The following is a 109,384-nucleotide window of genomic DNA, read 5'->3' as shown; positions in this document are numbered from 1 at the left end:
GTATGCATATCTCGGCGTTTTACGTGATTATTCATTCATCTTAAAAATATTGATCAACCAACATATTGCTTTGGCTGCCTACATAAAATTGACGAGGTGGTATCTTGCCAAGAGTAGTTTTAACGCCTGAGCGTAACCCTGCAAATTGACAAACAAATGTTATATTATAAATTTAATGTGATGTTCTCTTCAAATGAACCTGAAGTGCAAAGTCACTTTTTTTGCTTTAATTTAATACATTTAGGCGCTCCATCACTATAGATCAAGGTTATTATCAACATCTTCGGACAAATTACTATGTAGAAACATTATGTATTTATTATACAATAATTGTGTTGTAAATTTTAGCTAGCTATACTAATCTTTCTAAAGGTTCTATATAATATTATTATGTATTAGGGTTGGTTGTTATTGTTCACATTCTATATTATGGTAAAATATATTTAGAATATTGTAGAGTTACCTTTCCACTTAACCACATACCATACTACTCAATCAGCTGCCCGCCAAGATTCAATTAGTTATAAAACTCTTAGTAGATAATATGTATTTTTATTACAGTACCGCTACAAGCAAAAGTAACCGCACGCCACTGTAGTCGTAGTATTCCTAGCTATGGTAGAATATAGTGTACAGACAAGCATTTTATAAATAATTAAAGATAAATATTATGAATTGTGTAATTATTACTGCCATAATTTATTGATCTAGTAAATTTAATTATATTTTTATTACAGATAATAAGTAAGTAATCAAGTTTTTAATGTCACTTACAATGCAGCACTTTTATTACCTATTGTAAATATTTCATTTGAAATATTCTAAATAAATATTTACAAATTGTGGTGATCAACTTGGTATTTGAATAAAATATTTTTTTATTAAAGGTACCTAAGTAAAAATGTTTGTTTTATTTCTTTCTGTAGTAATTTCACACAATTTTATCTGAATAAAATTTCGGTATAAGTTGATTATGTGGAATACAGCAGCAAACACATTTTGAAAATAGCCGATATACTGGATTATTTGTTAGGTTAACCTAACCTAAACTAACCCAAACTAACAAATAATCCAGTATATCGAGTATTTTCAAAATGTTTTTGCCGCTGTATTCCACATAACCGACTTGTACCAAAATTTCCTGCTAGAAAAAGTCTATTAAAAGAAGAAATACGCATTAAATAATTTTCGTTGTATCTTGTTGAAAAGTGGTAGGTAAGCGTTTTGCACCAACCATGCCAGGCCTGTACAGTTAGTAACATGACCGGATACTACCTCCCAGCTGCTGAGCATCCCCAACACCCCAGCTTGGGGCGCCCCTGGTTAGTAGATAGAAAACAGCTTGTCAGATCGATATTGGTCTTGCCATCTGTTGATGAGAAAATAAACCAAATGTAACTTAAGCAAAAATAAGCTTAAGGGGGATCCTATATGCCAACAGAGAACCTAGCGGAAAAATACGAAGCTTGCAATTTGAGAATTCTTTTTGATAATTTACAATTTCAACTGTATTAATTAATAAATATGTGTCTGAAAACAATAAAAAGAATTTTTTTTTAAGTCAAAGGTAAACTTAGAGTTCGAGTGCTTAAAGTCAGACAACGTTATCTACAAAAAAGTGTTTTTTTTTTTTTTTTGAGATAACGTTATTTTACATTTACGGCTACATGATAGTCAAACAACGTTATGTCAATCTTTTCTAATTTCTTATTAAATCGTCAGTAAAGTTTAACGCTAACTACATAAGTTTCCCTTGTTTTCATATTTTTTTAAAACTATCCCTATAAAATTTTAACATCATCATAAGCAAGATAAATGTACAATACACAATAAATTATAAAATGTTAACATTAGGTTTTAAATAAACATTTCCCTTGTTGAGTTACAAGAATCTAAAATAACGATTTTTGGCTCTCCTGTAAAGTTGCACTTTTGTAGATAGTGTTGTTTGACACTAAGCCCTCGAATTGTAAAAAAATGTGAATTTGTCACATATTTGGTACATAGGTTACGTTATTATTACATTATTTTTATGTTTATATTTATTATTAAAATTTAGTTTATTAAGTTTTCAATTTTTCACCGTTTAGATTTTTGACTAATTCATAGTTTTAATATTTTTTATATCTATTTTAAAAAACATCGATTTTTATAAAAACTATAAATGTGTATAATTTGAAATCCTTTTTACTTGATTTATATTATTATTTGATTTATTTTATTGAACACTTTCATACGCTTATTAATTTTTTTTTTCATAGTTACTTTTTATCATTAAAATGTAGTTTAATAAGTTTTCTTGAATGTACCACAGAAAGTTTTCAATAATCCTTGATTCATAACATTAATTTTATAGTCAATAAAATGCATTTAACTTGTTATCCTTTTGAAGTATTCAGATATTGACCCTTTAAAATATAAATTATCATATTAAATCTCGTGCTTCATATTCTGTCACTGGATACCACTATTAATATTATAGTACACCCCCTATGGGTGCTATGGATGCAAACTAGAGGTGAGTTGGAAATGCTGTCACCAGTTTGTGTACTCAAGTTTCGGATGAAACTACCCTCAGTACTACTCAGTATGTGTGGCCCAATAAACTTATTCCAAAAAACTTGTGACGATATCATCGCGAGTCACTGTTCTGTGCACTCGCCAGTTGTTAGAGTTTCAACACTTTTGACATTAAATGCGCGAGATAGCACCTGAATATAGGTATATTTTATTTTATTAGTCTATTGCGCATAAATTTTGTGTCGCAGCACAGTGGTGAGATGACGCACGGGCTTAGGCTTGTTATATGACCGCTCAAAACAAGTTTAAAATTAAATAAAAAAACACTATTTTTGTTAACAAGAATATTGTAACCTAACAGAAAAACAACTCATAAATTTAAAATTTTATAATAAATCGGACTTTTCGACAAGCATATTTTTAGCGATTCTATTGATGCCGATACACAGTCTGAGTTCCCTGAGCCAATACGTATTTCAAATACTAATATGGAGTTGGTTTTAGTTTCAGTTGAATATGAAACTTTTGTCGCATACGCACGCCAAACGCTCTATATAATATTCCAAATACTATTAAGATTTTGGAACAAGTTTCTATACTAAGTATTTTTTTATACTGGTAGTAAGTATACTTAGTCTTCAAAATCGACCAGTTTTTCCATCTCTAGTGCAAACTATCTGGAACAGGGATGGCGAACCTTTTTATAAATGGGTCAAATTTTGTTCATTTTATTTTTTAGTACTAGCTCCTGTGTCACTAAGTCACATAACATACTTCAAAATACATCCATAAAAGAAAATAGCGCCAGCAGACGACTTTTTTTTGTTAGAGAAAAATTATTTGTACCCCTCCGGATACTAAAAAACATAAAGAAGTAATAATAGTGTTTGTCGATATAGGAATAATGTATTATTTAAGTACCAAACTTCATTTACCGATTGTTTAAGTCGAATAAAATAAATAAATGCAAATTTATCATTAAAGTCGCTTTACTAAACTTGGTTACTATCCGTTTGGATACCAATTGATTTATTTGTGAATTTTCTGACGAATCCGGTCCTGAATTTTGATAAAATTGTTTACGGGGGAAATTACACACACAGTCGTTTTATTCTTTTCAATGAGACCATATTTATCCAACCATTTTGTTTGATATGGTCTGGAACTTGTATCGTTTGGCTTTATTTTTTTAACCGTCGACATAATACAAGGCTATAACCAAAAATATTTATATTTAGAACACAATAATTTGGGAAGAAATTTCTTATTAACGTACTTTATATAATTATACATATGTAGATGAGAAACTTTAATAATAAAACACTTCTAGAGGCGTACAACAAGGCTGCCATTTAGTTCAGCACTGGTACATCTCCCGGTTCTACAATGCAACGAATATGTATGCGCGTCAAGTTTATGACTAACTGTCATGAGTCGTATACGCTTCGTGACAAAAGGACGAAACACAATGTTTTACGACCATGTACCTCATACTGGGTGCAGTAATACGATAGAAAATCAGCTAGCCAATGTCCACGTGGAAATATTTTTTTATAAATTCGACATTATCAACGCGTTGGTCATTTAAAAAGCCTGCGTGGGTCTGTGTCTGACCCGCAGGTCATAGGTTCGCCATCCCTGATCTAGAAGCTACTTAAAAATATTATTGTTACAATTATAATGTTAACTATAATTAATTACGATTACAATGCAATAATTGATATTGTATTCAGTTTCACAAAGACTATCGCAGGAGTGGCACAAGGTTCGTAGTACCTCTTAAAATTAAATATTTTTCTATTCAACCTGAAGTGATTTTAAAAGATTTGTTGAATAAATAGTTGGCAAGAAACAGAATCTACAAAATTAAACATTGAAGCCGTACTCTGTTAATAAACATTGGATATTAAAAGGTAAATGTATAATAAATTATGTTTGTGACTAATATCATTATGCAACATTTATTGAAACTTTTAGACCCCTAGTCTACGAGCAACTAATTTTTATAAGTCAAATCAAGTTAGTGACCAATCAGTCAAAATTTAAATGGATGCTGTTTTTCTTTTATTCCTGTATATTCTTGTTTTGGTGCCATCTTCTATTGAAGATTGGCAACCAACTTACAGTACATCTCCCTATTCAACGTACAAAGGTTGTGTAGCCAAGAGAATCTCCTTCTACCTACGCTTTTGCTGCCTTTTACCTTCTGTACATTATGAATTGGAGTCAATCATACTTCCAATTACAGAAAATGTGGCCAAAGTATATATGCAGCTTTTCTGTGTTTGATAGTAGCAAGTATTCTTATCTTATTGTGTAGTCATAAAACCTCCTCATTGATAATGTGATTAGCCCAGGATATCTTCATGGTCCGATACAGCCACATCTCGAAAGCTTCTAATCTTGTTACTGTCTATTCCTTTAAAATCCTGGCTTTGATTCCGTAGACATAGCACCATTTAAAAAAATGGCACAAAACCCCCCTCCACATACAATACACCCACAAATTCGGTCAATTGAGGTAAAAATCAAAATAAAATTTGTAAATTAAAAAATAGATTAGTGCACATTACTTCTTTCAGTAAAAAGCCCTATTTGTAAAATATTATAAGTATGGATGATCACATTTAGAAAGTTTTCAACTATCTCAGGGGTTCACAAACTTTTTCGTCAAAGGAACGATTTTGAAATCAAAAATATTTAGCGGGCCGAGCCTTCTTTTGTAAATATTTTCTGTTTTTAAAAAACATAAGGCATAAGAATAAAAAAATATTTCATTGTGTAGTCTTATATTTTTAACTAAATATAAATTATTATTACTCTCATTAATATACTAAAAATACTAATAAAATGGGAATGGGACGACTGGACTCCGGACAATTGGACGCCGCACTGTCGTAGACACGTATACAGAACGTAGACGAGGTATTTTAATCAGTTACTATCTACTACTTAGTGGTTTTAATTCATTTTACTCTTAACATAATGTATTCTTTATTGCGGATTGAGAATCACCATATGCCTAAGGCTTTATATAAACTAAAAAACTCTTTTTTCGTTGGAACTTAAACATATGCACGATTAAATCATTATTTACGTCTGCATATTTACATTCTCACCAATTATTAAATCATAATATAATCATTTAAATATAAATAATAATATTAAATATTTTTTTAAAGTACCTATAAGTAAGTACCTAACGTCTATTTATTTTCGAATTCCGTGGTGTCCAGTTGTCCCGGCGCCAAATCGTCCTAGACCCAATAAAATACTAAAAATGTGATTTATGCTTATGGTTTATTTGAAACTAAATCCTGCAATCTAGGCTCAAAGTTTGCGGTTGTCACAAAACAGATGCAATATGGTTGTCTGTTAATTTTGATCTTAAGTTTGATTTATTAATGCTCATTGTAGAAAATGTATTTTCACAAATATTAGTACTTCCAAATAAAGAAACCATTTGATGAGCATGTTTAACTATATTTGGATATATACCCCAAGTGAAAGTCCTCATTCTTGCCAGAGGATATTTAATTTCAAATGTAATTTTTAATATTCGATATGAAGAATAAAAAATAATACAGATTTAACATAAATCTTGCAGGACACATCAAAAAGTCACGCGGGACATAATTGGCCCCCGGAACACACTTTGTGAACCTCTGATCTATCTAGTAACTTTCTTCTATTTCAAATTTGGCTTTTACATGTCTGTTTATCGTCGCCCTAGGATTGGTTTGTCGAATAGACCAAATGTCAAATGTTCAGGAGACGAAAAACAAATTTGATTATCCTATATTTAAATACATGAAGGTATTTAAATTGTTGTTTTTACAGCATATGAATGCGGTTTTCATTACAAAGCAATTTAAAGAAAAGGATGGTTCTGGTCCATTTAGAGACAAAAAATCATTCTGCATTCAAAGGTCGATTTCGACAAAAACGGATTTTCGACAAACCAATCCTATAGCGATGTTATGTTACCCTAGATGAGCTTTTAACAGTGCATATAATCCAGAATTTTCCGATACGCTTTTACGTACAATCTGTGTGAATTTTCTTTGCGTATGTTCTGAAATATTTATGCTAAAAAGTACGAATAAAAAACCAGTTTGACTAATACTCTATACCTACCACTGAACATAATTGTTTATTAGCTTTGGTCAATTTATGACAACTGAAAAATATATACATACCTTTATAATTTGATTAGGAGGTAGTTATTTTGTAGGGAAAAGACTTGAAATATGTCTTGGGACACTGAGCGAGCAAAACGGACTGTGCTGGTGGTGGAAGACGAATGGTCGGACAAACAGATGGCTCGGCATGTGGCCAAGAGTCTCAGTTACGAGAACACCTTCACCCTTCTCAATGTGCAGGACGTTATCACGAAGGCCACTATATGGAGACAGTTGATGCCTCGAATACAGCCTTATTATGGTAGGTTGTTCTATTTGTTTATGACGGAAGAGTTTGGACTATATATAAAGTGATTCGGATTTACATGAACTTTCTATTATGCGAAATGGCTACCTGCTGTTAATGGAGTAGCTTTTGTTGTTTCCTTAGTTATATGTTGTTTGCATTTAAAAATTTCTTTTTGGCATCTAACATCTGTACTTTGTTTCATCTCTAAATAAATACCAATTAATTAGTTGCACGCATAGACTATAGATACATCTAGACGCCACCCGTTGCATTGCTAAAGGAAGCCGCGTGCCGTGCGTTTGGTTTATGGGCAAGCGAACACATTCATCTACAAATGTTCGAGACCATAGACCATTTCGCTAGTGCTCGCCCAAAGTGCTCGCACTTAGACGCTCAGAATTAAAATATAATTTTCTATTTTTTTACGTTATATAGTATTTTTAAGCGGTCAAAATGCAACCATTAGGTAAAGATATCCATAATTTAAGCTATTTTAAATAAACACTAGGTCACTGATATTAAAATATATAATAGTATACAAATATATTATCACGAACATGTATCAACTTACCTATGAAACGTAATACCATCTTCTTGAGTACGGCTACCATATTTTAATACAACACACAGAACCATCTTTTCTACTTAATTAACTAAAAATATTTACCACTGACTTTATGTTTAACACAAGAAATAGCAATTTTAGCAACACGGTTATCAACGCTTAGTTATGCAATAAGCGAAGACTTGCCGGCTACACCGTAGCAAAACATCTCCCAGATCTGTAAACCTTTTATCTTACTCTAGCGCGTATCGCAGAGATTATAAGAGTACCGAATACTTTCTCACTCGCACTTATGCATCGTTTTTGTTCAGGCCTTGGTTGCACGTTATTTCACACTGCATATTCATTTTTAGCAAGTCTACACTTTTATGCTTTGAGATTTATTTTCTAAGGCTGTACTGATGAAAACGCCTTGTAGTAGCGTCACAAGCATAAAACAAGTTTTTTAAACAATCAACCAACAATTTCTAGAATATACGTTCAGTAAATAAAACATAAAAACACCGTCGTCATGAAGTGTTATTGTACAGAAAATTCTCTCTAGATATAGTCCAAACACAAGGCCGACTACAGACAGGCACTGAATTGCTAATTACGATGGTAGTGTTTTTATCAAGCCAGGGTCTTTCTGTGATTATTTCACTACGACTACTACATACTCTACAGTTTCACTACCTACACTAATGTAATTGGGCGTCATTATCTGTTGTGGTGATAAATATAAATACAATCGAACTTGGTTTATTACGAGGAAGATGGGACCGACGTCGCAATTCGAATTTTTTCCTTAAACAAGCATGGAATTCATAAACTACAAAAGAAGTTGTCGATTATAATGAACGCTGGTAGGTACCTACTGACTTCAGTTTGGATTTTGTACATGAAATTTCAGCCATATGCGTGGATATTTTTTCAATGTTATCGGCGAAAACACCAATTAGGTACTTAGACACTTAACTAGTATCATAAACGTAATCCGATCCCGGCGGCATCGGTCTAGGGTCGGATTTTATTGCTTAGGGTCGAAAATGTTTTTAACTGATCGACACATTAACAGTTTTATGAAAATTTTCGACGATATTTTTGCTCGGTATATCCGATAAGTAGGTAGCTCATTATAAAAGTGAATAAATGTATGGAGAAAATCATAAACTAAAATGTCAACGAATGTTTCCTCATTACATCCGAGATCTCGCTATGTCTGTGATCGTAATAACCGAGTTCGACTGTAATTATTTAAAAAAAATATCACATTATATCGACTGTGTTTAGGAAAAAGGGCGTAACCCTCGATTTTTCGAAAAGTGCTTTTATTAGGTATTAATAATATATACAACTAAATACACGTTCTGTAAAAAGAAAGTAAGCCGCAAATGCCGATTTATTATTTTAATTCAGGTTTAGTTATAATTTAAGTTTAATTAAGTTTTAATTTAAGGAAAAAAGCATTTACCCTCAATTTCAATGATTTTTCTGTAATAACTCTTTAATTATTAGTAGATCGAAAATATATTACACCAAATCATCAATCATCATACACCCAATGTCTGTGATTATTTTTTTTTATTAATATTAAACCAAAATCATTAAAAAAATGTTTTTTGCCTCTCCTGTGAAATTTGTTCTGTGTGGGTTACGCCCTTTTTCCTAAACACGGTCGATATAAATAATCATATCAAATATACCTACATCAAATATCATATACTTATATGTATTATTCTTTTTTATTTTAGCGGTAAAATGCAACTACAATCCGGTAGTTTTGGAGGTGTTGGCAGCATTAGGAATGGGGTTCGATTGCGCCTCAATGATAGAAATTGATAAGGTTCTTGCTACAGGAATCAATCCGAAGTGAGCTTAATGTCATTAACTAACATATACAAGGATTTATTTCGAATTTTTATAATCATTCTCGAATCGTTTTGTAATAAATATTGATTAAATAATGTTGTGCTTGACTGAAGTGCACAATGAAGATCATTTTCTTATACCCACCACCTTCTTGTTCATTTTTATAGCCACCAAATTCATAAGTTTTATTTGTTTGTAAACAGCTGATGCACCTTGTAATATAAAATATAAGACTTACAGCACCTGTACACGTGCATGGAATTACTGTCCGCAATAGTGCTTATTACTATCATGACAATAACTTTTTACACGTAAAAGTGCTGACTGTCTCTCCAATCTCATTCTTCAAGAGTAAGCGAGACGCGAGGTTATCATTTTATACTACTATCTGACAAGTCATATTGAAAATCGGTTAAGGTCAAAATGAGTAGTTCGTTTTTTTACCTGCATGTTCGCATCTATCGCTCTATCTATCAGATCGAAAATAATTTTACTTGCCCGCAATAAATCATCACAATTCGGAAGCTTCCAAACTTGTTTGATTAATGCACGCAACCTTGCCAACTGCAGGATAATACATGTTTCCCCATAAATTTTCTAACTGTGCACAGTATATCCATGCACATGTAAACGAGGTATTACACTTGAAATGTATCTACAGTAGAACCTCACTAATCCGGCACTATCTGACTCATAATATAGTTATAAATAGCTGGTATAAGAACACGCCAAACATACATCACTTTTTGCGAGAAAAAACAGAGGAGTTTTATAAAAATTAACCAAAAAGGACGACATCAGAAATGCTTTAGAGCAAGTTATGGAAAGTTGAACAAAAATGCTATTCACTTAATAAGCACACTTTCATTCTTATTTTCCACATTAACATAGTACCTACCCACATTCCAATAATCTGGCAGATTATTTTTATATAAGTAGTGCCAGGTTGGTGAGATTCTATTGTATAAGTAAGTATGTTTATACTTATACCTATGTAGAAATAACAATATCATAACAGCAAAATCAAGTAAAAAGGATACATATTTCAATTGAATAAAAATCTCAATTAGAAGTAAATAAAAGTTGAGGGTCCCAGGTTCGAATCCTGGGTTTGAAAGTACACATTGTTTTTCAATTTGTGTAGGAGTAAGAGTTTGGACCTAATAGGTTGAGCAAGTGGCTGGGCTGACATCCATTTAAATCCAAAAAAAAAAAAAATCTTATTAGGATCGGACATGGTCAGAAAAAATAAAATAAAAGACAAGTTGAGTTACTCACCACAAAGAATTCATGAACTACACAATTGAAAGGAGGTATTGAACATGTCAATGAACAACCTATATGAGAGAGAATGAATTCATTGAAGAATGGATCTAGAGGAGATTTTAGGAAAATGTTACCTTTGCAATATACAAGCACAACAATAATTTTTACATTTTGATTTATGCTTCTATTGGGTTTTTTACACTCGGATTATGAAAAACATGCATCTTTACGCTTTCCGGTGAAGCTACTATATTATTTTCTTTATAGAAAATGCACGGATAAGTCAGATTTATGAAAATCAACGTGAAATGTATAGGAACACAAAACTGGTTGACACACACAACCACAGGTCATTAGATGTTTGAATTAATGATTTTTAACATAACCATATTTCAGATTTTTCTCCTGTCTTTGTTGTATTATTATGATTAATGTAATTGTTTGTATTTCAGTCGAATCGTATTTGCTCATACCGCAAAACCAAGACCTCATGTTCTTCATGCTCGTCGTAGTGGAGTTGACCTTCTTACCTTTGATTCACACACTGAACTCCTGAAGATTAAAGTCCTTCATCCAACAGCCAGGTAATACGAACAACTAGATTAGGTTCTTCGTAATATTAAGAAATCTTCTAAATATATCTTAGTCAATATTTGTGACAACCTTGCTGATACGAGTATGAAAACTTTTTTGTCTAATCAGACCATTCGATACTTATATACTAGTTGAAACAATTAAATAATATTGGCCTTTATTTTTGCTTTGAAGTATTATTATCACTGGATAAATATTTCGTTAATATTTTGACAGCTACAGGCTTATGCACAATGTTATTTTTTTTATATAGATTACTGGTTCGTATCAGATGCGATGCTATGATTGTAACAAATCCTTTGGGTCAGAAGTTTGGATGCTGTCCATATACCGAAGCTCCAGCACTGTTAAAGACAGCCAAAGAACTTAATATTAAGGTAATACTGTTTTTAACACCCTGAAATAAAATTCAACAACCACACACGTAAGATATTGGTGAAGGGTGACTTTTGGAAAGAGGTAGGCTGTGGAAATATACTTGTGAGATATACTTACGGGCAATAAAGAGATAATCCGATATTACTACTGATGAATAGGTACACACTAATGACAATGACACACTAAATCGATGAAATTTCAATAGCTCACTGACGATATAAAACTGAACGATGAGCTTAAATTATGGATTTCCCTAAACATTCATACACGCAACATACGCTCTCAATATGTCATCTTCAAAAAAACCCGTTGTATCGTATCTGCTCCACAACAATTTACAATTTTACCGGTCTAAAATACTTATATTATATTTAAAACACTGACGAATGACTTCGGTACAATAGCAGATAATTTATCTACATTCAGAAAATACAATAATACGCTGCATTTAGATCACAAATTAAAATGACATTCATGAATATCATCAACTGACATAACTGATTGAATAAATTACAACTATTTTTAATTTTTAAAAACAATTTTTAATTATATCTCATTTAATCCAATAGAAATAATTTTTTTAATTAATCATCTTATGTATTTATTATTTATGTATATATATATATGACAGACATCGACAATAAACATATTCCTAAAGAGTGTAGGGCCTACAGTAAGCGTATTCTGTAGCGCTTATAGATTCAGTTCAAATTTACAGACATGCTTGATGTTATGTGACATCATAGCGATACAAAATGTAGATTGGATTCTGTCGATAGAAATCCGAAGCTAATTCAGTTAAAAATAGATGGCGCTTGTGGCCACTTATTTTTTATTCGAAACTCAACTAAGTTAAAGGGTATTATAAATTCTGACGATAGATAACTCTCAATTGTTTTATATTTTGCATACATATTTTTTATTTACCTATTTTAATATAAATTAAATACTTGAAGATATATTTTTCTTAGAAGGTAGGCTTTAAATAATCGCTTAGTATGGAGCCTTCGCCACTGACGTAAAACACAAAACACCTAGTATATTATAGAACAGTTTAATGTTATATTTAAGAAACAGACCCGGTCTTAGAGCGATTGGCCCAATCACATCCAATCGGGCCTCGCACCCTAAGTGAGTCGCAATAAAAAGGAATGGAAATGATACCGGCCTTTCTCCGTCAAGGAGAATGGTGAAGGCCGTTTCACTAGCAGGCCAGAAGCGGGGTGGAATTGAGAGACACGGACGTTGAGGTTGTTACTGGCAGTTTATTATATCGCTATGCAGGGTAGTCGTTGGCGGTGGGTTGGTCATGGCGATGGTAATGTCGGTTTGGCGGGCTACAGACGCGGCGTCGCTGGCTGTTAGCTTGAAATCTTGTGGCTTGGGATGCTTGCTTGGCGCCGACGCGGTCTTGTTGGCTGGAGAATTGCAGATGCTGGCTGGGCTGCAGATGCTTGTTGCTCCGCGTCTGAGGCGAGAGAAGAGATGCTGGCTGGTCGACGTCTGATACGAGAGGATCGGGGCTTGCGGCTTGGCTGGAGATGCTTCTTGTTCGGGGTCCGAGGCGAGAGAGAGCTTTTCGCGCCCATCCAACTGACAGATTCGCGGCGTCCTGTTTGTCGTGTTGGTCGCGAACCTCCCTGTTTTACCGACGGCGCTGTTTCGAGCGGTCGTTTTTGGTAGACCGCGTCTATGGTTTGGCGGGAGCGTAGACGAATTCGAATTTCGAATTTTTTTTGAGGCGGGCTCCGCTCAGCCGAGGGTTGCAAGAACCGCGAAGAGTGGACGTAGGCTGTGGTGTAATGGGAAAGTTGATGGTTCGGTCCGCCCTTTGAGGTGGTCTCCTGTGGGAGACTTCCATCTGGTATCAAAATGATAGACTACAGTTGGTTTTCAATTTTGTGAATTGAAAAATACATTCAAAATTAGCTCATTCACATCATAATTTGTTTCTTTGTTTCTTTATTAAACACCACAACAGGCCATGAAGCCCAATAATAGTGGTAAAATTCCCAGGCTTGAGGAATTTATAGTTTATAGTTTGAATAAGTATGAGTAAATACATAATTAGTTGATAAAAAGTCTAAATAATTTTTAAATAGTTTTTCAAGTAAACCATTCATACTGATAAGCAATGCGCAACCCGTTTTTGGAGAATAAAAATTAATATACCTAGAGACCTTGTGCTCATAATCCAATTGGGCCTCACACTTATAGGACAATAGGACCGACCCTGTTTATAATTTATTGAGACCTATAGCATTCTACTATCAATCCTTTCCAAAATCATTATAATAATTATCCATTTCGAATGATATTGTATTTTGAATTTAAATTGATTGCGTTATATTACGGTAATATTATTTACATTATATTTGAATATCATTAGGAATCAATGATGCAATATTTTAGTGACAAAGAAATATCCATGTGTTTTTAGCATCTTTCGATCAAAATATTTTTATTTTAACAGGTGGTAGGTATTTGCTTTCATGTTGGTTCATTGTGTGGAGAACCTGAAGCTTACAGTAGAGGTGCTGCCGTCTCCAGGCGGCTTTTCAATATCGGCAAAGATTTCGGCCATCACATGGAAGTGCTCGATATTGGAGGAGGCTTCCCAGGAGATAGAGGGTCTTCAATAGAACAGGTATTCATTTCACGATATTATGAGTTATTATTTATTAACTCTGTCAAAACCGTGAAATATAATTTACAATCTTCAGTTATATTGTGGTGGCATTTTGAGTATCACTGGAAGATTATATTCATTTTGATGTTGTGTTTGAATTTCAGATAGCTACTGTTATAAATCAAGCTATTGATGAATACTTTCCTGTTTCCTGCGGAGCCAAAATCATCTCTGAACCAGGACGCTTTTTTGTGGCATCTGCTTTTACACTAGCATGCAGTGTTCATTCAGCAAGGGTGATGCCAATTTACCATGATTCGAAGAGTTTCAAAAAGACTTCTCCAAATGTATCAAAAGCCAATGTGTCTTCAGATAGTAATTTATATCAAAGAAATGAAAACATAGCTAAAGCTACAGAAAATAGTAACAAACAATTATCTCCAAGGTTTACAAATGATGATAACCGAAACAAATTCTCAATCGAAGGAACACGTAACATATCCCAATTAGTTTCATTGTTTGATCAATTCTCTATGGATAACAACAATAGTAATTATAAAAATAATTCTGTAGATCCAATGAATATGGGAAAAACTGGTGATAACAGTCAAACTTATCGAGGTAGATGCGATGAAATTCTAAAAGAAAGTAGAATCTTGGCTCAACATGAAACAGTCGAAAAAGTAACCGCTGTACATATTGGTGTAAATGAGAACTCCCGGAGTGATAATGAATCTTCGAATGAAGAAGCACAGAAGTCAAATGGTCTTTGGGATGACTGCATTGCAGGTCCTAGCCATGGAAGTACGCCGTCATATAAAAATGGAATTGAAGAAAAGAAAACAGATAAGCACATTATGTATTTCATGGATAATGGATTGTATAGTTCATTTGCTGGACTTGCTAGCAATAGACTTGTTATTGAGCCAGAGCCTCTCGAGGTAAGATCGATTATAAATATATTTATTAATTCGAATGGGTAGTAATAGAATATTAATTTGACTATAAATAGAATACTATCATAATAATTTCAATATGTAGTTTGAACTGAATAAACGAAAGAGCTCACAAAACAAATTACCAATTTTGACAACAAATTGATTTTGATAAATTGACCAATGTAATAATATTTTATTGACAGATAAAACGAGTTGACATAAAAATAATTAATAATTCCTATTGTCAAAATATATTGAACAGTTCGGAGGGCGATAAAAGTGATAAGTGAAATTTCTGTGATGGAAATTAAACTAAATAATTTCAAACGCATCAGAATCATAATAATTATTCTTTATTGAACAAACATAATTGGCATAACACATTTGTTGGAATCCTATGGATACAGGTCGGAGTCCTGCATCGTACAAATATGTTTCAAAATAATTGTTTTAATATTTATGTATGTTTCTGAGGGTTTCGAATTATGTATGTTCAATATTGAATAAATAGGATTTGTTGGCCTACCGTGATTTCTCCTAGAGTCCCTCCGGGGCAATCTGTCCATGGTTATTAGTTTGTTTTGCTTTATATTTTTTAGGATGTGGAAGGTCCTCTGTTGCCAAGTAGTCTGTGGGGCCCGACGTGCGACGGAATTGATATAGTGGCCAAAGACATTTTGCTTCCGGCACTGCCTCTGCCCAGTTGGTTGCTGTTCCACAGCTTCGGAGCGTACACCACCACAACTTCCACCAAGTTCAATGGATTTGGCGAGCCAACCGAGCATGCTTTCGTATCCAAAGCAACATGGTATGTATAAAAGAGTTGATATATTATTACATAAATAAAGGCCCAAATGTAAATATACGAGGACCTAGCCCAACTACATAATATGCTACGAGTTGTCTATTTCCACAACCGATAAATGCAAAATTCAATATTTTTTGGTTAACGTTTTGTATTTTAAGCATGAATAGATTTTTACCAGGGAACAAACAAATAATGGGAACTGAAATACCTTACTGGTGTGTTGTGTTGGTGTATTTTGAAGGTTGCAACACACTATTGCACATCTATGTGTGGTTCATTTTCGTAGGACACTCACATATTCAAAACCCTGAGTCAAAATATAATGTATTGGAGCCTCTTCTATTTATTAATCTGTTCTGTGATTTTAATATTGTTTTCATTTTTTCCATCGTATCATATTTTAAATTAAAAAAATATGCATTTTTTTATTATCTTATAAACCCTGTAGGTATTGCAATAAATTTTATTATAAGCAAAATGTAACTTAGTATTTGGTATCTTCTTAAGGCCATTGGACCCGTTTTTTCCTGTCTTCTCGGAATCGCGGAAATGATAAGCATGTTTAAAACGAATTGATACACAATAAACTCTTTATTTATTTAAAATCTAATAAATAGTATTCAACTAAAACGTTCTGTGTCATTAAAATTTTTCGAATCGCTTTACTGTCAGAATCAGTTTTTCTATGTCTACAAAATTGCAATGGTCAGATGTTACCAATGATAGCAGGTGTGAAATTCATTGCAGCGGTGGTTAGGACTAGTGGATATTAGGGGGATGATACATGGGTATCATATCCGTATAATAATGTCAATGATTCACTTATATAAATGACTCTAACCTCGATAATTTGTCACCCTATCTCTAACATTAGTTGTAGGGTAAAAATTACTTAAATTACCATCTACATTCACAGATGTGTTGAGTAGGTATTTTTATTTTCAGTAGTCCATATTTTATCAAGTCTTTGCTACCTGGAATTTTATTCAACAGTATGTACCAATATTGTATGCTGGATTTTAATAAAATGATAATTTTCTTTTATCCTAAATCATCTTTGGTATTTACCTATAAACATTTATAATCAACAGGAATAAATTAATGCAGCTTGGTCACTTCAGAGGAAAACACCGATTGACAGCAATAGTGGCACCAAGTCTTCCGCCGACTCCTCTGTCACCAGTATGGCCACCTCTCTCAGCTCTGACGACTCCGAGAACATTAACATCAGCATTGTCCACGAAGAAACCAACAGTAATCATACTTCCCGATAAGCATTCACCGCTTTACATAGTAGCATCTCCGACATCTACAGTCCAATCACCGATAAACGGCAGAAGTTATTCAACGTACCCGTGTATCACTGGTTCAGCTTGCTTGCTACGGTCGTGTCTTTCTCCATCTTCTACAGTTTTCCCTTCATCTCCTATGAGAAGCTGTAGAACTCCATCACGTATATCGCCAATGCCGGGTCCGTCCACATTAACTGGACTACAAACTCCGCCGTCGGTATTAAATAATACTAATTCTCCAATTAATAGTGACGATACACAAGAATCAATTTCTTCTGAATCATCACAAGAGTCTGATTTTGCCAAAGAATTGGCTATCGTGCTCTCTCCTATGCGTTTTGAAGTACCTATTCCTACTAGTCCAAAACGTATTTGCGAATCACCTACACCAAATAATTCTCCTAGGGTAAGTGCTTACTAAAATATAATACTTCCATGGATAATGAAATTTCCATATTGCACAACTAAATAAATATTTTTTTGGTATCCTATTCTCAATCCAATGTTTATTGTTTGATCCCAAAAATATTCTATAATATTAAATATATGCATTAAATTTGTGTTCGTAAGATATTGTCTTTGTGAAACATTTATTTTATTTTTTTACTATACATACTATTTACAATTTTATTTATGAAATATTATATTCTTACAACAATTAAATACTATATCTACTAATAAGAGAATATTGATAATGATAAAACGATGTGGCAGGCAATCACTATACATGAATTGATTTTTAAATGATGTATTTTATGTCAGATATATTCGAATTAATTCTTCTTGCAATACTGATGTGTGTAATAATTATAAGCATAGATTTTTCCTTATGAAATATTATGTGTAAATCAGCTAAATATTTTTATAAGATATTATGATAAATGAATAGATAACGTGTTGTGTAAATGTAAGATTTTTGTATTGTTGTTTACATTATAAAACTATATTAATTGAAAGTTTATTTTATTCATACTAGTTGACTTACCAACATTAAACTATTTTATAAAAAATAACTCGTTATTTTATTAAGATTCCCTTGGTTGGTGAAGTATTTACAGGGGACCCAAAACTTATTCGGTCCATGACACGAATGGGGATTTTTTTCCGGTGCCCAGTAAGAATTTGTGAAAAAATCACAAAAAGGCCACCCCCCGTTTCTTTTCATACGATACTTGCTTTATATTACAGTACGTCTGTGGGGAATGAGCACAGTTTGGGAACTGCTGGTGTAGACGATTTAGGTACCATTTGAATAATAATTTTACCTTTGTTTCTAAGATCATAGTATGGGCCTGTACAATGTGGAGAATGGAGGTTGTTTTTTTTTTACGAGAGATTGATGTTAGCCACTTGCTCAACCTATTAGGTACATACTCTGGGTCCGAACACACAATCAAAAACACGTGAATTTTTTTCCAGACCTGGAACCCATAAAATTATAGGCTGATGTGTTAAGCGTCGATGACATTGAACTTTACAAGCTATAATCTGCTTGTAAACTCGCTCAGTGTCATCATCGAACTAGTTAACAAGCAGACTAAACAATCTACCGAGAAAAGTTGAAAGCCGGGGGGCTACTTTACTCGCTACTCACTGGCATGTAGGCCGATCTGCGTCTGCGCAGTAGAGCGATAGTGGCGAACCTGCCGGTAAAAAAACGAACTACTCAATACGTCCTGTCAAATAGTACCAAAAATGATGGTTTCAACTCGCCTGCTTGTTGGCTTCTGAGTGGAAAGTTTTGTGTGGCATCATCACAATCGCACTAGCTGACTTTTAAACTCGCCGACTAGCAGCTTGCAAAGTAGCTCAATGTCATTGACGCTTTACCGCTCGGCCATTGTAGGCATACAACAATATTACAATAATTTTTCTTTATGAAAATAAAAACTTCATAATACTTTAATACAAATGAAGATTTTAAATGTATACCGGTTACATTGCAAGTAAGTAACAAAAATTCAGAAGCTTCAGAACTTTTTTGATCCATGCATGCAATCTTACATCTTCGATGATAATGTGTTGATAAAAGCATTTTGTTGTTATGGCAGTGATAATACATATTTCCAGGAGTAAGCCCATGCTTGTATAAACGGGGTATTAGGTCGCTTTGGATGTCTGTGTGGACAAGGGTCTTAGTTTCGTTTTAAGTTAAAATATTTAGGCTAATTTAGGTTTCAAAGAGGAGTATAAAATAGATTTGTAAGAAAAAATAAAACAATAATTGTACACCAAATCTTTAAATTTAATTCATAATAAAAGGAGTCAATCATTGTCACATTATTTAAAACATTCATTTCATTTTTTTTTTAAATGCAATAAATAAAAAAAATAACAAAAGTAAAAATAAAATAAGCTGCACAATATATATCACAAACAAAATATTGTTGTTTATTATTAAATAACAAAACAAAAGATGTATTTACATAATCTCAAATACTTCATATTTTTATTATAGCCAATTTGAGGTCACCTGGCTTAATTATTATTTTTTTATTTGCAGTACAATAATAATTTACAAAGACTTTCAAAAAGCTAAACATTATCTAAAAAGAAAACAAATTTATACAATTTTAATACATAATTAATATTAAAGTTTGGAAAATAAAAACAACACCTTTCACAATTATACTTAACAACCATTGTGCATGTAATTTGAACTTATTAAGAGAAATTACAGGACTCCGTGACAAACAATGCTCCAGAATAGTTTTTTAGTAACGTGTATATCAAAAAAATTAAGAAACCATTTGTTCTACATTTACAAAATTTGACACAAAGCCCTAGAATTCCTGTGTTTAAAAACCTACTACACTACAACTAGACCTACCAGCTGTATGACAAAATGGGAAAAATGCAATGTCACCTTATTTATTCATTGAAAATGTATATCACATTTTATTTATTCTAATAATATGTCTGTTCTCGAAGCTCAGTATACGGTTGCTCTGAACAATAAGGTGCCTTGACTTTTTACCGTAAAACAACACTGTCAGAATACAAACGTCAAATGGTTTTAACCAAGTACATGTCAGACCCAGATAATACACATTCAGTTGAATATTGTTCCTGCCATTTCTATTCGGATAGTCAGCTTTCTTTGCAAAGTGTCATCTCCCGTAACATCAACTTTCAGCAGCGGCAACTTTGTGTCCTACAAGGCGGCTAAATACCACCCACAGTATATATACGGCGGAACTATGGAATGTTAGCATGACCTGGGCAAATACAGGTCGACGGGGATTCTTGAAGGCGCCATGTGGTGTCCATGCTCGTTACAAAGGAGAAAATGTGGACTATAAAGATGTTCCAGCCAGCCAACATTATTGTAGTAATAGAGGGTGGATTTGATTTAAATCCATTGACACTAAAACTGACAAAACGACCACTCTCCAGGTTATATGGTCTACACCAAATAATATCTCCAAAAAATTGCAGAATATTCGAGAGCTGTTTCTTTATTTGGAGTCTCAGGATGATTTTAGGTTGTTCTGTGCTCTGTCTAATAAAAATACGAAGCATTCGGTGCCAACACTACATTTTGAAGGCATCAATTGTCTTCCGCTTCCTTGCCCTCAAGGTCCATGACTCGACACCGTACAAAAATATGGAAAACATTAATAATTCACGAGCATCATTATTTTCGTGGCAATCATTGTAATGTGAATAAAATAAGACCATTACCCATTCCCAATTTGCCAAAATCAGCTATTACGGTTTTCTACTGAAATCATTTGTAAATTATTTGTAATAATAATATACCTATTCAAAAAACTTAATGCGTTCCACCAACAAACAAGCTTTTATAGATACATCTTAAATGTAAATTCGAGTATAATTATGTGTATGTATATATTTTTTTCATTTACTTTTTCATATGAAGAGTTTATAAACATTATCAAAGTTACATTATGTATACATGTACAAGTATTGAAATATCTTTTACCTATACATAATATCTAAGAAACAATTAACGAAATAAAGTAACTATTGATTCACAATACTAATTATAATAGAATGCTTTGCAATACGTATCAAGGAAAAGAAAGCCTCATTGACGAGCCGACCAATAAATTGTAAAATAAATAGAAAAATTATTATTGCAATCGTATTTTTCTAAGTAAAGTATTAACATGGTAGACTGGATTATTGTCAAAAAACGACCTGGAGATAGTATCTAATGGAATGTAGGTGCCTTTGTTAAAGGCAAATATTGTCACCCAAGCAAATGTCACAATCAGTAGAAATATGTATCAGTTTTGAGCTGCAGAAACATATACTTTTTAAACTGGCAAAGGTCAATAAGGCTGCTCCTTGTTAGAGAATGATTAATTGCACATTTAATACTTACTATTTATTTATTATTTCAGACGTGGAAAAATTTTATTACAACATAACACTGGGATATTATTGAGTCTGTAATCATGACCAATATTTGTATAAACATAGGTTATTAGCGCCACACTTTGGAGAAATATGAAAGATCATTTAATATCCAAATTTAAAATAAATAGAATGTCGTTGGTGCAGGGACAGCCCTTTTGGCACCCTGAGAAAATGTTTTAGCGAAACATGATAGAGAACTTCTATCCATGTACAGAATAACAAAGAACACATTTCATAAACTTGTTCAGCAGTTGTAACTAGCTATAGTACCGACTACGAAATTTACCAATAAGTGGCATGTCAAACGCATAGTGTTCGTACTGTGCAACTATGATATGCTTGCGGCTTATAATACAAATTTACGACTGCAAAACTACCTGGGAGAGGCCTAAATGGAACAAAATTGTACATGACCAGTCAAAGAGTAAACATATAAAAAACTATGTTTCTGCTAATAGTGACTTTTGCCTGAGCGGAAAATATGATATATTACAAAACACCAATAGTAATACAATTATGCAATAAATTTATTGAATTCTTCAAACTGTGACGTACTAGAAAACTTATTATCACCAGACGTCTCTTGTAGTTCGTGAATTGTTTCGCTATTGATATTAATTACTGCACACACAACATAAAATTACAAGGAACATTGCTCCAAACATATTTCAGCAATTTTCTAAGGAATTATGTGTTGTTATTACATACTGTTTTTTTAGTGTTTTATAATATACATATTACATTAACTTGATAATAAAAATAATGACTAATCGTCAACTTTGGAAGTATCATTATTTTACAATGTGTTAAAATATTAACATATAAATTCATTATAATATAAAGGGCCATAATTTACAAAACAATTGTTCAATCGGGGGGGGTTCATTGAAAATTGATTGAAAAAACTATACATAAGACAGTTTCATGTACCTAATATAAGAGACATGAATGTATATTTGTTTTGTTTTGAACATTGTCTAGAAAAAAACATAATCCAAATAAATAGAGAAAGTAAAGAGGATTTTTACAATATCCACATCTACAGGATATTTCACTAATAGTATATTTTTAAATATGAAATAATATATTTTGAATAGGCATCTCTTCATTAATCTAATACAATAAGTCATTGAACTTTGCGGGAATAAAAAGACTACATATTTTGTGAATTGCCTAAAGCTGTGGACTTATTTTGCAAACTTTCAGTATCTTTATCATCAAAGTGAATAAAATTTCATTGAAAATTCCTCCAATGCATAGCTTTCGAGACTAAAATATATAATTTGATAATGCGGATGCCTTTTTTATTTGTTGAGATTGACTAGAAGTGATTGGAAATCCTTTTCTGTGATACGGATAATGACTATGGTCGAGATGCATCGAATGTCACGAATTGCAGTACTTTAATTTGCCCTTTAAGATGCACATAAAACTAGAGATAGTTGACATCTGTCATTTGCGAATTGCAATTATTTGCGCAAACTATAATAACCGAAAAGGTATTTAAGCTAATATTTATAGTATTGATGTATATGTAAAGATGAACGACTAGCAGTATTTAATACGTCGTATTGTATTATCTATCAACATTTACTTTCGTAAACACACAACCTCTTAGAACAAATAGGAATTTCTTGCCATGTCAATAAAAATATATGAATCCAGTATACTTTACTAGGTATACAGTATTCACAGAGGGTTAATTGATTCAGTCCACTGACAAAGCAATGATTAAATTATAATCATTGATTTATATTTATTCGATTTATTTTGTGCCGTTTAACACAATTATTTTAGATTCTTCTAATATAGAATTCTTTATATAGAAATTTATAAAAATGGCAAGAATTCTGACTTTGTATGCAGCATTGCAATATATTTTGATGTATGTAAGTCATTTTGATATTGTTTTGATTTAACGTTACTCAGCATTCCGTGCATGTTGGGCTAGAGCAAGATATTGCCTAGAAGTGTCAAATTATTCAATTTGCCTTCACAGGTTATTAAATTATCACAGGTAGTTTTGAATTGTTTTATCGTTATATTAAGAGCATACATAAGAGAAACGGCAAATAATTTTTAACAATAGGTGGGACGAAATTTCGCATTCGTCACCAATCGCCGAGCGGCATTCGAGGTGAGAGCATGTCAATTTTTTCGTGATGGCGTCGTAAGAATATATTCTTATATCGTGGAAAGATGACTAAAAAACGTTACGCCTGTACTCGAAAAAGAAAACATGTCAATGAATATATTATTATTACTAATATAACAATAAACATAACACTAAATGGACGCATGTTGAATTTTTATGACAAATTATGTTCCGCTCGGCACGCGTCATTAGCACAATCCGTTACGATCTTTTTAGACTGTGCCTCAGCTGAGGTATAACCTTAATGGAAAGATTAACAGCACAGAAAGTTTGCAAAGCAAGTCTACACAATATAGTTTATATAACAAAATGTCTTTTATCTTCATTAGATAGATATATATATATTATATATCTTAATAAGCGGATTCTTAAAATATTCAAAATTTACTGCAGTTATTTATTTTTCGTAGTTATAAAATTTTGGTAGTAGAAATTTGTAAAAATATTGGCAAAAGCATTGGGAGAGAAGCCAGTACAACAGTATTAAACGGGATTCACTGACAGAGCCATAATAAATAATATGTTTATACTTACAATACAAATAAAATACCTATATAAAATATCTGCGGTCAAGTGTTATTTTTCTTTAGAAGAATTTCAACATTTAACTTCTCCCTGTAAACCGATAAAAAAACGCAAAGGTACATTTTACAAATTAAACTAAGTAAAACCGTATACTCATCTAAAATTACCAATTTTTTACTTATCATAAATTGACCGAAGACCATAGATATATAGGCTTAATGAATATTTCATTGGTTTCAAATATGCAGTTAGTATTTTTAACACAATATATAGATAGCTCTGTCAGAAAAGCCGTTAATAGGCTATGCACACACGCAATGACAATCGTCGTGTCGACTGCTGCGCGTGCAGTGATGACACAACTTAAAAAACTGTCTCTACGGTTTAATCGTACATATTATGTGCATGCTCAGTGGCAGAATTTTTACACAGCGTAATTAATAAGCCACATCGTAACGTTCCTTGATCTGAACCGATTCAAAGTTCCATTCCGGTGTTCGATTACAAGTAAGGGATGACCCGTAAGGTGTGACCGCTTTGAGTGACGTGGCGAGTGAAGCGTTAGCGAGCCGCCCACCTCTGCACTGCCTCTTCCCATTCGGCAGCTTGCGCGGCGAGGGCTGCCAATTCTGCGCCGCCCTGCATACAAAAGAAATGCTCAGCACTTGCACATGTGCAATTTCGCACACTGATTTAGTTACTGCTATCTAAATGCAACATTAATGATCAATGACATTGCTTTTTCGAGAAAGAAATTAAGTGTAGATTGTTTAATATTCCGTGTTAAGTACATAGCCGATTTCCTACTTATCGACAGCAGAAGTGTTATACAATTTATTAAGCTAACGAATTTTGGTGCGGTGTAGGTGAGGGAATTTAAATAATCTAAACATTTATTTACATGTGTCGGACATTGGAATACTTTTGTTACCAAGCCGAAACCCAACGTACTTTTCTACATTCAAAGAGACGGAAGACACACGCTGATTTCAGACCTGCCGAGTGCGAATGAATGATTTTAATCCTTTTGATTATCTGCACTCTTCGGGTATCTCGAAATAATATAAATATGAAATGTGTGAAAGAGGCCACACGATGGCGTGCAAAATCTTTTGTCTCTGTAGGAAAGAAAATATTACATTGGGTTACATCTAAAACGAAACTGTTTTTCTCTAAGAAGCTAAAACACATTTAGTCTATGAACACTTAAATGCATTAAATTGTGGTCAAAAATTGTGTAAGGTGTAACTAAATAAACGTATACTGTTTGTTTCCAAATAATAGTTAATCATATCATGAATTGTCAGTAATGGATATTAGCGGATTTAATTATATCTTTTAAATACATTTATTATTAATAAACTGTTTTTTTTATTCACCGAATAATTCAAGATTTAAGAATGTAACATTCTTTGTTGAACATATATAATCTAAAAATGAACAAATTCAAAAGGTGCCTTTAAGAAATGTCTCCTCATTGAGTTTCATGATGAGGGGTCATCCATATATGATTGTGGTCCCCACGGAAGGGGATCTGAAATAATGCGATGATTCATGACGCGGGTGATAGGGGAGTTGTAGAAAATGTGTCGAAATTTGAGAAAGGTGGATAAAAAATTTTGTGATGAAATGCGACAATTAATATTAAAATCATGTGAAATCATTTATGGATGACCCCTTACATAACAATATTAAAAGCAACTGTGTTTCTCTGCGTTGATAGATGTTGATGTTGACAGTTGATGACAATCTATGGCAGCGACGAGTGAATGTTTGAACAGTATCTTGCATAGCTAACGATAATAATTACAGTGTTGCATGTAATATAAATTGTTATTTAAAAAATATAAATAAAAAATAATTGAAAAAATAATATATTATAATGCCTCTAAATAGCCAACAGAACGGGGTGCGAGGATGTATTGTGATTAACAAAAAAAGGATATAAGAAAACAAACCTGGCAGAAAATAATAAATGGAAAGACTGGTTGTTTGGATGGATGAACATCAGAGAGCAATGTACCGTGGATCCTCTACCTAGGGAGTGCCGATTGGCCCTTGGGGGGTTAACAAAAATCATATTAGATACAATTAGGTGTAATATAATATATATAGGTACCTACTCATATTATGTAATGATAAGATATTATCGAGTGCTTAAAGTCAGACAACATTATCTACAAAAAAGTGTTTTTTTGAGATAACGTTATTTTACATTTATGGTTACATGATAGTCAAACAACGTTATGTCAATCTTTTCTAATTTCTTATTAAATCGTCAGTAAAGTTTAACGCTAACTACATAAGTTACCCTTGTTTTCATATTAACTATCCTTATAAATTTTAACATCATCATTAGCAAGATAAATGTACAATACACAATAAATTATAAAATATTAACATTAGGTTTTAAATAAACATTTCCCTTGTTGAGTTACAAGAATCTAAAATAACGATTTTTGGCTCTCCTGTAATGTTGCACTTTTGCAGATAGTGTTGTTTGACACTAAGTCCTCTTATAATAGTACTATAATGTATGACAAAAGTAATATTTAATGTTAAATATTAGGTAAAATACGCATTCGGAATAAGAATCAATCATATTATTTTTGTGAGAGTTGAAATTACAATAATTAAGTCGATATTATTAAGGTCTAATTACACCCAACAGTCTCACAGATTCTACGCTCGTGTAATTTATGGTTTATTCACAAATTTGAGAAAAGGATTCTGAAGCAGCCTAGAAAAACCCTCAAACACACAATATAGAAATAGAAGTGTTCATCATAAGCAAAATGATTCTGTTTAAAAAATTATGTACCAAGGATATATTTCATTACAGTCTAATTTTCATAGCACGTCACTTGCCGAAACGAATGTTCTATCTGTTGTTCACGAGAGCATCTATAAATAATAAACTACTATGAGTGATTTCAAATAATATAGTACCCAATTTTTTACATCCATAAATATTATATTGAACAATCTGTGGAGGGAAAGCGAAAATGGTATTCGTGTTCGCAAAGTGACAAGCTATGTCATGGGTACTATAAGTAAGTAAAGTAGCTTCTTTATGTATATTTAAAAAAAAATATATATTTTTGGAGTTGGTATAGTAACTTTAACAAATTATTGAAAACCAAATGCAATTAATATCATTACAAGTCCACTTAAAAAACAACTGATTATAATTAATATCACCTGTAGAGAAATGCTTGAAGCACATATTAAGTTTTAATTAATACTTATCACGAGTGAAATTTAATATGACATGTTAAATATAAAAAATATTATTGCTTTATGTGATTGGTTTGATCCAAAGCAAAAACCCAGTGAGTTGGGCGAATGGCTAAAAATCATTCATTGTAAAAAATGTCTGTCAATATGTCCATATCCTCATGAATGAACTTTTAATTTACGTATTGACATTTACTTGTCCACTATAACACAGCCAGAAATATAACATAATATTAACGATTGATTTTACTTATACTTATGTATTATTAATGATCATTCCTACTACACATTGGATAGAAAGATGCTTTCTACAAAATATTGTTTTCTGTGACTTAGTATGCATATTCTTTGCATGTGGTCTTCAATCAGAATTTTTATGATTAATATCATTCAGTCTTCAATTATTTCAATTATTCAAGCGGTTACCTGCGGATCGGGGTCTCTGGCCCTCACTTCTGCGAGGAACCTTTCTCTCTGCAAGCGGCGAGCAAGCTCCCCCCTCCACGTCTCCTCGCTCCCAGCCACTCCACCTTCATCGTCGTCTCCATCTTCTTCAAAATCTGTAACACAACCAGACAGACAACCGAATCATTTATTAGGTTGGGTTAGTAGCCCAAATGGTAGTGATCATATCCAACATGTGATTGCATAATTAATAGATTTGTTTTTATTTTACACTATTATTAAATGGAAAATGTTTGAACATAACACAGTGTTTGTTTACGGTTTTCAGTAATAGAAGTGCAGTTACAACTGACTGAGAACTCTTTGGAGAATGGATTTTTTCCAGATTGGTGGTGACTATTTTTGAACTTACACCTACATTAGCATGCATGCAGAGCGTCACGAGTGCCAACAAACAATGTCTTATCGATGCTGTATGCGATAGCACATTAAGTTTTGTCTTGTGAATGCCAACGAAATCACATACAGGCGAAGTCGATGTATTGTAGTCGTGCGACTCACTTTAAGACTACTAGCGTTAGCACAATGAACTGTGTGACACTGGTACTGTTCCCAGCTGTCATAATTCTTCCAATATTGCAAAAGTTAATGTAGAAGAACACAATCGGTAAAACACCTCTATACCTACATACCAATGGAGTGTCGTGTCAAAATCATATACATATATTGAAATCGTAAGAGATATTCTGACACATCATATTTTGGTACGCCGGATAATCCAATTATGAAAAATATTATTTTTAAATATTATTTGATGACAGATTTTTAAACCAAATGAATGTAGAAATTATACGTTGACAGCACTGTTTTAAAATAATATAGTAAGTACCACAATACAGCATGTATGCTCTCATAGGGAGCAGTACCGTGAAGTTAGTTTGTTATTAAATGTATATATTGGTTTTATGGATACAAATATACACTATATCTTGGCATAATTAAGGCATGCGTCGCTTCCGCAGCATCTATGGACCGTACGCCACTGCTGTATAGATATTATTTGATTAATGAATTAAATACCTAAAGGTTAATTGATTGGTTATTGGTTCTTTCAAATTGAATTTTACATGGCAATAATTAGAATATAATATAAACAAATTTCAACTTGTTATAAGATGAATGAAATAATATAAAAACAACCAATTTAGGCGCACGGACGCGGATGGATGCATTAAATCATAATATAGATTGCAAAAATAAAAAATTATCATGAAAACCGCATCCTAAAAAAATACCTCAAACTTTTGACTGATCAATACAAAGTAATTCAGTACACTTTTTATTCATCAATATTATCTCAGTTCAAAATTGGATTGTTATTATAAGTTATGAACATTACATTGAAGGTCATGCTTAATATTAAACGAAAATAATATATAATGGAAAGATTAACATGCTTCTTGGCATTCAGGGTCTAGTGGCTTCTAATGGTATATTCAGCGAGAGTAAATGATACCGGACAGCCTCATAAAAAGCATAAGAGAAACCGGCCTACATAATAATTCCATGATTGTGTCGGTGACTTAAAATAATGATGAGGAATATTATATCATATTATTCACTTCTACTCATATAGCAAGAATGTGACAGAATTAAAGACTTCTGTTGTGGTATTTTTTTTATTATTAGTGTTGTGACAAAATACCAGTGGCGAAGGGTGGAGGTAGGCTGTTAAGATCCAACATAAATAGTGCACACTAAACATTGTCAGTTATACTTACTTGTTTTCATTGAACTAAGAATACATTACAGTGCATCTATTCTATACACCAGACTGCTATTGAGGGTAGTTTATCATATTTATGTATTAAGGTATTATAATTGTTACAATAAGTTAGCCATCTAAACTGTCTCATCATCATCATCATCAGCCTGAATCTATCCACTGCTGGATGAAGGCCTCTTCAAGTTGCTTCCACTTCTCTCGGTCCTGTGCATTGCGTTGCCACGTACTTCTGCAGAACTTTATCATTTCATCGATCCAGCGGCCTCTAGGTCTACCTTGTGGACGTTTTGTACTTCTTGGATACCACTGGATGACTAGATTTGTCCAACGATTGTCTCTTCTTCGAGCTATGTGTCCAGCCCATCTCCATTTAAGGCTTTTAATAAACTCTATTACATCGCAAACCCTTGTCTGCTTCCTTATCCACTCATTCCTCTTTTTGTCCTTTCGCGTTATGCCCAGCATGCACCTCTCCATACCACGTTGTGCTACTCTAAGTTTCTGGATCTCTCTTTTACTTAGGGTCCATGTTTCACACGCATATGTCATCACGGGAAGCACACACTGGTTGAACACTTTGCGCTTTAGGCACAGTGGAAGGTCACTTTTGAAGACATTATTCAGGCGGCCAAAAGCACTCCAGCCTAGCTTTACTCTGCGAACAATTTCATCAAATATACATCCATCTATAGATACTTGTTGTCCCAGATAGATGTAGCTTTTCACCTGTTCGAGCTGAGTGCCATTGATGAGGATCTCTTTTTGGCCTGCAAAGCAGTTGAACATGACTTTCGTCTTTGTTACATTTATTTTCAAACCTACTTTTTTAACTTTAACTGTCTATCTCGCTCTAAAAGTTAACACAGCCAAGAGGTGGTGTTAAAACATAGTGCTTATTGTAACAATTCTATACCTCAATACATAAATATGATAAACTACCCTCGATAGCCGCTCATGGCAGTCCTATGTATAGACTAGTGTTAGCTAGTTTTTTAAAATTCATTAAGCCCCGCCGAAACTAAACCATACTATATAAAAAATATTCTTCTATCTATAACATATGGAATAATTTTAAATATTTTATAGATAGACGAAAATTTATTGACTATTATCTATTATGGCTTGGTTTACGCAGGGTTTAATTGAATTTAAAAACTAACTAAATCTAACTGCGATTTGTAGTATTTGTAGTATCAAATGAAAAAAAGAATGTATTTTCTGACAGTTTCGTGTGTAATATTCATGTCGGATCATAACAGCCTACCTCCACCCTTCTCAACTGCAAAATATAGTGTAAAATCGCAAAGAATTGATTGGAAGTTAATGAATGTTTTTGCAAGAGTCCTTCTTATGTATTAATTTCTAATGCCTACGTAACCACGTGTGTCTTCCAACAAATGGCTATAAGGTAATAGCATTACAAGAATGATTCATAGATGGCGTGGCGTCATGATTGCTCCAAATTTTTAAGTTGTCACACTTTTATACCCAGTCATTCTTTTGATGAATCTATTACGATATTTAAATTGGATATTAAAACAATCACTGAATTATAGTTCACCGGTTTCTGTTAAAAAAAAATATGAATATGTAGAAACGATTAAAAATTAATAAGAAATTAAAAAGGCGGAATGACCAAGCTTCGTTTATGAGTAACTCAGATTGATTTGCACTAAAAAAAAACTGATAAAAAACCATTGTGGCATGATGTGTTTTTAGTTTATTATTGATGAAAGAACAAAGGATTGAAAGTGGATGATTCTGAAGCATTGTTAGTATGTAGTTAGTGGGTGGGTGAGCAAAATAAAATGATTTTCTTTAGCAAGTAGCAATGTTGGCAACATTCATTTGACCTGGTAAATGCATTCATTTGTCAATAGCCTGATACATATTAGCGAAATAAAAATTTTAAAAAATTATACATTATTTTTATATTTATACACAATTTGTAAGTCACCTGACTGTTTGACTTTTGTTAAATGTAATCATGAATGTACATACATTATTTGTGTACAGTCGAACTTGGTTATTACGATCACGGAAATAGCGAGATCTCGGATGTAATGAGGAAACATTCATTGACATTTTAGTTTATGATTTTCTCCATACATTCATTCACTTTTATAACGAGCTACTTCTCGGGTATACCGAGCAAAACTGTTGATGTGTCGATCGTTTAAAAACAAGATTTTTGACCTTAAGCAATAAAATCCGACCGGACTGATGCCGCCGGGATAGGATTACGTTTACGACACTAGTTATGTATCTAAGTACCTAATTGGTGTTTTCGCCGACAACATTGAAAAAGTATCCACGCATATGGTTGAAATTGCATGTAAAAAATCCAAGCTTTGTAAAGTCAGTAGGCACCTACCAGTGCCCGCGGCTCAGCACTTCATTACAATAAACAACTTCTTTTGTAGTTTATGAATGCCATGCTTATTTCTGGGATTTTTACGATGGTTTTCAAATTTTTTATGTTCTATGCTTAAATAGAACGTGGCGCAAAAAATGTTATTTAACGAGTAATGCTTATAATGAGCAAATTCAGTCGGTCCCATCTTTCTCGTAATAACCAAGTTTGACTGTATTTATACACAATTCATAAGTCACCTGACTGTTTAACTTTTGTTAAATGTAATCATGAATGTACACAGGTCTAATGTGATTCCGTTGTCTATGATTGCTATCATCGAACTGTGCTTACTGCATTACTTTATCTCGCCCAACACAACTTTCACTATGTCTTGCTTCGTGCCAAAACTATCAATTTTTATGGCAGTATGGCACGTTTATAGGTATGTAATGACACATTCCCGGTACATGTGGTCGTCCCTCCTATTGACAAAACCTACATTAGGGAATTTTGGTAATTGCTTCACAGGAAAATTTGAATAATATTACATGAATTGTATAGAATCACGTCCATCCTATGGCATATTTTTGTCATATATCAGAAGATGGTGATCATAGCACACCACATTAGGCGATGTGGCCTATACATACTTTCATTACGCTGGCCCATGATTCAGCCGGGAATGAAGCCACAAAACGCAAAATGAATGATACATTTTCCATTTAGTATATCCCACTGTAAGAAGCCTTGGGTGAAATTGGTCTATATATATATATATATCGGTGGAGGTAGGCTGTTAAGACTGTTTCGACGTAAATAATGCACATTAAACTTTGTCAGTCAAACGTATTTGTTTTCATTGAACTAAGACTACAATGTGTGATAGTGTTTGTTAGCTTTTAAAATTCAATTAAACCCTGCCTAATCCAAGCCATGGTAGATAATAGTCAAAAATACTCGTTTATCCATAAAATATCTAAAATTATGCCATTAAGCCATACATAATTTTAGATATTTCATAGATGGAAGAATATTTTATATCGATTATGGTTTGTTATAGGCTAATATGATATGTTGTTAAGGGTACCTAAATAGGATCTACGAGGGGATATCATATATATATATCAGGGGGAATTGGAATTATAAAATACGGAAAAGGGAATTCAGATAGAGCTAGGAGTAACGTTAGTTTCAGGGAGTAGGTCTCGATCCCCGGGACCTTACGCCGCTCGCGTGCCTTCCAACAATATAACTTACGGTTTAAACTTATGGCCGAGAATATTCTGAAATGAGAAATACTAGAAATGCAACCCCCGGAGGAGATAATGTCAGATGTATCAAAATAAAGAATAGGTTCAGTTAAATAAAAGACGGCGGTAGTTATAATAAATAAATAAATATAATTCCTTGAAAGGCAACATGGTTTATACATCTGACATGGTAATGCTATGAACACCAGAATTTAATTGAATTTAAATAGATTGGAACGAAGCTATGGTGAACTAACTATAGAAACATAAAATACTAGCCACGATGTCCGGATGCTAAATACTAAAAGACCACGGGAACGATACAGATTAATACTTGCAGTTCAACTCGATGATGACAGTCCTTTGACATTGTTCTTTTTAGGTTAAACGGTGCACTGAATTTAAAGTAAGCCCACCGGTTACTAAGTTCACCGGGGGCTTACGCTAACACTGGACTCGACGGCGGCTGGGTATCAAAAAGCCCTGTAATCACGCCGGATTATCTTTTTATATCATCCTTAATCGGCGGAACCTGTCAAAAACAACTTCAGTGTTGTGAAGTTTCGGATGCCATCTCGCTATGTTTTTTACAGGTCGCCGGGCGAAATGGTGTTGCCATCATATCGACAGATATCATTATGTATATTTGTTGGTTATGTTATTTGAACATAACAAGGCAAGGTTTAATGAATTTTAAAAAACTAACTAACACCATCTGGAATATGTATTCTTAATTCAATGAAGACAAATAAGTATGACTGACAAAGTTTAGTGTGCACTATTTATGTTGAATCTTAACAGCCTACCTCCACCTCTCGCCACTGATATATATATATATATATATATATATATATATATATATTTTAACCATGTCCGATCCTAATAAAATTATATGGGCCTCCACAGTGAGGATGTTTGTATTAACAAATTTGGCTTTTACGAAAAATGGATGTTAGCCACTTGCTCAACCGATCAGGTCCATACTCTGACTCTAAACACAAAATAAACAATATGTGTATTTGCCAGACCCAGCATTCGGACCTAAGACTCACGACATTATAAACCGATACGTAAGCCGCTCGGCCATTGTGGGTGGTATATATACAACCATATGCTTTTTGTTCGTTTCCTCATCTGAATAAAGTAACAAAGAAATTCTTTGGCGATACCATTTAAATAAAGGAACTCCAAGCTATTAGTAGATTGTACTCGAAGAGATGGAACTGCTAAAATAGAAGGAGTAAGACCATTTTCTAATACAATATTTTTTGTATGACTTTTTGGTTACTTACTTAGGTACTGTTATTCGATATTTAACATGATTTTTTCTATCAATCTAGGCACTTAATGAATTCATTGTATAAAAAACTTCTTTCAGACTTTTCTTGGCAAATAAATCTCAGAGTACAATTAGTGTGAAAATGGCTACAAATGATGTAAAAGGCTAATTTGACTATTATCCTTTTACTTAAAGGTTCAGTATGTAAACAATATACTAACTAGATAAAGGCACAGATTTGGCGTAACGTGTATACAGAGATAGGTACCGCTGGCAATAGTGTCAGTGAGGTGAGGGTGAGAGATGCATAAGCTCGTGGGAGTAGACAGACGTGTGTTGTGGTGTGACGGTGTAAGGAATAAGGACTCGACTCACCGAGAGGCTTTCTGATGTTAGCGGGGGCGGGCGCTTCGTCCTCCGACCCCTCTGCTCAATATGAAAACAAAAAAAACAACAGAAACTAAACAACCAAAACTAAACCAACGAAACTATTACGTGATAAAGATAATGTAGAAAAAACGACGGAAGTCAGGCTAAAAAGAGAAACGCTAGTTATTTCACTTTGCATCTCCTACCGCGGAAGCATACCAATTATTAAAAATCCCAACAATGTTTTATTATACAAAAATTCTAGGCATATTTCATAAGAGGATGTTAAAAGCAAATAGGCAATTAATCCATTACTACATGTTGAATTCTTGTTTACTTTTCTTTAGCACTACATCAGGGCACGAGAGCACCAACTACTTCACGTGTGAGAAGCCAGTGCCGTAAGCATTGGACTGCGGGGGCTGTTGACATATGCGGGTAAAACTAACCATTTAGCTTTCAAGGTTTTCTATGTACATTTTATTATATTAGTACAGAGATACTGCAATCAAAAATACAATGCTATTTAGATTAATATGAAGATTGATTTGACATATGGAGAGAAGCCAGATAGATAGCATTAATTACAATGGCTTTCAAAAAAACTTTCATTTGCTCTGTAAGGTAGAGCATATTATCGTCGGTGTTTTGTAAAAAGGGCGAATCAACCATTTTGGCGAAATCGAGATTTTAATGAAAATACAATATGTACCCCCACTAGCTTTGTTGCGTAAAAACGGCGAATTTTTATCTTCACAGGAAAGTACTTAAAAAGATAATCGACTAAAATTAAATTAATTAAAATTACGAAATAAAAAGCAAATGTGACATATTGGGCCTTTTAAAATGTTATATAATAATACCTATTATAATGACAGTATTCTTTCTAAGCTTTATTATAAACTTGTTGGACATTTATAATCATCTACAAGTAAAAAACAAATAAATGTCAAAAGTTAAAAATCCTCCTGTAAAGTAGCATTTTGGTTAATTCGCCCTTTTTACAAAACACAGACGATATAAAATACCAGAAGTAAATCTTCAAAAAGAAAACTTTAATTACTAGGGGTTTTTTGTCATTTTTCGAGCTCTGTCGTCTTTGCTTTAAACAGCTTCATATAAATAATATGATAGCAGAATGACATTCCGTTCAAAATATTTTTCAAAAAATTACCATCATCAAGGCAGAGCATATTGGTCTCCACAGAATAGAGGCAACCTAACCATATTAAAAAAAAGGATAGGTTTATAAGCATTAACTCATTCCATTGGATCCTCATTGCTAACAGCAGGCATCCAATAGCTTTCAAGCATTGAGGCATGAGACCCAATGACAGTAGTGTATTTAATAATAGAAGAGAAACAATCACAAACACCAAGCATTTGAGAAAATCACATAAATATATTGTGACCTCACTGAGATCAAACTCGGGGTCCCCGGATGAAAGGCCAGTGCCTTACGCACTAGACTACAAGGGTCTTATTAATCTAATTGTTGATATCATTTACGATATTAAACCGTGTCGGAAGTCACGACAGTGTTGTATACTGCGTTAATTTACTATGAAATTCAATTACTACGATAACTGAACTATCTTTATTTGAATGCCTGTAGAAAATTGATCATATGCTTCCGAGGTTGAGATGTCAATATTAAAAAAAATAAACAGCACGCATACCAATAAGACCAACAGTCCATCCACATTCCATGACAATGACCGATACATACATAACTGTCAAAAAAACTAAGCAGAATTTTTAATTAAAAAAGACACCAACAGCGTTGGCAGAATTGGTTTTTGTGCTCAGTATTTCCACAATTTTCAATCTAGAACGATAATAATTTCTATTGAGTTTTGCCGTCAAATCATTTAATAATTCAAGTCAGTATAAAAATGTAAACATTATATTTTATTCATCGTGTAAGAAGATTGATTCCATTGAAATCTAAATAAATCCTTGAATAAATTATGATTTTACTGCATAACCCAAATGAAAAATAGTTTCATAAAAATATATAACCACAGTAAAAACTGAATTACCTACATTAAATGAAGATACGAGGGTGGGTCAATAATTCCTTAGAAAAAAGCATTAAAACAGTTTTTATTTTTGTATTTTTTTTTTATTTCTCAACATAATCTCCTTGGAGCTCAATACACTTGGTTAGACGTTTCTCAATTTTTTTTTAAACCGTCAGAAAAATAAGTTTTCGGAAGGTCCTCAAAATAAGCATTTGTCCGATCGATGACTTCTTCATTTGAAAAAAAACGTTGTCCACTTAGCCATTTTTTTAAGTTTGGGAAAAGGAAAAAGTCACTGGGGGCTAAATCTGGCGAATACGGTGGGTGGTCGACCAATTCGAACTTCAATTCTTCAATTTTAGCCATTGATCGTAAACATGTGTGAACACGGGCATTGTCCTGATGAAAGAGGATTTTTTTCCTGTTTAAATGAGGCCGTTTTTCTTCAATTTTGTTTTTTAGCTGGTCCAATAAAGATGCATAATAATCCCGTTATTGTTTTTCCTTTTTCCAAATAGTCAACGAAAATAATTCCACGTGCATCCCAAAATACAGTAGCCATAACCTTACCAGCTGATTTTACGGTTTTCGCCTTCTTTGGACATGGTTCGCCTTTCGCAATCCACTGCTTTGACTGTTCTTTCGTCTTGGGAGTATAGTGGTGTATCCATGTTTCATCTATAGTCACAAAGCGACGAAAAAATTTATCCGGATTGCGTTGCATGAGCGACAACAGGGCTTTAGAGGCCACCACCCTATTGCGTTTATTGTCGACTGTGAGCAAACGCGGCACCCATCTTGCAGAAATTTTTTTCATGCCCAATTTGTCATGTAAGATAGAAATGACGCTACCTTTTGAGATCCCTGTAACCTCAATTATCTCACTCAACTTTAATCTTCGGTCACTTAACACCATATCGTGGATTTTATTGATCATTTCTGGTGTAGTCACCTCTACAGGACGTCCTGAGCGTGGTTCATCCTTTGTTGATGTACGACCACGTTTAAATTCATTTAACCAGTTATAAATGGTTGCAAGTGAAGGAGCAGATATGCCGTGAACTAAATCCAACTCATCTTTTATTTCCTTTGCTGTTAACCCTTTTATATTAAAATGTTTAATAACAGCTCTAAACTCAATTTTCTCCATTTTTGTAAACAAGCAAATTTTTTTTTTTAAATGTACGAGAAACACACAACAACCCGACCAATCTGATTGAAACTCCGCAGCATACTGAATCGGTAGTGCCGCTGCATGAAAACAAACCGCTTACAGTACTAGTCGCGCCACCTGTCGGCTTTTCTAAGGACTTATTGACCCACCCTCGTACAAGATGTATCAGAGATAATCACATTTCTACTGTATGGCATATATATTCGACACTAATGTAATATTTATAAATTTAATATAACCTATTATTTTATACCTAAGTATTTATTATTGATAATATTAATATAGGAACATTGTCTAATTATGGTTTCTCAATATGTATAATATTATATTATGAGGCATCTATTACAAAAACTGATATGTCCACAATTTAATATTACGATATATTGGTAAATTAAGTTTTTGCATGTCAAGTGAACTGGTTAGTTTTAACGTTAGTTTCGCCTTTCTATCATACATATTTTATTTTCAAATTAGAGCGATATGCCAATTTCTAATAGACGATAAACCCCTTTTAGCAATAAATATATGAAAAATAAAATTGGACATTATTAACTTTCATATTTCTGTAAATCGTTGGGTTTCTAAACATTTTTTACATATGACTTTAACATGTTTTAGGGGTTATTATTACATATTGTGTGAAATTACACATAGAATATGTACTTATTTATTAGATTTTGATGACATGTGTGATTTATCAGTTTTTGTTATTAGAAGCCTCATATATTTATATTAAAAGCAAGCAGCAAAATATTTAATATTATTAATACTGTCAATTGACGATACATACTTATAAGAAATTGAAATCAAATTTCGGTTACGCTTTATATATTATCGGATTCACAGTAATATTAATTATGTGTGTTGCAGATATCTCAAAATATTAGTAATCATTGACATTAAAGATAGATTAAAATCGAATCCAAAGAGACAGAACCATATTGAAAAACCATAACTATTAATAAATTAATTAAATCTCATCCATACTATAGATTCTTGTTTACTAAAAACAAAAACAAAAAACTCAATTAGTTCAAGTTGTGCTAGAGAATAATAATTATTAATGTGCTGAGAAACATAATTATGCAAGTCAACTTTCATTAAAAGGTCAGTGTAATTTGGAAAATAGTTTTAGAACAGTATTGCAACCACTTCAATAATACTCTAATCACCACTGGGATCATTTATTTAAGGTGACGCATCAGTGAAACGCCAAATAATGTTCAACTGTACGCGCGACGAAAATTTGTACTTGCTTCGCATTCATTGAGAGAACGTGGAGTCGGACGCACGTCACTTTGCTGCGTGATGGCGACGGGCCAATTAATTCTAAAATCGTGTAAAGATGACTAAAAACTTTACCCATTTACTTTAAAAAGCAAACATGTCAATGAATATATTATTATTGATACTAATAGAATAATAAACAGAACATAAAATGGACGTATGTTGGATTTATTTGAGAAATAATATTTCGTTTGACAGGCGTCATTTTCACCCGCGACCCGCAATCCGCACATCGCCTAGCAACGATCTTTTTAGACCGTGCCTCAACTAATGCATGGCCTTAACTAAAAATTCGCAATTTAGGTACTATCTAGATATGATATTGTGATTTGTGAAGAGTTTGGACAGCATTATGGACGTTTAGCATTACAGTACTTAATGCCAATTCCGTAACATTTTTGGAGAAAAAAATATTTTGTACAAAGTATATATTTTTAGCAGCTTTTAGGGACGTAATATCATAGATATCCCGTATGGGATTTTTGTGAGTGTTCATTTAAATATTCTAAATAATCACGGTTCAGCATATTTAGCTGCTATCCATGTACAGCAATTGGACCCACATTGTCCTTTTACAGGAGTTAGACATAAATGTGACACACATTCAATATTAAAGGGCAATCAGCACACAATTTTTTTATTTTGGTTTTACGGACTGTCATAAAGTACCCTGCTTCAAAGCCGTGGTCCATGGCGTTGGCTTTTACATTTCTATCTTATTAAGCTGTTCTGTGTGGCCGACACATGTTTAAATTAATAAAACAATATCATCCGTTCATAATAAATTCAATTGTGGTTTCACTTTCATATATTATTTACATATTGGTTCTGTATATAACTTTTTTTTATCATGTTCGATCCTATGGATCTCCACAGAGTGGAGGTTGTATTAACAGACTTTTGTTTTTATGAGAAACAAATGTTAGCCACTTGCTCAACCTATTAGGTCCATACTATGGGTTCAAAAATACATTGAAAAACAACAAGTGAATTTTTGCAAGACCTACGATTCGAATCCGGGACACACGGCATTATATGCCGACACGTTACCACTCGGACATTGTATGCGTCATATAGAGAAGGTTTTCAACAATATCTTTGCTTTGCACTACCTACAGACATGATAAACCGATTTACTAACAGTACAACGCGAGGAACGATCATTAAAAAGTGGTTGCAATATTCATATGTATTTTCAATCAAAAGTGTTATAGTTTTCATTAATAAACATACGCATCACCGTAATAAAAATTGACTTGTCATATTTACGTCAAGTAGGGAGAAGTCTATTATTGTCGGTTTCCTAACAATAAATAATTCTACCTAGTGATAGTAAATATAATGAAAATAAAACTGATACAATATCACGATACACAAGTTATATGTATTCATCATTCACATTCTATGTTATTAACTGTCTCTAAGAAGACATACTATTGAATTAAGATTATCGAATAAAAAAAAAACCATTATAGAAATGTTTTTTTGTTGACAGATCATGCTTGCATTTTTAACACGCACGCACACACACACACACACATTTTGTACACTTCAATTCAACACGAGACAAATAACAAATAATATAGTTTTAAAAAAATCCGATGACGTAATTCATTAAATATTTTACTTTACTTATTAATGTAGCAATGTATTTGAAAAGATCAAGAATTATTAAGCATTAAATTGACTGGGAATATTAATTAAAACAGATTTTTTGAATGTGTGGCAATAAATAGTATATTCACAGACCTTGCAACTTATTATAAATGTCAATTTATAATTATTTATTTCCCCGGTGACTAAGTACCACATTTTAAAAAATTCTGCAAAAGAAAAATGGCAATCCATAATTCCTATATATAGGTATGGGATCGTCCAAATACGATATCACACTCTAAGGGAGGAAGGGCGTCTGATATAATTTGATGATTTAAGATGAGTGGGTTAGAGGGGTTTACAAACAAGGACGTCATAAAACCAACAAAATACAAACTTTATTTGTGAGAAAAAATATTGCATGGGAAATATAGAAATCAATCATTTTCAACTTCAATTATTACTCAATGAATGTGAGTGGAGGGGGGGTATTCAAATATGATTTAAACATGGGGGATCAAAAACTATCGATAAATGTGTGACATAATATATGGACGATCAATCTCAATCTAGTATTGTCAGTAAACTTATCAATTTACAAAAGAATACTTTGCAAAACTTTTGTCATAATATTTTAGAGACTTTTAATTCTTGTCAAGCCAAGTTTTGTAGTTTTAGAAGCTTTGCATTTAGCGATAATTATATGATTAGTTATATCGCCTTAATACACACTCAATGCAGTTTTTTGTTAGTAATAAAAGAATATTTCTGTAGAATTAAGTGTCATTTAGTAACCCAGCTTATTGTCAGCATGACAGAAACCGTAAAAACAAAAAACAGAACAAAAGTATTAAATGCAAATCTGGCGACACCGCATTTGATGACAGAGGCGGAGCGACCCCTCACCGGAATTGAGTTCCCGGACGAGTGTGGACATGGCGTTGGTGACAGAGTCTGCCGCGAACAGCAGGTCGGTGCGCAGGGATCGAGAGCCCGGTGCGGGAGACGGCGCTCCGTTGTGAGAGCCTGCCGACAAAACAAGCCACCCGCAGTGTTAGCCCCCAGCCCGACATTGCATTGTGCGTTAAGCCACCAACCAAAATTACATGTTAGCGGGTTATAATTATTTTACGAATATACACAAAGAATAAAGCAATGCTGTTTACATATTATAATATATTGAAATGAAGCGTATATTTCCCAACTCTTGTAAATCCACACGGGATAAACGTTATCGCATTATTTTCAAATGAATACATTTAGCACGATCATAAATACAAATTGTTTTAAATCTACGAACAGAATTACTATTAACTTAAAAGCGACAGCAGGGCAGGCCTTACATATAAAAACACTGCCAGGTAGGGGTGGATTTAGCCATTCGGGGCCCAACTCACAGCATAAATTGGGCCCCCCCATAGGAAAGTACATATTTATATTTTAAACAAAATTTAACTGATAAGAAAGACAGTGATAAGCCATGTTAAGTGACATAAAATAAGTTTCAAGATAATTAACACTTAAAGAGACAAAATCACTTTACTTAGTTAACTTGAAAAATGTCAATAACAATTCTTAATATGCTCATATTATTATCTCCACTATTTAATGAGTTGAAATCACTATATTGATTAGAATACTTTGGGTCCATTACACTGTTATCACTGTCAAAAGATTATATTGAATCCAGTGTTCTACAGAGTTTACCACAAGTTCTTCCATTACATGTGAGACTGGCAGACGAATAATTAACTGTAGACATTCCGCCATCTTGCTTCATTTACCAGATATCATACATAATGCTTCTTAATGCAGTTCTACCACAACCGAATAAAAGAGGACATCGAATAATATCTCGTTTCGATCGAATGACATTTTGTAAATCGACGTAATAAATATATTTTGAATGTGGACCTACTTTTCAATTTCTAATGCTCCCATTTTCCTTCTCCTTGTCCATAAAATAATATGAAATAGTTCTTATATCGATTTGAGATGAATATTCTTTATAGAGAGGGTATGCTAAGTGTACAATACGAGAGCTTAGTGTCAAACAACACTATCTACAAAAGTGCAACTTTACAGGAGAGCCAAAAATCGTTATTTTAGTTTCTTGTAACTCACCAAGGGAAATGTTTATTTAAAACCTAATGTTAATATTTTATAATTTATTGTGTATTGTACATTTATCTTGCTTATGATGATGTTAAAATTTATAGGGATAGTTTTTAAAAAATATGAAAACAAGGGTAACTTATGTAGTTAGCGTTAAACTTTTACTGATGATTTAATAAGAAATTAGAAAAGATTGACATAACGTTGTTTGACTATCATGTAGCCGTAAATGTAAAATAACGTTATCTCAAAAAAAAAAAAAAAAACACTTATTTGTAGATAACGTTGTCTGACTTTAAGCACCCGAATACATTTTGTCCTTTTTAAAAAGGTTTAGACTTCTTCAGTACTATTGAATATATTTTTGATATGTTGCATTTTTGACTATTGAATCGTATTCGAGATTTCCCAGTAATCGAAAAATCTCCTTAAAGTTTTATAATAAACATTTTGAGGGTGGATAATATTGATTAAATATTTATAATAAAAGCATTTTCATGTTATTTAACTCAATTCTGAAAGATTTGAGTAGTTTTGCCTAATATTTTTTGAATTTTGGAATCTAGTTAGCGCGCCCGGCCATACTACAGAGCACTCGGAAAATCTGCTCCTGCTCATAGGTGCTGCACATAAGAAATTGTAATAATTTTTTTTCACATTATAGTAAACACTAATAAAACTAAAAAAAAAACCCTATTATGGAATACTTAATCCACAAAATTTTTATAACCATCTGTACTAGTTCTTCTGCTCCAGTGGCATTGTCAATTGTCATCATAGATAGCATCAACAGTTACCTAATTAATCTCACAGTTGTCATAAAGCCCATATGACCACTTATAATATCAAAATTTATTACGATGTTATCACACATCAAAGTCAAACAGGTGTAACAATGACATTTGTAAATTGCAGAAGAGTTCACTCACAAGTGACATATCGTGTTTTGCTACCCGCTAGCATAAGTCAAGAGCAAAGTGCAGTTATTATGGTGACGTAACAATGACATTTGTAAATTGCAGAAGAGTTCACTCACAAGTGACATATTGTGTTTTGTTACCCGCTAGCATAAGTCAAGAGCAAAGTGCAGTTATTTTGGTGACCAGTTGGGGCTTATTATTTTGACTTTAATTTAGATTAAGCATTGAAAATAATAGTCAGAAAACATGTTGTAATTTTGGAAATATACACTTCACATTTATTACATAATATACCCAATATATTTTACCTATCGTATAGTTTCAGTGACTATAGTTTTACAAATAATATTGCTTTTTAAATCTTAAAATATCAAAAATGTAATTCTTAGAATATCAGGTTAATTTAACTATAGTTTATTTAAATCTACTATAGTAGAATTTCGATTACCAGGACTGCGATTATCTGGATTTCATTATGATCATCGGTCTCGCATTACCATCAATTGAAGTGCATCATTAGAAAATTGTTATTTAAATTATCCATAATTAGTCTGGATAATCGAGATTATACTGTAATAAATTGACGATCTTATTAAAATATTCAGTTTTATTAAACACACAACATACCCACACCTATTAAGGAACAATACAACATTTAAACTTCAATATTTATCAGAAAATGATTAATAATATATATATAATATACAAAAATATCAGACAAAATACGAACCGTTATTTCTAGGGGAAGAATTGTAGTTATTTCTCATATCAGCTGCCAGTGCACCTTCGACACCTGATAAAAAATTGAAAGAAAATATTACGTTCAAAATTATTCATATCTGTACTGTAAGTACATAATTTAGTAAAAATGTGACAAAAAACAGAAATTTGTCATGCGTGTCAGATAGATCAGGGAGAGGATAGGTGAATTTCTCTGTGGAAAACGGTGATAAGAATATGAAACAATTTAGTTAATGCGTGTGCTCGAGTAAAGGTTTGACCTCGAGAGATTAGACACAAAGGTTTTGTTAATTGTTAGGATAGTATAACAAAGAACATTAAATATTACCTGCAGCCGCTAAACTCTGAGTCATGCAGGACATGTCCAGCCGCTCTCTTTCGCCCAATGAAGGTGTCTGGGGGGCCGAACGCGGACCGCTACTCACTGGTCCGCCACCCCTAAACATAAGAAAATGATATTTAGTATTTTAATGGGTGACAGGATATATAATAATAATAATATTAAACATTGTCTGTAGAAGATTTCAATATTTGAGTACACACATAATTCAAAAAAAATTCTGTCAAATAAATTTTTATTTTATCAAATTCATTTTGTCAAATAAGTTTTGTATGTATCCCTTATTTGTTGTGTGAATGAAATTATATTTTTATACAGGGGGGTTAATGTCCGGAGAATATTATCATAGAACCTTTTAACATTACGTACTGAGAAATATTATCAAAGCAATCTCTTCCGCTAGTATTGGGGATCCTGGGCCCATTTAGCTCCATCGTAAGTTCAGCCTGTGTTAAAGTTCTACATCTCTTAGATGTTCATTATTCATTTGATTGGTGTTTCTACGAAGATAGAATACCTGTATCTTATAAAAGAATATTTTGAACAAACCTATCATTGTGTTGATTAGGTCCCGGCATTGAGCCGGCATTAGTTCCCGGTGGCGGGGGACTCTGGGCAGACCGAGGCGAAGAAGTCGGTGTCGATCGAGGCGACGATTGCTGGTTCTAGAAATGTTAAGTTTAATACAATATTGTAATCGCTCCATTTTTGATAGGTTCAAATCTAATGGTTGGGTCCATTAACGAGTTAAATGAAGGCAAATCGTACAAACAGATGAATATATTTAAATATGAAAAATGAACTCGATTTGCATTGAAATAGCAGTAAATGTCCTAATCTGCTAGCCGCACCGACAGCTGTCTCACCGAATGTATATTGTAGAAAATAATACACAAGGTTTATAGCTAAAAATAAAGTCTACCTATACCTATATTGTAATAAAGGTGATTATCACAAGTTTTTGTTTGGCTGCCTTCGATCTATTGTGCATAACATGTTCACTTCAACATCAAAATTTTGTATGTGACAGTATATCTTGGTGTGTATATCTATAGTTGGGTCATATACATGTTGTTTTTTTTTCAATTAATCTATGATATAAATCCAAAGGCTTGAGTGACTGGCTAATGTCTAACCCTCATTAAGATACTGTAGAAATGTAAAGCATGGTGGTAATGGCAATTTTAACAAATTGAATCATTCTTTGTTTATTATTAATAATTAATGTCAGCGCAAAAATGTCTAGGTATCGGGTATATTCAGAATATTATCAGCAATAGGCAGAATCAGAGTAATATATTATAATATACAGTCATGACAAAATACGCCTTCATATTTTCTTCATAAATGTTTAACCTTAAGCATGTTCATGAGACCCTCGAGCTGTCCCATGAGATGTCTCCTTGAGTCCTGTAAGGCAGACAGATGTCCTTCCAGTTCCCCTTTCCGTTGGCGGAGCGCTCTCAATTCTCCCACCAGTTCCCCTCCTCCACTACCTCCGCTGCCCCCGACGCCTGACGCACTTTCCATCTCTTGTTGACGTCTGCAAATGGAGGATTGGAAGGGTTTGCAATCAGGCACAATTTATTAAGATCTTTGAAATGCAAAATTTTTATTTTGTATGTTAATTTTGCATGCTTTTGCTTTTGGATACACTTAATTACATCTCTATATATGGCTCATCGCTATTAAGGCTTCTTCACCGAAATTTTTTTTAAGATATATTTTCAATATTGGGAAAAAATACTGTAATAAGTGAAATTTTATTTACGAATTCACTTATACTCATGTACTGTCCAACAGGATCTTCTTCGCTACGTGTTAAAACTGTGAACTAAGAAGCTCCTCCTATTTTTAACCGCACTCTGATTGAAGCGCTTTCCGGTTAGCGACGAGTTGTCCACGTGTTAAAACTGAGAACTAACAAGCTCTTCCCCCTTTTAACCGCACTAGCGATTTCCGGTTATTATCTAGATCTTCTTGTCGGACAGTATGTATGACAGTTTTTGTAACAACATAATATATTGTATAACCTCCCAACAAAAACTTACCAAACACACTTTTTGTCAAAATTAAGTTGGCTTTCAAAATATACAAGTAATAATTTTACGCTATGATTCAGAGCGTCATAATTATCAATTAACAGAAAAATTTATAGCGAATATGTTGAAACAGTGATATTTAAGTACATTTGTGAGTGAAACACGAATCATAGAAACAATATATATGTGCAGTGAAAACCGAGCGCCTACCCATTTCATGAAATAATATATAACATTTACCATCTGCATGCAATCGACAACTGATATTGGCATGTTTTTATTACATGGCAAATTTAGCCTCCCTGTTATAAATGAGAAACAGAATAACAACAATTGGTGACATCTAGAATGGAGACAGAAGCAGATGCGGGAACAAAAATGAAAAAATAACGAAGTAAAAAAATAAAAAATAAATTGATATGCCAAGACAGATGTACTACGTGTCATATTGTATGAAAAATGTGATGGAAAAAATTTAAAAACTGAAATTTGAAAGACAAAAATAGTTAACAAGAAATATTTTGAAAATAAATGATTTTAAAAGACAGCAGAAACATACTTATTATATATTAGAAAAAGGCCTTTAAAAAACTTTAGACAGAATCGGATTCGAATACACTTCATTGACTGTCCCGAGTGAGTGCTCTTATTCATTTAGCTATCGAAGGTGTTTTAAATTCCGCTAAGAAATTTTACATAATCGCAAACATTGTTTTTATTGAGAATACAATTGAGGAAATATAACTATGTAACATTATTCTTAATTATATGATAAAAATCAAGGCATCATATTATGGCATGAAAAATTGGTGAATAATTTGAATTACAGAAAATTTACAATTATTTGTGTTTTGATCAACAAGATTTTATTATGGTGTATCTTAATTATATATGAATAATGTGATAATGATACCACAGTGCAGTGTATAAGGAATTGGGGTCTATGAGTACCTTAACCTCGCAATCTCCTGCATAATCTCCCGATTCTTGGATTCCAATTGTGAAATGAGTTCTCGCTGGGCACGGGCGCCTTCCGCTCCTCCCCATCCCAAGCCTTCCACCATCCCTCGACCCTGAGAGTATCGATGACAAATACTTTAATCGACATAAATATTTTCAGTTGACTAAAAGTAAATATTGTCAGTTGGCAAAAAGTCATTTTGAATAATGTTTTACCATGAATAATTTTTTTTTTTAAAGTGCTTGCTAGCACAATGTCTTGTTTACAAATCGTCGCTGTAAGGTTGGCTTGTCGAATAGACCAAATGTCAAACGTTCAGGAGACAAAAAACAAATTTCATTATCCTATATTTAAACACATGCAGGTATTTAAATTGTCATTTTTACAGCATATGAATACTGTATTCATTACAATGTAATTTAAAGAAAAGGATCGTTTTGGTCCATTTAGATACAAAAAATCATTCTGCATTAAAAGGTCGATTTCGATAAAAACGGATATTCGACAAACCAATCCTATAGCAACGAAATGTTGCCAGTTTAAATAGTAGCTTATATTGTATAAATCGTTAACTTCAGCAAAAATTGCACTTTTCTACTGGTAGACTTGCCTGAGTGACAATGTTATGAAGTATAAATTAAACAAATACACTTCAAGGAACTACCCACTAGAAACAAGGGCGGAGAAGGAGACTATAACACTACTACACGCTATGACAGCCAATGACCAGTAGTGTAATCGTAGAAGTGTCAAAACCAATGCCTTACGCAATAAGGATCACCATATCTACAAAGTTAGTATGTATCTCCTTTTACCACTCTCCTGCTTATAACACTGGTTCAAGTGCGTCCTTCAATAAACTGTAACCAAGACTTGATTTTATTTCAATTTTCATACAAACGGGATTATTAATTACAGTTTACACCATGCAAATCATTGATGGCGCCTTTTATGATTTTGTATTAACTTTCATTATAGTTCAGAACTCTGTATATCCATGAATTACCTATACATAGTACAATTTATTGATATCACAGTACCACCATCCAGATCACAAGATCCACAAGTCTGTAACTATATTTATTTTTCAAGAAATAATTTATGGACTATAGGTACCGATAGACGATCTCATATTTGTATTTAAATTATAAAATCTTGAAAATTCAACTCACCACATCCGGAGTGAGTGACGCAGATCTGGCTGACCTAGGCTGTAAAACAGATAAATAGTCAACGTTATTTTTTATAGCTTTTCAGATTAACAATGTCAAAAAATAACTCTAGCAAATCTGACAAAACATTTTAGCAGACATGCTGGATATAACTGACAATATACTATCCTTCATTTAAAAAATCATCATTTACACTCGAAAGACAGTTGAAATAGACATGTAATGATGCATAAAAATGTATGTCAAATTGATGCTATAAGAAAATATATTCCTTATTAAGGCTATACTTCAGCTGGGGCACGGTCTAAAACGATCGTGAAGATTGTGCAAATGACGCGTGCAGAAAAAAACATAATTTGTCATAAAAAGTCAATATGCGTCCATTTAATGTTATGTTTATTGTTCTATTACTAATAATAATAATATATTCATTGACATGTTTTCTTTTTCAAGTAAATGGGTAACGTTTTTTAGTCATCTTTACACAATTTAAGAATTAATTCCCCCGTCGCCATCACAAAACAAATTGACATGTTCACAGCTCGGCTTTCGAATTACGGCGAATTTCGAATTATCTGTGTTCTTATTAACGAGGTTCTACTGTATATCAATGATAAGTGATAACATCAGTGATACCTCAAATTCTGAACTGTCTGCCGAAAGTGTTAATGTTAATAAAACACACAAAAAGAAAGCATGTGTGTACGACGTGTTCTACTACTTACCATTGTGTTGTGTTGAGCTAGTCTGGCCGCGTACCGAGCTATCAAACGATGTTCATCATCTCCTCTACCCATGTCTATAAAAGTAATATCACGTGAAACGCATTAAAATAGAGTGCAGGAAAATCACGTTCATCATGACCTCGGCGAGTATGAATTCGTTATATAGCAATCATTTTTTTTAATATTTCTTTGCCTCTCACTTGTTTTGACATGTACCACATGTCAGGAATACAGATAATGAGTAGAATCACATAGGTACAATCTTTCTCGCGCACTCACATTAAATAAAGTTACGAGCGTAAATGTGAGAAAAGTAAGCAGATATGTCGCAACACAACGCTTTTGCAACATGGAACAAAATGAAAATAATTTTTTCAGTTTATTGCAAAGTTACATTGACATTTAGTTTATTAATGAAGTGTTTTTATATATTAAATTGTTTTTATTTTATACCCATTGATTGTGAAAATTAGCTTATCGTGATAGTGTCCAAAAACGTATCACCCGTGGTCAACAAGGGGTTACCTGTATTCAGAAAATAGTGGCAGAGAAAGCAAGAAATATGCAATCCTTTGACGAGATATTTTCTTCGAATCCAATGTGTCATACTATGTATAGTGGAACAATTTACCCTTGTTCACTATTTGTTTATGTTTAAAAAATAAGAGAAATTGAAAATAATTAAATCACCATGGTGGATGGGTCTTGGCGCTCGGGAATCAAGTGATCCAGTGTGACCAGATAGAGGAATATGGCCACCGTATGCGTCGGGAAAGCCATTGTGCATGGCCACTGGCGAGGGAGGTCTGAAATAAACAACGTTTATATATATATATATATAACATTATATTATACAGTTAAGTAATTAGAAGAAATAATAAAATGAAAGAAAAATAAAATTTAATTCATAATAAATAAAACTAACATTGGAACATCGTAATTTGTAACATCAGAAGTGGAGATATGAGCTCTCCTCAGAAAGCTGAAAATAAGCCATCGTCTGCTTAGAAACATGAGAATATATATTGGAGGGAGTTACTTACACAATGTGACTGAGGTTAAGTGTTTTTTCAGGTTGATCTGGAAACCTTGGTAATGCGGGTCTAGCTCTGTCCGGAACACACCGGAACGATTTACGCAGCGAGTGTCCAATTTGTTTTGAGGGGGATTTCTGTATAAATGAAAAAATCGCAAAACATAAGTAAACAGAGATATAAAAATTAAAAATGATCTCAAAAAAAATTATTCTTCGATACAGATTGAACATTTAAGTAAAATAAAGCCGAAAAAAGGGAAATGGGATTTCGCATTACAGATGCATTTACAGCAATCAAACTTACTAATATAAAAGTGACTTTGACAGTGTTGCTAGCCTAAAGAAGTTGATTGAGGCATCCAATAACAAAAATAGATATTATGTTCACAATATAATAATAGTGAGAAATTACATTTTTGTACTTAACGTAACGGTTTTAACGTAAGTTTCTTTTTTCTATCTCATTCTATTTTTAAACTAGAACAATATAGACTTTGACTTCTATATCGAGACGTACACGTCACTGCAGCCCTTTCTGGAACTAAAACCGTTGCCATACCGCCAGCATGTAAAAAGCGCGTGACGTAATACTGTCATTGCATATAACACCATGACGTAGATGTCAATACATAGAAGCCGAACAGTAAATACATATTATTTCATTCAGCCCATTAACCCATGTTTGTAATATATCCATGAAAAATGAAATCAAACATGTTAACTATTTATATCACTTTAAATAAACAGTTTCTGTAAATCGTTGGGTTTTTTGTGTGATTACAATCTATTGTGTGAAGTATGAAGTTGTATGGACATATCGTCGGTGGTTTGTAAAAAGGGCGAATCAACCATTTTGGCGAAATCGAGATTTTAATGAAAATACAATATGTACCCCACTAGCTTTGTTGTGTAAAAACGGCGAATTTTTATCTCCACAGGAAAGTACTTAAAAACGATAATCAACTAAAATTAAATTAATTAAAATTACGAAATAAAAAGCAAATGTGACATATTAGGCCTTTTAAAATATTATATAATAATACCCATTATAATGACAGTATTATTTCTAAGCTTTATTATAAACTTTTTAGACATTTATAATCATCTACAAGTAAAAAACAAATAAATGTCAAAAGTTAAAAATCCTCCTCCTGTAAAGTAGCATTTTGGTTAATTCGCCCTTTTTACAAAACACCGACGATATTTTGTGTAAGATTTTGGTTATTTATGTAGACTTATCCATTTTTGTTATTAGAACCCCTAATTATCATGGGTTCTAATAAGAACATGCAAAAAAAACAAACAACATGAAAATCACAGTAGAAATGTAACAAAAGCGAGATTTCAAGAACAGGTTGTAATTTTTTTTCTTATTATATCAAATAATTCATCCTAAATACAAAGAAAACTATTTATTCTAGTTATAAATCGAACATACCGAAAATGTATTGGAAATGGAAATGCTGTCAACTGTTATAACATAGAAAAGTCGTGTTACTCCTTCGATTATAGTAGTTTAATCTCTTTGGTGATAAGGGTAAAATGAAAGCGTTAATGAAAACAAATACTTACATAAGTGGTGTATTCTTTAACTTCGTGTTCATTGGTATGGTTATCGGAGACGCGTCCTCTCCAGAAGCAATCTTGGCACAGCGTATAGTGATGACAGCGTGAGCAACGATACCGAAAGCCGGCAAGCCTCGCTCTGCCACACGCCGAACACGCCAATGGATGAACGACTGCAAGAGTAAGATCAATCAATAGGGTTGTTTAAGACCAATAACAATATTCAATTTGCTATTAAATGTATATCACTTTCGCATAAACTGTTATGTTATCGTTTACCATAAAATAAATAAAATAATAGCTGTTGTTACTATGGTTTGGATTATAGATATCGTCATTTGATCAAGCAACTGGTTGAGAATGTTGAGTTTAGAAATATTAATATTATTCCTATTGTAATTAATATTATAATAATATTAGTTGGAGGTTCTTGGAGTAATATTCATTTAAACAATATTATGAAATCATTACATTATAGTATTGTTGCTGGTTAACTATTAAGTTGCACATGAAATAAGATGTTTATTGTCTATGGCCATTATTGCTGACGACGATTAAATCGCTCTTGTTGAATGTCCTTATTTGCTCAGCTTTCCCACGCTTTCTTGTTTCTTTCTTGGTTCCCTTACTTATAATGTGGTAAATTTATAGTAATAATTATAGAGTAGGTATAGTTGTGGAGTAAGATAGCCAGGATGGTCGGTGAAAATCTGCTTACCATTTTCAACAGAAGCAAGCCTGTGAAGCAGAGGTAGCCAAACAAGACAGGCAGGTCCAGGATCTGACATCATTGTATCCATAAAATCATTAACTGTCACCTTTCCTTGCTGAAGAAATAAAAATATAAAAATATTAGATCTTGTTTTGCTTATAAGTACATACGTAATAATATGAGGGAAATGTTATAAGTGACTTCTGCAGGTATATTGCAATATAACACCTAACTCCAAAATCATGCAAAATTGTGATAAAAATTCTATGTGCTTGTGAAACATCAAAAATAAAGCTGTTAACAACGGTTCCCCCAGTTATGTAGATTAATCCTCGAACTGTTCTTTTATTGTGACATTAGCAATAGCATGTCATCACACGACTTCACCCAAAGCACTAGTTCTAACTTAAAAAACACGGGTACAAACACAAAGATTCGCCTGTAACCGTTTTGTACACACAATATATTCATAACATATTGGAGTTATCTCTGACCTCAGAAATATAACAATTAGTGTTATTGTGTGATAAGGTGGATCCTCGAAGTGAATTAACGCAACCTCAATTTAATTTAAACTCAGAAAACCCAACAAATTTGTGAATGTCAATTGAATTTCATGCGATCCTCGATCTTTGTACGTTCTACTTGCGTATAATTCGCTATTTCGTATTCAAAAACTGTACGTTTCCATGTAGTCGCACCCCTCTCCACCGCTCTCTCTCATGATAAGTTTATAAAGAAAACACCTGAATGCTAATACGCCTCGTTAACTTTATTATATACCCATGGTACCATTTATAAATAAACATTTTAAAACACAATTTTGATGTTTTTTTTTTATATTACTCTACTTTCATACATTCAAAATTCATACACATTTTCAGGAACTAATTACATATGTACGAAAGTCGAGGACTACCTATACATATTTCTAACTGCATTTGAGTTCAATTTGTATACTAATATAACCAATAAAATTGTTTGCTTCTTTACTGCTATCAATAAATTTATTGTGTCTAACCAGCAAAATCCATTTGAAGAAATGATGTGGTGAAATGTGGTCAGGCCACCTCTTTTTTATTTTTTTCTGTGATTTAATAATATATTATAATTGATCCTTTCGACAGCTTACCCCTGGGAATAATGTCTCTGTGAGGCAGTCAGAGTAGGGAAATGAAGGGGATTCGTATACAGCCGCCGGAAGGGCGAGGGCCTCCCGTAAGTACTCCGCCAGTCTCCGCCTCACCAGCTGGCCACCTCCGTCCGACACTTGCGAGAATACATCTAAAAAGAGTGAAACAAATCATGTGACATTATACAATAATTGACTTCTTCATATTATTCCAGCATTTATGGTGAGGTAAAGAATTTAATAATCTATATATATAAAACAAAGTCGGGTTAGTTACACCATTTATAACTCGAGAACGGCTGGACCGATTTTTATGATCTTTGATTTGTTAGATTTGTCTCCGCCCCGATTAGCAGAATAACTATTAAAATATCGGATAAATCACGGAAAAAATACATTATGAAGACAATTCATTTTCTCATACATTTTGACATTTTGAAAAATGACCTCGCGCATTCGAAAATAAAAGAAAATCACAAAAAATTTAAATCCATATACAACGATACATGACAGAAAGAATAAACAAGAAACAAATGAAAGGCGTTGTGTGCATTATCTATCCTTTGACAGTTGATTCAGTTTAGCCTCAGATAATCCCGAAAGACTTTGTTGTATACTCCGGTGAATTTTGGAGGAAGTTGTCCTGCCTGAATCTTTTTTACTTCTTCGACAGCGTCCAAAAATAAAGCCAAGGATAAAATTACATGATCTCATTGCTGGTATTGCTCATTATTTACCTACCAATTTCAAAATCCATCCTTCGAACTTCATTCGACAATCGATCTACGTGAATAATCGAGCCGATTACCAGCTAGGTGCGCAAATAGCTATTTCGATCGTGATTTTCAAACGGTAAGTTGCCTTCGAAGATGTTCACTTTGTGAGGTTATCAAATTTGTGATTGTGTGTGCATCGATAACTGCTTCATTATGTAATTTTGAATTATGTGATTAATTTTCCAGTGTTTATTATTCGTCGATTGCTTAAAATCGAGACGGAGCGCCTCACTTTCATTCGGTTGAACCAAGCCAAACTGCGATCGGAGGAGTATATTCATTTACGCGATGCAATCAGCACCGTAGGAGATGCAGCTAATGTTGGTCGATTGACTATTCTATCGGCGATGTACATTGTCAGCCCACGTCATATGCATGAATATGCGCAAGATGCAATGAAATATGTTCGTCATTACGGTCGTCCAGATCTATTCATCACCTTTACATGAAATCCGAAATGAATAGAAATTGTTCAACTGCTACTCCCCGGACAAACATCAAGTGATCGGCACGTGTCTTCAAACAAAAAATCCTGTCGCTGATGAACTACATTGTTAAGCATCGCGTCTTTGGGAAACTCGATGCTGGATGTATTCGATTGAATGACAAAAACGAAGCTTGCCGCATGCACACATTCTTATTTGGTTAGTCGAAAGAATTCGACCAGACCAAAAAGATGACATCATATGTGCCGAGATTCCTGATCCCGAAACCGATCCAGACCTGCATGATGTTGTAATTACTTAAATGATTCATGGACAGTGTGGCGCCATCAATCCCCCCCAATCAGCGTGCATGGTCGACGGCAAGACAGTGTTCCAAGCGTTATCCATGAAGTTTAACGGCGGAGACTATCACTGCCAATGATGGTTATCCACTGTATCAGCGTCGATCACCCAATGATAACGGTAGAACTATCACAACGAAAATGAAGTGAAACGATATCGCGGTCGACAACACTTGGATTGTTCCGTATTCGCCACTTTTTTCCAAAACATTCAAGGCGCATTGCAACGTGGAGTTTTGCAATTCAGTGAAATCCATCAAATACATCTGCAAATATGTCAGAAAAGGCAGCAATATTGTAGTTTTTGGCGTTCAAACTCCCAATACCAACGATGAAATCACGCACTATAAGTTGGTCGATATGTGACCTGCAATGAAGCAATTTGGCGTATTCTCTCATTCCCCATTCATGAACGTCATCCCACTGCTGTACATTTGGCGGTACATCTGAAGAATGGTCAACAAGTTTATTTCAACGCATCGAATGTTGCTCAACGTGCTAAAATATCTCCAGCGCCAACATTGACCAGTTTCTTTTCGATTTGCCAAAGCGATCCGTTTGCACGAACGTTGTTCTACTCTAAGATGCCACATTATTACACTTGGAACGCTTCATCGAAGAAATTTCAACGTCGGAAGCAAGGCGATGCGGTTCCTGATCATCCGGATGTGCATTCTACTGATGCTCTTGGTCGCATTTACACAGTTCATCCAAATAATGGCGAATGATTCTACTTGCGGTTGTTGCTGGTAAATGTTCGTGGGCCGACATCATTTGAATCACTTCAAACTGTCAATGGTGTAGTGTGCCCAACATTTCATGCTGCATGTCAAAAGCTCAATTTGCTTACAAATGATACTCATTGGGACATGACAATCGCTAAAGCATTTGTTTCTGCATCTCCAAGTCAGATACGCACATTATTTGCTATCATTATTTCGACATGCTTCCCATCGAATCCACCTGAACTGTAGAACAACTACAAGGATGACATGTCAGAAGACATTTTACATCGAATTCGTGTCATTTCAGGGAATCCTGATCTCGAGGTGAATAAGGAGATACATAACCAGGTTTTCCTTTTGATCGAAGACATGTGTTACCTCATGTGCGGCAGTTTGTTAGTCAAGTTAGGAATGCCAATGCCACATCGTGGAGTGAATTACGCTTTCCATCTAGAATTGGAACGTGAACGTGAAAATGATCAAGATCCATTGAACTAATTAGTTCGAACGAATGTACTAATGTTGAACCCCCAACAGAAGGTAGTGCACGATACGTTAATGAAGGCAATTGATGATGGAAATGGTGGCTTATTTTTCCTCGATGCGCCCAGTGGAACTGGGAAGACATTCCTCATGTCATTGATTTGCCGATGTAGCAGTTGCTTCTTCCGGGATAGCGGCCACGTTGCTAAAAGGATGCCGAACGGCTCATTCAGCGTTGAAATTGCCGTTAAACCTTCAAACGACTGAAAAACCGATATGCAATATTGCGAAACATTCAGCAATGGCCACAGTTTTGGTAGCAGGTAAAATAATCACCTGGGATGAATTTAGAATGGCGCACTAACGCGCATTGTGAGAGATGTTTTGGAGGCGCAATGATTCTACTATCTGGCGATTTCTGCCAAACACTACCAGTCATTCCAAGATCGACCGCTGCCGATGAAATAAATGCTTGCCTCAAACCATTGACTCTGTGGCGCTATGTGAAGAACCTTCAGCTGACGACAAACATGCGAGTTACATTGCTAAACGATCCGTCTGCCGAAGATTTCTCTAAGCAATTTCTGACTATCGGTAACGGCCGTGTTCCTGTCGACGAATCAAACGGATTGATTTCGTTTCCGCTGAATTTTTGCAATTTCGTGTCAAGAATTGGTTGAGTGAACGAGCAATTCTTGCGGCAAAGAACAAAGATGTGGATCACTTAAACTTCACAATTCAAAATCAAATTGTTGGTCTACTGCATTCCTTCAAATCTATCGACTGTGTAAGTGCTCGGCCGTAGTAATTTGGCGGGCGTGGTGCGGCGGCGTCTTGCGAAACTCAAACATATAGCCATGTGTATTATGCCCGAAAAAAGACACTGTCTAAGAACATTTTACACACGGTTATACGTTTGAGTTTCGCAAGATGCCGGCACGCCACCCCCGCGCGACCACTACGTTCTTGCACTAACAAACGAAGACGAAGCAACCAACTAGCCAACTGAATTTTTAAACTTATTGGATCTTCCTGGCTTGCCACCGCACAATTTACAATTGAAGGTTGGCTCGGTAGTCATCGTGCTTCGAAATCTGAACCAACCAAAACTATGTAATCCATTTCATTTTGGTTTGATTTTTGCACATTTATTGAACTTAATTCATTTTGAATATTCATTTTAACTTAATAAAAAAATGAATTTAATTCAGCTAATAAGTTAACACAAGATTATTGATTCTGAGGCGGTACGAAGTTCGCCGGGTCAGCTAGTAAGTATATAAAAACAATGGCAGACTGGTTTTTTGACGGAGGTAAACAATTATAAAAACAAAAGAATAACGCTACACACTTGGACAATGACCAATCAGTAAAGATTCCTATAGTATTGTCAAAAATGAGGAATGAACCGTAATAATTATATTCTGTTTATTTTAAATGTTATTTTTGTATTATAAGGACTAATTGGGGATGAAGATAATCCGCATAATTGAAAAAAAATAATAAAATATCTCTTTTACTTCCATAATTACACCCTTTTAATAGCAATTTTTGATTTTTTTTTTTACTAATTACCAATATAAATTGTACCTTTTTCTAACAATCATGAAACTAATGATCAAGAAGAAATCCGGATAATTGAAAATCCAGATAATTCAGGTCCGGATAACCAAGATTATAGTGTAAATCACATCATTCTCAGTTCACCAAAGCACAGAGCTACCTATGTTCATATAAATATGAATTACAATTAGGGATTCAATAATTTCAAGTATTTAAAAATGTTGGTAGTTCTCGTGTTGTAAATCATCGTAGAATATGGATATTGCGGTAAATAAAGATTGCAAAATATTGTCATTTAATACAAATTACAATAATATCTTTTATGGAATGTATTCAACAAAACAATGACTCAAAACGTCAATAACCGTAAATATCCTGAAATATGTTTAGAGACGTTTAAAGTAACACTTTTATTCCGTTATAAAACTATTAATATAAATATTATTTATGAATGATTATTGTGTGTATGTATCATATGATGAGAAAAGATGGGGCATCATAATGACACATATTATTATTATACTTACATCTCAGCTTGTCCATTAATTTACCGGCACACATTGTTGCCAGGGCCACTTTTATCGAGAACACTCGAATCTTTCCCACGTTTTCTCTGAAATCAAAGAAATTAAATAGTTAGAAGAGAGTAAAATAATAAAACATTCAGGCAATATTGAGGCAAGAAAATGATATATTTGACAGTATGAGAAAAATTTATAAGACACTAATTTCGTGACATATCAATGGTATTACATAATAAATCAACTTAAAATTATATGAATTTATTGTTACTATTTCAGTTTTTATGGTATTATAGCTATCAACAAACATAATATAATTTAATCACACTATAATTCAGGGAGTAAAGTTTTAAAAATAATATTTTCTGTATGAAAACAGAGTTCCTCTGACAACATGATGTTGGATGTAAGTAAAGATTTTGAAATGTGTACCTACTATAATTGATAGAGCTTTATTCAATTCAATTCAATTTCAATTCAATTTATTTATTAATATATTGTGGACATTACAAATTATAAGTTTAAGACGTTCACAACATGACATTTAGAAACAAAGAAATATAAAACAGTATTACATAAAAAAACAGATATATCAGTATAGAGATAGATAGTATGTTAAAACAGTAGAAATGTGTATATGTTACGCCGAATGTGCGAAATTGACGAATTGGCGAAAATCATGAAACATGCAAACCCGTTGCCTTATTCATGAATTAGACAAAATATCTGGTGAGTACGTGAATTCGCCAGTAATTTTTCTGCCTTGTTCATGCATTGGACAAATTAGATAGTAGAGCTACGGTGGTATTTTTTGCAACTAAGCTAAATGTGTGAAATGCTCGTGGATTAGTCAAAATGTTCGTATATTACCTATGGTCAAAATAGATGGTCGCACTACGGTGGTGTTTTTTGCAACTAATCAAACTAACCAAATGTGTCAAATGTCATTGATTATAATAATATAAAAATATACCAATCAATAACTACAATGACGTTCATATCCATTTACTATGTGCAAAAAAACTAGAACTATAATATGATAACGGATGAATTTTATTAAAAGGTATTTTCGCGATTTGATTCGTGCTTGGGTATCGATCGTGCAATGGTCGATTGTATGTTTTTGACAGTTTGTTGACACTTGTTAGCTAACCTCAAAATGGACATTCAGTTGAATAATTCAGAATTTCAAAACCTAACCTAACCTAATAAAACCATCCGTATTAAATTTACTTTTTCTACTGTCATGTTGATAGTTTAAGAATTCCATGCCCTGGCGAATTCATGTACTCGGCAGAAAATTTACCTAATTCATGAATAAGGCAACAGGCTTGACTATTACATGAATTAGCCAAAATAGTCAATTTCGCACATTTGGCGTAACATATTATATACAAAAAATAAAAATTAGATAGGTACAAGGAAGTACACCGGATGAGTTAAGCAGACCCTATTTTAAGAAGTTATAAAACAACGTCCACCTATACTCATCCTCACGTAGGTGGAATATATCGACACCCGAAGCAATTTCGTTGAACATAGTTATCGCCCTCCCAAGTGGAATACACCATTTGCAAATAACATGCAAATGTTCGCCTGTTATTAAAGCTCTTCCTTTGGTTTCTTATTTTATCTACCACTATTTGCAATTTTCAGTTTTGGAAAGGTGGAAGAAGCTAGGGGAGGTCTTCATAGAGTAGTAGATCGACCCAGCTGATGATATTTTGCGACTTTATTTTCATTGCACAATGAGAAAAACTTGATTCCTAACACGAAAGCAATAAATTTTTATTACAGTGAGTCTCTGGGGACATAAGCTCAGAGCACAAGTGTGAAACTTGCTACAAACGAAACTTCAATACATAATGACTTCCAGCTAATTTAATCATTAGCGACAATGCACCGTGCCCGGATTACGATAGTTGTGGGTAGTCCCACTCGGTACAAGTATTTATTTCTAACAGGCATACAGTTTCAGAGGTTTCCAAATTATATAAGTTTAATCATTATGTACCGTTACTAGCTTTAAAAGGCTCCATAGAAGATTCTTCAACATTCTTAATCTAGAGACAAAAAGATGTATTACCCAGGCGGACAGTAAGCTGCCAAAAGCCAGTTGAGAAGCAGGGCACAGCAGTGAGCGGCTCGCACCTGACTCGCAGGTGGAAGCCGCTTGTTCAAGCTGTGGTAGAGAGAGGACAGGAGCGTCTCGAGCCGCGCCACGCTTACTTCGCATTGCGGCTCCAACGTGTTCAGTCCGTTCTCTCGGAACGCTTCAATCACATTCCAGATATCCACAGCATGCACTAAAACACATAAAATTATAGGAATGAAATTATCATTTGGATCAGCCAGATAACCATCAAGAGATATTAATAAGGTAGGTAACATAACACCCACGGTGGATCTTATTAGGATCGGACATGGTCGGAAAGGTAACATGTTTGTTATGGATGATTAGAATCAGTAGATGTACTATCAAATATCAGATCAATTATGAAGCAATTAGATATTATACTTTTACATATTGTCATTTAGTGGGTTTATTGACTATATAATATTGCACATAAATAAAACTATCTAATATTTAAATTTGAAAGTGATCAGACATTCAAGAAAATGTTTCAAGGTTGAAAAATTAAATCGCATGTATCATTCACGCATTGAAACAATTGTATACCATTGAGTTTTGTATGTCATATTGTAAACATTCTTTGGCATTGTCACCTGATAGTAATACCTCTTTTTATTACAATGAGCAGCCTAATCAAACTTGTTAATGATTACAAGTCTGACTGTGAAGTGAAACAAAACATTTCAAGTGAAGGTTTTTAAAAAAAGGCAACGTCCCAGGTTTCACTGGTTTGGTTTAAGAAGACGGATTTCATTAATAGGACCCAAATAAAGGGTGTTTTTTTTAGAGGTATAGAACTTTGAAATGGAATAAAACAAAGATGACTTTTTATATTGACATGAAATTTACTTTATTCGAAAGATGCTCTTCTGGCATTATAATTCAAATATGACTTCTGGCATATGACCGCCACGGCTGGCTCGGACGTAGTCTAATCTGGAGGTCCAATTTTCGATGACTTTTTCCAACATTTGTGGCCGTATATCGGCAATAACGCGGTGAATGTTGACCTTCAAGTGGTCAATCGTTTCGGGCTTATCGGCGTAGACTAGCGACTTCACATATCCCCACAGAAAATAGTCAAGCGGCGTTAAATCGCACGATCTTGGAGGCCAATTCACGGGTCCGAAACGTGAAACTATGCGGTTACCAAACGTTTCCTTCAATAAATCAATTGTGGCACGAGCTGTGTGACATGTTGCGCCGTCTTGTTGAAACCACAGCTCCTGCACATCATGGTTGTTCAATTGATGAACGAAAAAGTCAGTAATCATGGCTCTATAGCGGTCACCATTGACTGTAACGTTCTGGCCAGCATCGTTTTTAAAGAAGTACGGACCAATTATTCCACCAGCCCATAAAGCACACCAGTCAATTTTTCTGGATGTAACGGTGTCTCAACATACACTTGAGGATTATCATCACTCCAAATACGGCAGTTTTGTTTATTGACGTATCCATTCAACCAAAAGTGAGCTTCATCGCTAAACAAAATTCGCTTATGAAAATCGGGATCAACGGCAATCTTGTTTTAAAATAAATTTTCACAATTTGGAAGCGTTGTTCAGGCGTCAGTCTATTCATGTTGAAATGCCAAACAAAACTAAACATAAATCACTTAACAGCTGACAAAATGGCCGCCAATTAAAAAAGTGCTGCCAGCTTAAAGTTCTATAACTCTAAAAAAAACACACTTTATAAGTTGCTTATATGTTAGAATGATCCAATATAACGTTTAAATCAACGTTTACAATGTTGGGATTGGCAACACTACTTGCAAAATATTTCAATGTTGGCGTACAACGTAAAGTACCTACACTTTTATCAAATGTGAAAATATACATAAGTTCTGTATATTGTAGTTGGTAGGTTGTTATTCTTATCTCAAGTTTCACTTTTAATTTATTGTTATTAATGGCTTTGTATCATTTCGATTTTAGTTTGCTGAAGGTTGTGAGTGCAAGGTATTTGTTAAATGGTAGTTTGTTGAAAAGATTTAGAAAGCGTAAGTCTTTAAGAGACCAATATCGGATTGCGTCACATACATTATCCATACATAATAATACGTCATATAGCAGTAATAAATCTACAGAAAAAAGGCAGTAACCCAGAACAAAACCAATCGAAATACCATCAAGACACGCTCAACTAAGTCGAGCTAAATTAGCAACTCTGGATGGTGTTTATTGCCACGTTAATGCAGATGGTTCTGCATCGTCCAATTAGATTTGTTAGTATATCTTTATTCACTGGTAGTTACACTTTCTATTTACATGTTTGTGGAAAGGATTGATTTATAACTTGGTAACACACAAGACAATACATTTTGTTATAAGCGTACATAGAATAATTTGTATATTATTGTTTTACTTTGTGAAGTACATGTTTGTGGAAAGGATTGATTTATAACTTGGTGTAACACACAAGACAATACATTTTGTTATAAGCGTACATAGAATAATTTGTATATTATTGTTTTACTTTGTGAAGTAATACAATAGATCTAATAAATACCAAAAAAATAATAAATAATGAATTTATGGGCTGACAGTAGTAAGTAGGATTTGTGTGAGTTTATTGACAGGTAGTGGGGTAAGAGTTGTATCATTATAACAGGCCACTATACTACCCAGTGATAGTAAATATTAAATTTGTAATCAGTTATATTTTATAAAATTGTTAATGCTAATTCGGAATTTAAAGCCAGTTGGAAGTATGTTAGGATGGACATTGATGTAGACAGATGCCATAGGAAGTTAAACAGACACGTAGAACAAAGAATAAGAGGTCAGTCAAATGACTCACAGTTAGCCTTCTTCTGCACGAATCTCAGCTTGCAGGCTGTTCTGTAGGAAGCGAACCGGATGAGGTCAAAGTTCTGCGCCCGCATCTCCTGGATGAGGGCGAGGCGTGGGTCCTGGCCCGAGGCGGCGGGCAGAGACTGTGCCGGGACGCCTCCCGCCATCCCCATGCACACTCCCTCCTCACCCGCTAGTGACATGCCCACAAATCTCACCTGGAACAGATTAAAATGGGACATTAGCAAAGAATACAGCAGTTATAGACACTGGATAAAATTGGGTATTAAAATGGATTGAGTACTTTTTAAATTGCATATAACAGGTCTCCATTGGTTTCTTTTGTGGTCTTTTGATGTTCAGCTCAACACGCTGCTTTTCATGCCATATTACTACTTATAGTTTTTTAATTTTTCTTAAGCCTGGTACTCATTAGCGAGTCGTAACTGTAACCGTTCCAGATACTGTAACCAACTCTAGGTGCAAAATAATTATTTATTAGGCTCGCGAACCAATTATATGGCGTCCATACTGGTTACTGTATCTGCAACTGTCACAGTTATGGCTCGCTAATGAGTACCCGGCATTACAATATCATATTTCACAATAATACATGAGCATTGTAGCACTTCAAATTTAGTGGGTACAAGACATCAATGGATAAGTAGGCAGACAAGATTATTTATATTACTAATAGTTGATGAAATGGCAATGGGCCGAAGGACAGTGGCGAAGGGTGACTTTTGGAAAGAGGTAGGCTGTGGAGATCTGATAAAAAGAGCACACTTGTCAGGTATACTTACGAGAATAGTACGATATTTACTACTAATGAATAGGTACACACTAGTAAATGACAACGACACACTAATTTAATGAAACTTCAAAAACTCATTGACGACATAAAAATGAGCGATGTGTTTAAATTACATATTTTCCAAAACATGTATACCCATCAAAAATCATTAGATAAAATTTATTTTTATTTATAAAAACAATCTATACTTACTTATTTATTAATATTCGATTAAACGCCGTTGAAATTATTCTTTTAATTATCTAATTATTAATGATTTTGGACAAAGTGCGCAGTCGTGACAACATTATAATACGCGAATATTTTAGGCTCTGCGATAGGAGCTTACCTTATTTCGAACAAATCAGCAGACTTGCTGAGGTTACGAGACGTAAAGTCCATACGAAAAAAATTCAGAATTATTTCACACATAATCGGAGATTTATTTACGTTGAGACGTCGCGGCATTTATTATTTATTTACGGCCCGCTGTGGTATATTTTTTAATACCTTTGCAGTTGTTTTGTAAACTGTGTAATACTGTAATACATTCCTACATATACGAGATCTCTCGTTGGCAAAATAAATTATTTTTATATAACATAAAATAATTAAGTGATTAAGTATATAAATATGTCAATATGCAATTAAAAAATATTTTTCTTAAGAAGGTAGGCTTTAAATAATCGCCTAGTATGGCGCTCGGCAAGTGGACAACTGCTGGACAAATGAATTCGTATCGTAGACAAGGGGCGTTAAATGACCACAAGGCCAGCCTACTGCCTGCTGAATTGACGAGCTCACTAAGTATGGCAAATCTCAACTTCTGCCACAAATTTAAAATTGGTTGGCCATCTTTAACTTTTGACGCCTTGACTTGTTATCGCTTGTACAGTTCAGTTCAGTGCTACCAATTTTCGTAAGAAAATATGATTTTTCATCGAATCTACTGATATTGGCACCACTGTTTTATGGGAGACTGGAAACTGAGAGGCTGGGAGACGAGCATGTCGCATCTCTTCAGTTTAGTAGCGAATGTTTTGAAACTGAGAGATTCCAGTCTTGTCGTGAACGAGCCGCCATTGAAATACATTGGTTAGATACTGGCTGGAATTTTAGTTTCAGTCTCGTCTTTTTTTAGTATTCTCGTGAGCGGAGGTCTTAGTGACAATGATAGTTACTATAGAATATAATTTATTCAAATTGACTCTCAGTATTATAGGAAGAAAAAAAACTATCATAATGAACAATTTCAATTTGAAACAAATCGACTTAGTTATGTATGCAAGCTTGATGAAAATTAATTAGCCGATGAAAGACTGTTGACCTTCGGTTTGATCTCCTGCTGAGCAAGGATAAACGTGCATCGCCTAACCCAATTTCAATCAATATCAATTAGACATCACAGTGTGACAATTATGTGGTAATAGACTTAACACTCACCAGATAATAAAGGACAAATTAACTATACTCATATAGAAGTAGTGAAATGAAAGACGTTGAAGACAAACCTTCTTCTACACCAGTGATTCCCAACCAAGTTCTTAGCAAACATGATATTGCAAAAAAAAAAGATTGCGAAAAAATTATAACAAAAAAAAATTATGTTTTAAGTCAAAAATAAAGTAGGTAGGTACTTTGAAAGTTCAGCTTGGTTAGACACTACTAACACTAGCGACAGCCCGCAACTTCGGATTCGGAAATGAAATACGAATATAAAAAGAAGACAGATACTAAGTATTTATCAAATCAATGTGATAGACAACGGATGGATCTAGGCGTGCGCCATTCTATCCATTTATATCATTATCGCATCAGTACCTTTAGACATGTACATCAGTAGGTATATAAGTATCCTCCACGTAACTTTGTAATTGTACACAGTGACAAGATTCGTGTGTAATAAACGCACTGCGTATTAGTGTATTAGTAAATGCCGGGCGCCTGATTGGCTGATTTCATCGAATAATTCAAATAAATCTATTCCAAATTGCAAGGTTACGTGGAGGGTGGTCTATCACATTCGACTTAGCCCACACGATGGAGAACAGTTGGATGTAGGCGCACCCCTTCAACCGTACTTCACCGCTGCTATTTGACCCATTTACCTACTCGTGATGAATTGTTGCAAATACGTTATTTTCAACTCTGCAATGAGCCCGAAACGTTGAAAAAACAAGGAGCAAGAACATGCAGTGACAACTCAAAACACAAACCCAACCCCAACACAAACCATAATTTATGTTAAAAAGCCTGAGGCCATGGAAACTCGCTAATTCATGCAAATCATACAATTTGTTATAAAGTAAACTTAACGATGTTAAGTAATACAGTTTCCAAAAACACAATTCTTTTTGTGGAGATAATTTTTTCTTTCTTTATTGTCTTGATAACGGTGCGACAACCGAAATAGTTATCAATTAATAAAATACCCTGTAGAATTAAATAGAATTTATAATATAACATTTGCATAATGGAATTCTAATAAGTAAGTAAATGCTAACTAAATTAATAAAAATGAAAATGACGTTTGCTGGTTTTTGAGGTTTTACATGATTGTTCATCTAACTAGGTACGTAGTCGAAACCTGGAAGTTTAAAGGAACGGACCAGAAGAAACCTACTGTTCCTTCCATCATCCGCCATGTCTCCACAGCCCTGATGCATGCGTATACCGTGGCGTAACGAACGTTAGGCCCCCTTCAAACTTTCGGTGAGAGTGTCCCAAGACCTTGTGTGCGTGATAAAGTGTCATCTATTTTGGAATACGATGATGATTTTCTCGGTTGATCACGTCAACAGTGGAGAGGTTTTAAGATGAGCCAATAAGTCCCAAGCATAACTTATTAAGGATGATATTTTCTTGGGTGGACAACACCCTAAGTGGCTCAATATCCAAGGCTTTGGTGATCTGATACGATTGGTCCAAAGTAGGGAGATGTACTACCGATTGGTCGCCGAACATTGATAGAATTTTATAGAGATAGAGTTTTTATGTCACCGTGTACTTTTCCTACTCCCTTTTCCCGACGTTTCGAGCTCGTCGTATGAGCCATTCTCAAGAGAACGTCGGGAAACGATGACAGAATAAAAACAATATTCTATTACTTCAGAAAGTCAGTCTGAAATTCATAATATATATTTCAAGTTATGGAAGTGGAGTTGCGATAGATACATATGGTAAATATTAAAATAAATAATATTATTATATCCTTTCACAGAAAATTCGCCGAGGATATTCAGAACGAAAACTTCGCGAGTTTGTTTTCCGCAGCTCGCTAAAACCAAAGAGAAATTTAAAAGTCAAATTAGGGCTTTAATTACGCACCTTAATCATAGTATTCACGAAACTCCGCAGCACGAATGGTAAAATATAAATAAAATAAAAACAAAACTTTCGTAAAGTAATATTTCCGTAAATAGAGAGACAGAAGAACACTTCACTGATATAAATAAATCCAATACGATACAGTGTCGCGTCCAGTGGCACGCGATGCTAAACTGAAGAATTTCCAAGGAAACTCCGCGCGTGGAACAACACAATATAGACAGGCCAAATGGTTTGGCAGTCGGACGAGTGTCGATAAATTAACTCAATTAAAAATTGAGACGGTGAAAATTCGATGGTCGCGCCGCGTACGTATTTTCGGCAGAGTGTGTGGTCTAACAAGACATGGATTATGGATAATTGCACGCGCGGTTAGTTCACTGTTACCCGCTTTAGATATAAATTCGAAGAACGAACCTCGAACCATTCCATAAGTTTAGTGTCTTACGACTTTTGAATATATCTTCAAATATATCATGAACAGATAAACAAGACTATCAAAAAAATATTAGCTACCTACTTATTGAGATCTTTAGAAAACTCTGACATTACAAAACAATAATCATTGTGTATTGGTTTGTCACCAATTCGGGCACATCAGTCACTATTCTCGTGTAGGGATTTAATTGTGGCAACGTTTTTGGGAAGGATCCCGTATGCTCCCAGTATCCACCAGACCGAGGGGCTGCGCGCACTGTCGAAAGCTTCCTAGTAATCCACAAAGCAGCAGACCAATGACTGTTTAACGCATGGCCATGCTGGAGAGATAACATCAAAGTACCTCAAATATCACCAATATTGAATTCACGTTTCATTTATGTGACCAAATTTAATGCATATTATACAGACTTAACCATTGAAAATAACATTTTCTTTAACAAGTGTTTAAGTTTATCCCAGAATGCAACCGTGTAGATAAATATAACATAATATTTAAATTATATTATATAAAACAATGTCCACCCAAATTCACCATATGATATCGATAGCCACTGAACCAAGCTATTTTTTATACAATTAATAAGTCCCAAGTTTTGAAAATTTGTTATTGAATATCGCCCCACGCAGTACCAATATTTTTTCAAAAAGGTATGTTTCCAAAATTATGTATATTCGAAGTAATGCCATTGGACATAGGTATCGTCTTCCCAATTCGCATCACCAATGGCAGGTTACCTTGCGAGAATAATCAAGTGATCCTCCAGATTTCATAGATAGTTATCAGGGATACGCAGATCGGCACTAACAAGAGTTTTCAAAGTCGTACAAAATACGTAGACAAATAATTATACTATCTTCTTACAATTGCCCATATGGATAGATTCAGAAGACTATTAAAAAATATTACCTACGTATTGCGATCTTTAAAAAAATGACATTACAAAACAATAATTGTGTATTGGTTTGTCACTTTTTTTCATCACACATAGCTTTTAATAATACGGATTGGAATCTTTTGATTTAGTTTAGTTTACAGCCAATTGAAAGAGGTACCTACATCAGTGTAATATTTTTTATCCATCCTTGATTAATGCGGCAACCATAAAGTAAACAACAATGGTAAAAAATCTGAAATTTAAATAAAAATTAAATTTTTATCTGCGATCAATATTCCGAGCGAATTCTTCCACTCGACGACACAAGACACCATTTTCAGGATTTTCATAAGTATATTAAAAAAATATATATATATAAGTAAGTATGTATGTTACGAACCAATCAAAACAAGCGTCGACACGATCGAATTGGTAACTGAATCGTTACGTCTAATAATAAGAGTAATTTTAGGTCGACGATTGTTCAGAACCGACGATCGGCATGTCAAATATACTAATCTTATGAAGGAAAATTCGAAGTGGCACCGAACGACTGTTTTACATAATTTCAGGTGAGTAACAACATGGTTTATTTGGAAGGTACAATAATTTGTGCCATATGAAATCTTCCTAGTAAAATTAGCGAGCGTATCAAACGTCGTGTAATCTAATATGCCTTGACATGTTGGTAAACTTATACTACCTAGTATCCGTCACCAGTGGCGTCGGATGTGTCTCATTATAAAATAAATAATCGCATGATATTTTTATGAACTTAAACTAAAAATAAAAGTAGTAAGCGTGCCTCCAAGAAAATCGCATTTTAAACTCCATTCAGCTGAACTAATGATATCAATCATCAGCAACGCTAAACAGTATCAAAAATATACGCCTAATCAGTAGTATTAAAAAATCAATTGATTTACATACTTTTATATGGAGACATAATAGCATAGGTACTGAAACAAATGCCTACTAATACAGTAGATACTTTTATTAATACGTATAATCTAAATATTATAATATGAATATGAAGCTAAAAAACGTAAAAAAAAGTACTTACTTACAAAGAATAATGATTAAATTAGCTTAAAATCATAACGTGTTTGTGATCATGATCAATGATTGCACCCAGATAAAAAGCCTTTCATTAGAACTACGAGTTTAATCATTAATTTGCTGAGCAATCTATGGGTATATGGGTATATGGGCAAATATATGGGTAGCGTCGATCTAGTTTCCGAGATAATTAAACTTTTATATACCTACACTACAATTATTATTGGTAGTTGCGATTACGTTATCGTCGATAATAATTGAGGCGATTAGGATTAAACGTATACAAGCGGAGTGCTAATCAGGTTGGGTAAATCAACTTCAAAATGAAATATACGATTGCAAATTCTGCATAATCGTTTTCAACACTCTGTAAGGTATTGTTCTCAAATGATCCATATTTCTAATCCAGCTTGAAATATTGATATCTTTAATGTTTGAAGGAGGACAATTTCTCATTCCGACCATGTCCGATCCTAATAGGATCACATGGGCCTCCACAGAGTAGAGGTTTGTATTAACAGATTTTGTTTTTACAAGAAATGGATGTCAACCACTTGCTCAACCTATTAGGTCCATACCCTGACACACACAAATTGAAAAACAATATGTTTACCTACTTGCCAGACCCAGGATTCGAGCCTGGGACCCACGGCGTTATAGTCCAACGCTTAAGCCGCGCGGCCACCGTGGTTGAAGGAGGACAAGCTAGGGCAAAATATTCGAATTAAATACGTTGCAACAAAAAAAAATGCAACAAGCTTATTATATAGTATACCTACACGACGTCTATTGGATATAATCCAATGTTAGGAATAAAATGCTTATAACTTTTCATAGAAAGAAAGCAGTTGTTGCGTGGTTGAATACTGTTTTACGTATAAATAATACGTACCTATGTGCCATGTGGTGATGTGAAAAATGCTGGTAACTCATTTTTAATAATAATAATAATATGTCACTTATAGTATTAGCATAATACTCAGCACCTCTCATAGTTGGCGTATGTAATTTTATATAGGTAAATCGTTTTACAGTGGCACCATGGGTACGGCAAATGCGGCTTGCAGTTGTAGTGGTATTGTTTGCTAGCATCAATGACATATTAAATGGACGACTCACTTCATACCCGGCGCGCACGAGTAATTGTGCATGAAAGTCATTCACAGATGTATAGGTAGATGTCACGTGACCATTGACGTATCCGTTTCCATTATGCGATACAAGCTTCGAGAATTTATAGTAATATAACCTTTATTGTAATGGCGTATTAGTGTCATGACTCATTGCGTTAGAAACAGATTCTCGGTTACTGACGACTTCTCGGAGATTAGACGCAAGTGAGCCCAGCGAATCACAGGCGACTGACTGTCCAATGGTTCCTGTCATTCAATTGCATTGAATAAACATTCATCAATATCTTAAAATGGCATTTTATAAATAATAAATAATACTAACACATGCATAGTGATATCGCATCTTTCTTGGAGTGTTTAGTAGATTTTTTTACAATTTTTAACTAGGCACATTGGCATTTTGTAACACAATAATAACGGTGGAGTCGAAACCTGACAGTCAGAAATTTTGTATGGGCAGACCCAGCGGTGTCGCCAGACCGCTTGCAAGAAGAATGTTCATTTGAGCCTAGGATACCGATATTAAAATACGAATTTCGCCATCCGGCAGACCCGACACAAAGTGAGTGTCATTTTATTTTCTAGATGATTCGTCCATATTAATGTCATTGGCTAGCATTGAAACAGGCATTGTCGCAAGCAATTCAATACACGCGCGAATCGCCTATGGTGCCACTGTAGAATGATTTACCTATACATTGTAGATAGATAGATATTCACAACTAAAAATGTGAAGAATTAAATAATGAAAAACAAGTTTTCAGTACACTCCAAAGCGTCAGAAAGTAGATGTTGTACGAAGTAAGAGTAGTCATAGCTGATTGAATCAATAGGTATTATTATGATCACATATTATGATTTAATACATAATATTTAGATACACCGTAAATGTGTCATCGCCATAGGTGCGGGTGGCATAAGGCTGGGTATTTGTTAAAAATTGCATAATCACGTATGATCAAAAATAATACGACATAAGTAAGTAAACCAGGAAAAAATATCAAAATACGCCGCCATTTATTTGTTTATATAAAATATAAACTACGCTGCCTATAATTCGTCAGATGATTATTTTCCGACTGCCTTTCCACAAGGCATGCTTACTTTTCACTCTCTTGAATCTCGTCGGTCTCTTCTGCTGTTGAAACACTTTTGCCTGTTATCGCGAGGGAAGGTTTCCAATCCTGTGGGTCTATTCTATACTTATCGAACACTAAATTGATAAATAGTATCAAACTTAGGGTAGGTTTGTATCAAAATATTAGCACTTATTGTAACAATTAGACGAAGCTGGTTTTTATTGTTGCAATAAGTGCAATATTTTAACAGCAGCAAGATAGGTGCTGTTAAAATATAGCACTTATTGCAACAATAAAAATCAACTTCATGTAATTGTTACAATAAGTGCTAATATTTTGATACAAACCTACCCTAAGTTTGATAATATTTATCACTTTATCACTTTAGCGGTCGATAAGCATAGAATAGACCCACTGGTGTCCTAATGAATTTGAATTTACATGCGCCTGTCAATTGCCTACGTGGTCGCAGCCATGATTTATTCTGGATTGGAACCGTTTCCTCGTGTCAAGCCTATCAGGCATCATTAGCGAGGGGTGCAAAATTAGTAAATGCGCTACCTAAAGACAGACATTTTCAATGATGTACTTTGCATTTTGTTTTTGAAACTGTATTTTTCTGTAAGTATAAAATTGTATGTTTATTGTTTTAAAAATTATATTTTTCTGTATTAAATTGTACTTATGTTTTGTTTTTTTTATTATTATTGTTATTATATACATAATATATATATATATTTCTATATTCTCTTCTTCTCTCTTGTGAGGGTAATGTTTGACTTATAATGTAAATCTCATGTTGTGTACGTCTTGAATTTAGATTTGTTATGTCCACAATATTTTGTATTCTTAAATAAATATATCACTGTGCCAACACTGAGCAAACAATCAAATAATGTTGGCGACCAATTTGCAGTTGGTACATCTGCCTATCCTGGGGGGTAGTTGCATGGCCCCCACATCCTAAAGCGGGCCCAGGCCTGGATCTATGGCGGGCCCCCCTACCTATCTCTAGGGTTAAGGGTAGTGTGATATTCTACAGTAGTGTTCCCCAAGTGGTTTCCACGGAACCCCAGGGTTAAGGATATTTCGTGTATTTTTAGTGATTTTTAAGTAAATCCAGTTGATTTATTGAGTTGTTTGGCACTTAGCATAATATAAATTACTGATCGCGACTTCCTTTTGTGGTAGCCAAGAAACATGCAACCCTTCGCCATATTGGATAAAAAGCCATTTTGTAAGTTAGGAAACATAGTCTATCATTTAATTAAGTATGTCATCAAATTACATTGGACAGCCACAAATTTTTAAGTGTTAACAATCATTAATGAAAATGGCGCCGCAGGCGACTTTTTTATTATTAGAGCAAATTTGTTGTACCTATATGTTTTTCTCACTTAACTGGTTGACCCGTCATGCCGGGCCCCCTCTAAGCCCAGGCCCCCTAGGCTAGAGCCCTACCAGTCCCCCCCCTTGTGGGGGCTATGGGTAGTTGTATTAGATCACTAACGCTGGACATTGGTCTATTTCGAGGTGGTGTAGCCAAGATAATCTCGCATACACCTCGACTACCCTCTGCCTTTCCCTGCATTATGAGCTTGAGTAAATCATACTTCTCATTGCGGAAAACATGGCCGAAGTATGCACCTGATAGTGGCTAACGGTTATTTTATTATAGTACAAAAAGTCCGAATGATCCCTTCAGGTTTAGTCGAAGCGACGATTTTCTTTGACGCAGATGACGCAATTGTTTCGTGCGAAGATTTAAAAAGAAGGCCTCGTACAGTTCCAACAAACATCAAATGGGGCCCATAGCAAAACCATTTAAAAACAACTAATATTTTCTATCACTGTCGTCCCCGATGATAATTATTATGTTTAGTTAAAGGATGTGATTTATGTTTTTTTTAGTGTACGATTATGTTTGTCTCCGCCGAATCTTAGGGGTACATTGGTACGACCGCGTTACAAACACTCGAGTTCGTGAGCGGACACGGCAGCTTTGGGTAATTGAAGTGAAGAGACGCTTTACGTGGTTGAGATATTTGTGTGCCGGATGCCGCCAGAGTGCAAGCAGTCGCAGCTGCATATAGGTACATGGCGGGTGGAGATGGGGAACACAAAAAATTCTGTACCCTTGAGCCACAACCTCATGGATTCCGTCGCCGTCACCATCCGCCTCACATATACGCGCTGCAGGACCGAGGGAAGTGGCGCGTCCTTGTGCTTGACCTATGCCCTAACGCCCCCAACACTGGGCGCGACAGGGTGAAGTGAATAATTTTAATGTAGGGGGGTTCAAAATCAGTAAGTGTGTCAGGTATCCGTGTCCTTAAACCCGCCACTGGGTCGAACAATAAAAAAAAATATCGAAGCAGTCAAAAATAATCTTGTACAAAAAAAATAACTCGCGAGTCACTGCTGCCAATTCAATTTAAGAATGCAGTATTAGGTAGCCTTTTGCAGACGAAAATATTGTCCCAAAAATACTTCGCAAAACGTCAGTACTAACTTAGTGCCCACCTCCCTCTGTCTCAAAACTTTTCGAATAAAAGACTTCCAGCGGGAACGACATAAATCACTACGGCATTAATAAAATAATTAAATTTAAATAAAATTAAAACGACTTTGGTGGAAATTGCGGCTAACTTATTCAAGAGGTTGTTTATGAAAGGCAATTACCCAAATTGTAAGGGAGAGAGAGAGAGCAAACAAGTTTATTCCAAAGTATACGTAGTTGGTTACATAATGTAGTTAGGTGGCTAAGCAGTGATTGCCAAAGTGGGCGCTGCCGTCCCCTTGGGAGACGCTGGAAAATGGGGACGTCGAAAGACAAGATGGGCAGTGGGTAGTAGGTAATCAGCGTTGCCAACTTGGCATTTTTCCTGACATCCACGCCTGCAAAATACGCATCTTTTTAACACTGTAATAACTTAAAAAAATTACATAAAAGGTAGAATATTACATAACTGATTTGTATTGAAATCGACATGCTGCTCTTTTGTACCTTATCAATAAAATGATGGTATGAATGAATGATAATAATATTTACGTAATGACATGTAGGTATATGAGTGTTGTAAAACAATATTTCTTTAATCTTTATTCACGTGAAACATTTAATTTACATTACATTAACAAATCATTACATGAAATGTTATTTTCCAATTTAGAGAAATTCTTGCAAGTACATAATATCTTATTTTGTCACCCTATCTGCATATTTTTGTGAATTTGGCAATAAATTGAGGCTTGCTCAAAAGGAGCAAAGAATCCAAATCGATACCTAAGTCAAAAGATCACATTTCATCACATTTCAATGGTTTTTCTTCGGTAACCAGTCTGATAAAACCTTCCGATTGTATATTATAAACTAGCATACTACGTAAATTATCACAATTACATGATTTTTCACCACTATGTCATTTTATCTAGTCAAACCATCTGCTTGCATAATGAGTTACATAGGATTTACATGTTTTATTTTTCAGTGCGTGCCATTTTGTATGTTTTTAATAGGCGGTGTCTGCTTGCAAAAGACGTCACATTTTAAATAAGTAATGTTTTTAGCTCTTTCCACAACAAAATCTTCAGTACCATCAGCTTATCCATGAAATATAAATAAAGTTAAAAAGTAGATTTTGGGGCAGCCGACGGAAATCCGAAAAAGTTTGGGAATCTCAATGTTTCGAATGATTTTCTGAAAATACTATAGACGTACCGATCCGATTTCGTCACGTGCGCAGATGTAACCGGAGCTTATTGAATAATAATGTGGTCGCTATCGCCGACAGTTTTTATATTGAGTCTGTTGTATCTTGTATTACATGGTGAAGTTTGCTAAAAATGTGATTGCAGTAATCTTCACTTTCATATACATAGGCCATGTACTACTAAGCATAGATGGATTTAAAACTAGGTAACCATTAGGATGCCATCTGCACTGACTTGCAGAATCGTGTGAGGAATTTTCTGAAGCACCATTACGATTCTCGGAATTGCATTCAGTTGTATCGTAAAATATTTCGTTGCATATCTGTATAAAAACACTACATCTGTTTAACTCAAATAATGTAAATTGCACACTTGAGTGCGTTAGCGATTTTTCGTGGGTAGCGACAAACCACCCTGGTGGCTCCGGACTAATACGGGGGGGGGGTTCGAGAGAGAGGGGATAGTCATGTCAGGGTGAACACTGTTTTGATAAAACTGAAAGTTGGTTTATATCATTTTGTTTATGCACAGCGTGTGCTGAGAAAGAGTTTCGGAGTAGGTACATATTTAGAATGCGTCTAACTGCTTCGACGTGGAGGGTCGGTACCTACTGTTGGACGTCACGCACCGGAACGACGTATTACATAATATTTCTCTCCTTGCAGAACGTCTGTACAGGAGAAGAGTATAGAGATAGATCAATAACGTGTCTTGATCCTGCGGCTGGAAGTCAAATGCAACACAAGAAAACTCTTCATTATCAACTTTGTGCATCCGGGATGCATCGTAAGCCCAAAATGTGTGGCGAATAGGCTTTTTAGACCGAAAGCATGGCTAGAAATGTGTCTATATAGGTGTTGTAAGAAGGCGTAATAGGCGGCGATGTCAGCAGACATTTCCAGGCATAAACAAATGTGTCGCTAGATTTCAAAATCAGCCAAGTCCATAATGGACGAATAGGAGAAAAACAGCTTTTTGTTTTCTCAAGTACACAATCACGACGGTGAAAGTGTGTATTATTTCGATTATAGAATACTTAAAATCAATAAGTTGCAAATTTAGATGATGCAGAAATGTTAGAAAGCAGTAGTTCTTCAGAAATTCACAAAAAAGTCAAAAATACCTAAAGGTGGACTTGGCTGATTTTGAAATCTAGCGACACAAATATTGATATTGTTTCACATGCAAACACATAGACCGATGAAGACCGCGTGTGGTGCGGGACAGTTGGTTTGGAGATATCTATGTGTGTATTTATTATAAATGGGTTTCTTCAATAATTACGTATAATAGAATTACCTCAATTAACTATATAAAATGCGTTCCGCTCCAGTAATGTACAATTCTCGAAAACTTAAAATTTTACAGTCGACGATCCGAAATGAGAAATTGTTTTAAAAAAAAAAAAAAAGAAACTAATCTGTAACTCGACAGACAAGAGCGAAACAAGTCAGGCGTTAATTGGTGAAATTATTACGTTTTTAATAAATCATAATGAATCTGGTTACGTCAAGTCCAAATTTAGATTCTTTCTCAAACCGGCACTTGCGGACAGATAAATTAAACCGGAATGCCAAACTAGAAGGAATTATTACATCGCACTTCTGACAGGCACTGTACCAATATGCGGCCACAGTCGAGCGAATGAGTTAAGTTTAGTGTTTAGTGCCACTTTGTTAGAAAACACAACGAGTCTTAATCGAATTAATTGATCCTATTGGGGTCGCTTCTCACTTCCCGCACTTTGTACTACTTCGCTAAATGTTTTTTTTTTAATATGCCACAAAGCATCGTGGCATAGTACCTACCTACTGTTTTACTTGCGGATTCGTGACTTGTAAGAAAATATCCAGGGATAAAGTTGGATCAATTGGACATCACTATTGACACCGGTTAATAGTATCTCTTGGTATAACGTACAAATTCATAACCATGATATCTGAACTGCATAGCCTGGTATATTGATTTATCTTCAATTATGTACAAATTTTATTGGCTTATTTTGTTTGGCCATGTCCGATCCTAATACGATCATATTGGCCTCCACGGAGTGGAGGTTTGTATGAACCGATTTTTGTTTTTAGGAGAAATATAATATGTTAACTACTCAATCTATCATGACCATACTCTTGACTCCAAACACAAATTGAAAAACAATATGTCTATTTGCCAGACCTAGCATTCAAACCTGGGACCCACGACATTATAAACCGACACGTACGCCGCTCAGCCATCGTGGGTGTATAATATATATAACCATGTGCTTTTTGTTTGTTTCGTCATCTGAATAAAGTAACAAAGAAATTCTCATGTGTATTTGTATCAGCATCTGTTTTTGCCAGACCCAGGATTCAAACCTGGGACTCACGACATTGTAATGTGCTGGCTCTACTGGCCACTTTTCATAGACAATAGCACATTGAATTTCTGTGCTATGTAATGAAATTTGCTTATTCTTTTAGGGTCGATTTCAATTTTTGCTGTTACCATTAGTCCTGTCGCACATAAGTATACGCTCGTCTCGATTGCAACACGTCGAATTTATCGCTGAGATTTTGTTGTCATTCACAAAATACAATAATAACTTAACGTAACTAGGTACTGTCTAGGAAAAACTAGATATTAATCGACATGACAAAGGTAACAAAATATCGCATCGGCGCATGTGCATGTGTTTTTTTTATTTGTCACTGTCCGTCCCGACATGGCGTGGAAGAGAGTTGACCCCCCCCCCCCCCCCCTGCCCCATTTTGTAGCCTAACCCTTAAAACCAAGGAGTCCATTAATGTCAGTGAAAAGTCTAGCTAGATGCATCTTTTCTCACTGTATCGATTATATGTACATCACACAGATGTGTTTACCAAAAATGGCAAATAAACTTCACTGTGGATCGTTTTGTTGATTAATTTATTGTAAATTATAACTTAACTTACAAACTCATAAGATCGACCGTTTATACACAGGATTCTTTTTAGACACATTTTCCGATGGGCAAAGCCGGACGTGGCAGGGTATCCCCCTCTGTGTGTCTAAATAAGGGATGCCATAATCTTCCCTAGTAGATTGGTAGTACATAATTAATTATTCATCGTATTTGGTTATAAGAGAAAACAAATATTAATTAATTATTAATTCAATGTTTTTTTTTTTTTAAATCACTTCTTCATCGCTTTCGTGTTCGTAAAATCCCCAATAAGTTATTTTAAGTCCCTTTTCCGATGCTTCTTCATGTCCACAATTTACAAGTGTTTTTATGATTAAAATATAATATGTGCAGGTACCTACATAATATGCATAGTTATCTTGTTGGAGATTAATAAGATAGAAAACTAGTCGCCCTAAACCTAGACCCCAGAATTTGGTGGCAGATTTGGTTTATGACTTAATGACGGACAGGCCATAAAACGAAAGAAAATGCAAAATTTAATGCATATTATAACTAAGACGTAACTATTGAAAATAACATATTATTTTTAAACACGTCATGTTTAAGTTTATCCCATATTCCTCTACACTCGGGAATTGTATCTTCTTACAGCCACACCCGAAATGTAATCCACTTCCCTTATTGTTGTGTTCTCTGAATATAATCATTACAATCAAATATGGGACTGCAATTTAAGACCATTGTCTGACTGGGCCCCTAACTTTGCATAGGTACATCTTGCGTTGAGGTATATACATTAACCTACAATAGAGATAACACATTATTAAAGCTAAGAAAGTCGTAAGAAGTAGGACAGACGTCCAACAGAAAGCTTTAGAGAGCTTACCATGAACATGCTATAAGATCTGGATTATTGGAAATGCGTCTAGTGTCAATAGGAAGAAGCTTGTGATGAAAGACAGCTGAGTATTTGACCGCTAGAACGCGGTTTAAAATAAACGAAAATAGTTATTCACTTCTTCTGGCCAGGGGCGGTCCTAGCGAATTGAAGCCCGATTGGAACAATATAGGCTAGATCATGGGTGGCCAACCCGCGGCCCGCGGGCCGCATGTTTCTCGCTGGGTGTCAACTTGTGGCCCGTGGAGCAGTGAGAAAATAAAAATAATATCAAATGCTACCGCTAGATGTGCTAATTTCGCAAATTGAGATTCGATATTGGCTCAAGATTTTAAAAAGCACCGTATGCTTTTTGCTGCATTTGTTACGCCATTCTCTGTAGACGTGAGTTTATTACCAGGAAATTTACAAATGGAACATTGTGAACTATGTTGCGATGAACAGCTAAAGAAGAAATTCTATCAGGTTGGTTTGGAAGAGTTTTACAAAACATATTTGGACAAGGAGAAATATCCTGCATTTTACAAACATGCTCTAATGATGACTTCGCTATTTGGAAACACTTACACGTGTGAACAGCTTTTTAGTCGGATGAAGCATATCAAATCCCGAGTGAGAAGACGAATCACTGATGTGCATTTGGAAAACTGTTTGCGTGTAGGAACAACCTCACTCGATATCGATATTGATGCACTTAGTTCTGCCACACAAAATCAAACTTCTCACTAAAATTTATTATTTTTATATTATTTTGTTTATTATTTAAAAAAGTCTAGTCTAATAAATATGTTTGATTCTGATTTTTGTTTTGTATTATAAAAAAATCGGTTTTGCGGCCCGGTAGGAAATCTTATTTTTAGAATCTGGCCCGGCTGCTGAAAAGGTTGGCCACCCATGGGCTAGATTAATTTATTAAGAAACATTTTACCAGGAACAAACTTTTATTTAATATTTTTAGCTCTGTCTAAGCCCGATGCAATTTTTTTCGAAGGGGTCGATATAAACAAACCTTTGTTGTTATTTTCTTGTCGGGCGCGAAGCGCAAAGCATGCATTGATATGGACGACGTCACATCGCGGTAGGAATAAGACGCCAAGTCGCTCGCTGCGCCTCCGTTAGATGCGCACATACAAACTCGCAGTGATTGCAACTCGACTACATTATGTTTGTGATTTAATTGAGTTATAACACACATGAAACTAATGTACTTCCGCACATAGCATCGACGCAATATTATGCTTTGGAAAAACAGCTTTTGGAGCTTGCAACAATGTTGGAAAGTGTGCATGCATGCCGCTGAACTGTGTAATTCAAAAATTCGCCGACAACATAAACAATCCATAGCCGGCTCGCACATCACAACTCGCCTCGTGTGCCTGACCGCCATAAATCAAAACTTCCGAGAACGGGCGGCCGGTGTTGCATGATACAACCTCGCACATCTGCCTAGCGACATCGACATTCGCCGCTGCTCCGAACCGAAGGCGACAGTCTGGAGAGAAATGGCCGATTGTGCGGCTGTGCGCATGCGCGGAGTCGATATTGGTCGTTATCGACATGCAGGCTCTAGCAAACGCAACTCGACGCATGCGACAGCGGCATATTTTTTTCAAGCGTCGCAGTTGCATCGGCCAATCTGCGAAGCTCCATTTGATAACGTTTGTTTCTTGGTTTACGATGACGTCACATCGACGAATTCGTCATAAGACGCATGCGGCGAGTTCTGATGTGCGAGCCCTCTTACAATTGATAGCGCGCGAGTCGCTTTTAGTTATAATAATTGACGAATGCACTAAACATTTACACTTTATGTAAGATGATTTTTATCAGGTTTGTTTCGACGGTGATCCAGTTTGCTGGCTTTGTAAATGCAACTCTGCTAGTATTTCTGAGTTGAGATTATGTAGTTGTCCATTCGAATGTCTGTGTGTTGGGTTATTCGGCTATTCAGCAACACGTGTTATCTTTCGTGACTACCTAATAGTTCCCTCAAAACAAACCCTCCCCGCACCACACTCGGTCTTAACCGAGCGTATCAGCATGCCTTACGTTTGGATGTGAAGCATCAGTAGTTGTTCACGTCTGCGAATGTCTCAGGATCAGATGCCCAAGACTGAGGTTGCCACGCACTCAAGTGTACTTTGACTGAGTTTACAGAGACTTTCTAATAAAGGTGCCCATGAGAGAAAAGAGTACGGAAAATTAAGAAAAATAAATGATTCTAATTAATTTACATATAATATGTAAAAACAAAGCTAAAACAATACGGATATACTAACAAGACCGCAATAAGACACCGCATTTTTTAAAGCATTATAGTTGGCCTTTGTGGCGACCAGGTCCGACGGTTCGGCCTGGTCGGATCGACTTGAGCTTCTCTTCCCTTTCGGATTACATTCTCGAACATTCCCAGAGGAGAACCGAGGCCAATTTTGCGGCCTTTACTAGATTCGCCAGAGCGTACGGGGACTCTTCAAATTAAAGTCACTCTGATAGTTGCCATATAAATTAACATCATGCATTCGCACTTCGGTGCAAGGTTGCATCACCAGTCCCGTGCGACTCTGCTCGGGACAAAAATGAGGGCTTAAATTCTTTGATCTGGCACACGTAAGGGTTATGTTAGGCGGCCGCGTATGACGTGCTGCATATACATAACGGTTGCGGAGGTGGGAGTTTTACACACCATGATCACGTAATTCCCAGATAAGGTGGTTTCCTATATATTAAAAAAACTTCTGCATTTCTATCGTTCGGTAATTAAGCAAATCTAAGGTCAGTGCGGCCGGTAACCAGCGGTAGTCGGAAACACGATGCAGCTAAATTCCGTTTCGCACCGCAATGTGTGAAAAGGCTTAAGGCGAAGTCTTCACTGAGCCTTTTTTAAAGAGGCACCTAGCGGAAAAATACGAAGCTTGCAATTTGAGACATTTTTTTGATAATTGACAATTTCAACTGTATTAATGAATAAATATGTAAGTATCTGAAAACATTAAAAATAAAAATATTTTTTATTTTAAGTCAAAGACAAACTTACAATTGTAAAAAATGTAATAAAATGTGAATTTGTTCTATCGGTCCGCACCCTATTATTACATATATTTTATGGTCATATTTATTATTAAAATTTAGTTTATTAAGTTTTCTAAGCATCACCTAAGCGATTTTTGACAAATTCATAGTTTTAATATTTTTTATATCTATTTTAAAAAACATCAATTTTTATAAAAAAAATATAAATGTGTATAACTTGAAATCCTTTTTATTTATATTAATATAAATATTTTATTTATATTTATAAAAATAATTGATTTGATATAAATAAAAAGGATTTCAAGTTATACACATTTATATTTTTTATAAAAATCGATGTTTTTTAAAATATATATAAAAAATATTAAAACTATGAATTTGTCAAAAATCGCTTAGGTGATGCTTAGAAAACTTAATAAACTAAATTTTAATAATAAATATGACCATAAAATATATGTAATAATAGGGTGCGGACCGATAGAACAAATCCACATTTTATTACATTTTTTACAATTGTAAGTTTGTCTTTGACTTAAAATAAAAAATATTTTTATTTTTAATGTCTTCAGATACATATTTATTCATTAATACAGTTGAAATTGTAAATTATCAAAAAAATGTCTCAAATTGCAAGCTTCGTATTTTTCCGCTAGGTGCCTCTTTAAAAAAGGCTCAGTGAAGAATTCGCCTTAAATCTACTCAGACTCAGTTATCTTTCGCAATATGTTGACATCAGGGATCAACAAAATATTATTGATATACTGCTGAATGATAAATCATAATATAATCTGCAGCAATTTGGCACAGAAATACACTTCTCTTCATTTTGGCGACAACATGCTGGGAGCGCCACAGATATTAATTAAAAGCATGACATGTCGACGTTTTATTTATGCAATGGCGAAGACTTAATACTAATATATTATTACCTATTTAACTATGCATATTCATCTTGATTTTTATCTTTCCTTAATAAAAGAATTTAACATTTAATAAGTCTTATGTTGCAATTGCTTAAAAAATAAATAGTGCAAATTCAGTGGCGTGCGGTCCATATATGCTGGAGATGCGTTGCACTCCCAGAAATAATCGATATTTTTTATTGTGCTATTATTTTGTAGACTTTACTTTCAAGTTATATACCTACTTGTATATTATGTAAATATTTTCAGAATATATCAAAGCTACCTAAGACACAGCATACCTACTACTTCATCGGCCGAATGCTAAAATTAAATTAGTTACAAAACACTCATTAGGAATATTATATACAGAATCTCTAGACTCAAAAGTCACCGCACGCCACTGGTCCAAAGGTCATGAAATTGCAACGTAAACACAGTGATATTAATTATCAATAGTATGGCATTTTAGTTTGTAATACTGACTAAAAATTGTTTAAAACTAATAGCGCCGCGCTGTGGTTAAATAAAGATTCAAAACCGATACCTAATTAATATTAAAATATACTGAATATGTACGATTTCTTACGAAATTGTTGGGTAATGGCGAATATACTCAAAAAAAATATTGGTGTAGATTTATATTATTAACACATTGATACATTATCGAAGTGTGTAATGTTATTTATCCGTACGGTTGTTAGAGCCGGCATGTTAATACCTATCCTTTGAGATTCACGATTATTAATCGTCGAATAACGGAAAGACCTGCAACACCCCCCCCCCCCAGACCCAAAAGCACGCGGTATAGCTTGTACATAGCTCGATGGAGGGCGATCAGGGGCCTTATGTTAGAACTTGCGAGTTGAAGTCGCCCGGTCGACATGACATCATTGTGACGTACTAACGGAGTGATAATAGCATTCGAGAAATTAACGCTACTAAAATACTGGCGTTATCCATTGTCCCCATACGCAAATAGGTGTTTCAGCATAATAATATCTATGGTGAGCAGTGTGCGTTGGGCGGCTTGCCTCGAGCATGTATTGGCTTACGTCACAATTACGTCATGTCGTCGGGTGACTTCATATCACCAGTTACCAACATAGGCCTGCAGGTGCCATATCATAACAGTGCCGGTCTATAAAGTCGAAACCTGGATGTTAAAGGCACAGACAATAACAAGACTGGAGGTTTTCGATATGTGACTGTATCAGCGTACCATGAAGATATCCAGGGTTGATTACAGTACCAAAAAGGAGGTTTTAAGATGAGCCAATAAGACACGATAACGTATTTTTAAGCATTACGGTGCATGGTTGTTACATCAATTCAGTGCGGCTCCGTATCGGGATAGCAGAGTGAGCACGTAAAATCTTTTCTTTCAGATACGTTCAAGCGGCATGGAAGACGGCCCTGCATGTCCACGGCTGTACATATTATATAACGGGTGGAGATGGGGAACCAAAAATCAATTATCAAACGCAAAAAAAAAATGCATACTTCGGTCATATTTTCCGCAATGAGAAATATAATTGACTCCAACTGCCGAGAAAAGTAGAAGAGTGTGTGGAAAGAGATTCTATTGACTACGCAACCTTCGTAAGTGGCTCAATGTCCGAAGCGTTGGGATTTGGTGCGACTCACCCAGGATATGGAGAGTACCTATTGCAACATTCGATAGAAGACGCCACCAAAAGAAGAAGATAGCTTGTAAGATCATCGATCTTGCTATCATCGACCTCAATGATGCTTAGTGAATGGTATAGTACAGGGGGGGGGGGGCAAACTGCGGCCCGCCGGGTATTTTTTTGCGGCCCGCCATCATTAATATTGTACTTCTGATTACGAATAACTTTTTAATAATTTTTTAAAAATATTGACAAAAGATTTAAATTTGTTTAGCAATAGTACGCGATCCATTTTCAATATTGATAGTGTACCGACAGAGCTACAACCTGAGATTATTGATCTGCAGTGTGACACTGATTTAAGAGAATTGCATCGTCGTGAAGAAATCTCCAAATTTTACAATGCCCTTAATTCAGACAAATTCGACCAACTTAAGGGGGGACATGCTCGTCGAAGGTCAAAATTGAGTTTTTATTGTATTTTAAAACCATGATCCTGGACACTCCTTAAACGTTGTAGATAATCTATTTATATAATTTTGAAGCCTTATTATCCTTTATAGTTATTTTAAACATTTGATGACTGCATAAAGTATTTTTGTTATATAAAATAGTATTCTTATAAACCTCTCGCTCTAATGTTTTAGAATATAGTCATATTTCGGTACATAACTGTGCAGTGGTGTTAAGATTTTTTACATTTATTAATTTTTAAACGCATTTATAAAACCATTAGAATAATTTATTATGAGATAATTTTTGTAAAATATTCACGATAAAAAATTATATTGATAATCTCTGTGATCCCAAATTTGACAAGAATTAGGCATTTTATTATTCAAAAAATCGGCAAGATTAACACATTTGAAGATAATTCTAAAGATATTTATTATAAGCTATGTCCTTGACCATTCAAGTTTGATAAACATCTTATGAATAATGATTGCTTTATAATAATTATTGACCTAAGAATAAGGTAGTGTTTTTTTGAAATACGCCATTTCTTTTGTCATTCCCTAGTAGTTAAGCTACAACATACGGCCGTAGCCATAAATTGACAAACTATAATTGAAGTAGGGAGTAAAATGATATTGACGCGCGTGTTTGAACATGTACCGTTTAAAAAAAAATTAAAAAAAATTCGGTTGGGTACATGTTCAAACACGCGCGTTAACATAATTTTACTCCCTACTTTAATTATAGTTTGTCAATTTATGGCTACGGCCATATGTTGTAGCTTAACTACTAGGGAATGACAAAAGAAATGGCGTATTTCAAAAAAACACTACCTTATTCTTAGGTTAGTAATTATTATAAAGCAATCATTATTCATAAAATGATTATCACACTTGAATGGTCAAGGACATAGCTTATAATAAATATCTTTAGAATTATCTTCAAATGTGTTAATCTTGCCGATTTTTTGAATAATAAAATGCCTAATTCTTGTCAAATTTGGGATCACAGAGATTATCAATATAATTTTTTATCGTGAATATTTTACAAAAATTATCTCGTAATAAATTATGCTAATAGTTTTATAAATGCGTTTAAAAATTAATATATGTAAAAAATCTTAACACCACTGCACAGTTATGTACCAAAATATGACTTTATTCTAAAACATTAGAGCGAGAGGTTTAAAAGAATACTATTTTATGTAACAAAAATACTTTATGCAGTCATCAAATGTTTAAAATAACTATAAAGAATAATAAGGCTTCAAAATTATATAAATATATAATCTACAACGTTTAAGGAGTGTCCAGGATCATGGTTTGAAAATACAATAAAAACTCAATTTTGACCTTCGACGAGCATGTCCCCCCTTAAAGATTATGCAAGAAAAATGTTCGTTATTTTTAGATCAACCTATATATTATGTGAACAAACATTTTCGATCATGAACCTCAATAAAAATTCTTTACGATCAAATATCTTCGATGCCCATTTACATGCAGTTTTGAGAATATCAACTACAAAATTAACACATGAATTTTAAAAAATGTACAACAGTTTCATTCTTCTCTTTAATTTTTTTGTAATGTTTATTTTTCGTGATAATAAATAGTGTAAATCGAAAAATGGTATTTTACTTGCGGCCCGCCGCTCATTTTGAATTCTTGAATTTGGCCCTCCATCCAAAAAGTTTGCCCCCCTGATATAGTAACTATACTGTTATATTATTTTATACATATTCTCTAATAAAATTAACTTTTAACAGTTTCATAAAGACTCACGAGGCGCATTTCATGAATTCCTCAGATTAACAGTTCCACGTGAACCACCGTAAGAGAATGTGTAGGAAGTACCTATACTATACTTACATAGGCAGTATAATCTTTTATTCAATCATGTCCTTATATCTTATACCGAATATATTGAATTTTAATCACCAATTTATAAGCAAAATATTGGCGAAGCAACAAACCACAGTTTACGAAGCATGAGAGATGAATTTCGTAAAAAAGTTTAACGAGTATTAGTATTATAAACACAAATTGAATGATAATTAAGATGCTAAGTGACAATATTATGATTAAACATGAGTGAGGAGCACTTTTCATATATACATTTAAACGTAAATGGTTCAAAAATATATGAAAAGTTATAAGCATTTCATTCTTAATATTGGAATAGGTACCTAGGTACTTACATCCCATTGACATGATATCTAAATTTTTGTTATTATGTTCATAAACAACGTATTACGTAATTAAATATGAATGTTTTGACCTGACTTTTCAAACACCAAAAACGTAAATATTATGACTTATTGTAGGTACATTTAATTTTGAAGTTGATTTACTCAAGTCGGTAATAATTTCAACCCTCGGCAATACAAGTAATTATTTATTTTGAAAATAATTAAATAAAATAAAATGGTTGGAAAATTCTCGTTCACAACCTTTACAGGTGTAATAGGTAGACTTCAAATAAACTTCGTATTTCAAATAAACGTTTTAAAATTTCGTACAAATTTAGGCACGGCGAAACGAAATTCGATAAAAGTGTCATCTGTTCTCAATGCTCTTCTGCCAACAAGTAATGGATACAAATGTTTTTGGCGATAATATATACGTAGGTACAATTTGCCGGACACGGAGCTGGTTTACCTCGAGTGCTACGGTCGAGTAAACATTGTCATTAACATCATTTGGACCCGAGAGACTCGTTTTTAATTCATATTAGTGAAGAACTCACTTTTCAGCTACTGCAATAAGGAATGAACTCCTATCACTACGTATAATATTGGTAGGATTTCGGGGTTACACGAGTTCTCAGAGTAAATTTAGATAATTGAGTCCAGTAATTGTCCGTGTAAGACAGTGCAGTATAGGCCCGATTTTATACAACGGATATATTGATAGTGCACAGAACTAGGGATTGGTATTAATACCGGTATTCTTTAAAACATAAGTACCTACTTATCAGTAAATATAGCTATTATAATCTCTTTAAAACATTGTTTTATAGAAAAAAAACCTACCTATCTGCATTATGGTGACATTTAAAAATATGTATTAATCGCAATATTGTAGAATTGGTGATTTTTACAAATAATATGAATATATTAAAAATTTCAAATAAAGCTCTCAAAGAGGCTAGTTCATTGAGCGTAAATAAGCTCTATAAATGGGTATATTTAATGAATTGTGTTTTATTGTTATTTCACCTATGTTGGATTCAGTCAATATTTTGTATTTTATCAGCACAATTGAATAGGAAATACAGTGTATAAACTAATGAAGAAATAACATTAAATTCACCGTCAAAAACGTAAACGAGTGTTTAATACCGAAAATTTCGGTATTTTGGATTTTAAAAATCGGTATTTTGGTATTGATATATACTGGAATACCGGTATTGCAGTCCCTACACAGAACCGATTACTTTGCCGTGTTACATAAATACATTTCACGTGCGAAGCTCGCATTAAAAAAATAATACGAGTAATCACTCGCTCGATAGGAATTAAATCACAATATCTAAATTAAATAAATTATTTTTACCTAAATAAACAGTCGGTGACTCAATAGTAGTAGGTAAGTAGTAGGTAAGGTGTCTTCTTATTTTATTTTGTTATACAACACAATATATTATTACAATATTCACTGCTAATATGGGAGAGGTAGGCATAATGATGTAACCAAAAACTAGTTTTTCTTCTGTATTTGTAGTGAGTTGTGTAATTTATAAATCATTATCATTCACATGTTGAAATCGCCAGTTATCTCAATAAAATAATCATTTCAATGTTAAATAAATTATATAAATTTCGGACGAACAGAATCATATCTACGAGTGGCGAAGAGTCCCTGTTGGAGGGAGGTAAGCGATGAGTAACGTAATATGTCACTTATGTCAAGTCCCACTATTATTCAGGCCGCGGCAGACAACTGTGAATTTATATTGTAGTGCTAGTCATTGCGTATACCTACTTACAATTCAATAAGGCTGTTTATAGAAAATGATGATTAATTCATATCGAAAACTGGTACTGGACGCTGCATTTTATGACGTAAAAACCTGTGGTTTCAACCTTCAAGTGACCTTCAAAAAAGGGTGGCAACAGAAGAACAATATAAATTAAATAAACGATTTCATTAGCTCATTCAAAACGTCGAAACGTTCAAAACGTCATTTCAAATCTGTATATATCAGGGAACTCAGAAATAATGGGAACCGAAATACCTAACGGGTAAGGAGAAACAGGCAACCGATCTCGAGTAAGGAAGGATACGGAATAAATGTAAACACGTGTCAAGAATACGTCATACGTCGAATACTGACAACTACTCTCGGTTAATGCATTGACGCTCATTTAATATTGGTGTATTACACACACTATTGCACGTCTATAATGCGTGGTTAATTTTCATAGGACACTCACACATTCAAAACCCTGCGTCAAAATGTTCTTTATTGGTAAATAGCCTATCGGAATTCTATTTAGTATCTGTTCTGTGGTATCACATATTATCTACCATAATGCCCTCCTTTTGTAATTTTTCATCTGGCACCTCTGTGGTTGAATCAGTTGAAAATGTCCCTTTGAGGCGGATGAAACCTTTCCAAATTTATTAAATAATAAAGTGGAATAAGTACAAAAAAAATGCGTTTTATTAAATTAATCAGTAATACAATGCAGTTCCACCATGAAAAATTCATGTATTTCTAGTAATTTAACTATTGTATCCAAGGCACTTGCAGCACATTGATGTGAACTGATACATATTTAAAACTAATGTCAGATTTAAATTAGATGTTAATTAACATTTTTTTTTTATTAATTTGTTAACAGTTAACACGATAAAAGAAAAAAGTTGAATTACAATTCACCTTTAGTATTATAAAAAGACATCAATATCACTGACAGAAAAACTAAACCAGCAGAAAGATAAAACCGCCGTCAGTAGCATAATATTACTCGCGAGCCTCTTTTTTCAAACATACAATTTTATTTTTGGTATAGAGAAGCGCATAATTCTTTATGATAGTTATTATAGCTAGATACTATACATTTTTAACTCATCCAATTGGGTGCAAAAATCATTAATTCGGTTTTGCGTTATCAATAAAATTATCATGTTGCATATTTCATTACATGTCACGACTCACGGTGATCGTTATGATGTTATTAATTAATAATATTTGCCATTTATTTTTGAACGTAAGCGCTAAATAATCACTTATAACAACTAATAAGTGTCTTCGCAGATGATACTAATTAGGCGTAGCGTAGTATATTATGTATATTTGTTATTGAATCCACGTGTCAAGAATACGCTTGTCCTTCGTTCTGACTACTGCTCTCGGTGTATGCACTGACGCTAATTCAATATTGGCATATTTGAAGGGTGCAACACACACTAGTGCACGTCCATGTGGTTAATTTTCGTACGACACTCACACATTCAAAACCCTGCGTCAAAATTTAGCGTATTGGGGTATAGCCTATCGGAATTATATTTATTAATCTGTTCTGTGTTCAGAAATAATCATATTTTATAAATTAGTAATAATTTAATCCAGTATGTTTTTTATATACAGTATAATTGTGTACAATCTGAATGTTATAAATATTATTACACGGATTAATTAAAATTGTTTGTGGAATCTCAACATCAAAAAATAGTAAAAATTCTTGAATATCGGTGATTGCTTGCAAAATCCAATTATTGGACTGTAGGCAGACTGATGTGGGCAACGAAATGATTGTATAAAATAAATGGCACTCCCACTCATGTCGGTATTCATTACAAAATACCAAAAATAATAAATAAACAATAATTACGAATACCCAGCACTCCCAACTTCACAAATTTTGGTAATTTCTATGATTATAGTTTGTGGTTTAAAATTTATTCAAAGGCCTTTTGATTGAATCACCCACACAATCAATGGCAAATAAAACCTCAAAAGTATATAAACTCAGGTAATGGTGTATTGTTATTTTTTTAACAAAATACTCCGACCAGGCTCGCACAAAGAAATAATATATAAGTATGTTAATAATAATAAAATATGGTTCGGGGGGGCATTCGAAAATACACACATAATAATAATTTACTATTGATTTTTAAGGTAGCGGGTGGAGGAGGTGTTCAAGTGAACAAAATCTATCAGGAGCTACTGACTTCCAGATTTACCCTGCCTACTATACATTGTCACTTCAACTGCATACCCAGTCTAGCAATAAATACCTAGACTGCAGATATAATTACCTACGAGTTACTGCGAGCTGTCGCATCGATGAGTGGTTATCGGTTATAATTAATAAAGCCAACATTGGATGGCCTAGATCAGAGGGGGGCAAACTTTTTGGATGGAGGGCCAAATTCAAGAATTCAAAATGAGCGCCGGGCCGCAATTAAAATACCATTTTTAGATATACACTATTTATTATCACGAAAAATAAAAATTACAAAAAAATAATGCGAAGAATGAAACTGTTGTACATTTTTTTAAATTCAGATATAAATTTTGTAGTTGATATTCTCAAAACTGCTTGTAAATGGGCATCGGAGATATTTGATCGTAAAGAAATTTTATTGAAGTTCATGATCGAAAATGTTTGTTCACGTACATAGATTGATCCAAAAATAACGAACATTTTTCTTGCATAATCTTTAAGTTGGTCGAATTTGACTGAATTAAGGGCATTGTAAAATTTGATGATTTCTTCACGACGATGCAATTCTCTTAAATCAGTGTCACACTGCAGATCAATAATCTCAAATTGTAGCTCTGTCGGTACACTATCAATATCTATTGAAATCGATGTTCAACGTAGAACATAGTGGTTACATAGTGTGAGACGAGACGCAAGGAAGACGTACTGAGATAATACATTTACGAAACAACAAATTCTTCAAATTTTAATCTATTGTCAATATTTTTAAAAAAATTATAAAAAAGTTATTCGTAATCAGAAGTACAATTAATGATGGCGGGCCACATGTTTGCCCTCCCCTGGCCTAGATGGTTGCATCCAATGTTGGCCGACCCGTTGAGAAGGCTGTTCGACAACTAAATTATCCGTGTCACAATCCTCAGACATGAGGTCCTGACGAAAAAGTAATATTCTATTTACCTAAATAATTTGAATTTTTTCTGTTCCTGGGGTCTGAACCAGAACCCCCCCCCCCCCCCCCAAACAAAATAAATGAATGAGCGATAGTACCGATCCAGTTATTATAGGTAAATGATAAATATGTATTTTCGGAGTGACTTGTTTTAAAAGAGGCAAGAAAACAAAGAAGTTCCATTCAATTACTATGATGATTCATATTTATGTGAGACACCAGACTTTTCTAGTAATCGAGATTAGTTGTGCAATTAAACAATACTTACATATAAATAATTACAAGATAAAAAGAACTTTTTATATACCATGTTTTTAAATTTTCTGTTGAATCATATAAACTTGACAATTCTATGTATTAATAAATACTTTTTTTTGTACTTGATAGAAATACTGAATAAATATAGAATACTGAAATGTCATTTTGACATTTCATATTGATTTCCATAGTAACGCATGTATATATTAATAATTTAGTTGCTAGGACCCCCTTAGCAACTAATAATAGTGTTTTACTTTTTACGAATTTTTTCCAAAATAACTTTCCATACAAAACAAAATTAACTGAAAATGAATTCAATTCTGCTTAAAGATGGCTAAAAGTATCAAAAGAATGCATTGGCATCGTGTTCTGATATATTCTAAAAGTTTCAAATGATGTCTAGCTAGTCGGGAAGTTAGTTAAAAATCTTCAATCTTCCAATACAAATCTTGGATGAACAAGAAAAAATTTGTACTGGACAAACAAGAATACGAGCTAATAAAAACGTGGTAAAATAGAGAATGCAATCATAATATCTTCATAATGATACAAAAAAATATAATATAAGCATGAGAGTTGTAAATAGCTATTGATATTAAATTACTATAAACTGTATAAGTTAATAATAATTCCTCAATATGGATTATATAATAAAAAAAATATTTTTTAATGGCCTGCTAACATTTTAAAATCTGTCTGAAATCTGTCTTTAAAGTCTGTCTATCATATGTATTATAAATTGATTGCTCGCTTGCATGACAAGACCGGACGGACATGCATGTGGCACTGATACGTAAACAGATATGATGGCTTTCATACTGCAGTGTGTAAGGCGCTGGCCTTTGATCCGGGAGTTCCGGGTTCGATCCCGGTGAGGTCATAATAATATATTTGTGATTTTTGCAAAGCTCACTTCTACTAATAAATAAACACACTAGTGTTTCACTACACTACCATCATTGGGCCTCTTGGCCTGTTGTGGTGAAAGAATAAAAAAAATAGAATAAATGGCAGTACAATTAAAAAAGGCTCCAAATAATTTTGAGCATATTATGCATACAACACAATATACATACGATTACATACGAATTGTAAAAAACACACACACAATGTCAAAACCAGTGTCATTCTATCACGTGATATAAGGCTGTAAGTATTTAAGCCTAACGAAACAGACCCTCCAGTGCATATAGCAATGTAATATTTGTAAAAATATATATTCATTACGCGTGCAGGACTTGATGCTGAATAGTCTTACAGTCAAAACGCTTAATTATCATGACAGTACAAATTTTCTAGTTTGAATTCGAATCACAGTTGGGCATTACTTTTTTTAAACATCTATTTTAGTGCCTGTTATCATTTTAATCGTGTAATATCTATTATAAAAAGGTAAAATATAATATTTTAATGTTTAGTAAAATACTAAAGACTTTTTTTTAGTTATCTACCACAGCCTATCTACCTTCAACATGCACCCTTCGCCAGTGGTCTATACTAGACTTCAGTAACTAAGTCAATAAAACACAGTCTCTACAATGGTTATATGGGTTCAAGTCAGATTCAGCGCAAATGTTATTCTTCAAAAATATTTCTAATACTTATCTCTAAGGTTCTATGAAAAATTACATATTATGTATTCAATAGAAAATAATGCATTCTGAAATCATGTGTAAAAAAGAGTTTAATTAAATAATTACTTACTTAGGTAGTCAATTATAAATTAAATAGTACTCGTACCTAATTAGTGACTCCATGTTTTCTTGCCTAAATATACTGTCTTCTGACTATTTCATTATAAATTAGAAGTATTATAGATCCACCAGTTGACTGACAGACTGAAGATAAAGGAACGGCTCTCGACAATATGTCTGAGAAGAATTCTGCAGTTTTTTGGACATATTATCAGGCGCGGACCGGACAACCTAGAAAGACTGGTAGTTTTGGGTGGCCTCCAGGAAAGGCGAAGCAGAGGAAGAGTGTCTGCGCGATGGAGCGATCAAGTAAAAGAGCTGACTGGGGGGCACTACCCATTCTGCCCTGAGAGAAGGATGGAAAGTCTTGGTCGCTCAAAGGATGGCGAAATTCAAATGTGGTCACGATCCTCAGCCATGAGTGCACGACCAAGAAGAGAGAGATCTATTATAGTACCTACTGTGATAACAAATATTGTCATATCCATATAGGTATCTGGTACACAAATTTACTAGAGAGCAAAAAATATAGTTTTGAAATCCGTAAGGGTAGAAAATGTACCTAAACCAAAATAAAAATAATTAGCATCCCTTTTTAATATTATTTCACTATTTTTCTTTTAATATGTGGTTGATTTCATTATCATAATGTTTGCATTCTAATTCTTTTGACATATAAAATATATTGCATTTTTAAATGATGTACATACTTAATATAAATAATGTTACAGAGACATCTCTTTTTTCGTTGATAACTAGGTACAACAGAATAATATTATGTAGTTTTATGCTTTTGCTACATCATAGAATATACCTACTAAGTACTTAATAGGAAAATTTATTGGAAGATATTATCTAAAAAAACTGCAAAAACTGCATAATATATAACTAATTGCCACAACAGTACTCATTAGGCAATGTATCAGTAAATCTATCAGTAAATTAGGTTAATAAATTTAAAAGTCTCTATAATAAAATAAGATAGGTAGGTATAGGTATCTTACATAGAATTCAAATTACCTATATTATTATTTTCACATATGTAAATGACATATTTAATTGTAAATTCTTTTTTTAATAGGTACATAGGTACCTAATAATAATCAAATATTTGATAAAAGGTTAAGTAAACTTTTGTTTCTATTTATATTATAAGAAATACAAACAGAGCCATTGAAATTCGATAAGCTTTATGAGGTAATAAATTAACAACAATTTGAAATTATAATAACATTTAAAAAATACCCACAACGACCAATTTATTTATCTAATCTTTGAGTAGTTTTATGATATAAAAAATATTTGACAACTGTATTTCCATTCAAAATGACAATTAATTTCTTTCCAGCAGAATTTTGAATGCAGTTGTTTCAGATCATCGTACAGAATTCTAGAAACAACCTTCAGATGTAGCAAATAATATGACGTTATGGTCATAAATAACAAAAATATTGTGATAAAATAGTAATAATGTTCACACACCTTGTGCAACATTACTGTCATACGTTACAATAAGCAATGGTTAGATTAGAAACAATTATGTACATACCAAAAGAATTTAAAGTTTCACACCGTTGCGAGAGGTAAAATCACATGCGTTAATTGTATTTTATAAAAAAAATGATAATCTTTCGGATTTCTTATGCCAGATTCAAAGATGGAAAACTTGTACAATAATACGCGCTACGTACCGATTAAATTATGAAAACAAATAACATGTCTACACCATAATATTAGCGCCAGTGCACGATATGAAAGATAACTAATAAATTATAACTGATAAGACTGTTTATCTAGCCGCACGGTCACTGCAAAACAAGACTGGATAAGATACTACTGAACGATTTGCGATAAATCTTACTATTATATCCCAGCTACACCTATTCACCTGTCAAAATGAACGTGAGATCGCCGCATTTTCTGAAAACATACACACTTGACAGTTAAGAGATGAATTAAAATAGTTTGGACGTACCGAGTTTGAGCTATAGTTGTCGGTATTATGTCGGCGTATTCTTCAATGAAGCACGATCACAAGAAAAACATCACAGTATCCACCTGCGAGATGACATTTCGGACACCATCTTTGACCGTCTTCGTCTTCGGCTACGTTCGTATGTATTCTGCCGCCGAGTGGCGAACGCGAAGTACGTGGGCGGATAAGGATGCGTTCACCATCAATAAAGCGGGATATTTAAAATCCAAATACCAATTTTCGCCGTTGGAAAAATATCAATGAATTTTTCGCCAAATATCATTTGGTATGAATTAAAAAAAGCAATAAATTATGATATCTCTAGTTGGACTATTGAAAACTCAACGAATCTAACTAAAAATAATTACAAATGGTTATAACATAATAGTGCCAAATTATTATTTTTAGTTTTTTCATTAAGTACCTACATAATTCATGTTTCAAAAAATATAGTAATCAACAATTGAATCACATTTTCATCTTTTCCTAAAATAATTTTGGCAGAGTTGTTAGGAAATATTTATTTCTAATAATATTTCAGTGATACATATAACATTAATAATTATTGATGAATATTCATCTCTGCACATTCACGTATTAATGTTCAAACTATGTATATGAAAAATAAAAATGACACCAAAATTTTAGTCTACAAGTGCGGCTTTTATGTCAAAGCGCTGCATGTTTGTCACGTGATTTTTGCACAGTGATATTATTTCGACACTATCTCTGGCACTATTAAGAAGAATTAAAGCTTTATTTTTTGTTTATCCTCTTCACAATACTTTTACATTCCTACATTGCCCACTGAGGCCGTACGCTAAGGCTGCAGTAATTGTATAAAAATTGAATTGAAGTTCTCTTAGCATGGGTTCGAATCCAACTTCTGACAAATATTTTTATATTTTATTTTATTACTAATATGTATTTCTAAAATTATTAATTTATATTTTTAACCTTAGTAAGACAAATATATGTTAATAAGTGAATACAAGACTAAACAAATTGACGATAAAAAATATTCTTCTATTTATAAAATATCTAAAATTGTGTATGGTTTAATTGCATAATTTTAGATATTTAATAAATAATTGAATATTTTTGACTATTATCTAATAACTTGTATTTAGGGTTTAATTTAATTTTAAAAAGTAACAAACACTATCTACATCAGTGATCGGTAACCTTTTGAGAAACTGGGTAAAAAAAACCAATTTTGAAAAAAATATTTGGTTAGTGGGTAAATGCTGAGTACCTCCACTACATGGAATGTGGATGTGTCTTCAATTGCTATCAGCATATACATGTTCCAATGTACTTCCGTGTAGCGGAGGTACTCATCATCAGGCTATTTTTAAACCATATTACAAATCCTAATGCTCAATAATTATTACTAATATGATTTTATGAACTACTGCATTGTAAATTGTTTTTATTTACAGAATAAAATAATAATTTATAAGGTACATCTAGTTCATGTAGTAAATTTTGGTTTATATTGGGATTCGGAGGTTTACAAAACAAAAAATCTCACAACGAAGAATATAAAGAGTTTATTGAAATAAAACATAAATTATTATATTTTTGTGGAACATTTTATATTTCGAATCTTGTCCGGAAAATTGTACATATGCAGTTGGCTGTATCACAGTTCACAGTGACCTGTTGTATCGGAAATATACGGCCGTATAGCATTGAGATCAAATTCATGTCTAAATAAAACACTTAACAAATATGTAATAAAAACCACAAGGGAAAGACAGAAGAAAATAGGTAGGTAAGTAAATAAGAAATACAATGCCATCGTATGTATTTATACAAAATTTTGAATGACTCAAAAGTAGGTTAGCAAGTAGGTGATTGTAAGTATGTAGTCATACCTATCAATATCAAATTAATGTAATTCATTGAATCTAATAAAATTGTAACATTACTGTCTGTAATGCTTCATGAACACGTAATTTTTTTTATCTCTTTTATTTTCTTTCCGTTCATTGACAGTTCACAGTAAACTGTGACACGGCGAAATGGAATACGTACAATTTACAAGTAACCATTTCAATGTCATTTACATAAACAGATCATTTTAATATTATGTAGAATTATACATTATATTCGACCACAGTTGTGATTTATGTAGAAATAACGTAATACTGCTTGTGAGAAAATTCTTTGAAACAAAGATTATTCACACTATGAATGTAACCATCATTATTAACGATGGTCAAACCATTATTGTACTTATGGTGTAATATTTATCATATTTACAAAAGCCCATGGTAATGTAATAGCTAAATATCTGCTTCTAAATCCGTGGGTTCAAATCCTGTATCTGACAAATTGGAATGTTGTTTTTTTTCAATCTATGTTTGGATCCATAACATAGGTCGAGTGAATGACCTTACAGGTATTTCTAATTAACAAAACTCTGTTATAAAGCCTCCTCAGAAGACGGCTACGATGCTTTATATACTGTGTATATTAATTAGTTTAAAGTTTCCTCTTTTTAGAACTAGATGCTTCATCTGTGGCGTTACTAGTATCTTCATCCTCTTGAAATATTGGAACTGGTTGTGTTTTAGCATAAGCGGGTGCGATCCAGATAGGATTTTCCTCAGCTTCTTTTGCAAATTTCAAAATTGCTTCTCTGGGGTCCTGTTCATCATTAACACGCTTACTCAGACCTAAATTCCTTATTACATAAGAGCTGAGAGTTCCTCCCGACGAGGCTACACGACCACCTTGACCCGAAGTAATTGGCAGATCAGGTCGTCTTGATTTCATTGGATCCATTCTATCTTTCTCAATTCGTTTTTTGTTAGTCTTTATTCTATCTTGACGGAACAGTGGCAGGGCATGCGGTGTTATAACTTGCGTTCCACTGACGACTTCGGTTGATCCTCTCTTCCTATGAGTCTTAACAACGCATAGTTTCGCTCCTCGAATACTTCTATTCTGGTCATAGAAACATTTAACTGTACCGTTTCCGCAGCCGATGAATATTTGATTCAATTTCGGGTGCCATATTGTCTTAATGACATGGGAATCAGTGACCTCAATATCAGTGACCAAATTGAACGTGGCTGTCTCATAGAATAGAACTCGGCCAGCTTTCTGTCCTTTCTTCAATGATTCGCCGGTTATTACCATGGAGTCATCAGGGCTGAACATACAGTCTGTGCTATCATATCGTGAGAACAAATCACCAACTTCGTGTACAGGTTTTTTGAAAGCTCTTAAGTCCCATAATTTCAAAGTATCATCACAAGCTCTGGTAGCAATATAGTTACCGAGGTAAGAATAACTAAGAGAAGATATTTCAGTTTGTTTTTGGTGCGCGCCTCTAAGCAGCATGCATGTATTGACATAATTTTTTCTATGATCCCACATTTGAATAGAGCCATCAAAGCATCCGCAGGCTACGGTGTTACCATCCCGGGAATACGCACAAGCTACAGGGTTTGTTTTAACACCGCCCTGAGCTCTTGGTTTTATAACGGACTTTTGTTCTCTGGGTTTTTCTACATCCCACAATCTCAACGTTCCATCTTGAGCTGATGTCATGAATTCTTCTCTTATATAAGGATGCCAGCAGCCGCTGTTGAGTGATGCAGTGTGTCCTTTAGTTTTCGCCATGTCTGCAATATATTGATCACCTTTCACGCATTCAATCTTTTCAAATCCGTCTCGATCCAATACTTTAGCTTGTGCTGCTCCACTGATAACTAATATTGTATCACCGGTAGCAGAATACTGCAAACATTTAATAGGATGATTTTCACAAGGTCTGAGAGTTCTGAAGCATCGCATGGACATATCCATGCCGGCAAAGTCCCAAAAGCAGACTTCATAGTCTACAGAACCGGTTGATAATCTTGCGCCGGATGGATCAGCCGCCACTGCAACAACTGCTTTACTACCGTGATCCATTTTGACTTCATGACTAGAAGGAATTCTTTTGATCAGTGTATCCTCATCCTCATCAGAGTCACTTAATTCATCATAACTATCTGGATCCTTGCCATCTTCAACAGCGCTTTTGGTTTTCGCCTTTTTATCAGATTTAGCATTGTCAGTACTTTCTTGGATCAATTCTTGCGGGGGTGACGGACCTATCAATTCATCATCGTCTTCATCATCCGTCGGCTCTACGGGCTTGGGCACGATTAGCCGGGCAGTTTTCTTGACTTGTGCGATTATTTGATCTAGATCAAAAGTTTTGGCTTTCTTGCCGAAGCCTTGTATGCCCATTACTGATTCTACATGTTGACTTTCCAGATCTGCGGTGATATTTTTTATATCTTCGTCAGCAGTAGGAATTTTTTTGCCGAACGTTCCAAATCCTTCGCTTTCTTTTGATGAGGATGGTTCTTGATTTTCGGCAATTTTATTTATTTGGGGGAGGGCTATCTTTCCAAACGAAATCACTTTTTTGTTCATTTTGCGTACCTGTATAATATTTTAGGTTATGGACAGTATTTAGTGTTTTTATTGCTTCAAATTGTAAACCATAGTTTTAAATTTATTTTTGGTTTCTTATTGAGTTGAAACAATGAACAAAATATATAAATTATTTCAACGATCATACATAAAGAAATCGTTATTTTGTCGCATCGATATTTGACAGCCAATGCATCATAGACAAAATTGTGAAAATAATTTAACAAATCTTGCCAAGCCCAATAATAATTTTTCCAATTCTGTAATTAAATCCTTGAAAGGAATTAAATTTAAAACCAGCCAAACATACACTCACGTCGGCCGCGGGGCTTAAGCGTTGGCCTATTGCGTTTTGGGTCCCAGGTTCCAACCCTTGGTATGACAAGTACACATATTGTTTTTTCAATTTGTGTTTGAGTCAGAGTATGGACCTAATAGGTTGAGCAAGTGGCTGACATCCATTTCTCGTAAAAAAAACAAAAATCTGTCAATACAAACCTCCCCACTGGGGCCCATATGATCCTATTAGGATCGGACACGGTCGAAAGAAACATGCTGTACTATGATTATTAAAACTCAAATTTTTGTTATCATTCCGCGTGTCCTTATATTTATGAATTGTTTAAGGGGAATATATATTCGCACAATTGAATAGACTGTTTTCACAAAGCGCCGACAATATTTAAAAAGATGTTTGTCACATCGGAAATGGATGATATTCACAAATCAACTACAACTCTCAAATGATCGATTTACTCTAAGGAAAAAGTAGTCTTCACGTATCAATATACTGTTGTAACTAATTAATCGTGAAAGAATACAAACACTAAGAAAATTAGGTTAAATGATTTTAAACAATATTTAGGCAAAACATTAGTATGTATTAGGTACCTACTTTCAGATTCAAATAATACTATAAGTAACCTATTTAAAAACAAAGTTACCCATTTAAAAAATGACGTTATTTAAAACGTAGGTAATTGTTTCGCAGATACCATCATGAACTTTTATGATTTACGAAAACAGTTTATTCCATGTAGACAATTATAATAAATACCCAACTTTTTCTGTCAGCGCATAGGTTTTCCGATCCAATAATTGTTAATTTAAAATTTGAAAAGCTCATACATTTTGATGCATCAATATCACAAACTAAGATTACCTATATTAGGTAATAATAGGTTGGGGTAGGTTAGGTTAGGTTAGGCTAGGTTAGGTTAGGTTAGGTTAGTGTCACCGACAGGTTTTTCTGCCCCTGAGGGGGGCGCTCCCATAAGGAGTAGTGCTCCCCAGCCGCTCGGTCTGACCCTGGTAGTCAATGTGCCACCGATGGAATGATGACGACCCTTGGCAAAGCTGAACAAAATATTTCATATGTGTAAGTCCCGCAGTTTGCTCTGACAGGTCCCACGACTTCCCAGAGTGAACTGTGGATGGTTAAGCCGTATAGGTATAAGGTAAAAGGTTAGAAGGTTAAAATGGTAATTAAATATACGTCTAGATAAGGGGGTAATTAAATTAAATTAAATATAAAATATGATTTGGTTGTAAGATAAATATGTAATTGTAATATAATAGGTAAATGTAAAAATATGTAATGCAAAGGATAACAAAGTAATAAAGGGGGACTATAGATGGGCGTTAATGGTATATAATAATTAAGGTAGTTAAGATGTATGTAATGTTAAGGTATATAGTTCGATGTCGCTACGCGTCGCGCGTACACGGCACAATAATTGTTAACATATGCTCATAGGCCTGTTGCGAAAGCTTCCATTTGTACATATGTGCAATCACAAAGCATAGCAACACGTAGGGCAATCATCGATCCGATTATAATCACGATCCCGCGTAATTAATTTTCATATTAAATTCGATTTTTAATATCCGCGGCTATTCCGCGCGCGGCGTTTCCGAATCGGTATTCTGGCAGCTTTCCTGCTCTGACATACGACGGCGTCTCTGTCGTATGTGTAGAAATCGATTTCGCGATACGAATTTGCTCGCTTTGCAGTGACAGAGCCCCTCTCGCTCGCGTGTATGACGGCATCACGCTCACGCGCGACGGGAGAATCGGATCAATGATTTTGGTCGATCAAGGAGACCACGTACTGGAATAAAGTGCGGGAAATCTTTGATCGGCGAGGTATGAGTATGTACTAAGCAATTATTACTGCCTATATGTTTGGTTGACGGAATAACATCCGTCAACTAGTCGTAAGTATGTGCCTGTGGCGACACCGAGCTATATTAGTTGTTAATGTAAGAAAGATTGCGCGACCAGCACATTTATATATTCAAATAAAGTAACTTCCCCGCTTGATATTATTTAATATTAAGCATCCATTTTGTAGTCAGATTAACAATCTACCGAGTTCATGTTCTTAGACTAACGTCAAGTAGGTATTCAGGCCGTCGGGGCGCCTCAAAGTTGGACCCCCCAACGGTAGTTGGCCGAAGGATTGATATGCGCTGTCGTAGGCCTGGTGCCACAAATATGCCAATTTAACTACTGGCATATGACGCCCTATCATCCAGGCTAACTTTGTAGTACTCTTGTTTCTGAGTGAGAGGTACCTTCGCGCCGCTAGAGCCCGTAAAGCCGGCCGCCGCGCGAACGCCCCTCCCTCAGCCATGAAGAGCGCCACCGCGGAGGGGGTGTGCTGTATTGATAGGCAATTCAACCACGAATCCGTCGATGCCGCGCGCGCCTTCGTAGGTGCGTTTTTCGTGGGGCTGGCCCAGAAACAATGCGGTACTGCTACATCAATTGCACACTCTCGGTACTGACAGGTACTCGAAGTATGTAAGTGACGCGCGAGCGACGTCGCCCATCGGCGAGCGCCGCCTTGCGCCTATACTTTTACTTAGTCGGTCCTTGCGTAGGTTTCGCGGGTAATGAGTCATTGTACAATTTCCGCCAATCTCGTAAGGAAACCGTTAATTAATTTTGTCACCCTCAAAACGTTGAGCTAAGGGATGAAATCGGGCAGATTTGCATATAAACCCCCAATTATTAAATTCAATATCAGTCTTCGCTCGCATTTACGACCCTGAACCTGCGAAGGTCAGCGGCGTGATTTTATCTACATTTTTACATACAAGTCGCCGAGACTTGTGAGGAGGTACTCGCCAAGGTACAAATACCTACTGGTCGATACCTATACTCAATACCTACTGTCACTCTGACAGATCGCGGGCGAAGTGCCATCCATTGACTTAGCCGTTTTTTTTCGCGCATTTTTTTATCTTTTTGATCATTGGACCCGGTCCTCAACCTTTCTTAACAAGGTCCCTCGCTCGCGCAATCTCGCTGGTGTTAGCGTAGAGATAATAATAAGATATTAAATCTTAAGTTATAATAATAAGTGCTTTTTCTGACTTTTCTGTAATTAATTAAATTAGACATTTAATAAATATTGTGACGTGATTGTGGTTATGGTCCTAATAAATTAGCATATACCATAGTAACTTTGTGTTTCAATAACTATAATAAGTGCCTACCTGCTCTCCAAGAATTTGTATGTACCTCCACTCCAGGCCCGGAGCTAGCCGAGGATTCGGAGGCCTACATCGTGGCGCCCCACGTTGGGCGCCAAATAAAGGCCTCCGACTTCCTGACTAGCTCAGGCACTTGGAAGTGGAGGTTCATTAATATGGAGGAACAGGCAGGAACCTCATGGACGTGGAGTAACCAAGAAGTCACGGGGCACAAAGTCAATTAAACACCAGATGAAATCTTCAGAACTCGTATTTTATTGTTATTAGAATATGTTTGGCCTTATGGCATTCCTTCATCAAGGATTATAGTCCAAAGGTATCATTCACACTGGTAACGAAAGTCCCAAAGGTTATAATAATTAAAAGAAACTCGATTTATTGTTATTATCCATACACCACAATTAGTAAAAAAAGAAAAAAGTCAAATCAATTAATATTCGAAGTTCACAGTTCGAAGTCTCAATAAACAAGAGTCAACTAATATCCGAAGTCACAAAAATAACCACATTTATTACTGATTGATTAAAAATTAATTCGAATATTATTATTTAAAAATTAACTTGATTATTATTAACTAATTATTTAACATTAACTTAATTATTTCTAATTAGTTATGCAGACGTGGTCGTGAGGGTCCCGGGACAACGAGCGTCGCCGAAGCGACCTCCGGAACCCACAAGTGACAAAACAGACTGCCTTTGGATTTAATAATCTTCCTTTTTATCTGTTAGGGGTGGTCGTATTTCTTACCAATTCAAAACCGATACCGCCATATGCTACACATTTATATAAGGTTGACGGATGTCAGTCTATCAACCAAACATATAGTGATATCGATGTACATAATATGATTAATATTAATATTACTTAAATTGCATTAATTCCTTAATTATCTTAATTATTTTAACTACTATATACTACTAACGCCCATCCATAAGTCCCCCTTTATTACCTCGTTAACCCTTGCATTACATATTAATTTACAATTTACAATACCTATTATAATAACAAATCAAATCTTATATTACATCTAATCTAATTTAATTAACCCCTTTATCCAATATATATCTAATTCAAATTTAATCCTATAACACTTTACCTTATATATACATGGTCCGTGACCGACTTATACATCCGCAGTTCACCCTGGGAAGTAGCGGGACCTGCCAGAGCAAACTGCGGGACTTATACATATATGTCATATTTCGTATGTTTTTGTTCGGCCTTGTCGAGGGTCGTAATCATTACACCGGTGGCACATTGACTACCAGGGTCAGACCGAGCGGCTGGGGAGCACTACTCCTTATGGGAGCGCCCCCCACAGGGGCGGAAAATCATGTGTGTGTCATTAGGTTAGGTTAGGTTAGGTCAGGTCAGGTCATGTCAGATTGGGTTAAGTTAGGTTAGGTTAGATTAGGTTTGGTTCAAAAAACATAGTTATACAATCTCATGACGGCATCTGCGGCACATTTACCAAAATTTATATCGATGAACCGAAAAAGATATAGGTACCTAGGTGGTGTTAATTGGTTGTAGATTTACATCAAATAATATATTATGAACGATAGCAGCACGAATATATACCTATTTATATTGCGATTGCCTTCTAATAAATTGTATTGCTGGTACAATTATTAGTTTGACATTTGTGAATTTCTACCTTTTCTTTGTGGGATATATTAGTTATCGGTGAAAACAATTTTACAAATGTGTGCAGTTGTCAAAATTGAATTTATATTTACAATGAGTGATTTATGATTTTTGTTTTGTGAAACAAACTATTTTATGTGATTTCATCTATTTATTTGTGAAATCAGTTAATATATGTGAAAACTACTTTCCAAATGAAAGTTATTTTTTTTGTGAATTTTGATTATTGCAATGTGCGATTAATTCCCACCCATTGTTTAATTACCCTCAACTTTTCATCAATAGCGTTATATTATCTATGATCGTATATTCCATTATTTCAAGTATATGGCTATACACTGTATACGATGTCTATGCTAATAATCATAGACTAATATACTTTTCTAATAATTGACAACAAACATACTTTGTTTACGTTTGGCACATCGGCATAATAAAATGATATATCAATAATAATTTCGAACACTATTGATAATGGAATTAAAAATTGAGACGTGCAAGCAACATACTACAAAATAACCAGCAGATATATTGTGTTATTTATTAAATGTAAACCTCCAAAAAACTAATTTAATACAAGAAACCAAGAGTGAGTTCTTTTTACTAAGATGTTGAAGAAAAACTTGCCCAAACTGTGAAGTTTTTCATTGTTTATTTTATAGGTACGTATCATGTATTAAGAAACTAGGATTTTATGCGTACACAATGAATGCTCTTTTGTGACTTGTAATAAAAAACCTATGCATAATAATGTAGGTAATCTATCAGTATTTTAAAAATTTAACCACGACGCAGTACAAAAATATTTCATAGTATAACTTTGCATATCTACTTACTCAAATTTCCCTGCCAAAAATATTCTATAGAAATCAAATTCTCGCTAGTTATTCAGTTGTAGGGCAAACCACTTTTTGCCATGTACAATATTGATTCAACTATGTGTATCATGTGCATTGTCACTTATTCAGTTCAAATCTTTGTTTCAGATATTAGTTTAATATTTCTATAATGGAGGCTCTACCTCCAGAAAATTGCACAAAAAGTAAGAATCACATAGTAAAGCGGAGAAGTGGAGAGAAATTGGAAGGAAAGGAAAAGCAAATTATCTTCAATGTATTCAACTATCTGCGCAGCAAAAATCCTGAACAGTCTGTAAGCAGAACAGTTGAGGACACAGCCGAAGCCACAGGATGTTCAACGCAAACTGTCTTCAGAATACGGAAAGAAGCCGCAAACGGTCCATTTAAATCACCATCAAAAACTAAACCTAGGAAACAAATTAACAAAAACAGTAGACTTATTAAGTATGACGACTTTATCCGCAGTATAATCAGAAGTAAAGTTCACGACTGTCTCTTCAAGAACCTTTCGTTAACTCTTAATTCAATTATGTCAATTGTAAATGTCGATCCGGATCTTCCAAATTTTAAAAGATCAACACTTCACAAAGTTTTAAATGAAATGGGGTTCAATTATGAAAAGAAAGGTAAACAGGCTATGTATATCGAAAAGCCAGAACTTATTAGTGCAAGACATAGTTATCTTAAAGATATACGTCAGCTGAGAAGTGAGAAGCGGAATATTATTTACACGGGAGAAACTCTCGTAGAAGCTGTTGGTAAAATAAATCCTGGAGAAACTAATGGATCAGAAAATAATGATATGCTGCCTCGAGATATTACAGCGGTGGAATTAGAACCAAAGTGCCAAACCGTTAAATATGTCATTATACAAGCAGGAAATGAAAACGGCTTTATCAAAGATGGAGATCTTGTCTATTTATATGACAAAACTTTAACGCAACAAAATGAAATTACAGAATGCGGTAGGTTTGAAGAGTGGGTCAAAAATAGATTAATTCCTAGCTTACCACCGTCTTCGGTAATTGTTGTAGATAATTCTTCACACAAACGATGGAGGAGTGATCCAATACCCGATAAAACATGGCAGAGAGACAAGATAAAAGAGTGGCTGTTAGCGAAAAGAGTACCATTTAAAGATGAATTGCTGAAAAAAGATCTGTTAGAAATAGTTGCAAACATAAGAAATAAGTTCTCTGGATATCAAATGGAAGAATTCGTACGGAGTTGCGGACATACAGTTCTGCGATTGCCATTTCATCATTATGAATTAAGTCCATTGGGATTATTAT

The 109,384-nt window shown here is 34.2% G+C and overlaps 3 protein-coding genes across 6 annotated transcripts; 1 reads left to right on the top strand and 2 right to left on the bottom strand.

Moving 5' to 3' along the window:
- Nucleotides 1–6,770: 6,770 nt before the first annotated feature.
- LOC147077787 (ornithine decarboxylase 2-like) lies at nt 6,771–17,254 on the top strand. Its single transcript, XM_085940075.1, has 9 exons — nt 6,771–6,963; nt 9,250–9,367; nt 11,086–11,217; nt 11,481–11,604; nt 14,079–14,252; nt 14,399–14,530; nt 15,074–15,175; nt 15,772–15,963; nt 17,102–17,254. The coding sequence occupies exons 1-9, from the start codon at nt 6,771–6,773 to the stop codon at nt 17,252–17,254; spliced, it is 1,320 nt and encodes a 439-aa protein (XP_085796201.1).
- Nucleotides 17,255–24,218: 6,964 nt separating this feature from the next.
- Dyb (Dystrobrevin) lies at nt 24,219–97,761 on the bottom strand. 4 transcript variants are annotated; one of them, XM_085960819.1, is made up of 21 exons: nt 97,642–97,761; nt 64,358–64,568; nt 61,505–61,724; nt 59,425–59,510; nt 54,564–54,715; nt 53,438–53,546; nt 52,726–52,892; nt 51,161–51,288; nt 50,808–50,923; nt 50,118–50,191; nt 49,393–49,431; nt 48,211–48,332; nt 46,574–46,760; nt 45,767–45,882; nt 45,206–45,315; nt 44,867–44,929; nt 42,008–42,127; nt 35,027–35,077; nt 28,002–28,135; nt 26,297–26,395; nt 24,219–24,977 (listed from the first exon to the last, which is right to left on the bottom strand). In XM_085960819.1, the coding sequence occupies exons 2-20, from the start codon at nt 64,551–64,553 to the stop codon at nt 26,372–26,374; spliced, it is 2,214 nt and encodes a 737-aa protein (XP_085816945.1). In that variant the 5' UTR covers nt 64,554–64,568; nt 97,642–97,761; the 3' UTR covers nt 24,219–24,977; nt 26,297–26,371. The 4 variants fall into 4 exon arrangements, with proteins under 4 accessions (XP_085816945.1, XP_085816946.1, XP_085816947.1 ...); XM_085960820.1 differs by lacking the exon at nt 42,008–42,127 and having other exon boundaries at nt 35,027–35,080; XM_085960821.1 differs by lacking the exon at nt 42,008–42,127.
- A 1,417-nt stretch (nt 97,762–99,178) lies between these two features.
- On the bottom strand, nt 99,179–102,292 carry LOC147077785 (gastrulation defective protein 1 homolog). The gene has a single exon (XM_085960787.1). The coding sequence runs from the start codon at nt 102,079–102,081 to the stop codon at nt 100,132–100,134; it is 1,950 nt and encodes a 649-aa protein (XP_085816913.1). The 5' UTR covers nt 102,082–102,292; the 3' UTR covers nt 99,179–100,131.
- Between the last annotated feature and the right edge of the window lie 7,092 nt (nt 102,293–109,384).

Source organism: Rhyacophila brunnea, unplaced genomic scaffold (genome assembly GCF_057557595.1).
Source record: "Rhyacophila brunnea isolate RB1 unplaced genomic scaffold, BYU_Rbru_1.0 scaffold_12, whole genome shotgun sequence".
In the NCBI taxonomy this organism is placed as follows: domain Eukaryota; kingdom Metazoa; phylum Arthropoda; class Insecta; order Trichoptera; family Rhyacophilidae; genus Rhyacophila; species Rhyacophila brunnea.
The sequence above is the reverse complement of the archived record's forward strand: the minus strand, read 5'-3'. Positions and strand labels throughout refer to the sequence as shown.

What these genes read in the sequence shown, in the direction of transcription:
- LOC147077787 (XM_085940075.1), top strand. Translation starts at nt 6,771, where the DNA reads ATGTCTTGGGACACTGAGCGAGCAAAACGGACTGTGCTGGTGGTGGAA. An exon ending in TCGAATACAGCCTTATTATG is followed by an intron (nt 6,964 to 9,249) that starts GTAGGTTGTTCT and finishes TTTTTATTTTAG; the next exon opens with CGGTAAAATGCAACTACAAT. An exon ending in GCAGTGTTCATTCAGCAAGG is followed by an intron (nt 14,531 to 15,073) that starts GTGATGCCAATT and finishes ATTGAAGAAAAG; the next exon opens with AAAACAGATAAGCACATTAT.
- Dyb (XM_085960819.1), bottom strand. Translation starts at nt 64,553, where the DNA reads ATGTCACTAGCGGGTGAGGAGGGAGTGTGCATGGGGATGGCGGGAGGC. An exon ending in CAGAGACATTATTCCCAGGG is followed by an intron (nt 53,547 to 54,563) that starts GTAAGCTGTCGA and finishes TTATTTCTTCAG; the next exon opens with CAAGGAAAGGTGACAGTTAA. An exon ending in TTAAAGAATACACCACTTAT is followed by an intron (nt 51,289 to 52,725) that starts GTAAGTATTTGT and finishes TCATTTATACAG; the next exon opens with AAATCCCCCTCAAAACAAAT.
- LOC147077785 (XM_085960787.1), bottom strand. Translation starts at nt 102,081, where the DNA reads ATGAACAAAAAAGTGATTTCGTTTGGAAAGATAGCCCTCCCCCAAATA.